We start from the raw sequence: 144,179 nt of genomic DNA on the forward strand, positions 1-144,179 counted from the left end.
AACGGTCAAATTTAGATTAAACCTAGTCAAAAATGTAAAGAGTGTTGACAATTGACAAAGCAAGGTTCGTTGGGCCGTTCGGTGGAGCTTACAAATATTGATGTGGAAAACCAACTTTCCACAACGTCAAAACCAAAGGATCCTCCTGAATTCTAAACAAAGGATCATGTTCTTTGTCCTAAAATAAAGTGTCGCTATATTTTTGTACAATCTTTAAGTTTGGTTCGTTTCACATATTTTATCCGTTTTTAGTTAACATAAGTTTTGAAGGATTTTACAGCATTGTTAAACCAAGGAATTAAAAGTTGATTACAATAAAAATAATAAAAAAAGTTCACTATTTTCGATCATAGATATATAATACGGGATATGCTCTTTAAAGGACATGACTACTACTTTAGCAGAAGGATGCAAAAATAGAGATGAATTAGAGATGCTGACAGTGAATGAAGTAACGCTTTCTTAATTATTTTTAAGGACATGCCAACACAGTAAAAGGTCTAATAATTTGGAATCATAGGTAGAGCGCAATTTTGGAGAGTTGAAGCAATAATAATATCCGCAATATAAAAAATTCAAATTCATGTATATAAGTAACATCAATTTAATCAATTTGAATTAGTGGAATAGTCAATTTTATTCATAAGATTAAATAAGTGTTGAGGTTTTGAATTTCAGCTAGGGGTGACAATATGTACTCTATTCGCGAGTACTCAACCCAACCCCACCTGGTCGGGTAGGGTTGCCAACTCGATTCGCAGCGGATAGGATAGGGTGCGGGTAGGGTTTTCGTGTGGGTTGGATAGGGTGCGAGTTGAACCTCAACCCTACCTGACCAACCCACACCCTATATATGTATATGTTATATACTTATATAAAAATATGTTTTAAGTGGATGTTGAATCAAAGATCCTTAGTCATTAAAAGAAGATCATTAATTGATAACTTAATGAACTTTTGAGTATATACCCATTTTGGTCCTCAAAGTATTTCAGACTGGACACTTTAGTTCTCAACTAAAATTAATTACTCGATTGGTCCCTAACAATTAATTCCGTCAGTCATTTAGGTCCTTTATTCCGTTAACTTAACGGAGGACAAAATAGTCCCTGACAACTCTAACAGGGGATAAAATGGTCCCGACAATTCTAACAAGGGACAAAATAATCTCTGACCCCTTTATTTGAAAACGATACTGTTCTTCCCCAATTTTTATCATATCTCGCATAACCCTAACATTCATACTCTCCTTCTTCACCTTCACAGTCTTCTTTTCCATCTTTTCCTTCATCCTCTTTAGTTCCAAGATTAAGCCATGGTGTAATTGTCACACGTGTCGCACCTACCTCAACATGTCATGGACCACACACTTCCTAAATCCTTGTGACTGGTACATCCACCTCCTCTACACTTCACCCACCAAAAACATCCACTTCCACGTCTTCGATAACATCACCTCCAACCCCGACACGTCCACGACATCCTCAAGACCAAGTTCCACAACTACTCCAAGGGCATGTCTTTCTCCACTCTTCGGCAAGCAATATAAATTGTTGGACATTAGGACATCATGAGAAGATTCTCCTTCGACATCATCTGCAAATTCTCATTTAAAATAGATACTGAGTGCTTCAGTCCTTCTTTTCCAGAGTCTAAGTTGGTAGACAGCTTCGACCTCGCATCCAAGCTATCAGTACAACGAGCAATGTCGCCGTTGCCGCTCATATGGAAACTGAAGTGATTACTGAACATTGGTTTGGAGAAAAAGTTAAAAGAAACGATCGGAGTGGTAGACAATGTGGTCATGGAGATGATAGGGCAGATGAGGCAGGAGATAACAACGACGACAACGGGTCTTAACAAATCAGACTTGCTATCTAGATTCATGGGATCCGTCGAAGACGATAACTAGTTGAGAGACATAGACATTAGTTTTTCGAGTATGAATTGGTTGAGAACAAGTTGAAGATTTTTTTTCTTGTGAACATTAAATTTATAGAGTGTGCATGATGTAGTTTGAAGTTACAGTGTTAGACTACTAGTGTTATGCGAGATATGATGAAAATTGGGAGAGAACAATGTCATTTCCAAACAGAGGATATCAGGGACCATTTTGTCCCTATTAGAGTTGTCAGGGACTATTTTGTCCTCCATTAGAGTTAACGGAGTAAAGGACCTAAGTGACGATGGAATTAATTGTTAGGGACCAATCGAGTAATTAATTTTAGTTGGGGACTAAAGTGTCCAGTCTGAAATTCTTTGAGGACCAAAATGGGTATATACTCTAAACTTTTTTTTTACATAAAAGTCACTTCTATTTTAAATTATCATCAAGTTATATAATAATGTTGCATCTTTTTTTGTAATCCGCGGGTACGATCGGATACCCGCGGGTAGGGTTAGGGTTGACTCCAAACCTTACCCTACCCTACCCATTGGCCATTGTCACCCCTAATTTCGGCTTAATTTGGTAAAGCTTTTACTTTTCAAAAGTAGCTTATAAAAGTTAATTTTTAAAATATGGCTTTTTAAAAGTTGTAGCATTTATGTTTGGTAAATCAAATTAAAAATAGCTTTTAATAAACATAAGCAACATCAATTGCGTTTGGTAAAATAGTTTTTAAAATTTAAAAATATTATAATAGACATAAATGTAAACATTAAATTTGAAAATTAGTTAACATATAAGGTTATATTAGACTTTTAAATTTTGAAAAGTATAAGCCAACTTTAAAAAGTTCTATCTTAGACGCTTTCAAAAGTACCTAATCTTTTAAAAGCTGCAAGTATAAGTACATCGTCATTTTGATTTACTAAACATAAAATGAAGAGTTTAAACTTTTAAAAAGTACAAGTATATCTTCAAAAAATTTTACCAAACCAAACATTTGTCTTGTGTATGCAGCAACTTATTTATCGGTGATAATTTTTTAAATAAAATTCAAAAGTAAATTAATTTTTAGCATGTTGAATTAAAAGATATTATACCAACACAAAAAAACAACATCATTATTATTGTATTACATTATTTTATTAAAAAAACTGAAAAATAAAAAATAAAAAATATTATTTATTTATTAAAATTAGCCATTATATATTTATGTATAAAATATATATAATTTAATTTATTTTTATATTCTGATAGCTGATTTTAATGTATATCTAACGTCATAATTGATGGAAAATAATGTGGCAAGTAGAAGAAATGAGTTTAGTTACCAAAAATCACTTAAAAGGAGAAGTGTTCAAGTAAATCAGAGATTTGATAGTGTTGAGTAATTAATTGCCTTTCTTAGCGCAGAAAAAGTGCGACCTACCGGACTTTTTAACCGTAGATCAGCATAAAAAGCTTGAAAGGCAATTTCATGCATCATGAGAAGAATTTCAACTTTATTTATTAATTTCTTGAAAATTCCATGCCTTATTATGCCTATGGTCGTTACTTTTGCTTTCACCCTTTTTCAGTTGCAAGTTGCATATAACTTGGTCCTCATCATAAGGTAATTAATCAATAAAGTACAGTGGCTGATGCAATAAAGTTTAGTAGATGAGTTTGATGGAGAAATGTCCCACCCTCCCCTCGTATCAAAAGATAACTGCTATATACAGATTCATTTTCCCACAAGCTTAATTTCTCACCACCCTTCTTCAATCTCATTTGTGACCCAAAAAATATTATTTAACATGTTGGTGTTAATTAGATCTCTATAATTTAGTTTATCATTTGTAATTTTGTATAATATGACAAACTAAATATTAGGTCGGTCAAATAAATCTCCCGAAGATTTATAATTCGGATAAATTAATCTTAAAAAAAATACTAATAAAAATTTGAAAAAATATTGGTAGACAATGAAAATATTAAATAATGTAAATAATAGATATATTAGATGTTCAATTCACTATGTATGCGGATGATTATTTTAGTATTAAGATCTAGGTGAATAATTTGAGAGTTTAGTGTATTTTATTTAAATTGGGCTAATTTTAGAATCCATTGTTCATGTTATTCAAAAAAAGTTATTAGTTACCTAGTATAACTCTAAAGACTTTTAGGATAACAGAGTGGACGCACTACTTCTAAATTAATCTCGATAATTAGAATAAAAAGTCTTAATTTAAACTAACTTGTCCATATTTACTATCGTAAAGGATTTTATTGATTTTTTTTCTTTTAAGAATTAATATTTCTAAAATAAATTTTGTTAGAGTTTTTATATGTCACTTTACTCTATTTTGATTTATACATAATGACAATAATGATGATATAAGAAATGAATTCAAAGTACTAATAAAATATAACTTAAATGACATAGTCTGCCTATCTTCTAACCTAGAAGTCTTGGGTTAGAGTCTCATTTTTAACTTTGAAAAAAAAAAAACCGAATTCAAGGTGTAACTTTAAGGTGAGCACTCTTGTTGAGTAGCAAAATATAGCCATCGTCTTAAGGTGAAGATGCCAAATGAAAAAGCCCAAAAGTGATGAAAATATTAAGCAACCGATGTTGGCTGAGTATAATCAAAGTAAATAACTTGTGGTATTACAAGGATTCCAACATCACATCAACAACATCATGATAAAATATCATTCTTTGTAATTTGTTACCCCATCAATTTTTTTTTTTATTCAAAATATCAAATCACACAACTTTGTTTTATCGCTTCTGACCTTGATTAAAACTTGTGGTAGCTAAAGATTGGAACGCGCAAACCAACTGACAATTAACTGAAAGCCAAATTAATGTAAACAAGTTCTCAATTAATCAAGTTTTCTTAACAAATGTTTATACATATAGATAGATACATATGGTTTATATTATAGTTTTGTTTTATCCTTAGATACGTAGAAGCATATCAGTTCTGGAAAGCAAGTTAAAGGAGAACATATTTAGTTGGCGCCATTAGGAGGCAGTTGCCAATAATAATAAAAAAAAATGATATGCGAATCAAAATCGTACTCCATAATTTTATTAATGATAATTAATCCGATGTTCATATTTACAATTGGAGCAAAAAAAAATTGATCCCCCACTGGCTACTACTAATTGATGTTTTCTTTATTTATATTCTTTAAAAAGGAAGATAAAAATTCCTAAAGTGTGTATTCCTGTTTGAGTGACTCGATGCCGTAGATAGAAGACAAGACATGATGAATGGCCAAGATGATGTAACAATTGATGCCTAAATTCTTTGTCTTGTATGTGTGGTTGAACCAATTAATATAATAATAATTAAGGTCCTCAAGACTCAAGTTGAAATCCTTGGTCAGGTAGTGCTGATTGTATCTTGAATTTTGAGCACCAACTTGATGCTTGCTAGTTGATACCCTCCTCCTAGCTATAGAGGACTCAAGTTGAAGGCACTCTAATCATATAATTAATAAGGTACAGAGGGTTGTAAGTAGTAACTAATTGAGTTGCCAGAAACGCCAAAACCCAACCAAGAGAGAGATGGCAATAATCATGTTGAATACGACGTCGTTGTTGTCCACACGATGAGATCCCGACACTTGCACCGCCACGGGATATTTCCCATTCCCCGATTTGATCGAACTGCATCATAACACAATAATTAACAATCCAAAATATGAACACGAGCTGGCTATATCACACGGAATGTGTTGTTATGTGTTATACATCATGGACGGTGCAAATATTCATAAACCTAATCTTACATCAATTTCCTGTATTAGTAAAAACTCAAGTATTTTATTTAAATTGAAATTACCTAGTGGAGGGGGAAGGACAGAAAGTGATAAGGTAATCAGAAGAGGCACATGTGAAGGTGCTTGAGCCGTCATCGTAGGCGTAGCTATAGGCGCGTGGGCACGCGCTCTTGAAGAACTGCGAGTACGAGCTTGGCTTGCATGTGTCAGGGCTACCGAATGCTCCGCTGCAACAATATGAAGGATCCCCAAATGCTTCACACGCGCTTTTACACGCCACGCTCTCCTCACCGCCGTTACTACTACTCATCACCTTCAGTTCCGTCGGACATGCACTGTTCAAGTCCACCACGCACCCCGTCGCCGAGCAGTTTCCGCCGCCGCTTCCGCCCTGAGGCTCGATTATCATCGGCAGATTGTACCCGTCCACGAGACTCACGTCGAAGAAGTCCAGCCCCCCGGCGCCGTTCAGTGTGAACTCCGCCAGGGTGGCGGGAGGGGCCGCTCCACCGCCGGAGCATTCCATGGTGGAGGAGCCGCAGTCGCCGGTGACGCAGGTGAATTTTCCGGTGGTGGTGTTTTGAGTGCAGAGGGTGCGGCCCCAGAGACGGCCGGACCAGGCAGCGGGGACAGCGACGGCGTTGGACTCTCCAGGCTGGAGGGCGAAGCCGGTGGTGGAGAGAGGAGCGGTTCCGGCGCCGGATAAAATGCCTGGCCAAACAGTGTAACTGCACTTGTTTACTATTGTGAATGTTGCTGAATACGAACCTGCACAACACAACACAATATTAATGTTTAGAACTAAGACAAATTTGATTAATTATGTATTGTAACTTATGAATATTTGGTTCAGACCTGTTAGGAATTGGAATAAGAATAGAATGAAGAAAGCAGAAATAGGGGCCGTAGCAGCATGTTGATAAATTGAAGCGGCCATAGTTGGGTTGGGTGGAGGGAATAACAAATAATAAGGTTGCCTTTTAAGGAGGGTATTTTGAATGTTGTGTAGTGTATGACTTAGGAGGGAACTCGTTTTATAGAGATTAAAACGTGGGGACCATGTGACTTTGTAGGCCCACAGGGCACAGGCTCACTTTAACATTGCACATGCATCATCTGCATCAATAAACCGCCATTGGACCAGTGCTCAAGTGAGGTCGGTACAGTTTATATATTTTTTATCAAATGATTTTAAGTTGGATCTAAGGAACCTCATATAGTAATATATGTGCGGAGGGTTATCTAAGGAATCAATTCTAATGGTGACAGAAAGCCACAGAGATTGGAGGGAACACACAAAGGACGGCTACGAATTTACATGCACGCAAAACTATAAGAATACTGAATATAATAATAAGGAATGAGACCTAGCGATTAGGGAAATTGTGATGAAGATGAGTCTCAGTTTGGTATTTATCAACAGTCAAATATAAGTAGTGCATCAGTGCAGTAACTAATTTCATGTGATTTTTGTACCCTTCATAGTTGATACTTCCTTCGAGATTCCGCGTGACTTCTCTGTCTTCAATTTTAATAAAGTATGCATGATCGTTTTTCTATAATCGATTCTCTCTGTTTTTGTTCCATATAATAACACTTGATATTCAGGACCGCGTGGCATGAGAATTTATTGGTTCAAAATATAAACGATCAACAAGATATTTTCCTTCATGCATAAAGTAGATGCTCTTTGCCTTCTAAAAGAATAAGACCGTCCCTTCATTGAAGCTATTGCAGTTCTTCAGTTTACTTTCCCGTTAACATATTGCCTTTTTTATTCTTTTTGGTCGGGTGGGCCGCTGGGGTTGAGGGTTCTGGGCTTAATGTGGATTGGATGATTGGATTTAGGGGAGGCTTCAAATGGATTTGGACAATTTTTTTAATTTAGAGTACGTTCTTTTGGTCACGTTTTATGTCATTAAACCTTAATTTGGTCTTGGGAGTAGGTTTTTTATTCATATAATTGCACATGAGAACCAGCCCAGAAAGTAGAAGGGGTCGATGATAGTACCCCTGTGGCACCGGAGAGTATATAACAAAAGGGCCAATTGTACCCCTCTTGGGCCAGAATCGGAAATGCAACCTTATCCTTTGGAGAATAGCATTAGATTTCCAAACTGTTCCTAATCCAGAACATAATTGATACACGAAATGCAGTATTATTATAAGGTTGATATAAATAATCTAATCTCAAGCCCCCCTCGCCCCCAAAAACATTTTTTAAAGAAAAAGGGATATATCACTAAGCATTTAAATTATACAGAAATTAGTCTTGATTTCGTGTACATACCAATTAGAAAGCAAAAAATAAAATAGAATAAAAAATCATATGTCACAGATGCAAGCAACCAAGTTGGTTGTATCTGCGAAGAGCAAGTTGTGGTTTTACATTGGCTCGTGGAGCCACTTAACATCCACAAGCGAAAGGTCAAAAACCCTGAACAGCACAATAATTGAGCCCTTAAAGCGCCTGTGGGATACATAACGTTACCACCTAAGGCTGATGTCCCTAACTATTTCTTCCCTATCAACGAAAAGGCCATAGGTAAAAGACAAACACCCGATATCAAGATACTATATAAAAATAAACGGTTCCAGGTTCAATCATCTCCACAAGTTGCTTGACTTTATACTCGCTCAATACATCACAGGTTGAAAGCAATTGCAAGCCAACATGATAAAAATATATATTAGATACCCCACCCCAATTTGCAACGGGATCTAGCATGTTGCACTATATTTGTTCTAGGAATCTAGAGAATCAGCAATCACATGCTCTATCAACTAAATGTTGCAAGGTCAAGACATAATATAAAAAAATTGACACTTCTCCTCATGTTCACCACAGAACTTGTCAACATCTACAATACACACAGATGGAATTGTTCAGCGGGTAAACTACAGCTTGATCATTGAGCTCAATACCATTAGACCTTACTCAACCAACAAGTACTTCAATCAATCCTTAATTCCATTGTATGAAGTTTCAATCCAATATTGGAAATAAGAACCAATGATTCACGGTACAAGGCCACACACTCAACGGTATAGTACTAGGAAACGTCACTACATTCAAAGTCATGACCTTATTCTGCTACCAGAAAAACCAGAATGAGATTTTAAAAGCTCCAGAGGAAGACATGAATATTTCACAATCAAGATAACTAAACAAGTAGATCAAGAATGCAAATATTAAAACAGGAATAAGAAAGCAGTAAGATAAGAAAAATCAGGATTTTTTGCATCCCATCCTATAAAGCATCAAGCCATCAGTTAAAGAAGCAAAATTGCATGCGAAAACCATTAAGAACCAGGAGAAATCCTATGTGTAATTCTAGAATTTGATAAACAAAAAGAAAAAGTTACTGATACTGGGCTAAAAGGTAATTAACAAGTACTGTGAAAAAAGGCTCAAAAAAGAAGAGTATGTACTATTCCTCCTTGTCTTGTCTTTTTCCCCAATTCACTTATTTTATTTTTCTTTAACCAGAGGCCTCAACGCACTCCCTAGCAAAATGCCCAGGTTTCCCACAATTGAAGCACGTGCTCTTTCCACCGTTTCCACCAGCACCGGAACCACCTTCTCTGTTGCAATCCCTAGCCAAGTGACCAACCTCACCACACCTATAGCAACCACCACCGTTACCGCCACCTCCGCTGCAGTCCCTCGCCATGTGCCCAAACTCACCGCACTTAAAGCAACCACCGCCATTACCGCCACCGCCACCGCCACCTCCACTGCAATCCCTCGCCATGTGCCCGAACTCGCCGCATTTAAAGCAGCCCCCACCGTTTGCTCCTCCTCCGCCGCCTCCACTGACGCAATCCCTAGCCATGTGTCCGAATCCGCCGCAACTGTAGCATGCACCGCCGCCGCCGCCACCACCGCCATTGCCAGCACGGCTGCAATCCCTAGCAAGATGACCGAAATCACCACACTGGTAACAGGCTCCGCCGCCTCCTCCTCCTCCAGCACCAGCGCTGCGTCTGTTATCGTTACCGGCGCGAGCAGAGTCGTGAGCGGAGCGCAGAGGCGCGCCGTTGGGGCCAGTGACGTCAAGAGCCTTGGGCTTGTCGCTGTTGTCAGCAATGGAGAACTCGACGCGATCGCCATCAACTAGGGTTCGGAAAGCGCCATCAGATTGGATGGAGGAGTGGTGGACGAAGAGGTCGTCACCGCCTTGGTCGGGCTTGATGAAGCCGAAGCCCTTGGAGTTGCTGAACCACTGAACGACGCCGCTGTACCTCTCTTCAGCCATTTGGGAATTGGAAAGAGGCCAAAGCGAAAACCCTAGAAATTTTTTCAGAGACGAAGTCTAAGCAATCAATGAATATATATAGTTGGAGTTAGTTGGGAGAAGAAACGGTGGCGCAGATTAGCGTCAACTTCGTAAAACCCTAACTACACTCCGCGTCTCTTCTAATACTTTATCTTTTCATAATCTACGGTTACTAATTCTATCCCCACTAGATTCCCAAAAAAAAAAATCTTTTTGTTTAAATGGAAAATAGAAAAATATTCAGTAAAAAATTAATAATAAAAATAAAATAAAATTTATTTTAAATATTAAATATTTAAAATAATCAAATTAAATATTTAAAGGTTACATATGAATCATCATCCACAAACAAAAGAGATATCTAATGTTGTGTTAATTTAAATTGATTGACAAGATCTTAGGGGTATCTAAAACGCCTAACATATATGTTGCAATTTTAGTCAAAGATCCTAAAGATACTAGGCTGATTTGTTTTAACTTTTAAGTTGGTATAAATCAGAGTTATCAACAATAAAATATTCGAATTAGATTAGTTCAAGTTTTTATTTTTAAAATAAGAAAATTTTGCCAATATATACACACTTGATAATTAAAAGTTATATTTTAAAAACTAATTTTTATAAATTATCTGTAAAAAAAATAAAATTTACCCAACCAAATCTTAAGTAAAACTTATTATTATTATAATTGAAAAATTAAGAAACGAAATAAGCTTCATACTCCACTTATCTAGTACCTCAATACTCAGCTGTATATGTTCTGTTGACCAAGCCATCATGAAACTGAAACCCAATTGTTACAAAGGTTTCTGACGATACAAGTCTATATACAAATTTCTTATTGCCAACTTAATCCTAGCACCAAACTATTAATATAATTGCTCTTTCTCTGCATAGAAGCTATGCTGTGAAAATACCTCGTATTTTATCCATCTCTTCTGCATATCTAGACTTAAACATTTACTCCTAATGCATCTCTTAGGCATGATCTTCAGCCACCATGAACTCATTTATTGATGGCCAAGTTAACCCTTATATTGACCACCTTCAAGATCCAGCACTACTGAATGTTTCTAATGTTTGTGAAATCAAATTTAGTTTCAATTTAAATGTCTCAAAAGTGATACAAAATAGCTTACTGAAAACAAATTATTGCTTTATAACTATACCGTGTCGAAACTATGATTTTAATCATTAAGGAAACTATATGGTATTAAAGAAATCCTCACAAAAGATATGGTAGGAAACTGGTAAATAAAACAATGTTGCCTTCATCTATATTATTTGTATGACCCTCAAAATGATGAAGTGGTTTCATGAAGGAGGAGAAAATCATGATGATAATAGAAAAACTAACATGGCTTTATATCTACAGAAAGTGATCATATAAATTAGTAGACTTCCACATTCCATTGCTCTGCCTTCTTCAATTGCCTCTTGTATTCAGTCCAATCAATGCCTACAACACAAAGAACACACCATGATCAATCAAGTTTTTTCTCTTGATAAAATCCAAGTTAAAGTGACAAAGTAGATTCATGTTTGTTACCATCTCTGGCAGCAAGTGAAACCATGATGTCATCAATTCCTTTTTCCATGCCTTTGAGTCCACACATGTATACAAAAGTGTTGTCTTTCTTAAGTAACTCCCAAAGCTCTTCTGCATATTGAGCCATTCTGGTTTGGATGTACATCTTCTCTCCCTTCTCGTTCGTTTGCTCTCTGCTCACTGCGAAGTCAAGCCTGAATTTCTCAGGGTTTTTCTCCTTCATCTTCTCAAATTCCTGCCCCATGTAAAGGTTGACAGTTATTAATATCTATCAGCAAATGCATGTCCCACAAAAACATGATTTTGTATAGCCACCTCACCTCCTTGTATAGCAGTGAGCTGCTTGTAGGGACACCCAAGAAGAGCCATGCCAAACCATTGAACTGCATACATTAAATCATGTCTCAAAACTTGGTTAATTTAATTATGAACTATTGCTTAGTTAAAACATTTACAAGTTATACTTATTAGCAACAAATGTAATTTTATTTCCTTATTATAGCCTTTCATAATTGCATCTGACATAAGGGACTACACTTACTAAGGTGATACTGGTCAAATGAAACCAGCAGATACAAACATATTTACCACATTAAAATTTTCTTGTTTCTAAAGCAACAAATGCTTTATTTTGCCTATGCTTACTAGCTAAGCATAGTTGATAATTCTTAAAATATCCACAGAGATAGAATTAAGCATTTCCATTTAGTTGGAATGAAATAGGGAAGCATCATAGACTTTGAGCATATACATACAATGTATTTACATAGCCATTTTCACTGTCTAGGCATCAGATTTGGTTTCAATTTTTTTGTGGCTCACTTACCTTATAATCATCGTGCTTCTCGAAGAACATTTTCCATAAAAACGAACGGAATGGGGCAATTCCAGTTCCAGTTGCCAACTGCATAGAAAAATTTGCATGATCAGCTATGAAATTCAAAACAGCAATGATGAGTAAACAAAGGGATCATCAAACACTGCATTTTTGAATTAAAATGATGATGTACCATGATGATAGTAGCATTGGGATCTTTTGGCATAAGCATTTCTTTCCCCACAGGTCCAGTAATCTTTACTTCAGCTCCTGGTTTCAAGTCACCTGAATAAACAGCAACATAAGTTCCAAAAAGAAAGGCTAAAATTTAAACCTGAATTTCTTTAAGAAACATACTATAGAAATATTGAAAACTCAAACTATTGATCCTTACATAGGAAATTTGAGCAGACTCCCTTGACAAGTTCTCCATTTTCATTTGTATACACAAGACGTTTCACACATAGAGAAACCTGGGTGAGTGAATGAAAGCATCATATCAAATATATGAGATTGCAGAGAAATTGAAGTATGAATGGAACAAAAGGGTAAAACCCAAATCATGATAGGTCTCCAAAATAGGACTCACAGTTTTTGAGTCTCCAAAATCACCAAGAGCACTGCTAGCAATAGAATACAATCTGAGCTTGTGAGGCTTTCCATTCTTGTCAATGCCATCTGGAATCACCCCAATTGATTGTCCTTCTCTGTAAGGAACCTCTCCTGAAACAATAATTACAATCAAATATTTGTTGAATTGTAAAAAGGGATGAGAGCATGCATGATTATATAAATAAATACCCTCTGTGCTGAAGACCATGTGCCAAGTTTCACCAGGTGCATCATCCCCAGTGATCTTAGTGTTGAGCAAGCATCTTCCAATGTATGGCTCCTTGGGTTTGAACTTGTTCACAACAACACCTTCTTCCTGCTTCTTGGAAATCTTTTCAACCTTAGCAGGTGCCTCAGTTGTGACCTGAGCTCTGATGGGAACCACTCTTCCACTGATACAAACATCTCTATACTGCAATGTAACCTGGCAATTCACAAACACCACCACAGATCATCATATTCATAGTTCTTGAATTGCACCCTTAATTAAGTGCTTCAAAAGATGTACCTTTTTGAAGAGGAGTCTATGTGGGGAAGCAATAGAGGTTGTTGTGGTTGGAATAGAGGTGGATTTAGTGGATGGAAATGAGACTGCAGCAGTTACTGCAGTAGCCATGTTTGCTGTGACAGAAAACTAACAAGCTAGGACGATGATGAAATGTGTTTCAGTGAAGTACGAAAAAGTAAGATCAGATTTTTTAGATTCAGTGGATGAGATTTGTGATCCAAGAGTAAGGATAAAGTCTACGTGGTATATATATGTTACCCCCAACATTGGAACTCTATTTCTTTCACTATTTATCATGCTTTTAATTTGTCTCGATTAATTCCTCAATTATCAAGTACCCAAATTAAATTATGTCCTATTCTTCAGGTTTAGATAGTTTGGTTTTCTGTATGATGATGCAGTTTCAACCAATTTTCATCGGGTGCATATAACTATCTAAGTATAAGATTTACCTAAATTTATGTGTTGTTGACTAATTTTGTATTAGTGTGTTTTTTCTTATATATAAACTATAAAGTTTGCTGTTAGAGTAAAAGTTTACACATTTTAAGTTATATTTATAAAATTTTATATCATTTAAAATAATTTGATTTGATTTACTATTTATTGTAAAAATAACGAATCTCAAATAGAATTAATTTTGAAGGAAGAAATTGCATTATAATATAAAATGGATTAGTTATTTCTAAAATTGAGTTTTTTTTTGTCAAATAAAATTGAGTTTTTTTTTTTTGTCTTTGGCCCAATGCCAAACCAAACAAGAGATCGGGTCGGGTCAGAAGCCAACACAACCCTATGCTACTGGTGTAGCACCTGCTCTCCTCATTCGTCTCTTTCGCTCTCCAACACTCGGGTGTTCATCAGCTGCGCAGCCATTACCACCGTCTGACCGCCGACGATCTCAGAGGCTGCGCTGGCAGCGTATCTCGCCGCCCCGCTGCCTAAGATCTTCAGTTCTACCACAACGTAGTCCTTCTCGTTCGCTGTAACTATCGATTTTCACCGTCGCCGTCTGATGCTTTTGTCTGCCGGTGAAGCCCTTTTCCGTCGCATGACTGCCATGATTCGTCGTCGCTAAGGAAATTCCAGTTGGTTTCTCTGCCGCGTCGAATTTCTCCTTCCCTTGTTGACTGTCTTGCCCAGGTGTGATAGCGTTATTCAGGAAGACATTTCTCCTTTCCGGCGAAGTCGCATCAGTACCTTTGATAACTAAGAGAGGGTTTAGAGTTCCGGAATTTGGCATCAGGCCTCTCTGTCACATTGAATCCTCGAAATTCAGATTTTCTTGCCTTTGAATTCTAGAATGCATCCGTTCTGGTTCAAAGCTTCACTCCTTAATTGTTCTGTTATTTCTCGTGGGGGCTTCCGTCTCCAGTTTTCCTCCAATCGACCTGTCAGGGAACATTTTGCCACTCCATTAGCGACTTTATTTCCCTCTCTAGGGACCCATGTAAAGCCACAATTGGACAGACTCTCAGCCAGAAGAAAAATATCTCGAAGAATTGATTCTACCTCTCCTATATAAGTCTTTGATTTCACTGCTTGCACAAGAGGTAAATTGTCCGATTCTATTAAAATTTGCTCCATATTAAGATTTGTGGTTAGAATTAGTGCCCTTCTCATTGCTTCTGCTTCTGCTGCCAGGCTAGAATAAGCTCTGATTCTCATTGATTCTCCTGTTAACAATTTTCCGGAATTGTCTCGAATCACAACTGCAGTTGCTCCCTCTGCCGTCGATCTACTATACACACCGTCTACGTTAGTCTTCAGCCAGTCCCCCGGTGGAGGTCTCCAGGTAATGCTCCTTCTGCTCATATTTCTGTTCTGGTTTTTCCTGAGCTACTCCTTTTTTGCATTACTTCCCTGATTTTTTATTCTAGGATTTTAGTTTTGATGATGGAGCATTGGGGTTGGGATTAGTATTTTGGAATACAGCCTGGTTTCTCATTTTTCAAATCTCGCAACTTAGCATTCCAATTCTTCCAATCAGATTATCTGCCTCTTCCTTTCCTTGTCTTATAATTTTCCTGCACATTTCAATCAGCCATTTTGCAAAAGACTTGATTGTCTCTGGTGTTGGTAGACATTGACTCTGTGCTCCAAACCACGTTGCTCTAGTCCACTGGCATAGAAGAATTCCATGCTCCGTTGTCTCTATTCCTTCCCTGCAAATTTGACAGATAGGAGGATTAGTTATTTTCTTTTTAAATAAGTTGTTATATACTGGTATTATATCATGTGCCGCTTTCCATAAAAACATTCTTATCTTCGACGGAACATTCATTTCCCATCTCTTTCCAAAGATCCGTCATATCTGTGCTTGTTGAGGTTCCGCTCTTTCGCTGCCTTTTTTTTCCTTCTTTGCCACATAATATCCTGTCTTAACTGTGTAACCCCCATCCCATTTGAAAGGCCATATTAGTCTGTCTTCGCTCCTCAGTAGACTTATGGGTGTTTGCAGAATTTTGTTGCTTATGTTCTCCGGGAATAATTCTGTTATTCTTTCTTGTTTCCATCATTCTCCCTCGATGATGAGCTCGTTTACTCTATCTACTGAGTGATTTCTGTTCAAAAGGATTTTTACCCATGCCAATAACCCAGTTGTCTTCCCATATCTTTACTTTTGAGCCTTTTCCAATACTCCATATCCCATTCCTTCTCAAGAAGTCCCTGTCTTGGATAAGACTTTTCCATGCCCATGATCTTCTACTCTCGATGCCAGCTTCCCAAAAATCACTATCCTCAAAATATATTGCTTTTAGAATTTTTACCCATATTGCATTTGGATGTTCAATCACCCCCCATGCTTACTTGGCTAGATAGGATAAATTCTGACACTGTAAGTCTCTAAAACCTAACCTGCCATCCATCTTGCTTTTGCAAATTAATGAGCGGATAATTTATACGCTTTTTGGCATTGTTTTTAGGTAGTTTTTAGTATAATCTAGCTACTTTCAGGGATGTTTTCATTAGTTTTTATGCTAAATTCACATTTCTGGACTTTACTATGAGTTTGTGTGTTTTTCTATGATTTCAGGTAATTTCTAGCTGAAATTGAGGGATCTGAGCAAAACTCTGATAAAGGCTGACAAAGGAATGCTGATGCTGTTGGATTCTGACCTCCCTGCACTCGAAATAGATTTTATGGAGCTACAGAACTCCAAATGGCACGCTCTCAACGACATTGGAAAGTAGACATCCAGAGCTTTTCAGAAATATATAATAGTCCATACTTTATTCGTGATTAGATGACGTAAACTGGCGCTCAAGGCCAGTTCCATGCTGCATTCTGGAGTCAAACGCCAAAAACACGTCATGAACCAGAGTTGAACACCAAAAATACGTTACAACTTGGTGTTCAAATCCAAAAGAAGCCTCAGCTCGTGTAAAGTTCAAGCTCAGCCCAAGCACACACCAAGTGGGCCCCGGAAGTAGATTTCTGCATCAATTACTTACTTCTGTAAACCCTAGTAGCTAGCCTAGTATAAATAGGACTTTTTACTATTGTATTCAGTGTCTTTGACCATTCGGTCTTTTGACCATACGTCCTTCTCCCTATTTTCGAATTCATATCATATTTTGGGGGCTGGCCATTCGGCCATGCCTGGACCTTCACTTATGTATTTTCAACAGTGGAGTCTATACACACCATAGATTAAGGGTGTGGAGCTCTGCTGTACCTCAAGTTTTAATGCAATTACTACTATTTTCTATTCAATTCGATTTATTCCTGTTCTAAGATACCATTCGTACTTCAACCTGATGGATGTGATGATCCGTGACAATCATCATCATCTGTCCCTATGAACGCGTGCCTGACAACCACTTTCGTTCTACAAGCGAAAGCTAGAGTGTGTATCTCTTGGATTCCTGATGCACGACGCATGGTTGCCCTCGCCTGACAACCGAGCCTTCCATTCCGTGAGATCAGAGTCTTCGTGGTATAAGCTAGAATTGATAGCGGCATTCATGAGAATCCGGAAAGTCTAAACCTTGTCTGTGGTATTCCGAGTAGGATTCCAGGATTGAATGACTGTGATGAGCTTCAAACTCGGGATTGTTGGGCGCGATGACAAACGCAAAAGAATTAAGGGATTCTATTCTGACATGATCGAGAACTGACAAATGATTAGCCGTGCCGTGACAGAGCATTTGGACCTTTTCACTGAGAGGATGGGATGTAGCCATTGACAACGGTGATGCCCTACATACAGCTTGCCATGGAAAGGAGTAAGAAGGATTGGATGAAGGTAGTAGGAAAGTAGAGATTCAGAAGGAGCACAGCATCTTCATACGCCTATCTGAAACTCCAATCAATGATTTACATAAGTATTTCTATCTTTATTTTCAGTTTATTTATTATTAATATTCGAAAACTCTCTCACCATTTATTATCTGCCTGACTGAGATCTACAAGATGACCATAGCTTGCTTCATACCAACAATCTCTATGGGATCGACCCTTACTCACGTAAGGTTTATTACTTGGACGACCCAGTACACTTGCTGGTTAGTTGAGCGAAGTTGTGAAATTATGTTTAGAGCATGGTATTGAGCACCAAGTTTTTGGGGCCATTACTTGGGAATCAATTTTGAACAACAATATAAGTATGAATCACAATTTTGTCCACCAAGTTTTTGGCGCCGTTGCCGGGGATTGTTCGAGTATGGACAACTGACGGTTCATCTTGTTGCTCAGATTAGGTAATTTTTTTTATTTTCTTTTCAAAAAAATTTTTTCAAAATTTTCCCTTTGTTTTCAAAAAATCCTTCAGAGTTTTTAAGAATGAATTCTAGAGTTTCAAAATGGTATACTAAAGCTTGGCTGGCCATCAAGCTTTAGACTAACCTGGTATGATTCTTGGAATTTTGATTGAGGACTTTGAATTCATTACTTCCTTTTTCCTATATGTTTTTCGAAAAAAATAAAATAAAATCCAAAAAAAATAATAAAATTATAAAAATAAAAAATATTTTTGTGTTTCTTGTTTGAATCTTATGTCATGTTTTAAGTTTGGTGTCAATTGCATATTCATTTTGTTCTTGCAATTTTTGAAAATTCATGCATTCATAGTGTTCTTCATGATCTTCAAGTTGTTCTTGGTAAGTCTTCTTGTTTGATCTTGATGTTTTCTTGTTTTGTGTCTTTTATTATTTTTCATGTGCATCTTTGCATTTATATTGTCTAAGCATTAAAGATTTCTAAGTTTGGTATCTTGCATGTTTTCTTTGCATCAAAATTTTTTCAAAAATATGTTCTTGATGTTCATCATGATCTTCAAAGTGTTCTTGGTGTTCATCTTGACATTCATAGTGTTCTTGCATGCATCATTGGTTTTGATCCAAAATTTTCATGTTTTGGGTCATATTTGTGTTTTTCTCTCTCATCATTAAAAATTCAAAAATCAAAAAATATCTTTTCCTTTTTTCTCTCAAAATTTCGAAAATTTTGGTTGACTTAGTCAAAAAAAATTTAAAAATTAGTTGTTTCTTGTAAGTCAAGTCAAATTTTCAAATTTTAAAAAAAACCTTATCTTTTCGAAACTTTTTCAAAAAAATTAAATCTTTTTCATTTTTCTTATTAATTTACGAAAATCCTTTAAATTATTTTTCAAAAATCGTTTTCTTAGTTTTATCCTTATTTTCAAAAATTATGCTAACAATTAATGTGATTGATTCAAAAATTTGAAGTTTGTTACTTTCTTGTTAAGAAAGGTTCAATCTTTAAATTCTAGGATCTTATCTTTTAGTTTCTTGTTAGTCAAGTAATTAATTTTAATTTAAAAAAAATAATAAATCTTTCCTAACCATATCCTTTTAATCATATCTTTTTATCTTATCTTTTATATCATATCCTTTTCAAAATTTTATCTTTTTCAAAAAAAAAATTTGATTTTAAAATATCTTTTCTAACTTCTTATCTTCTTATCTTTTCAAAATTAATTTTCAAATCTTTTTCAACTAACTATTTGACTTTTTGTTTGTTTCTTATCTTTTTCAAAACCACCTAACAACTTTTCTCTCTCTAATTTTCGAAAATACCTCCCTCTTTTTCAAAAATTCTTTTCAATTAACTAATTGTTTTAAATTTTAATTTTAATTTTATTTCTTATCTTAATTTTCGAAAATCATTAACTCCTTTTCAAAATTATTTTCAAAAACTTCTATCTCTCATCTTATCCTATTTATTTACTCATTTACTAACACTTCTCTTCATCTCAAATCTCTACCCCCTATCCTTACCCTTGTGTTTGGATTCTCCTTTCTTTATTCCCTTTCTTTTTCTACTAACAATAAGGAACCTCTTTACTGTGACATAGAGGATTCCTCTTCTTTTTCTGCTCTCTTCTCTTTCATATGAGCAGGAACAAGAAAAAAGGCATTCTTGTTGAAGCTGATCCAGAACCTAAAAGGACTCTGAAGAGGAAACTAAGAGAAGCTAAATTACACCAATCCAGAGACAACCTTGCTGAAATTTTCGAACAAGAAAAGGAGATGGCAGCCGAACCCAACAACAATAATGCAAGGAGGATGCTTGGTGATTATACTACACCTACTTCCAAGTTTGATGGAAGAAGCATCTCAATTCCTGCCATAGGAGCAAATAATTTTGAGCTGAAACCTCAATTAGTTGCTCTGATGCAACAGAGCTGCAAGTTTCATGGACTTCCATCAGAAGATCCCTACCAGTTCTTAACTGAGTTCTTGCAGATCTATGAGACTGTTAAGACTAATGGAGTAGATCCTGAAGTCTACAGGCTCATGCTTTTCCCTTTTGCTGTAAGAGACAGAGCTAGAGCATGGTTGGACTCTCAACCTAAAAATAGCCTGGACTCCTGGGATAAGCTGGTCACGGCCTTCTTGGCTAAGTTCTTTCCTCCTCAAAAGCTGAGCAAGCTTAGAGTGGATGTTCAGACCTTCAAACAAAAAGATGGTGAATCCCTTTATGAAACTTGGGAAAGATACAAGCAGATGACCAAAAGATGTCCTTCTGATATGTTTTTAGAATGGACCATGATAGATATATTCTATTATGGTCTATCTGACTTCTCTAAGATGTCACTGGACCATTCTGCAGGTGGATCCATTCACCTAAAGAAAACGCCTGCAGAAGCTCAAGAACTTATTGACATGGTTGCAAATAACCAGTTCATGTACACTTCTGAGAGGAATTCCGTGAATAATGGGACGCCTCAAAGGAAGGGAGTTCTTGAAATTGATGCTCTGAATGCCATATTGGCTCAGAACAAAATTTTGACTCAGCAAGTCAACATGATTTCTCAAAGTGTGAATTGATGGAAAAATGCATCCAATAGTACTAAAGAGGCATCTTCTGAAAAAGAAGCTTATGATCCTGAGAACCCTGCAATAGCAGAGGTAAATTATATGGGTGAACCTTATGGAAACACCTATAATTCATCATGGAGAAATCATCCAAATTTCTCATGGAAGGATCAACAAAAGCCTCAACAAGGCTTTAATAATGGTGGAAGAAATAGGCTCAGCAATATCAAGCCTTATCCATCATCTTCTCAGCAACAGACAGAGAATTCTAAGCAAAGTACCTCTAACTTAGCAAATTTAGTCTCTGATCTGTCCAAGACCACTTTAAGTTTCATGAGTGAGACAAGGTGCTCCATCAGAAATTTGGAGGCACAAGTGGGCCAGCTGAGTAAGAAAATCACTGAAACTCCTCCTAATACTCTCCCAAGCAATACTGAAGAGAATCCAAAAAGAGAGTGCAAGGCCATTGATATAATCAACATGGCCGAACCTAGAGAAGAAGGAGAGGACGTGAATCCCAATGAGGAATACCCCATGGGACGTCTCTCAAGCAAGAAGGAGTTCCCTATTGAGGACCCAAAGGAATCTGAGGCTCATATAGAGACCATAGAGATTCCATTAAACCTCCTTCTGCCATTCATGAGCTCTGAAGACTATTCTTCCTCTGAAGAAGATGAAGATGTAACTGGAGAGTAAGTTGTTCAATATCTAGGAGCTGTCATGAGGCTGAATGCCAAGTTGTTTGGTAATGAGACTTGGGAAGGTGAACCTCCCTTGCTCATTAGTGAACTAGATACATAGGTTCAGCAAATTTTACCTCAAAAAAGACAAGATCCTGGCAAATTCTTAATACCCTACACCATAGGCACCATGACCTTTGAAAAGGCTCTGTGTGACCTAGGGTCAGGCATAAATCTTATGCCACTCTCTGTAATGGAGAAGTTAGGGATCATTGAGGTACAGCCTGCCATATTCTCATTACAAATGGCAGCCAAGTCAGTAAGACAAGCTTATGAATTGGTAGAGGACGTGTTAGTAAAGGTTGAAGGCCTTTACATCCCTGATGATTTCATAATCTTAGACACTAGGAAGGAGGAGGATGAATGCATCATCCTTGGAAGACCTTTCCTAGCCACAGCAGGAGCTGTGATAGATGTTAACAGAGGAGAATTAGTCCTTCAATTGAATGGGGACTACCTTGTGTTTAAGACTCAAGGGTGTTCTTCTGTATACATGGAGAGGAAGCATGAAAAGCTTCTCTCAGTACAAAGTCAAACAAAGCCCCCACAATCAAGCTCTAAGTTTGGTGTTGGGAGGCCACAACCAAACTCTGAGTTTGGTGTTGACTCCCCACATCCAAACTCTAAGTTTGGTGTTGGGAGTCTACAACATTGACCTGATTACCTATGTGGCTCCATGAGAGCCCACTGTTAAGCTATTGACATTAAAGAAGCGCTTATTGGGAGGCAACCCAATTTTTATTTAACTAATTTTATTTTTCTTTTTATTATTCTTTTATGTTTTATTAGGTTCATGATCATGTGGAGTCATGAAAAAATTACTAAAATTAAAAACAGAATCAAAAACAGCAGAAGAAAAATCACACCCTGGAGGAAGGACTTACTAGCGTTCAAACGCCAGTAAGGAGCATCTGGCTGGCGTTCAACGCCAGAACAGAGCATGGATCTGGTGTTGAACGCCAGAAACAAGCATCATCCTGGCGTTTGAACGCCAGGAATATGCCCTGAGGAGAGCTGGCGCTGAACGCCAGAAACAAGCATGGAACTGGCGTTCAACGCCAGAAACATGCTGCAATTGGGCGTTGAACGCCCAAAACAAGCATCACTTCGGCGTTTAAATGCCAGAATTGCATGCAAAGGCGTTTTACACGCCTCATTGGTGCAGGGATGTAAATCCTTGACACCTCAGGATCTGTGGACCCTACAAGATCCCCACCTACCTCAACTCACCTTCTCTCTTCTTCACCAATCACCTTAATCCCTCTTCCCCATCACCTCTTCACCACTCACATCCATCCATCTCTTTCCCACCCAATCCCACCCATATGGCCGAAACATACACATCTCTCCCTCTCTTTCATGTCCTCTTTTCATTCCATTCTTTCTTCTTTTGCTCGAGGGCGAGCAACATTCTAAGTTTGGTGTGGTAAAAGCATAGCTTTTTTGTTTTTTCATAACCATTGATGGAACCTAAGGCCAGAGAAACCTCAAAAAAAAAGAGAAAAGGAAAGACAAAAGCTTTCACCTCTGAGTCATGGGAGATGGAGAGATTCATCTCAAGGGTCCATAGCTCAGTAGTAGAGCATTTGACTGCAAATCAAGAGATCTCTGAGATACCTCAGGGGATACATTTTCCTCCACACAATTATTGGGAGCAACTAAGGATAAGAGCACCAAAATCACTAGGGATCAAGCAACAAAGGCAAGAAAGATACATAGAAGAGCTCAAGGACATCATTGGTTCTTCAAGAAGAAAGCGCCACCATCACTAAGGTGGACTCATTCCTTGTTCTTATTTTTTCTATTTTTCATTTTCTATGCTATATGTGTGTTTATGTTTTGTGTCTCTACTTCATGATCATTAGTATGTAGTAACTATGGCTTAAAGCTATGAATAATTCCATAAATCCTTCACCTCTCTTAAATGAAAAATGTTTTTAATTCAAAAGAATAAGAAGTACATAAATTTCAAAATTATCCTTGAATTTAGATTAATTATATTGATGTGGTGACAATACTTTTGTTTTCTGAATGAATGCTTTAACAGTGCATAATTTTGATCTTGTTGTTTATGAATGTTAAAATTATTGGCTCTTGAAAGAATGATGAACAAAGAGAATGTTATTGACAATCTGAAAAATCATGAAAATTGATTCTTGAAGCAAGAAAAAGCAGTGAAAAAGCAAAAGCTTGCGAAAAAAATTAGAAAGAAAAAGAAAAAGCAAGCAAAAAAAGCCAATAGCCCTTAAAACCAAAAGGCAAGGGTAAAAAGGATCCAAGGCTTTGAGCATCAATGGATAGGAGGGCCCAAGGAAATAAAATCCAGGCCTAAGCGGCTAAATCAAGCTGTCTCTAACCATGTGCTTGTGGCATGCAAGTCCAAGTAAAAAGCTTGAGAATGAGTGGTTAAAGTCGTGATCCAAAGCAAAAAGAGTGTGCTTAAGAACTCTGGACACCTCTAACTGGAGACTTTAGCAAAGCTGAGTCACAATCTGAAAAGGTTCACCCAGCTATGTGTCTGTGGCATTTATGTATCCGGTGGTAATACTGGAAAACAAAGTGCTTAGGGCCACGACCAAGACTCATAAAAGTAGCTGTGTTCAAGAATCAACATACTTAACTAGGAGAATCAATAACACTATCTGAAATTCTAAGTTCCTAGAGATGCCAATCATTCTAAACTTCAAAGGAGAAAGTGAGATGCCAAAACTGTTCACAAGCAAAAAGCTACAACTCCCGCTCATCTAATTAGAACTAATATTTATTGATATTTTAGGATTTATAGTATATTCTCTTCTTTTTACCCTAATTGATTTTCAGTTGCTTGGGGACAAGCAACAATTTAAGTTTGGTGTTGTGATGAGCGGATAATTTATACGCTTTTGGCATTATTTTTAGGTAGTTTTTAGTATAATCTAGCTACTTTTAGAGATTTTTTCATTAGTTTTTATGCTAAATTCACATTTCTGGACTTTACTATGAGTTTGTGTATTTTTCTGTGATTTCAGGTAATTTCTGGCTGAAATTGAGGGACCTGAGCAAAACTCTGATAAAAGGCTGACAAAGGACTGCTGATGCTGTTGGATTCTGACCTTCCTGTACTCAAAATGAATTTTCTTGAGCTACAGAACTCCAAATGGCACGCTCTAAATGGCGTTGGAAAGTAGACATCCAGAGATTTCCAGCAATATATAATAGTCCATACTTTATTCGTGATTAGATGACGTAAACTGGAGCTCAATGCCAGTTCCATGCTGCATTCTGGAGTCAAACGCCAAAAACACGTCACGAACCAGAGTTGAACGCCAAAAACACGTTACAACTTGACGTTCAACTCCAAAAGAAGCCTCAGCTCGTGTAAAGTTCAAGCTCAGCCCAAGCACACACCAAGTAGGCCCCGTAAGTGGATTTCTGCATCAATTACTTACTTCTGTAAACCCTAGTAGCTAGTCTAGTATAAATAGGACTTTTTACTATTGTATTCAGTGTCTTTGACCATTCAGTATTTTGACCATAGGTCCTTCTCCTTATTTTCGAATTCATATCATATTTTGGGGGCTGGCCATTCGGCCATGCCTGGACCTTCACTTATGTATTTTCAACGGTGGAGTCTCTACATACCATAGATTAAGGGTGTGGAGCTCTGCTGTACCTCAAGTTTTAATACAATTACTACTATTTTCTATTCAATTCGATTTATTCCTATTCTAAGATACCATTCGTACTTCAACCTGATGGATGTGATGATCCGTGACACTCATCATCATCCGTCCCTACGAACGCGTGCCTGACAACCACTTTCATTCTACAAGCGAAAGCTAGAGTGTGTATCTCTTGGATTCCTTATGCACGATGCATGGTTGCCCTCGCCTGACAACCGAGCCTTCCATTCCGTGAGATCAGAGTCTTCATGGTATAAGCTAGAATTGATGGCGGCATTCATGAGAATCCGAAAAGTCTAAACCTTGTCTGTGGTATTCCGAGTAGGATTCCGGGATTGAATGACTGTGACGAGCTTCAAACTCACGATTGTTGGGCGTGATGACAAACGCAAAAGAATCAAGGGATTCTATTCCGACATGATCGAGAACTGACAGATGATTAGCCATGCTGTGACAGAGCATTTGGACCTTTTTCACTGAGAGGATGGGATGTAGCCATTGACAACAGTGATGCCCTACATACAGCTTGCCATGGAAAGGAGTAAGAAGGATTGGATGAAGGTAGTAGGAAAATAGAGATTTAGAAGGAGCACAGCATCTTCATACGCCTATCTGAAATTCCCATCAATGATTTACATAAGTATTTCTATCTTTATTTTCAGTTTATTTATTATTAATATTCGAAAACTCTCTCACCATTTATTATCTGCCTGACTGAGATCTACATAGATGACCATAGCTTGCTTCATACCAACAATCTCTGTGGGATCGACCCTTACTCACGTAAGGTTTATTACTTGGACGACCCAGTACACTTGCTGGTTAGTTGAGCGAAGTTGTGAAATTATGTTTAGACCATGGTATTGAGCACCAAGTTTTTGGGGCCATTACCTGGGAATCAATTTCAAACAACAATTTAAGTATGAATCACAATTTCGTCCACCACAAATCTTCCTCCAGCTTTTCCAGTGTATCCCCTTCTCTCTCTCCGAGTTTGCCCACTAAAATCTTGCAACTTTTGATCCTATTCTTTGGCAAAAGTTTTTGGGTAGCAAGACAATGCTCATAGTGTAACTGGGTATGGCTTGAATTACAGCTTTAATCAAAGTCTCCTTCCCTGCCTGGTTGAGTAGTCGCTCTTTCCATCCTTCAATTTTGTTGTCTATCCTTTCTTCTAGCCATGCCAACGCCTTCGATCTTCCCCAATGTGCCGGTAACCCAAGGTATTTCCCAGGATTTTCCCAGGTTTGCATGCCCATAATCTCTTCTATATTGACCCTTGTCTGAATCGATACCTGCTGTCCAAACACTATGCCTGATTTCTCTAAATTTATCTTTTGTCCCGATGCATCCGTGTATCTGTTCAGAATTAAGATGCTTTGATAAAGTTCCTCTTCTTTGGCTTCCGCAAAAAGAATGCAATCGTCAGCAAACATAAGGTGGGTGATAACTGGTGCTGTTGGAGTAAGCTTAACGCCTGAAATACGTCATTCCCTTTGTGCTTCTTCCATAAGTGCTGTGAAGACCTCTACTGCCATAATGAAAAGGTATGGTGATAAAGGATCACCTTGCTTCAAACCTCTTTGAGGTTTTATCCTCTTAGACAGCTTACCATTTATTTTAATTTTATAACTTGCGCTTTTGACACACTCCATTACTAACTGTATCCAGCTCTGCTCAAACCCAAACAAACGTAAAACATTTTCCAAAAAGTCCCACTCTAACCTATCATAAGCCTTGTTCATGTCCAATTTTACAGCTAAGTTTAAGAGCCAAACCTGCCTTTTTTGTTTAAATTGTGGAAGGCCTTCTGAATATTAACAATGTTGTCTTGTATGAGTCTTCCTCCCACAAAAGCGCTTTAGATAGTGGAGATTAATTTATCAAGAAACTTTTTTAACCAGAGGATAATGATCTTCGTCACGATCTTGTAAATGTAATTACAGCAGCTGATAGGTCTTAATTGGCTAAGGCATTCTGGTTGTTTAACTTTGGGAATCAGGACCATTGTAGTCTCTCCCATGTCCTATGGCATTCTCCTACTAGCAAAAATATCCTTAATAACATCACAGACCTCTCTACTGATAATATCCCAATGCTTTTGAAAGAATAAACCATTAAGACCATCTGGACCAGGCGCTTTCAGGCTTCCCATACAGAAGGCTGCATCCATTATCTCCTTATCTGACAGTTCCTTTAGAAGCTCCCTGTTCATTTTAACTGTGACCTTTTTCGGGATAATCCGGGTGCATTCCTCTACTTTGCTCCTTGTGGTTGTGGCAAAAAAGATCAATGAAGTGTCTCTCTACTAATTCCATGATGTCCTTGCTCCCTATAATCCAATTTCCCTCTGCGTCCTTCAATCTTTCGATCTTATTCAAGTCTCTTCTTTGAATTGTCGTTGCATGGAAGAAGGAGGTATTTTTGTCTCCAAACTTTAGCTATTTTAATCTTGCTCTCTGGACCCAGTACTTTTCTTTTTTCTTCCATAGTTGTGATATTTCAACCTTCATATCCTTGATCCTTTCCTGCTGTTGTTCTTAAAAGTTCTGATTCTATAGTTTTGTGATTTCTTCCTTAAGTTGGTTGATTTTCTTGTCAGCTCTGGTGAAAATTCTTTTGCTCCATTACTCCAATTCCTTCTTGCAAATCTTGAATTTTTCTTGTAGTTTTTCCCATTTATTCCTTTTATTTTCATTCTTTTCCCATCCTTGCTTGATGATCTTCTCACAATCCTTGTGATCTTCCCAATATGCTTCATACTTGAAGTGTCGTTCGAATTTTTCTTTCGGTTCCAGCTTTAAAATCAGAGGGCAATGATCAGATCCTATCACCGGGAGGGCTGTGAAGGTTGCATTCTAATATAATCTCCTCCACTCGCAGTTGACAAGGACCTTGTCTAGCCTTTCTCTTGTAACGAAGCCATTTCTAGGTTTGCTAAACCATGTGAATTTTCCTCCCTTAAGATCGATGTCCATCAATCTGTTGCTGTTCACAAAATTCCTAAATTCTTCCACCTGCTCTCTTGGCTTTGGGTGTAAGCTCAATTTTTCTTCCTAATTCAAAATATCATTAAAATCTCCAATGAACAACAGTGGTTCATTTTGATTTTGATTTTCAGCTACTAAATCCCTCCATTGCTTCCTTCTTTGCCTAAAGTTGGGGTCTCCATACACAAAACAGCAATCCAATTTATTTCCTTTTCAATCTATAATTTAAATTTTAATAACATTATGACACCAAGAGTAAATATCAAGATTCATATTTCTATTCCATAAAAGACTTAGACCTTCGGACAAGCCCCGGAGTTCTACACAAAAGGATTTATCAAAACGAAGTTCTCTCTTTAACTTTCTGATTTTGCATTCCTTAGCTCTTGTTTCCATAAGGAAAATAATGGCCGGCTTGATCTTTTTACTAAGATCTTTTAATTCGGAAACTGTCGTGGTTGCCGCCACACCCCGACAGTTCCAACTTACTATACTCATGGCTGGGGTTGGGGCATGTATAGGCCCGCCTCCTCAGCCTCTGTACTACTAAGAACAATTTGCATTTCCCCTACAACTATGTCTCTCTCTGTTACGTCATCCTTCCTGGTCCTTTTGGTATTGGTGCTGTCTTGAAACAATTTTTCTTCTTCTTTTTCCTCTGCAGCTTTAATCCTCAGAGTGTCCTATTTAGTCCTCTTCCTCTTGATGTTCAACTTGCTTATGATCTCCATTGTGAGCCTCTTTTTCCACTCAGCATGCAGAGCTTGTGTCTCCTTCTTTCCACTTTTATCTTCGTCCTCTTCCTCGGCTAGCTCCACAAAATATGTGCCTCCTCCAGCTGTTCTCTGTATAATTAGGTTCTTCTCTTTTGCCATGCCATCTTTCTCTTCCTCAATTCTTCTGGGCTCCCAAATATCCCTGTTGTCCTCATTAGATTTTAAAGCCTTGCCTTTGTTTTGTTGTTCCATTCCTCCTGCTACATTTGTTGTGTTTTTTGTACCAAAACTGGCCTTCAGAATCTCTCTTATTGTCTTTGGGCCCAAATCATCCTCCGTATTGTTAAGCTGCCTTCTACATCCTTCTTTTTTCCTGCCATTTTTTGTGCCTTGTTGGTCCACTTCCATTAGGCTTGTATGGTCCAAGTTGTTTGGGCTTCCTCCTTCTTGGTTAATGCTTTTCTGTTCTCCCTGTTGTTTCCCGGTCTAGTACCCAGATTTTATTCCTTCATTTATTGGGCCTGACCCATTAGTATTCCTTCCTCTTATGGCCTTGATCTCATTTAAGTCTGTCATAATTTTCTTTAGTATCTTCTCGGCTCTTCTATTGTAATTCCCTTGATTTTCTGCCATCCTCAGCTGATTAAGAGGGATTTCTCCTACCTGCTCTGCAGCTCTGAGATCCATTTGCCCTAATTGCTCCTGATTTTCTGATGCTACTTTCTTTCCTTTTTCCTTCCTTCACTCTTCTAGACTTCTACCTACACTGCTGGCTACAGAATCCTGTAGTTCCTCCACTCTCTCATAGTTGTCCTGGATGTCACGCGCCTCCGTCTCTTCATCTCCTTCTTGTGATTTGCTCTGCTTCCATCTTCTTCTCTCTCCCCTATTCAGAGATTTGGCTTGGTCTACCCCTAGCCCATGGGTATATCTGGGTACGTCTGGATTCCACGCCACCATGACCATCTCTTTATTGCATTCCTTTTTGCTGTGCCTTATAACCCCATAGTTCATGCAATAACAATCTTGAAGGCACTCATATTTAAAATGAACCCAGATACTGGGGAGGTTTTCCCTTGCCATATAGAAGCCTGTTGCTAAAGGCTTGAGAATATCCACGGCTACCCTTACCCTTAGAAAAGTTCTTATGAGTACATGGTTCCTCATCGGATCTTCCACATCAATAACAATCCCCATCATGTCTCCAATAATTCTGCTTGTTTCACTATTCATGTTCTCCAATGGTAGCCTATGTATCTGAACCCAAAACTCCATATATTGGTGGCTGACCTCCGATATTGATTCATGTTGTGACCATAGTTGGAGATTTAGGAGATGACCTTTTATACTCCATGGTCCCCCTTTCAATGTCTGTAGACCTCTCCACACATCCTTGAAGCTTATCAGAACTTTGTTACGTCTCACTTCAGAGATGGAAACTCCTTCTGGGTTTTCCCAGATTCCCATAATGGCATTTTTGCTGCTTATAAATGGGATTTCTTTTGTTTGATATGATTTGTCCTACTAAATTGATGCTGTCTACTTTATGTTCCTTTTCGCTGTTTGGCTTGATAGTGACTGTTTTTCCTTCTATCGACTCTCTTCCAAAGTTTGGCATGTTTTGTGGCATCTTGTGTATCTTCTTTTGGTGCACTGCTACTGGTAGATGTATGTGATTGTTGGTTAATTGGCTAGCGTGGTAAACTAGTTTGAAGAGAGAAGTGAAGGTGTGATCAAAGGTGTTGGGTTGTGAGGTGGAGGTAACAGAAGGTTAAGATTGTATGGTATTTAATGTAACTGTTTATGTTTTGGTTGAAATTGAAGCAACTCCCAAATTGGAGTAACCCTGTAGTGATACTCTCCTGTAGAGATGAAATGTGCTCTCTTGTAGAGAGAATTTTACTTTTTTTTTATTGACTTGGCCATGGGCCAGAAGACTAACCCGGCCCTAAACCCAGAACCTGAACCCGCCCAGCTCTCCAGCCCCAATGCCCGACCCTAACCTGTAGAGACATCTTCTTCCTCGAGATTGAGGCGTCTTTGATCCGCCATTATCATCGGACCTCCGTGCTGAGCTCAAAAACTTCATGCATGGCGTTGATCATGTAATAGTTCCTCCTGGTCGGAGTCACCAGCTCCAGTTCGCATCTCGTTCACTGTGGGCGTTTCGTGGTCAACCGGCACGGAGTCCATCCCTCGTTGAAGCTCCCGGTGGTGCCCTTGAAATCTTCCTGTAGTTGCTGATCTCACAGCCGTGATGTGTCTGCTGCATTCCTTATGCCAAGCAAGATTCTGCCCAGACATAAATCTGGCATCGTCCCCTCCACTGAGCATATTCCTTATGTTGATAGTGTCCCTGCTGGAGTCATTCATCGGCCTATGCGAAGTCGTAGGCTGAAGCCGCCGTTCCCCTTGAAATGCATGGCTGTTCCAGGTTTTCGCTTCCACCCGCCCCGGTAATCCTTCGTCGCTTTGATCTCGTTGAAGGTTGGTTGAAACTGAAACCCGATTGTCTTGAGTTTGATTGCATTGATTGTTCTGAAGATTAGTGAATCCTACTTCTATTCTGATTATATTCCTGACCTGTACAGGTGGAGCTACTGTCCACTGCCTCTGTAGCTGATCTTCTGCTGCCATCGCTGCCATTTGGTGAGCTAAGATGTTACCTTCTCATGGAGTCCAAGTAGCTCCCACATCCGGTGCCTCTTCTAGCATTTGCAGAATGTCCCTGATGATTGTGTCTGTTGCATTCTGATATAATCTCCTCTACTCCCAGTTGACAAGGACCCTGTCTAGCCTTTCTCTTGTAACGAAGCCATTTCTAGGTTTGCTAAACCATGTGAATTTTCATCCTTTAAGATCGATGTCCATCAATCTGTTGCTGTTCACAAAATTCCTAAATTCTTCCACCTGCTCTCTTGGCTTTGGGTGTAAGCCCAATTTTTCTTCCTAATTCAAAATATCATTAAAATCCCCAATGAACAACAGTGGTTCATTTTGATTTTGATTTTGAGCTACTAAATCCCTCCATTGCTTCCTTCTTTGCCTAAAGTTGGGGTCTCCATACACAAAACAGCAATCCAATTTATTTCCTTCTCTATCTGTAATATAAGTTTTAATAATATTATGACACCAAGAGTAAATATCAAGATTCATATTTCTATTCCATAAAAGACTTAGACCTCCGGACAAGCCCCGGGGTTCTACACAAAAGGATTTATCAAAACGAAGTTCTCTCTTTAACTTTCTGATTTTGCATTCCTTAGCTCTTGTGTCCATAAGGAAAATAATGGCCGGCTTGATCTTTTTGCAAAGATCTTTTAATTCGGAAACTGTCGTGGTTGCCGCCACACTCCGACAGTTCCAACTTACTATACTCATGGCTGGGGTTGTGGCATGTATAGGCCCGCCTCCTCAGCCTCTGTACTACTAAGAACAATTTGCATTTCCCCTACAACTATGTCTCTCTCTGTTACGTCATCCTTCCTGGTCCTTTTGGTATTGGTGCTGTCTTGAAACAATTCTTCTTTTTCTTTTTCCTCTGCAGCTTTGATCATCAGAGGGTCCTGTTTAGCCCTCTTCCTCTTGATGTTCAACTTTCTTATGATCTCTATTGTGAGCCTCTTTTTCCACTCAGCATGCAAAGCTTGTGTCTCCTTCTTTCCACTTTTATCTTCGTCCTCTTCCTCGGCTAGCTCCACAAAATATGTGCCTCCTCCAGCTGTTCTCTGTATAATTAGGTTCTTCTCTTTTGCCATGCCATCTTTCTCTTCCTCCATTCTTCTGAGCTCCCAAATATCCCTGCTGTCCTCATTAGATTTTAAAGCCTTGCCTTTGTTTTGTTGTTCCGTTCCTCCTGCTACATTTGTTGTGTTTTTTGCACCAAAGCTGGCCTTCAGAATTTCTCTTATTGTCTTTGGGCCCAAATCATCCTCCGTATTGTTATGCTGCCTTCTACATCCTTCTTTTTTCCTGCCCTTTTTTGTGCCTTGTTGGTCCACTTCCATTAGGCTTGTATGGTCTAAATTGTTTGGGCTTCCTCCTTCTTGGTTAATGCTTTTCTGTTCTCCCTGTTGTTTCCCGGTCTAGTACCCAGATTCTATTCCTTCTTTTATTAGGCCTGACCCATTAGTATTCCTTCCTTTTATGGCCCTGATCTCATTTAAGTCTGTCATAATTTTCTTTAGTATCTTCTCAGCTCTTCTATTGTAACTCCCTTGATTTTCTGCCATCCTCAGCTGATTAAGAGGGATTTCTCCTACCTGCTCTGCAGCTCTGAGATCTATTTGCCCTAACTGCTCCTTATTTTCTGATGCTACTTTCTTTCCTTTTTCCTTCCTTCACTCTTCTAGATTTCTACCTACTCTGCTAGCTACAGAATCCTGTAGTTCCTTCACTCTCTCATAGTTGTCCTGGATGTCACGCGCCTCCGTCTCTTCATCCCCTTCTTGTGATTTGCTCTGCTTCCATCTTTTTCTCTCTCCCCTATTCAGAGATTTGGCTTGGTCTACCCCTAGCCCATGGGTATATCTGGGTACGTCTGGATTCCACGCCACCATGACCATCTCTTTATTGCATTCCTTTTTGCTGTGCCTTATAACCCCACAGTTCATGCAATAACAATCTTGAAGGCACTCATATTTAAAATGAACCCAGATATTGGGGAGGTTTTCCCTTGCCATATAGAAGCCTGTGGCTAAAGGCTTGAGAATATCCACGGCTACCCTTACCCTTAAAAAAGTTCTTATGAGTACATGGTTCCTCATCGGATCTTCCACATCAATAACAATCCCCATCATGTCTCCAATAATTCTGCCTGTTTCACTATTCATGTTCTCCAATGGTAGCCTATGTATCTGAACCCAAAACTCCATATATTGGTGGCTGACCTCCGATATTGATTCATGTTGTGACCATAGTTGGAGATTTAGGAGATGACCTTTTATACTCCATGGTCCCCCTTTCAATATCTACAGACCTCTCCACATATCCTTGAAGCTTATCAGAACTTTGTTACGTCTCACTTCAGAGATGGAAACTCCTTCTGGGTTTTCCTAGATTCCCATAATGGCATTTTTGCTGCTTCTAAATGGGATTTCTTTGTTTGATATGATTTGTCCTACTAAATTGATGCTGTCTACTTTATGTTCCTTTTCGCTATTTGGCTTGATAGTGACTGTTTTTCCTTCTATCGACTATCTTCCAAAGTTTGGCATGTTTTGTGGCATCTTGTGTATCTTCTTTTGGTGCACTGCTACTGGTAGATGTCTGTGATTGTTGGTTAATTGACTAGCGTGGTAAACTAGTTTGAAGAGAGAAGTGAAGGTGTGATCAAAGGTGTTGGGTTGTGAGGTGGAGGTAACAGAAGGTTAAGATTGTATGGTATTTAATGTAACTGTTTATGTTTTGGTTGAAATTGAAGCAACTCCCAAATTGGAGTAACCCTGTAGTGATACTCTCCTGTAGAGAGGAAATGTGCTCTCTTGTAGAGAGAATTTTACTTTTTTTGACTTGGCCATGGGCCAGAAGACTAACCCGGCCCTAAACCCAGAACCTGAACCCGCCCAGCTCTCCAGCCCCAATGCCCGACCCTAACCTGCAGAGACATCTTCTTCCTCGAGATTGAGGCGTGTGCTCAAAAACTTCATGCATGGCGCTGATCCTGTAATGGTTCCTCCTGGTCGGAGTCACCAGCTCCAGTTCGCATCTTGTTCACTGTGGGCGTTCCATGGTCAACCGGCACGGAGTCCATCCCTCGTTGAAGCTCCCGGTGGTGCCCTTGAAATCTTCCTGTAGTTGCTGATCTCACAGCCGTGATATGTCTGCTGTATTCCCTATGCCAAGTGAGATTTTGCCCAGACATAAATCTGGCATCGTCCCCTCCACTGAGCATATTCCTTATGTTGATAGTGTTTCAGCTGGAGTCATTCATCGGCCTATGCGAAGTCGTGGGCTGAAGCCGCCGTTCCCCCTGAAATGCATGGCTGTTCCAGGTTTTTGCTTCCACCCGCCCCGGTAATCCTTCGTCGCTTTGACCTCGTTGAAGGTCGGTTGAAATTGAAACCCGATTGTCTTGAGTTCGATTGCATTGATTATTCTGAAGATGAGTGAATCCTGCTTCTGTTCTGATTATATTCCTGACCTGTACAGGTGGAGTTACTGTCCACTGCCTCTGTAGCTGATTTTCTGCTGCCGTCGCTGCCATTTGGTGAGCTAAGATGTTATCTTCTCATGGAGTCCAAGTAGATCCCACATCCGGTGCCTTTTCTAGCATTTGCAAAATGTCCCTGATGATTGTGTCTGTTGCATTTTGATATAATCTCCTCCACTCCTAGTTGACAAGGACCCTGTCTAGCCTTTCTCTTGTAACGAAGCTATTTCTAGGTTTGCTAAACCATGTGAATTTTCCTCCCTTAAGATCGATGTCCATCAATCTGTTGCTGTTCACAAAATTCCTAAATTCTTCCACCTGCTCTCTTGGCTTTGGGTGTAAGCCCAATTTTTCTTCCTAATTCAAAATATCATTAAAATCCCCAATGAACAACAGTGGTTCATTTTGATTTTGATTTTGAGCTACTAAATCCCTCCATTGCTTCCTTCTTTGCCTAAAGTTGGGGGTCTCCATACACAAAACGGCAATCCAATTTATTTCCTTTTCAATCTGTAATTTAAAATTTAATATTATGACACCAAGAGTAAATATCAAGATTCATATTTCTATTCCATAAAAGACTTAGACCTCCGGACAAGCCCCGGGGTTCTACACAAAAGGATTTATCAAAACAAAGTTCTCTCTTTAACTTTCTGATTTTGCATTCCTTAGCACTTGTTTCCATAAGGAAAATAATGGCCGGCTTGATCTTTTTGCAAAGATCTTTTAATTCGGAAACTGTCGTGGTTGCCGCCACACCCCGACAGTTCCAACTTACTATACTCATGGCTGGGGTTGGGGCATGTATAGGCCCGCCTTCTCAGCCTCTGTACTACTAAGAACAATTTGCATTTCCCCTACAACTATGTCTCTCTCTGTTACGTCATCCTTCCTGGTCCTTTTGGTATTGGTGCTGTCTTGAAACAATTCTTCTTCTTCTTTTTCCTCTGCAACTTTAATCATCAGAGTGTCCCAGCTAGAGTCATTCATCGGCCTATGCGAAGTCGTGGGCTGAAGCCTCTGTTCCCCCTGAAATGCATGGCTGTTCCAGGTTTTTGCTTCCACCCACCCCGGTAATCCTTCGTTGCTTTGACCTCGTTGAAGGTTGGTTGAAACTGAAACCCGATTGTCTTGAGTTCGATTGCATTGATTATTCTAAAGATTAGTGAATCCTACTTCTGTTCTGATTATATTTCTGACCTGTACAGGTGGAGTTACTGTCCACTGCCTCTGTAGCTGATTTTCTGCTGCCATCGCTGCTAGTTGGTGAGCTAAGATGTTACCTTCCCGTGGAGTCCAAGTAGCTCCCTCATCCGATGCCTCTTCCAGCATTTGCAGAATGTCCCTGATGATTGTGTCTGCTTCAGCTAAGGGCGTTCTTGCCTTGATCGCTTGAACCAGGGGTAAACAATCTGATTCAATTATACAGTTCCTTATCTAGAGATTTTTTGTGAGAATAAGAGCTTCTCTGTATGCTTGTGCTTCAACTGCTAAAACTGATGTTGTCTTGAATTTTGATGATATTCCAGTAATGATTTTTCCTTGCCAGTCCCTGATCACTGCTGCTGATGCTGCGATTCCTGTTTCCCTGTCAAAAGCCGCGTCTATGTTCACTTTCACCTTGTTGCGAGGAGGAGGCCTCCAGGTAATTCTTCTACTCTCTCCATTCCTGCCTGCTATAACTTTGTTATCTCTGTTTAAGTCCTTTGTTGTAATAAGGTATTCTGCTGTAATCTATTCTGAATGAATTATTGTCTGTTGTGGATTGAGTTTTGTTTGCTGGAATATGTGCTGGTTCCTTGCTTTCCAAATACACCAACAAACACATCCTAGATTGCACAAAACTTTGTCCTGTTCATTTCCTGCCACACTCTTGATTTTGTCAATTGTATTCATGAACCATTTATCAAAATATCCCACAATAAAAGCCGTAGGCACGATTTGAAGACTAGATCCAAACCACACCGCTCTAGTCCACGGGCATAATAATAGCACATGTTCAATTGTCTCATCTTGTTCCTGGCATATGCTGCACATCGGTGTAAGAGCACTTTTATGTTGATATAATTTCGCGTTCACTGGCGAAATTCCGTGCACTGTTTTTCATCAAAATATTCTAACCTTTTCTGGTACTGGTAACCTCCAAATCCTATCCCATACCTCCTTCAAGTTCTGGATTGTCGAAGCTTTGCTAAGCATTGCCTCTTCCCTTGTATCTTTCTCCTCCTTCGCTGCCTGGTATCTGGATCTGACTGAGTACTGTCCGTCGTTCCTATACGGCCAAACAAAATGATCCTTCTTATTAATCAAACTGATAGGCATTCTGGTTATCAGCTCAAGCACATTACCATGAAAAATATCCCGAATTTTGTCTAAGTCCCAGCCCTCGCTCTCTCTTATTAGCTCGCTCACTCTTCTATGTTGAGTTTCTCCGACTCTCCTCAACTTGTCAATTCCTACCACCCAATTATTTTTCCAAATGTCTATCCCTGCTCCACTTCCTACACTCCACCTTCCCTCCCTTCTGAGAAAATCTCTACCCTCCAACCTACTCTTCCATATCCATGATGTGTTCCTTCCTCTTCCCGCTTCCCATAGGCTGCAATTAGGATAGTAAGTGGCCTTTAGAATCCGAGCCCATATTGCTTCTTCCTCCTTTAGAAGTCTCCAAGCTTGCTTAGCCAAGAGTGCTGTGTTTTGGCATTCAAAATTCTTAAACCCCAAGCCTCTGTTTAATTTGCTCCTGGTCATTGTTGTCCAGCTCTTCCAATGAATGCGTCTTTCCTTACCATTGTTAGTCCACCAGAATCTTGCAATTGCTGATTCAATTTTTTTGCAAAAAGACTTAGGGAATTTGATGATGTTCATGGCATAGATTGGAATCGCGTGTATAACAGCCTTTATCAAAACCTCCTTTCCAGCTTGATTTAAAAGTTTCTCTTTCTATCCTTGCATTTTGTCTAGAATCTTCTCTTGTATCCACTCTAGCGCCTTGTAGGAAGGATTAATAGTAATACCAATGATAGGCTTTTTTTTTTTTTTGGTTAGAGATCTAGACCAAAATCTGACCCAAACCTAATACAAAAACTCAAAGCCCCCAACCCGACCTGGAAATCAAACATACGTTTCCCTCTTAATTTTCCCAATGATAGGCTATGCAGGAACATCTTAGGTGCAAGCATGCATAGGTTGTTTGGAAGAAAAGCCTTTCAAGTTTCGGCCCAATCTGATATGTGATCCTAAGGGTTTTTGTTTACGCTTGGAAATACTCCACAACGAAAAACAATAAAATCAGACCCAAGAATACAAAAGAAGCAGCTTGGCAATACCGCAATAGTACCCACACTCCCACTGAATATTTTCTTAAAAAAATACAGAGGTGAATACAAGTGTCATTTTAAATCCAGACCCCCAAAAAAAAGTGTAATTTTAAATGTTTAATACATTTGGTTCGTCCATTGTAGGCTGGTGCATAGTCATTGATTTAATTGAGGTGTTGTGTTATTGCTTATTAGGTTATAGTCAAACTAAATTAGTGTTCGAAACCTTATATATTAACTAATTAGTTAAAACTACTGGACTTCATGCATGCCACTAGCTTTTATAAAAATTAGAGCTTGGTCAAAACCTTTATATATCTGATTGTTTATTAGTTATTACTCCTTACATGTATGATGTATTCATTAAAGTATTAAAAGAATCTAAACAACTTATCTTACTAAATAAAAGTAGTCCACATCAATAAAATTTTATACATGGTTTGACTTTTATTTGCCATATTTCATTGCTCTAATGCTCTTGTTTCGGATTCTAACCTGAGAGTCTAGTTCACAATATTTATTATTTTTATGTAGTCTTTAAAATAAATGCATCACATTAATAATGCAAATATTGTGAATCAATGGCAAGTAGCCCTAACGTGGGATAGTTTGAAGTGTCCAACTCTAGAAATTAGATCTCTTTGGAGTTTGGACCATGACCAAAACCCAGGTCAACTTGAACAAGGAACATATGTATATGTATGTTCATTGTTCAAAAAGGCAGCAATCACTTTTCAACTAGCTTGTGTTGAAGACTTGAAAAGCGAGTTGAGGTCTCACTCTCAATGTAACAAATAATGAGGTGAAACTCACCTGTAATTATTTTCATGTGAAGTTTGATATTTAAAAATCATTAAATAATTTAACAAGTTTGATTAAATCATCATCTAATAGTTTTCAGCTATTAACTTCACATGAATACAACTGCGCATGAATCTTCACAGAATAATTAACAAGTGAAAACAATCTTTACAAATTAGAATGAGGGAGTGTATTAGTTATTGATGCAACTTATGGTTATGGAAAGGCATTAAGCCTCCTCTAGACTGATAGAGCTCCAACCTACTCTTGGATTCGTGCAACAATTCCTCAAGAGTTTGATCTAAGGCCATAGAAGATTGCTTTGATGCCCATTCAAGAACTCCCAGAACCTGGGCTTGTGCAAGGTCTTGGCTGTCAGGGACATGCAATGCAATGTAAGAGAGCAGAAGCAAGGCCGGAATCTGAAGCATCTGGTCTCCGAAATACACAAGCTGAATGAGGTGTTTGGCCCCTCCTGCGCCTATGATGGCCTTTGAATGATCCAGGTGGAGGTAATTCTCCGAGCAGGCGAATTTGGTCAGCGCAATCAATGTCTCTCTTGTCACCTCTGCCTCTGTTTCATCAAGCAGTTTGACCAAGGGACCGATCATCCTTGTCTCGGTGGCCCGGAAAGTCCTTGCCAGACTCCCAACAACCTTAATGCAAGGAATCAAGAGATCCGAATCCCCTTTCTCGATGATCTTAAGAACTTCATCCACCACAGCCTTGCAGGCAGGGGAGTTTGGCTTGAATGCAGACCTCCTCAATTCAGGATCTTTCTCTGCCACGGCCGCGATCTCCATCACGGCCATGGCAGAGTTGTACTGCACAGCCTCAGGACCCCTCTGGAGCAAAACAGCAAAACAAAGCAACGCTCTAGACTCCGTGATGTTGCGACAAATGGCAGAGTTTCCCTTGGCCAAATGCCAGAGCGCCCTGGCCGCCATCTCCTTCATCTGGGCCTTGGTCTGAGGATCTTCAAGATCCCTCCCCTTCATGTTAATCCCGGAATATGAATGATGATGATTCTCCAATTTCTGATTGGCTTTGGCATTATTAGCAGCATGCATAGCCATAGTAGTAGTAACAACCCTATGAAGCTGATTTCTAGATTGATTATGATGATCATGATGAGTGGCCAAAACAACAGCATGAATCGAAGTTGGTTTGAGGCTAACAATGGAGTACTTACTGTGTTCTTGAACAGTTTCAAAGGCAAGGTGAGCAACAAGTAATCTTATGATGTTATGTTGCAAGAACATGTCCTGGCATTTGGGGTAATGAGCGCTCATTTCAGACACAGCCCAAGCCACCACGCTTTGAACTTTCATAGCACCTTCTTTAAGCACTTGAGCGAATACAGAACACGCGCCACAATGTACCATATGCTCCACGCTCTCTGCATCACGCGCCAGCAGCCCGATGGCGCGTGCCGCGTTCTCCTGCCCCTCTGCTTTTCCTTCCTTTAAGAGCTTCAACAACGGACTCACTCCTCCTTCCTCGATGATCAATCTGCCGTATCGCTGGTTGCCGGTGGCTAACGACGACAGAGATGCTGCCGCGTCGGACCGCTCCTCCAGGGAAGCTGTGCAGAGGATTGCGATCTGTTCCCATATGAGGCAGAGGATCGGCTCGTTCGCGGCGATCGGAGGGAGCCCGAGGTACTCGTCGTCTCCGTCGGCGCCGGAGATGACGCGGAGGAGCCAGGAGACGTCTCCAACGGAGTTTTCAAGAAGGACGGCGGTTTTCCTGAACGCGCCGCCAGGGATGATGGTGAAGACGCGCTTTACAAGACCGTTGGAGCGGCACTTGAGGACAAGAGAAAGAGCCCTGTCGAGCGCATGCTCGGCTTCCTCCACGATCCGGCGCGTGGGTCGCTCGTATAGATCGGAGCTGGCACGCGCCGCCTGACGGAGCAGCGCTGCCAGCTTGTCCGTCTTGGACTTGAGCTCGGAGCATTCCTGCTTGAAGGAACTTGCCTCGTCGGCGGCCTTGGTGACCTGGTCCGCCAGCTGAATCGGCTTGGAAAGAATATGCTTTACTATATCCGCCATGTACGGTTTTTGGTATTTGTGTGCGATGTGAGCAAATGGGGTTTGGTTTTAAAGAGAATTTGAATATGTGATAGTGATAGTGAGGTTCTTAATGGAATATGAACAAGTCTCTGCTTTGGAATTCAACTTTGTCCTCTGTTTTGCGTGGAAGAGTCTGTGTTGATGGCAATGAAAGAATGAGATTGGGTGATTGTGTATTTTACAAGGTCAAACACGGTTTCTTTCTCTCTTCAATGTTATTAGTTATTAGTTATTACACTATCTATCTCTTTAAAAACCTCCTCTTAACTGCAATAACCACCTTCAATTCTCATATTTTCTTTTTATTCTTTTAATAATTAATTATTTAACCTACCCCACCAAAGGATTCATCACCTTCCAATTATCTTTTTTCTCTCGCCTTCTACCAAAATCAACACACAGCCACATGGTACAAGAATGCACTTTTCTTATTTTCTCTTTTTTTTTAGTAGGTTGTCTTTTTTTATGATTGGAGTTCATTTCGGGATGCTTGATGTTCACATGCTATGCTTTAGTGTTTTTGTTGTCACTATCACATATTTCGATTTGCCATTTTTAGATAGCTGAAGCGGTAAGTTTGGTTTTATTCAAGGATTAACCTCAATCCATTATGACATATAAGGGCCTACGTGAAAATCACCCTCGAGAGGATGCTTGCTTTAGCTGAATAATATCTTTAGGAAATCCTAGTTAGGTGAAGATATGTAGTGGAAAAAATAAAATCTTGAAAGTGACTTAGTTTCACTTGCTTAGTTATGTTACATACAGTTCTATTGAAACCTTTTTTTACTCTCTTACGACAATGCAATTAAACCATCCAAAAATTTGAAATTTTCTTGTTACAAAATTCGGTAAATTTTGGTTTGCCATATTATTTTTTGGTATTTATTATACATTGATCAAGGATCTCTTTCACTGAAGTCAACATTTTCACGGTGGTCTGAATTAGTGAATTACACCGAGTCAAGTATGATTTGGTCACTATGTAATAAATTTTATTAACAATCCCCAATTGCCATAACTCTTTTTTATTATCTTAATCACGACGTGGTTTATTTCTTTGTTCATTAGCGTAGGAAAATCTAAAGTGGAAATGGAAATGCATTTGACCACTTTTGATCTATTACTAATTTGAACTTTTCAACCGCGTGCTTAGGTAATTTACGGGTTTTATTTCAATATTATAATGTATATAATGAATTCTTCTGATAACAATATACTTAATCCAAATAGTACTTAGCAATAATTAAATATTCAATTATTTATTCACAAAGGCATGGGGAACAATATTTTCAAGAGACTTATTAAAGATTATGAGAATTGAACTGTTTCTTTAGTTTGTTTTTATCAGTCGAATTAATATTAAAGAACGATCGAGTAGATTGTATGTTCTGAAAAATAAAAATAATACAATGTATTTTGGAATAGATATTGAAACTATTAAACATCTATTTGTCGCTTGTGATTTTACTTAATCTATACCATCTATACCAATATATAATGGGAATATGGAAGTTTGGTATCCAAATCTTTTTTCCTATTTTGCCCCTGTTTTTTTTTTAAACCAAAATGAGTTGACTCATGACAAAACTTAAAAACTGAACTATTTCTAATAGATGAAACTGACACCACGTACTCAAAAGACATAATATTTTGAAATTAAATTTATTAAATGTATTTTTATCTATAATTATTCATGATAATTTTTAAAAATGATTAAAAAATAAAAAATTAATATAAATAACATTATACTACAATCATAATAATAATATAAATAAATAAATTACATAAACAAAATATTAATTATTTATAATTTTTTATTTATAATTTTTTAATAAGTATTTTTTATACATAATAGTCCATAATACAATAGTATATAAGTGATCAATATATCATTATAGTACAATAACTGATAGTATATAAAATATATTTATTTTATTAATAGTTATTTCAATAGGACAATAGTATTTAAAGTATCGAAATAATTAAATCTACAACACATGATTTACATATTTTTTGTCCAATATTTATTTTTTAAACAAAATTTATAGATAAAAGTGTATTCATTAATTAAATTTATACCAATATATACAATATACAATATATAATGGACTATACCAACGTATAATGGGAATAAAAAAATTTGGTACCCAATTTTTTCTTACTATATTACCCCTGCTTATTTTTTTATTTGGATACTGGATTCAATATATAAAAAATTGTTACTACGTTCTCCATATTTCTTATTTTTTATCAAGGAAAGAATTTACTCCACGATAGAATGACAAACTGATTCCCATCAACCCACGGTATATTTTAAAACTGTAAAAAAACTGCTACTATTACGTACTCGCTTTAAAAACTAACTCACTTTCAACTCTTAAGAGACTTTTTCCCTTTGAATCGTGCTCTCACAAATGTTTTTTCTCTGCATATTATTCCTATCTTTCTGACAAATAAAAATGAAAACTTCATGAAATCCACAGCCACATCAACGTCGATCCAGTTGGACAGATTATGCTAGGCGAAGAAGACAGAATATGACCGAAGAACAGAGACAACAATACCTAGCTAGAAGACGTGCAAGTTATCGGGAGATGATTCGATAAGGAAAACAAGTTGCCATATCAACTGATACAACTTCAATGCCAAACACTGGTGGAGGTGCCGATTAACTACAAACACAGGGGTAGCTAGATTGACTACAATTAGACAAATGGCTAGAGCTACCACTTATTATCAATCTGTTACAGGTAACACGATAACATAATTTAAATTTCTTCGTTATAAATTGAATTAGTTCTTAATAATTATATTTTACTTTTTAAAAATGCAGGAATGGAAGCGCATGGCAATAGAACTGCCACAGATACAGAAATAAAAATAATATAATTGGTTGCTATTTTATCAATAATATTTTGTAATAAAATTAATTAAATTAATATTACTATACATGGTTTACCATCCAAGCAATATCTTTCTTAATCAAACAACATATTAATCATATATGAAGTTAAAGGTTAACATTCTAAATTTTTTAGACATCATTCATCTATAAAATTTTTTTTCAAAAATTAATGGTCAGTAACTAATAATAATATTTCTTTAATATATTTCATTCCCGTCGTCCAATATAATATATAACGTAATATATAATTTTTATATATTTGTATTAAAAAAATAAAAAAAATGATGTCATGTAAGACTAACGACAAAAAGTACTCTTATATTAAAGTTTTTGATAATGATTTTATAATAAAAAATAAAATTTATATCTATACCAATATATAATGGGGATACGAAATTTTGGTATCCAATTCTTTCTTCCTATTTTACCGCTGTTCTCTCTTTATTAGAAACTGGCTTTATCCCACGACACGACATAACTTAAAAACTAATCTATACCAATATATAATGGGGATATAGAAGTTTGGTATCCAAATCTTTCTTCCTATTTTGCCCCTGTTTTTTTTTTAAACCAAAATGAGTTGACTCATGACAAAACTTAAAAACTGAACTATTTCTAATAGATGAAACTGACACCACGTACTCAAAAGACATAATATTTTGAAATTAAATTTATTAAATGTATTTTTATCTATAATTATTCATGATAATTTTTAAAAATGATTAAAAAATAAAAAATTAATATAAATAACATTATACTACAATCATAATAATAATATAAATAAATAAATTACATAAACAAAATATTAATTATTTATAATTTTTTATTTATAATTTTTTAATAAGTATTTTTTATACATAATAGTCCATAATACAATAGTATATAAGTGATCAATATATCATTATAGTACAATAACTGATAGTATATAAAATATATTTATTTTATTAATAGTTATTTCAATGGGACAATAGTATTTAAAGTATCGAAATAATTAAATCTACAACACATGATTTACATATTTTTTATGTCCAATATTTATTTTTTAAACAAAATTTATAGATAAAAGTGTATTCATTAATTAAATTTATACCAATATATACAATATACAATATATAATGGACTATACCAACGTATAATGGGAATAAAAAAATTTGGTACCCAATTTTTTCTTACTATATTACCCTGCTTATTTTTTTATTTGGATACTGGATTCAATATATAAAAAATTGTTACTACGTTCTCCATATTTCTTATTTTTTATCAAGGAAAGAATTTACTCCACGATAGAATGACAAACTGATTCCCATCAACCCACGGTATATTTTAAAACTGTAAAAAACTGCTACTATTACGTACTCGCTTTAAAAACTAACTCACTTTCAACTCTTAAGAGACTTTTTCCCTTTGAATCGTGCTCTCACAAATGTTTTTTCTCTGCATATTATTCCTATCTTTCTGACAAATAAAAATGAAAACTTCATGAAATACACAGCCACATCAATCGTCGATCCAGATTATGCTAGGCGAAGAAGACAGAATATGACCGAAGAACAGAGACAACAATACCTAGCTAGAAGACGTGCAAGTTATCGGGAGATGATTCGATAAGGAAAACAAGTTGCCATATCAACTGATACAACTTCAATGCCAAACATTGGTGGAGGTGCCGATTAACTACAAACACAGGGGTAGCTAGATTGACTACAATTAGACAAATGGCTAGAGCTACCACTTATTATCAATCTGTTACAGGTAACACGATAACATGATTTAAATTTCTTCGTTATAAATTGAATTAGTTCTTAATAATTATATTTTACTTTTTAAAAATGCAGGAATGGAAGCGCATGGCAATAGAACTGCCACAGATACAGAAATAAAAATAATATAATTGGTTGCTATTTTATCAATAATATTTTGTAATAAAATTAATTAAATTAATATTACTATACATGGCATTCAAGCAATATCTTTCTTAATCAAACAACATATTAATCATATATGAAGTTAAAGGTTAACATTCTAAATTTTTTAGACATCATTCATCTATAAAAATTTTTTTTCAAAAATTAATGGTCAGTAACTAATAATAATATTTCTTTAATATATTTCATTCCCGTCGTCCAATATAATATATAACGTAATATATAATTTTTATATATTTGTATTAAAAAAATAAAAAAAATGATGTCATGTAAGACTAACGACAAAAAGTACTCTTATATTAAAGTTTTTGATAATGATTTTATAATAAAAAATAAAATTTATATCTATACCAATATATAATGGGGATACGAAATTTTGGTATCCAATTTTTTCTTCCTATTTTACTCCTGTTCTCTCTTTATTAGAAACTGGCTTTATCCCACGACACGACATAACTTAAAAACTAATTTCAATAAAAAAAACTGTTACTACATACTCAATTTTTTTATTTTATTCACTTTCAATAAAAAAATTATTAATACGTACTCAATTTAAATACCGATTCATTTTCAATAACAAAATAATAGACGTCATAGTAACATAATTAATTGGTATTCTATAACAAAATTAATTAAATTAATATACACTCTTATGCTTATTATTTAACTTAAAAAATTACATATTACAAAGCACTCCTTGATAAAAAAATACAAAAAGTTACTAGAATTTAATGTCCAATTTTTTTTAGACTTCGTATATCCTTACATAATCTATTTCATAAAATAAATTTAGTGGACAAAATAATAATTTTTTTAATATTTCATCTTTATCATATAATATATAAATAATTAAAAAATTAAAATAAACAATGTATTCATAAAACTAATAATAATAAATAGAATAAAGAGAAAAAAAATTAACATATCGCTTATTTTTTATCATGTATATTTTTAAATTTAAGTGATTAAATATATTTTACAAAGTAATAACTCTGAAATGAAAATAAATTTACTGTTCTAAATTATAAAAGGAAGTATTGAGTACTCTTTAACTAAAATTTTTATTATAAAAATTTATTAAAAAAATATATTTATGTTTCAAATTAATGTAGATGCTTGAGATAAAATATTAAAAATAAAAAAATATGCATTTACATTCTTATATTAAAAAAATAGTCATTTTATATATAAAAATACTACGTTATAAGATAATTACAAAAAGTTGTCAAACATAATAATTTTATTATCAAAATAGTATTTATATATTGTGTTAAATTAATGTAACATAATGATTTTTAATATACTTTAATTTAATTTTTTTAGTTTTTATTTTAGTTTATATTTTTATATTTTAAAAATTTGGTAATAATATATAATTTTATAATTTTAAAATAAAATCAGGAGAAATCTGACCTAAATACAAACATAATAACAGAAGAAGAATACAAAAATATTAATATTTCATCTCATGTATTTAAATGCATGGCATAAATAAAAATTAATCCTTCTTACTATAAAATTATTGTCCATTTAAAAATTTAACAAATGCCAAAATTTGATCACAGTAAAATGGGTCATAATTTTATAAAAAATCTAAATACTATATTAAATATTACAAACAGTGATTGGATAAATAATTTTCAAATTTTAAAATTAAAAATATAGATAATGCTTTACATATTTATTTGAGTTATTGAATCAATTTTTATTGAATAACTATTTTAAATATCAATTATAAAAAAATGCTATTATATCAGTTAATGATAATAATCATGAGACACGTAACATTATTTATTATTAAAAAATATATTAATTTAATAATATTAAATATATAATAAATTTCTAATGTGAAATGATAACATATAAACACATTAAATCTTAATATAAAAGATTAACAATCTTTTAAGATAATCTACAACATATTAAGTTTGTATTTTTTTTTATCAGTGTAGGTCAAGATAATCTTAATATACTAATTCAACGTCTCAATCAATTTCTTATAATGAACCATTTACAAACAATGCTAAAAGTCATGCAAATATGAATAGTTAGTACTCACTTACTTTACTTATATTTTTAATATTTTATCTTCATTGCATAATATTCATTTAAAATATTTTTTGTATTGAATAAATTAAGAGGTTTAATATTGTACACTACTATATAAAATGCCTAATGTCAAACAAAATTATGAATTCTATAATAAAAAAATTAAAATAAATAATTAACAAATACTATAAATTTTAAATAGGCAATATATTCATAAGACTAATAATAACAGTAACTTTGTAATAAAATTTTGATAACAACATATATCTTTTAAAATTAAATAGTAAAATTAGAAAAGATCTATCTTAAACACAAAACAACAACTATTAAAAAATAGTACAAAAATATGTCTTATTTTATCTCATGTATTTATTAATGTATTGTACAAATTATATGGATCCTTTTTATTATAGAATTTTTATCCAACTAAAAATTTAATAGATAGCAAAATTTGGTCATGGCAAAATGTGTTCTAATTTTTTAAAAAATATCAAAATACTATATTAAATATTACAAGTCAATAGGTAACTAAATTAAAAATTCTCAAATTAAAAACATAGATAACATTGTATGTATTTTTATGAGTTATCGGATAAATTTTTATTAAATAACTAATTTAAGTACAAACTAAAAAAAATGCTACTACAAATATTATTTAATGACAATAACTGTAATACACATAACATCATTTAGTGATGAAAAATAAATCTTAATTAAATTAAAGTAACTAAATAATAAGCCCTTGATTATAAAAAAACTTATCAAATTGAAATTTAATAATGTATGGAATATAACATAAACACAAAAAAAAAACAAAATAAAGTACGATGAATAAACTATTTTTTAAAAATATTTTCGCAATTTTAGCAGACAAAATCCTCGTCATATCGTTATTTTGTTATAATAAATTTAAAAAATTAAGTTAAAAATATTATAAATTAATAGACGACATTCAAAACTTTTAAAGAAATACAATAGAAGCATTATCATTTTGAAAATACTTTTTGTATATTTTAGAATAGTTGAGAATAAAGATTTACTCTATCGAATATTTCACCTCATATATTACCTATAATTTTAAACTATGACCATTTTATATTACCTCTCTGTTGTGTGGTTTTATAATTTAATATTTTAAAGTGTCTTATAGTAATTTTAGTTTCAACAAAATATGATATAAATAAGATCACGTCAATATTAAAATAAAAAATCTAATAAATTTAAAAAGTAAATAATATATTAACAAAAAAAATAAAATTAATTTTTTAAAAATAATAGAAAAGTGGCTGAACAGGCACGTTAGTGGCTGAACAGGCACGTTAGTGCCTGTTGAGCCGCTAGTAGGTATAATGCATTTGGTTTCAGAAATTTGATAGATTTTGACAGTATAAAACAGCACTTTGAGAGTTGAATTGTTGTTCCAATGAGAAAGGATGCTTGCAAGAGGTGAATTATTAGCTTTTAGGCAGTAATAATCTAAAATGTTTGGATAATCAGCAATGAGAGGATTTACAAATTTTATGCGTAGCACAAATTTAACATTTTTAGTTATTAATAACAATATCGAAAATGATAATGGACTTAAAAAATATTTATAAGTGTATGAAATTAGATTTAATGATCAAATTTAAGGTGTGAGTTGTAGAATATAGCTTGTTTGTTTGTTTTCATTTGATTTATCCTCACTAAAGATGCATTTATTTATAGGCATGTAATACTGAGACAGAATACAGAAATATAAAATTATATTTGACAGATAAGACACATATATATAAAGATTGTGTCTAAAGACATTAAATTATTATATTTTGTGTCTAAAGACACTAACAAAAAATATAATTTATTTTTTATTTTTTATTATTTTATTAATTTTTATAATTATTTTTTATTATTATATTTTTCTTCCTAAACTTTTAGAATAAAAAAAAGAGAGAATAAATTAGATTTTCATATTTTTTTTAGTTTATTACCAAATAAAATATAAAAATACTAATTTTTGTATTTATTTTTTGTATCTTGTTTTTATTATCTTGTCTTGTTTTATTCTTATAATTAAACGCAACCTAAATTATGTTTTGTTTTATTGTGTTGGGTTTTTTACTTAAAAAAATAGTAAAAATAAAAAAATAAAATTAATAAGGTTAATAATAAATGGGGAACATGGAATGTAATGTGAGTAGAAACGTATCCCTAAAGTTATAACTAAACTTTGGTGGTTAATAAGTCCGGACAATTAGAAATATTAAGCAACAATTTATTTGAAAGGTACTGCTTGCAAATTAATTAAAATATTGAGAACATGCAAAAAAATTGATCATAAAGTAGTGGAAGAAGCGGCAAATTAGAGAATGTCACAATGACATCAGAATAGCACACAGGCTGTCGCACTTGGAATTGGTGGCTCAAAACATGACTTATATAAGATTATAAGTTATAAATAACCTCTTGAGAATGGTTCAGTAGGCTTATGATTATTTAATTACTACCATATTAATATATTGTATAAGTTTGGTTTGTATAATTTAATTTAATGAGAGGTCAGAAATAGAATTAAGAAGAATATATAGATGGTGCAAGCTGGCTACAACAGTTAGTGAAATATATATCACATGATAAAAATTTGTAAAGAGTTTGTGGGGATCGTAAATCGTATTTGGAATATGTGCTAAACTGCTAATCTTGTTAGCAATCTTTCTTTCTAGTATCTTTTGAGACGTAGTATTTCTTGAACTTTGAAATTAAACAAGTTTTTTGTATATCTTTTTTCTTCCCAATTAAAAGACTATTTTAAAAATTATACATATATATATATATATATTAAACCAAAGTTAAAAAAGAAAAAGATTTGAATATTTCACGTTTCTTATTTTTATTATATCATATAATTAAAAAATCTTGAATTTATTTTATTTTAATTATAATAAAATTAATGCCTTTTATTGAAATGAATAATCTCTAAGAGACCTCGTATAACTATGTTTTGTGGTGGTAAATTAGGGACGGGCACTACAAAAAAGTTAGAATAGCGATGGATTTTAGCAACTGAAAAAATTGGTTGCTAATAACGACCGATTTAGTGATTGATATAAAATTTTTAAGATCAAAAAAATATTGATAAATGCTATGGTGTCTAAAAAGTGGTGTCTATTTACTAAAAAAGTTAAAAATTAATATTTAATTTAAAAGATATAAAAATAAATTATTTTTAAAAATTTAAAACTTATCACAAAAGGTAAGTTAGGCAACAATTGATTGACATCATAGAATTCCCCAAAAACATTAGTTGCTAAATCGGTCGCTAAATTACATTCAGCTGAACTGTATTAACTCTATTATGAATATTTACTTCTTGCAGCTGTTGATTCATTAGAGAGAATGAGGGAGGAAAGCAAAAAAGCTTACCAATTTTTGACGTGGTGCCTTCGAAAGAGGCTCGAATTATACCAAAGTGTACAAGATGAGATAGATACAGTTGTTTGGTCTAAGTAGATATTAAATAGAGCATAGTTATGTTGTTCATGAATTATTTTTACCATATTTTAGTCTAGATTATAGATCATAAAATCTTATGTATTTAAGAATTATCAATATTTTAAATTCTATATTTCTATGTAAACATTTGTGAATGTTTTGGTATTTATTTGAAAAATTAATCTATGCTTGATTCTTTTTATATTTTGTGGAAATATAATTATTTATGAAACTTAAGTTTTAATAGTGGTAAATGTGAAATTAGTAAAAATCTATAATTATAAAATTACGAAAAACAACTGATTTGGTGACCGATTTAGATTTTTAGTTCAGGATTAGCGACTAATTTAGCGACGGATTTTAAATTTTTAAATCAAGTATTGGCGACCGAAAAGTTGGTCGCCATTTAGCGATGAAAATTTTGGTCACTAATTAGCGACCGATTTAGTGACCAAATACTATTTGGTGAAGGTTTGGTGGCCTTATTTAAAAATCGGTCGCTAACTGAAGTTGGTTGCTATTTTTTAATTAGCGACCAAAGTTTTAGTGACTACCAGAATTAGTCGCTAAATCGATCGCTGTTCCGATAATTTCTCGTAGTAAGGGGAAAATATTTTCTTGTCATAAAAAATAAAAATGAAAATAAGAAGAAATTTCAAGACATAAAATAAGAAGTACAGGGGTTGGCCTATTCGTTCTTAATTACTCTCCTGTATAGCCATCCCCAAAGGGATACATAAGCCCCTCATCTATTAAATTTAAATCTTATTATTCAGTACAACAATTATTACGTGTAATCTCTCCTCTCACTGATGGGGTAGTGTATGTACATATATTGAAAAATTGAATATATATCAAGTGCATTCGGTTAGATAATCAATAGAAGTTTAGCCAACAATAAATAATTAAATATTTTTTAATTGTACTTTGTTTTTTAAATTATTATTAATTAATAATTATTTAAATTTCATTTTTTAAATAAAAATTATTATTAATTAAATTATTTAAAATTCGTTAGTTATAAGTTGTTTACATATATTTTTTCATATCAAATAAAGCTAAACTTGATTAGATGTATTCTCACTTATTTTGCTTGTTAGTTGGCCGAATATATGGGTCCATAAAATACAGTGCCTGCTTAAGCCTTTTATTACATGTGTTAAAGCATTTTGTTGGCTAGTAGTATTACACCTCAATTCTTAATGGGACCAAAACTTTATTTGTAAAGCTGGCAACAAAATTTAGCTGGAAATTTTCTTTCTATTTCTAGATCTTAATTAGAATCACAATTTATTTACCTTTTCTTCCGATCCCCTATTGTTATTTTATTGTGAAATTTCGTATCTCATATATCGCTCCCAACATTTACATAGCTTCGTTCAGCACCTTATCACTGTACGGAATTTTGATATTGGTTTCAAACAAGACACAATATTTATACACAACTGACGAATGATGATGTCGTATGCCATTAAAACCAAGCTAACTAACTTTATTTCCTTACGGGCAAAAGAGGACAATTTTTTTTGTTTTTTTTTTGGGGGGGCCTCTAATTTGTTAATAATTTCATTCAATTCTGTGGACAAGATTAATTAATCATAATTAACTTTAGATGCGCAATAATAATATCTGTCTAGTATTCTAGTCACATAAGGTATAATTAGAGATATGAAAGCACCACGTGTGAGCACAAATGTTTCATAATTTGTCCCATTTATTTGAGCATATATATAGTGCATATAAAAGCAGACATTGATATAATTTAATATAATTTGTGTGATACCGAAGAGACAAGGCAGAAAAGCAGACATAGTGTTGTACTGAGTTTGTACTTTGTACTCTTTTGTCCCTTGCCCCTACCACTTTAATTTGTACGAACTTCGCGGAAGCACCCTCGTCTGGACTATCCCTCCAAACTCTCAACTCCATGCCATGCAATATGTCCCATCTATAAATTCTCTTTTAAGCGTCTCTAGAGACCTAACCATTAATTATTATTAATTCCATTTGAGTTTATTTTTTAGTGGATATAGTGCTCATTATATATCAATACACACATTGCTGAACAAACTTAGAATATGACGTTTCACTGAAGCGATTACAAAAATAGATTACTATTATATTACGTGTAATCAGATATTCTTATAAAATATATATTAAAAATAAATCAATATTTTTTAAAATAAAAAATTAATTACTTTTAAATTAAAATAATAAAATATATATTTATAAAAATTATAAAATTAATAGTAATTAACTTTTTACTTTATTATTTTATTAATTTTATTATTTTAGTGGATCCAATAAATTCGTTAAAAATATATTAAATAATACACATATAAATATATGATAATTGATTATTTAATAGTTAATTTTTAATGTGAATTAGAAATTTTTTAATAAGTTATAAACTTGAACCCCACAAGAGAAAAAGTGAACATAAAGCATCAGCTACCTCTCTTGCTGTTTCTGGGTAATGAGGAGCACTTATCATTACCGTCCAAAATATATAATGCAAACCAAATTCACCCTCAATAATTCATCTCGTGTAAGGGGTCGTTACTTTGATAATTTGACAATAAAAACAATATAACGGGGTTCACTTATTTTACGTATTAAAAAAAAGGCATCAATATGTGGTGCAGATTTCAGATCAATTTACTTGTTCATCAAAACCCAATGTGTGGTGCATAGAATAACAACGTAACTAACCCTAGTCCCTTCTTATTATTATTTAATTGCTAAGGAGGACATGTTTATAAACATTGGAGTTAATAAGTATATATGCATATACAGTAGAAGATAGGTTGTATTATTTAATTTTGTTTGGCTTTACATAATAACGTGGTGATTGGAAAGTGAGGAAAGAGGTTAGATTTGGGTGTAAAGACACATAAACTATATACTACTATAATTATACATGTGATCCAAAAACAATGTGTTATGTTATTAAGCTAAGCAGTGAAAGAGAAGCATGATAAAGAGCAAGGTGTGTGTGTGTTCTTTCCCACCCCGACACTCACTACCAATCCAATGCATTTACGTACGGATGTGGTGTTGTAATGGGGCATAGGCTTATGAGCAGTCCTGGGTCTTGAAACAAAAAAGTTTTAAGAGAGTCAAATATTATAATTAATTAAGTATATAAAAGTATTTATATTCAAATTAAATCTATTAATTTTTAAATTTATAATTATTATAAATTCATAATTACAGGATTGTAATAAATTATAAAACAATTAAAAATTTATAATTCACATAATATTGTTTAAAATTTAAATATATAGATATTTTTGTTCAAATCATTTTTTTAAATATTGAAGTTCAATAAAAAAATAAATTGATAAATTTAAATTATAACAAGATTTTTTTTATTTAATTTTATAATCCTACTTATTCTATTGTGCAACAAATTTTGACAACAGTAATATATAAAATTAAAAAATTAGATTTATTTTAATAAACATTTATATATATTATTTATCTAATAAATCATGTGAAATTACTTTATCTATTTTATAATTTAGTTAAAAATTTATTTTGTTTTATAAAATATTAAAATTAATAAAATAGTATGAAATCATTTGTTTGTATTATATTATTTGATTTTGTTTAGTAAAATTATTATAATTATTTAATATAATTATCTAATTCTTCTTATTATTATAAACTTATAAACTTAAGAAATATTCTTTATAATTATAATATATATGAAATTAAGATATAAATAAAAAATATTAAAAAAAAGAATATTTGGAGAAAGAGAGGAAGAAAAAGAAGAGTCACAAAGTACTTTTTAAAATTGGTATGTGCACTAAAACTAATTATTTCTGAGATTCTAATTGCATCAATTATATAATTAAGATTATAAGCAAAAATGCACTACGTTAATCTCTGGTCAATTTTTTATTAACGGCGTGTGTAATGTGACTTGATGACGTAAACCATTAAAGACATGTGTTATTTTATAGTTTGGCCACATGTAATGACATGATAATGGGTCAATTAGTGACACGTATCATGCTAACATAGATGGTCGTGTTACGTGTCACAATACTATTTCTTCACGTGTCAGATTATGCTACATGTCATACACTATGTCATTAATGTAGATGCACTAAATTGATCTGTATTAAATGACTCATTTTAGTCCCTAAAATAATGAATGTCGTGTAGTAAACTAGTCCTTCTACCAATTTTTTTCATTTTTTTTGTAAATTTAAAATACTCAATATCTTTGGGCGTATTAATTTTAATTTTATTTTTTTATATATTATTTAAATACAAGTAGTTTTGATCAATATTTTAAGATTTTAAATTTAATTATATAAATTTTTTTATAATATTTTTTTTTTGTTTATCCAAACGGTATTCCCAACCCGACAGGTTAAGGACTAATCCGTCGCAGATCTGAGCTCCATTTAAGGGTCTGCCGCTGGCCACTGGCCAATGGATTGCTGCATGCACAAGGTGGAGTTCGAACTCCTGACAGTTGTTTAAGCGGACGAGTGAGCTGATCACTCGACCAACCCAAGTTGATTTTTTTTATATAATTATTTTTTGGTTTCCCACGGTATCCCCCAGCCCGGCAGGCCAAGGACTAATCCGCCGCGGTACTGAGCTCCATTTAAGGGTTTGCCGCTGGCCAATGGGTTGCTGCATGCACAAGGCGGGATTCGAACTCCCGACACTTGCTTAAGCGGACTAGTGAGCTAACAACTAGACCAACCCAACTTGATTTTTATATAATAATAATTTTTTTTTGGTTTCCCACGGTATCCCCCAGCCCGGCAGGCCAAGGACTAATCCGCCGCGGTACTGAGCTCCATTTAAGGGTTTGTCGCTGGCCAATGGGTTACTGCATGCACAAGACGGGATTCGAACCCCCGACACTTGCTTAAGCGGACTAGTGAGCTAACCACTAGACCAACCCAACTTGGTTATATAATAATAATTTTATCTAACACTATTTCTCTTTTATTCCACTGAAGGCCCAAATCTTTTTTTGGACATGTCCGGCCCGGAAAAAGGCCCAAATCTTTAGAAATCGGGTTACAGGGATTTCAACTACGTTCCTTGGAGGACCCAAGAAATAAGACCAAAACCAAGGTCTGTCAAAGAAAACAGACAAAAAAAGTTTTGTCCAAGAAACACATTACCGTGTCTAGGGGTGCAATCAGCCTGCCTAACCTGGCAAAAAAGAGGAAGATTAGATTAAAAATTTCAGCTCCCTTAAAGTAAAAAATCCGTCAAAAATCCAAACTAAAAGCTGCTGCGACAGGGTTTGGAAATGGGTTTGGGACGCACGGGTTCGGTTCGGGTTTGGGTATGCGTTTTGAACAGAGCCAAAAGAAAAACGGAACAGTTGTCCTGACAAAAAAAAGTTGTCAACCAAAAAACAAAAGCATAAATGTTAAAATTTTAAGTTGATTGGTCTAGTGGTTAGCTCACTAGTTCGCTTAAATAAGTGTTGGAAGTTCAAATCCCGCCTTGTGCATGCAGCAACCCATTGATCAGCGACAAACCCTTAAATGGAGCTCCGCAGCAGATTAGTTCTTGGCCTGCCGGATTGAGGGATACCGTAGAAAACCAAAAAAAATTTCAATTTTCCCTTATTCATTTTCACAAGTCACCACTATTCACCCTAACCCTCCTTCTCCCTTTTCAAAGTCACCTTTACCAATCCCTCATTTTAATTTTTTGTGATAAATCTGGAAATATGTTCTATTTTGATTGTTATTTCTTGTTTAAAATGAAAAACAATAGTAATTAAAAAGTCAGCATCTTATTAATGAAAATTTTATTTCTTAAAAAGAAATTGGTGGGCCAACCCAATGTGATACAAGTAGAAGAGAGAGAGAACCGTTGGTGGAGGTGCGCAAGAGAAAGGAATTCGAAAACCCAGGTGTGTTTGGCAAATTCGTTTGAGAGGATAAAAGTGCGTTGAAGTTTTTTGAACGCTGTTTTTTTATGTTTGGCAATCTTTTTCTTCTAAACGCAGAAGTGATTTTACAGTTTAAAAACGCGTTTACTGTAAGCAAAAAATTGTTACTTTTGCGTTCACTTCAACGTGAATTCGGGTGTGTTTGGCAATCACGTTGAGAGAGGAAAAGTACGTTATAGTTTCTTGAACGCTTCCATTTTTTGGTTTGGCTAATTTTTCTATCTATAAACGCATAAGTGATTTTGGTTACAAAACCACGTTTACAAGAAGCAAGAATTTCTAACTTTTGCGTTGCACTAACTGGCTTTTAGCCACTGACATTTAACCTTTATTTTTTTTACCAACTTTATCCTCTATATATATTATTGTATTATTTATAGAATTCTTATTGTTTCTCTTTACATGAACTCTTTTTTTATTATTTATTATTTATATTTTTTACTAATTTCTTATTTGACATTATATATTTTTATAATGGTAATTTTTGTACATTATATTTATTATTATCTCTTTAGAATATAATTTATTGATCCCATTAAGTAAAATAAATTAAACAAAAAAATTAATCATAAATAATAATAATAGTAAAAAATTATAGCGTACTAAAAATACTAAAAATATACTATATAAAAACATATAAGAAAAAAATATAAAAAAAATTAAATATATATGAAAAATAACATTATAATTTAATGTCATATCCTTTTTAGTAATTATCTATCTAAAAATGATTTTAACTAATATTATCCAAACAATATTTATTTTATCAAAATCAATTTTAGTATAAAGATGCCAAACATAAATCATATTGTCACAAACTTACTTTTACACAAAATCAATTTTATAAAATCAATTTTATTCAAACTCCAATTTAACCAACCACAATCCAAACACACACTCCACCTTTGATGATTATTATTGGTTTTTTCCAAAAGAATTTTCATATTTATTTTAAGTCATTTCAAATATTTTAAATTTTTTTCAATTTTTAGTATTTTTATATTTTGTTTTTTATTAAATTTGTTATTTTAATTCTATTATAATATGAATTATTGATTTTATTAAAAATAATAAAGTAAATAAAAAACTAATCATACATAACAATGGAATCATAAGTAATAAAATTTTACAGTCCAAAATAATACTAAATAAAAGAATACTGAAAGTACTAATAAAATTATAGAATATTTTTTTGTTTGACATTGTAAAATTTTTTATTATAATTCTTGTTCATTATTTATTATTCTAATTTGTTATAATATGTATTATTGTTCCTATTGAAAATGATAAATTAAATAAAAAATTAATTATAAATAATAATAAAAACATAGTTAGTAAAAAATTAGAATCCAAAACAGTAAACAAAATAAGATTATTGAGAGTACTCATAACAAATATTAAAATATATTATTTTATATGTTATTTTTAATTTAATAAATAAATATTAATTTTTATTAGAAAAATTATAACAAATTAAAATAAAATTGTATAAAAATATTATATAAAAAATATACTAAAAGAAGTATAAAAAAAGGATTAAATATACTAAAAAATAATATTATAATTTAATATTATATTTTTTTAGTAATTAACTAATTATCTATCTAAAAGTGATTTTAATTAATATTATCCAAACAATTTTATTTTATCAAAATTAATTTTAGTATAAAATTACCAAACATAAATCGGCTAATTTTTTTTATATTGGTTAAATATATGTGTAATACATTGTTATTGAAAGATTAGGTGTTTTTTTATATGGTGTTTTATTCAAATCGGACGGTCCGATTTGTTTGAAGAAAAAAATAAACTACAAATCGGAGGGTCCGATTTGTATGTAAAAAAAATTACAAATCGCATGTCCGTTTTGTATTTTTTATTATTTTTATTTTTTAAAATAAAAATCGGACGGTCTGATTTCAACATTAAAATTTTTTTATTTTCGAAATTACAGATCGGAGCGTCCGATTTGTGATTGTTTGGGAAAAAAATAAAACAAATCCGAGGCACCGATTTGTAGCTCCCACATCTTTGAGAGATACACTCTTCTCTCTCCCACACGAAAAAGAAAAATTAATATAAATAATGTTGGCATAAACTCACTTCTATCCAAAATTAATTTTATAAAATTACTTTCATTCAAACTCCAATTTAGCCAACTCTAATCCAAACACACACGAGATTGTCACAATCAATAGTGGTCCTATCTTCCCAATTTTCACTCATTCTTGTGACATAATAGCAACCCATACACTTTTACTTTTAGGCAGGACTCTAAGTTCAAGTTAGGCATGAGAAAAAAAAGACACTAAATTAGGTAATGTGTGTCCACAAAGTTGTGAGTTGAGAGAGTGTTCTCCTATGACAGTAGAAATGAAAAGTGATTTTCGATTTCATAGTTTATACTTCATACTACCTTATTGCTTAATGGATCAAGAGATTATGACAATCCAGTTGTTCTTACAAACTCATTTACTTTGTGTTTTAAAATAAAGCGAAAATCTATATGGATAAACATATTATTATTCACTCATTTTATTTTTAAAATTCATCAATGACATTTTTCTATGTTTCTCTATATAGTAAATTAAACTTTCCTGCCAAAACACCGACTTATTAGTCTTATCATTATTATTAATTATTAAAAGTCCGACCAGAGTTATAACGTATTCTCTCAATTTTTGTGATTGTCAGGGGTTTTTTAAATACAAACAAAAAAACTGAGCAACGTACTGTATGTATATGTATGTATGATTTAGGTGCTGTACATTGAATGAGTGATGGGCCATTATTTAATAGCAGCATAATTCATGAGGACCACCTGCTAGATGGGATACATGGCTTAATATCATTGGTTTGGTTTGTGATGTATTTATTTTGTTAATAACGAATGCCAAAGTGGGATCTTACTCACTATACAAGTAAATTAATTAAGCAGATCAACCTTGCAATCAAATCAATTTCTATTTGAATGCACCGACCGAAAGCAGAAATTAAATAAACACAATTATTATGTCATACCTTCCAATATATATATATATATATATATATATATATATAACTGAGATTTGTTTACGACATCAAACACAAAAATCAACCCAAACTCCAACAGCAACCAAATTCAGACACCAAAGCTATAAGATAAGATACCAATGTACCAAAAACACTAGAAATACTTGAAATACTGAAGCTGCATGTTCTATTCCATGTTTCCATGTCTTAGTTTAATTTTGATCCTAAAAATCAGTTTTATGTTAGCAAAAACCACCTTTAAGGCTTTAACATTTATTACTGGCACTGCATTATACAAATATTTTATAGAATCATGCATATAAATAATAGTTTATTCTAATCTAATAGAACATCTCAAATAGAATATTTTTAGAGTATTAATTTTGATATTTTCAAAAAATACGACAACAATAAAATTTTGTCCTATTAAATAAGGTCGGCTACATAGATTAAATGACATTATTAAATTTTATTATATATCATGTCTATATATACATAGTTACATGTAAATTTTATTTAACCATTTTATGTATAATTTTTCTAAGTTTTTTTTTTTGTCTTTCACTTATGTCCATCTGATATTCTCAAAAGATAAATTAATTTAAAATTAAAATCTACATCAAAATTAATTTATAAAATAAAATTAATTTTATCTTAAAAACATAATATTATTTTAATAAAAAATTAACAAAATTTTAGTACTAATATAATTATATAAATAAAATAATTAAAAATAATATAAAATTTTAATTGAACTAAAATTAAATATTAAAAAAATAAATTTTATTTTAATTTTAATTTATTATTTATAATATATAACTCTACAAATATTTATATATCATAAAATAAAATTAAAATTAAAACTAACGTTAAAAATTCTCTAATATTCATCCAACATTTATTGAATTAGCATAACGAACCTTTATTCTCGAACCTCTTAAGAATTTTTTCTGTGTATATATTCTAGAACCTCAACAAGTCGAAGCTGGATCCGTTACAGCAGCTAACGTCAAAATCAGAATTATTATTTTCCACTCTGATGTGGAAAAATAAATTAGGGTTGTAGAATTTTGTTCTGCCACGTCAATATGAAATACTACACCCAGTCAAAGTAATAATCGTGTTCAATTTTGGTTCTAATAATGGTGACTAGCTATTACCTCCTCATGAATAATAAAAATATTATTTATATATTAAATTTAATTATTAAAATTAATTATTAATATATTTAAATATAAATATATAATTTAATTTATTTTTAATATTATTGAGTTTGAAAAATGTTAAATTATTATGATGATCAAACATTAATTAAAAAAATTAAAATATAAAATTATTAATTTAATTGTATTGTAATGATAAATTGATTGATTAACAATTTTATTGTGTGTAGATTTTGTGATTGGACAAAAAATTAAACAAAGTCTAATGTCATGATAATATTCATCTTTGTACAAAAATGATATATCATATGTGACTGAATTATTACGTTAGTTGCGCCAGAATTTATTGAGTAAGCTCAATTAATCTCTGGTACAAGACCAACAGAGGCTTGGTCCAAAAATTAGAAGAAGAAAGAAAGAATTGATGCATGCTTTCCTCGGTTACCCTCTTTTCTCTTTGAATGAAATTCAAATTTAATTAATTTATCTTTATTGAATTGGTAACAGGAAAGCGAAAATGGAGAAAAGAAAGTGGATAATTAACTCATTTTAATTTTTTTTTTTACTTTCAATAAAAGTTTTTCTCTCTTCTTTCTATTCTCTCTATAGTTTTCGGTCACATCCATCAGAAAAATGATGGAAGAAAGAACAAACTATCAGAGAAAGAAAGAACATAAGCTAGAAGAAGTAAGCAACCAAAGTGATGATGGTCCTTGCAAAAAGAAGATCTATAGTTGGCATGGCTGAGATCTTTACCATTAATGACAAAATGTGGTGAAGAAGTCTCAAGATCTCCATACCTAAAAATGGTAGCAATCCAATTCGGCCAGAGAAGAAGATCCCTGTGGTATGGCTCGTCTCTACTTTTGTTCATCCATCACAGAAGGTAGCTACTATAGCTACGTGGAGGAGGAAGCAAAAGTGGAGCAAATGGAGCTGACAAGGATCAAGTGTTCATTAAGGGTCATAAATTCTTCTTAGGGACCAAGTCAAGATGGAAGGCTCAGATTGATGAAGTTTGATGAGAAGGGATGAGAGAAAGATAATTGCATGTTGGTTTTTGCTTTCGGTTCCCTCTCTCTTTTCTCTGTCCGAACCGGTTTTAGTGATTGAAGAAGAAGTTGGCTCGGTTGAACCGTTTCAACCTTGGAAGCTTCCCCTTCTATAATAAGGGTGAACGGCCAAGGGTTGAGACAAGGAGAGTAAGCACAGAGTTTTCATAGTTACCCAAACTAACAGAAGTTCTTCTCCTTCAATGTTTTTTATTTTGTATTTTCTTTAAATTTTGTCTGTCTTGAGCCTCATGGTGAAAAAGGCAAACTTTGAAGTTTATAAGAAAAAGCAAATGAGTGGAAAAAGACAGAGTATACAAAATTAAAGAAAAAGCCATGGTATCCTAGAGATCCTTCATACATCTATGTGTTGTGTATCATAATTTTGTGGGAATTCCCTTACAAGTTGGATTAGCACTTAGTAGTTGAAAGCTTGATAGGTGACCAAGTCAAGTTTAGGGTTGGGGATAGATTCTGGACTTGTCCCGGATAGAAATGGTAGTTCCTAAGGAGAATTGGTGTCTGTAACCTACATGATTATAGTAAAATTTCATCATTGTTGTGATGGAGACTGGATGTAGGCTGCATTGCACTTAGCAGCTGAACCAGGATACTTCTTGGTATAATTCTCTATCTCTCTTCTACTCCATTTCTGTTTTTGTTGCATAAAAAACAACGTTGAAAAATACTTCCTGACCGATTACGAGACAAAAAAGCGTCTCTTGACTAGTTACGAAACAAAAAAAAATCTCCTGAAACCAGTGACGGATCCAAAAAATTTTGGTAGTGGGGGCAAAATTTATATAACATCATAATTATTTTTATAATAAAAATAATATATGTATATCAAAAATTAAATATTAAATTATTTATTAATTATTATATATCTGTGTATAAATATATGTATTGTTTAACTTATTTTTAGTGTGTATTTTATATTTTAATATATATTTTATACAGATAATTATTTTTTATGTACATATAACATAATTATTGTTATGATTATATTTTATTATTGTAAAATATGATTAGCCATCAAAATATCTAATATATAAATTACAATACTAAAATAATAATTTAAATAATAATATATAATTTAAATGTCTTTTATTTTAGGTTTTATATTTTAAAAAATTAAATAATTTTTCTGTTAATTACCATCAAAATTTCTCTCTTTTTATATATATTACTAAATAATTATTTAAAAATTCACTTCCTAACATAATTAGAAGTCGACTCTTATTTATATTTATAGTTAAAAAAGTTCTTTCAATTAATACAGTTGCTATGCAAAAATTAAAGCTAATTTGAAAAGAAGATAAATAATATTTTTTTGAGTTGATTTTTAAAAAAGAACACTAATTTCGTTTAAATTTGAGAATTGATCATTCTAAGTTCTAACGAATTTCTAATATAAAATTTTTAAATCGACGATTAAGTACCAAAAGTTGAGTAAAAATTTATTGTGGGGTCAAATTTAATAATTTAATGGGGCAAATAAATATTATTATCATATACTACTAAAAAAAATTCTAAATTATCGTAGGGGCGCTTGCCCCCACAACAGTGGATATAGAACCGTCCCTACCTGAAACTATCTTAAAAGACAAAAAATAACTCTCAGCAAAAAAATGAACTAAGATTCAACTCCTATTTTTTAGTCATTAATTATTATTAAATATATATTTATATTTTAATATATATTTTATATTAATAACAAACAAATAACATAATCGTATATATGAATAAATTAATAACTGCCATCGCCGCTAAAAGTTAAAAGAAATGGACATGGCAAAAAATTTATCGTTACAAGTAAGTAATAACTTACTATTTTTCCTTCTGTGTTGTGATTTGTGAATCAGCGATTTTCTTATGTCGATTTCGAGTGAGAGCAATTATTTTATTTTTATGAAGATTATATAACGCCTTCCCCAGTCGTCCGTTGGTTTCTAAGTATCTAGAAGGTTGTTTTCTTCTCTCTCATCTGTGATTGTGTATATATATATATTTATATATATTTTTGTATAGTTGATGAATAATAAGGTTTTGGAAGATAGCTATATTAGTCTACATAACATAGGCATCATGACCACATCTTAGCTTCTAGAACAATTGCAGTGCAAGGCATAATGGTAAACAAGAGTACAACCCGATATTTTTATCAAATTGATTGATTATTATTCTTTTCAAAGTTGCTGAAAATTAAATTAAATAACATCCACGAGTAGGGAAAAAGGAGCTTTCTCTTTTCTTTAGTTAATATTATTCAATTGGTTTTCACATCCTTTTTCTTCGCCTTATTTTGTCCAAATTGTAGAATGGTATGAGGAAGAAGATTAATTAAGAAATAAAGAACAATGAAAAGGCTGTTGACACATTCCATAACAACAATCCCAATCAGGTTTCCCCTCCACCCCACACAAATCCCATTTACTCTAATTAAAGTTTCAAATTAATTAATCATTCAAATTCTTCAAATTGAATCATTCCTAGCAAGTGCTACCGTGCCGGTGCCCAAATTTGTTTACATCTCCGTCCCTATGAAGAAAGTGAAATTGCTTTATACATATTCATCAATTATTAATTATTATCATAGCAGAATTACCAGGTTTGCATGTGTTATGTTCCCCTAGGTAGGTTCAAACTGCCGGCGAGTATCTTATCTGCGCGGAGCACCGACCACCACGATGTTTGCTGACAGAAAATTACTTATTTAATTAAGCGAGATTAATTATTTACTATTTATTACCTTTTTGTGTCTCTCTCTGTCCCTTAAAAAGTAAGCAATTTTTATTATATATTTATATCCTACATTTCACATATCCTATGCATAAGAATATCTACTTAGAGTTATATGAAGAAAAATAATTAATGAAAATCACCAAAGGATAAGTATTACTATTAATAGAATAAAATGCACTTTTTTATGCACGGAAGACTTTTGAAATATTTTATAAAAAGTTTACAATAAGTACCATTATTTATAACATAAATACTATAAACTAAATTGATATCTATTAAAAATTGAAGAGTTTGAAAAAAATTCTCAAATTTATAGTATGTTGAATATTCTAAATGATTGTTTGGATATCACCAATTGTGGAGATAAACCAAAATTATTAGGTTTTCAAGTTCCCAACGGAAGCACGTCACCGTCCATGTCATGCTTCGTTGCTTCATACGGAGCGTTGAAGTAATCAAGTAGCTTCCCTCTCTTTGTGTGTATCAATTCAACGGACAGTAGAACCTCACCGTCGTAGAGTACTCGTATAACGTATGCCGTAATCTATATCTTCTAGAAACCTTGAGCTTCTAGAATTTCGTTACCCCACCCACATGGTGTTGAGTGTTGACTTTAATTTCAAGGTCCCAATCATCCGGAGTGGCATTTCTATCTAACAAGTTATTTTCAAGAAACCCAAATTGCCTTGTTTTCTACTTTTGGATAACTCTCCCATGCATCATCCCCAGATTTCACAACCTCAGAGTTCAATTTATCCTATGCTTAGCTGATTATAGCAATCAACCTCCAACTAATTTTAATTTAGTCTATTATTTTTCAGTAAAAATTCAAGGAAATATAACACAATAAGTTGAAAATAGTAGAATAGTCATGAAAAGAAGACATGTCAATTTTGTTTTTTTCTCGATTTTTCATTTTTACACCAGAGAAAGGGTACACTGTAAGTACTCGTGACCCCCTTTTTTTTTATCGTGGGACAAAACTCAGCAGAATCTAGTTCTGTAAATTAGCAAGTTGCCTCTACATCTACGCGTACATGTACAAATACGTAGTATAATACGTAATAACTAACTAATAACTATGATCAAGGGCAAGGGCAAGGCGTTTCAATAACTCCGCCTTCTCTCTTGTTTTCGTGACTCGGCCGAGTCGACTCACTACCAGCACTGGTCCGTTTCCCAGTTCCGGCTGGTGTAGCCAGAAAATACGGACGCCGTCGACAACGGCCGTTGCCGCATCCCGAATAGGCTCCGATCGTAAGTGGCGCGCTTGTCAGGATCCGACAGAGTACAGTAAGCATCGTGAATCCTCATAAACTCGTCCGCCGAGGAGCTTTTCCGATCGATCGCCGCCACGTCCGGGTGGCAGACTCTGGCGAGTCGCCGGTACGCCGCCTTGATCTCCTGGCTGGAGGCACCGGCGGGAATACCAAGAACCTCATAGAGAGAACTGCAGGAAGGGACGATGGCGTCTGGGTTCAGAAACGAAGGCCTCTTTTGGTCCGTCCAGGTAGAGCGTGCTTCTGCGGTGGCTGTAGCGGTGGCGAAGGAGACAATCGGGCGGGATCTGACGCGTGAAGGAGGCGGAGCGACGGATCCTCCGATGAAGTTAGCGGCGGGGAGAGACGAAGGAAAGGACGCAGATGAAATCATGTTTGATTGTTGAGTTGGTTTGAATTGGGGATGGAATGCGAGGAATGAAATGGGGATTAGGGTTCTTATAAAACAGAGGAGAGAGAAAAAAGGAATGGGGTTGTGAGTGGGGTCCACCACCAACACATACCATTGGCATAGCCGTGGTAATCTTGTGTTTGGACTTTTTGTGTGAGAAAGGCTTATCCAATTCTATGGGCAATTTTGCTGACTCACCACTTATTTGGCTCTCTACCTATTATAATTAAAAATAATAGCTATTATTATTGATTGCATTTAACACCGCTGGTAGCATAGCCAGTGGCATCTGAGTTAGCCATCGTTGTCAAATTTAGGCGCAACAACACTGTGGCCTACCACAACTTGGTTATTATCTCTGATTCGCCATGGCTCGCTCTCATCCAAAACACCGGATTCAATTGAAAAGGAAGCTCCGTGGAGAAGCCATCGGAACCTCAATTATTTATACTTAGATCATGTGTCTTAATAAGTTGTGTCTCGAGATCTTAATAAGGAACTGTACACTGTAATACCGATCATTTGAGAAGTTTTAAAAATAATTTTTTAAATTTTTGAATTATAAAAGATAGTAGTATTAATGTTTGGTATAATTTTTAAAACTAAATTGTAACTTTTAAAAAATTATTTAGAAACTTATAAAAAAATAAAAAAATAATTTTTTTCATAATATTATTATTATTTTTTATCACATTTTTATGAAATAAACACTTTTAAAATAAAAAATTTAAATACAAAATAACTTATTTATAAATTATTTTTAATATAATTATTTATTATTTAAATTATTTTTTAAAAGTAATTTAATTAAGCTACTTTTTCAAATTGGCCGTTTGTAACGAAAACATTTAACTGGAACTGACCTTCACATTCCAAACATTAAATTTTTTATATATTTATTAAAATATTGAAAGTTCATATTATATCCTGAGAAACTTAAATAAAAGAATTCTTAAATTTTTGCTTGGCCTTTTCTTTCTTATTCAAGATCCAAACCCTACCATAAATTGTTATGCCTCTAACTTTATTATTGTATCCTTATTTGTCGATTGAGGGGGACAAATTTATATGTTTGTAATGTGAACATCATTCAATATATATAAATTAAGACATCCTGGAAAACTTAGATCTTGGAATAATAATTAAACATTCCATAATTTGGATCACATATTTTTGGAGCAATTAGCTCTTCACAAACGGTAATGACAAAATGTCTTACAACTTGTGAATTTTGCCATTTTCTGCAAGTAGAAGCACTACGGCCAAATCAAGTCGACTTAACTTTTCATATTACGAAAGAGAAGGGATGAGGAGACAAAAAAATTGTGGGGTCTATCATTGGGAGCTTTATAATATCTAAGGTTATAAGATGCCTTAGTTAACCTAAGAAAATAAATACTTCTCTTTTTATGTATTTAAATTTGTTCTAGAAAAATTGTGAATACAAGTAACAAAGTCCTTGAGAGGAAGGCAAATGTTGGTATAGCAACAACAAAGCCAAGACTTATGTGAAATACGACTAGTATTAAAAAGGTTAATATAGTAATTAACCTTTATGGTAAACTTCTGTCTAACTGCATTTCTTCTAGAAAGAATTTATCATTGTTTCTATTTACCAATATGCACCTTATTAGTACATGATGCTCATACTGAAATTGACATAAAGTAATTTATACTCCATTTCATTATATATGTTTTTTGGTTGAATCTAATATCAACTATTAATAATTAAAATATGTCATATTCAGCGGGGGACATAATTGCTTTGCTTTTAAATTAAAGAAAAAATGAAGATATATGTGAAGTACCAACTTTACTTTTTGGATTCATGGATTAATAAGAAGATATATTTAATTTGGAACAAGGTAAGTGACCAAACAATGGCTCATGTGACAATCAAATTAAACACACTCCTTCACTTCTCTGACTCTCCTCCGTGTCTTCTTAGCAACAACAACAACAATGACCAAGTTACCTAAATTCTGTAGGAAATAATAAATTCATATGAAATACCTTTAGGTTTAATTATTTATTTTATCTGATCGTGAATTTTTTTTTTTACCAACAATTGTATTATTGTTGCTAAAATTTTTTAACGACAAAATATGAGACGATTAATGTTTAATTATTTATAGATATATTAATATTTATTTTTGTTATCTTTAAAAATAAAATAAATTGTCACTAAAAATAATTTTTTTAATAGTGCATTTGTAAGGATTTATTTTAAAAGATGGATGATGCGTCCATTTTTACAACTATAGCAGCTATGAATTATTATGTTGCTGCCTTTATATACTTTATTTGAGGTTATACTAAGGTATAAGCCTGGCACTTCAGTGTGTTAACATAGCATAACATGCTCTCTTCGGACTGTTACATGGGAATAATGGTAAATTTATTATTTATTATTTGGCCAAACAATAATTTTTTTTAGTCGATTATTGTTAGCATAAATAATAAATATTAATTTATTTTTAACTAATTATTCGAATATATAAATATCATTGATATGTGTATATAATTCTGTCAAATATAAATTTTTTTTTTAAGTTGACTAATATTTACATAAATTATATACCGTTATATTCTTAATGTTTTAAAATAAATCAGTTTTTATTAAAAAAAAAACTACTTTGATAGTATTATATTCAATTAATTTATTTTAAAATTAAATTTTATAAAATATATGGGTATAATATCATATAAATTGTTATTAATTTTTTTATATAACAAAAGAAAGAACCGAAGATGCTCATGTAATGTGATATAAAATAATAACGTTACTCAATATAACATAATGTATAACAATCATATATATATATATACTAGCGGCTCAACAGGCACTAACGTGCCTGTTCAGCCGCTTTTCTATTATTTTTAAGAAATTAATTTTATTTTTTTGTTAATATATTATTTACGTTTCAAATTTATTAGATTTTTTTAATTTTAACATTGACGTGATCTTATTTATATCATATTTTGTTGAAACTAAAATTACTATAAGACACTTTAAAATGTTAAATTATAAAACCACACAACAGAGAGGTAACATAAAATGGTCATAGTTTAAAATTCTAGGTAATATATGAGGTAAAATATTCGATAGAGTAAATTTTTATTCTCAACTATTCTAAAATATACAAAAAGTATTTTCAGAATGATAATACTTCTATTGTATTTCTTTAAAAGTTTTGAATGTCGTCTATTAATTTAATTTTTTAAATTTATCATGACAAAATAACGATATGATGAGGATTTTGTCTGCTAAAATTGCGAAAATATTTTTAAAAAATAGTTTATTCATCGTACTTTATTTTGTTTTTTTGGTGTTTATGTTATATTCCACACATTATTAAATTTTAATTTGATAAGTTTTTTTATAATCAAGGGCTTATTATTTAGTTACTGTAATTTAATTAAGATTTATTTTTCATCACTAAATGATGTTATGTGTATTACAGTTATTGCCATTAAATAATATTTGTAGTAGCATTTTTTTTAGTTTGTACTTAAATTAGTTATTTAATAAAAATTTGTCCGATAACTCATAAAAATATATACAATGTTATCTATGTTTTTAATTTGAGAATTTTTAATTTAGTTACCTATTGACTTGTAATATTTAATATAGTATTTTGATATTTTTTAAGAAATTAGAACACATCTTGCCATGACCAAATTTTGCTATTTGTTAAATTTTTAGTTGGATAAAAATTCTATAATAAAAAGGATCCATATAATTTGTACAATACATTAATAAATACATGAGATAAAATAAGACATATTTTTGTACTATTTTTTAATAGTTGTTGTTTTGTGTTTAAGATAGATTTTTTCTAATTTTACTATTTAATTTTAAAAATATATGTTGTTAACAAAATGTTATTTCAAAGCTACTGTTATTATTAGTCTTACGAATATATTGCCTATTTAAAATTTATAGTATTTGTTAATTATTTGTTTTATTTTTTTATTATAGAATTCATAATTTTGTTTGACATTAGGCATTTTATATAGTAGTGTACAATATCAAACCTCTTAATTTATTCAATACAAAAAATATTTTAAATGAATATTATGCAATGAAGATAAAATATTAAAAATATAAGTAAAGTAAGTGAGTACTAACTATTCATATTTGCATGACTTTTAACATTGTTTGTAAATAGTTCATTATAAAAGATTGATTGAGACATTAAATTAGTATATTAAGATTATCTTGACCTACACTTATACAAAAAAAAATACAAACTTAATATGTTATAGATTATCTTAAAAGATTGTTAATCTTTTATATTAAAATTTAATGTGTTTATATGTTAACATTTCACATTAGAAATTTATTATATATTTAATATTATTAAATTAATATATTTTTTAATAATAAATAATATTACGTGTCTCATGATTATTATCATTGGCTGATATAATAGCATTTTTTTATAATTGATATTTAAAATAGTTATTCAATAAAAATTGATTCAGTAACTCATATAAATATGTAAAGTATTATCTATGTTTTTAATTTTAGAATTTGAAAATTATTTATCCAATCACTATTTGTAATATTTAATATAGTATTTAGATTTTTTATAAAATTATGACCCATTTTATTGTAATCAAATTTTGGCAGTTGTTAAATTTTTAAATGGACAATAATTTTATAGTAAGAAAGATTAATTTTTATTTATGCCATGCATTTAAATACATGAGATGAAATATTAATATTTTTGTATTCTTCTTCTATCATTATGTTTGTATTTAGGTCAGATTTTTTCTTATTTTATTTTAAAATTATAAAAATATATATTATTACCAAAATTTTAAAATATGAAAATATAAATTAAAATAAAAACTAAAAAAATTAAATTAAAGTATATTAAAAATCATTATGTTACATTAGTTTAACACAATATATAAATACTATTTTGATAATAAAATTATTATGTTTGACAACTTTTTGTAATTATCTTATAACGTAGTATTTTTATATATAAAATGACTTCATTTTTTTAATATAAGAATGCAAATGCATATTTTTTATTTTTAATATTTTATCTCAAGCATCTACATTAATTTGAAACATAAATATATTTTTTTTGTAATAAATTTTTATAATAAAAGTTTCAGTTAAAGAGTACTCAGTACTTCCTTTTATAATTTATAACAGTAAATTTATTTTCATTTCAGAGTTATTACTTTGTAAAATATATTTAATCACTCAAATTTAAAAATACACATGATAAAAAATAAGTAATATGTTAATTTTTTTCTCTTTATTCTATTTGTTATTATTAGTTTTATAAATACATTGTTTATTTTATTTTTTAATTATTTATATATTATATGATAAAGATGGAATATTAAAAAATTATTATTTTGTCCACTAAATTTATTTTATGAAATAGATTATGTAAGGATATACGAAGTCTAAAAAAAATTAGACACCAAATTCTAGTAACTTTTTATATTTTTTTATTAAGGAATGCTCTGTAATATGTAATTTTTTTAAGTTAAATAATAAGCATAAGAGTGTATATTAATTTAATTAATTTTGTTATAGAATACCAATTAATTATGTTACTATGACGTCTGTTATTTTGTTATTAAAAATGAATCGGTATTTAAATTGAGTACGTATTAATAATTTTTTTATTGAAAGTAAATAAAATAAAAAAAATTGAGTACGTAGTAACAGTTTTTTTTATTTTTTATTGAAATCAGGTTTTAAGTTCTGTCGTGTCGTGGGATAAATACGGTTTCTAATAAAGAGAGAATAGGGGTAAAATAGGAAGAAAGAATTGGATACCAAAATTCCGTATCCCCGTTGTATATTGGTATAGATTATTTTTTGAATTATATTTTGGTTTATAGTAATTTTAATTTTAATAAAATATGATATAAATAAAGTCACATCAACATTAAAATAAAAAATATTTATCTAATAAATTTGAAGAGTGGATGATATATTAATAAAAAAATAAAATTAATTTTTTAAAAACAATAAAAAAGCAAATGCCTATTCAGCCGCTTTTTTATTGAGTTAAAAAAATATTTTATTTTTTTATTTTTAAAATTATCAATTTAATATCAATAAATAAAAATTAATTATAAAAACATAAAATATTTTATATTATTTAAGATATGTAAAAATATAAAATAATTAAATTTAAATTAAAAAAGGTAAAAAGTTATATTATTATTATGTATACTAAAATTAAAATAAATATTTACTAACATGGTTTACAAATTAGTTATTTATATATTAAATTTATTTATTTTCTCAATCTTATTTAATTTGAAGCAAATTTAAAAATTTATATTCAAAAGACTCTTTAATTTTATGTATAATTCAAATAGATAAAAAAATATTTTTTTAATCTTATATTAAACATCTTTAATTATTTTTTATTTTATTATTATTTTAAAATTATTAACTTTTATTTTGATTATATCATTTCATCATATTATACACTATCATTTTTTTTATCATTCTTTTTACATGGATAACTATTAGTATTATTGTCTCACCGTCACTATTATGTTGTCTTGTTTTATTTTTTTCTTCTTCTTCTATTAACCACAACCGCAATCAATTACCATAATACCATTATGTCAGCTCTCATTTTTGTTCATCACTTTGTATGTGAAAGACAAATTAAAAATATATAAGAATGAGTTAACAAAATAATTTATGAGAGTTATTCAGTTCATTATTGATAGGTATATACATGTCAAAAAAAATTAAAAAATAAATATCAGATAAAAAATAATCATTTTTTTTAAATTAAATTGATAAGAGAAAATTTTGTATGTGAAAGACAGATTAAAAATATATAAGAATGAATACAATTTGGTAAGTAAACCGAAGAGAAAGGAAAATGAAGGTGAAAGTTATGCGTGAAATTAATATACGTAGTAAAATGGTATAAAATTTGCAATTGTAGTAAATGAAAGCGAGGAAAAGATGGAGACGATACAATCACGATATTCAAGGAAGAAGAATGATGGCAACATAAATAATAAGAGTGCACCTAATGGTGAGAGAAGAAGCACTAAAAATTGAATAATGAGATCAAATTTGGTATAAAGTACTCACATAAAGAATATATCCAAAATAAAACGATAAGATCCATAAAAAATTATTTATCACCCCTAATTATTTTTTTCCTCCTTTCATACATGGCGTCGAAAATCAACATTTGGCATAGTTATTATCTAGTTCAAAAAATTACAAAAACTCATCCAAATAATTGTTACATACAGAGAAGTACATTCAGACTTGGAAAGAGAAGTAAGAAAAATTGAAAACGGATAAAATTAATTAAATGGATAAATTATTGGAATAAAGAATTGAAGGAGAGGTTACGGTTTCTACAACTATTAGTGAATTATAGAATGAAAATAAGATAAAAGAACACGTGTTGCCGGTAAAAGTTCCATTGTCATGCACTTACATTCCTGTATGTTTCAAAAGTAAAATATAATTATTAAAAACTAATTGAATTCATAACAAAGAAAATTAGTTATCGTATTACCGGTATCAAATTAATGATGGGTGGTAATTCTTCTAATTATAGTCAATCGGGCTACTACTCCTATGTTTGTAGTTAATCGACTACATGCACTGGAGTTGGAATTGGAGTCAGTTGATATGGCAACTTATTTTCCTTGTCGAATCATCTCCCGATAAGTTGCTGTCTTTGTTCTTCTATCATATTGTCTTCTTCGCCTTTGATTTTGTGAAGTTTCCATTTTTATTTGTCAGAAACATAGCAAAATGCAGAGAAAAAAAAGGTTTGCGATACCAAAATTGAAAGTGAAAAAGTAAAAGTATTTAATTCTGTTGGGGGTTCAGTTTTTAAATTTAGTACGTAGTGGGAGCAGTTTTTTATTGAAAGTAAATCAGTCGTGGGTTGAAAATGAATCAGTTTAATACTCTGTCGTGAGATAAATTCTTTTTTTATAAAAAATAAAAAATTGAAAACGTAGTAACAGTTTGTTATATTGAATTCAATGTGTAACAAAAATAAAAAAGAAATAGGGATAAAATAGGGAGAAGAAATTGGATACCAAACTTTTCTATCCCATTCTATATTGGTATAGATAAAAAAATAGTTATTATGACAAAAATAAAAAAAATAGTAAATAGAAAATAATAGAAAAAAGAGTTATTATAATAGAAATCAAAGTTGTCGATTATGTAATGGGACTATTTCAATTCGAAAAGAATAAAAAAAATTCAAATCTAAATTTATTTTATATTAAATAAAATAAAATTACATAAAAAATTATTATTTACCGTATAAATTAAATAAAAAATTACCAATATTTTAAATAAATATTTTATATAACAACTGTCAAACAGAACTCACTGAATAAAAAAAATTGAACATCAAACTTCCATATTTTTTGTATATTGTTATTTTGTTATAGTATAAATAATAGTTTTAGAATTATCTAAATATTTTAATATAAATTATTTAATATTGTCAAAGCTAAAAAATTTAAGAGATAAAATTAATATTTCTTTTAATGATTATTTTTAAAATTATAAATACACAATAAAAAATTAGAATACATTAAAATAGTACCATAATAAAAAATAATTTAAAAGATAAAATTAACAAACTAATGGAATATATATGCACAACTAACCAATGTTATCATCATTCAGAATATTATTTGGACCAATTCTAATACTTGAATATCTAAAAATAGATTTTTATTATATAAATAATATTTTTTAAATTTCGTAAATCTTTTAATATAAATAATTTAATATTATCTGGACAAAAAAATTAAAAAATAAGATTAATATTTCTTTTAAGAATGATTTTTATCAAAATTATAAATACATAATAAAAATTTAGAGTACATTAAAATAGTACTATAATAAAAAAATTTAAATATTAAATTAATAGTGTAAATTTTTTAAGTGAACAATTAACAATCATAATATATTGTATTATAGATATATGTAACATAGTATATTAGAAATAATTAAAAGTTTACTAAGAATAATAATTTATACCCACTAATATTATTATCGTTCTATCTATTAAAAAATTTGGACCAATTTTATTACTATTATGAATATCTAAATAATTAAAAGCAAATCTATTATGGGCATGAGTCTAATGTATTTTTAAAATCTATCAATGTATTCAATAATATTAATAAGAGATGAGATGAGAAGAGAAAAATGGGTAAGAAGTGACAGGTAAGAATTACGTCAAGTGGCCAAGTGAAGTGATGGAAGTTTTTCAGAGATAACTGACATTAAGTGGAGAAGTTGATTAAAAAGGGTAATATTGGAAAAAAAAATTTGGATACCAAACCCATGTATTGCCATTATATTTTGGACCAATTCTAATACTTGAATATCTAAAAATAGATTTTTATTATATAAATAATATTTTTTAAATTTCGTAAATCTTTTAATATAAATAATTTAATATTATCTGGACAAAAAAATTAAAAAATAAGATTAATATTTCTTTTAAGAATGATTTTTATCAAAATTATAAATACATAATAAAAATTTAGAGTACATTAAAATAGTACTATAATAAAAAAAATTAAATATTAAATTAATAGTGTAAATTTTTTAAGTGAACAATTAACAATCATAATATATTGTATTATAGATATATGTAACATAGTATATTAGAAATAATTAAAAGTTTACTAAGAATAATAATTTATACCCACTAATATTATTATCGTTCTATCTATTAAAAAATTTGGACCAATTTTATTACTATTATGAATATCTAAATAATTAAAAGCAAATCTATTATGGGCATGAGTCTAATGTATTTTTAAAATCTATCAATGTATTCAATAATATTAATAAGAGATGAGATGAGATGAGAAGAGAAAAATGGGTAAGAAGTGACAGGTAAGAATTACGTCAAGTGGCCAAGTGAAGTGATGGAAGTTTTTCAGAGATAACTGACATTAAGTGGAGAAGTTGATTAAAAAGGGTAATATTAGAAAAAAATTTTGGATACCAAACCCATATTGCCATTATATATTGTTATAGATATCATTCTTAAATCTATATACATATACATAAAATTGTGATACAATATAATCCAATAATATAAGTATATAACTTGATGTCTTAATACAAAATTAAAAGTGTGGCACGCAATTGAATTTTTGTTGGGATCTTCTCATCTTTTTACAGAAATTCCTCACCTATGAATATGTGTATAATAACATATATAACCCAAACAAGCTTTATGCAATCTAAAATTTGCAAGCTAAACGCATATAATCAATATATACGTATTTCGATTCAGTAAAATAAATACTAAAATCAAATATTCTCAATTATTTAAACATAAGTTGTTCCGATACCCTTTATTAGAAATTCTTAAAATTTAAAATTTTAAGATTATTTATATTAAATTATTAAAAAATATTTAAATATAAAAGTATATCTAAATTTATAAGCATTATTAGAAGAATTTAATTTTATAATTTTTTAAATTAAATCTTTTTTTATTTTTAATAGGGTTGAATGGTAACTCCTTTGATGAAAAAAGAGATACAGAGATAATTTTGATGTGTTAAGGACTAAAATTCTAAATTCATTGTTTATATTTAAAAATGACACTAATTAAACTTTAAAATTCAAATAAAATAGTATCTACAACCAAAATAAAAATAATATCTAATTTTATCCTTGTTCAATTTCAAATCAAAAGTAATTATCTCTTATTCAATTTAGCATTTATAATAATAAATGAGATCATTGTTATATAAGTCGTTTAATTTAAAATAACTTGATTTCTAATTTGCTCACAAACAAATTAAAAAATTAAAAAATTTTCTAACACACTATTCATATTAATAAATTTTGGTATTTTATTTTGTTAAAAAGTTAAGATTTTATTTTGGGTAGTATATTGATTATAATTGTTTATACCTTAACCAAAATAATAAGTCAAACCCAAATTAAGCTAAGATTGGCTTCTACCGTCTATCCGACCTCCTCAAAGAAGTCGAGGTGAACGTGAGCAAACACTTAACACTTATCTAAGTAACTACCTCCGTAAATCTCTCTCCACTTCTAGAAGAGAGATCTCAACAACCCTAAGATAAAGGGATGGTTATCCACCTCTAAAAGTGGAACTATTTCAACGGTGGTTATTGGTTCATCTCCTATAAATACTTTGACACACTCAAATACTTATAAGTTCTAATATATTTAAATCTACTTAATCCCTTACTAACTTAGGCATCGAAATGTCTTGTAAGTACCATCTTACCTTTTCAAACACACAACTCGAGCGGAGGCTTTCTAACACAGGACAAATCGAAAACCACTCTATTAAATATTTGAGCCTTATAAGCAAGCTCAATCCACATCCAATTTCAGTAACTCCTGAAACAATAATAAAAATAATAAAGGTAATTAGTATGTAGACTTTTAAAAGTAGATATTATCTAAGATAAAATTAATTTATGTTGTAATTGTTTTTGTATAAATAAAATAAAAAATATTTTTTAAATAAGCTTTTAGATAAAAAAAATTGGTGTTTTAAATAAAAATAGATTTTTATGTACAAAAACTAATTTATTTGTACAAAAATTTATTATTTTTAAATTTATTTTTTATTTTTAAAATCGATTTATTAATTTTATAATCAGTTAATAACTAATTTTATTACTTAAATTAAGTTTAGTTTATTAACCTAAATTAAACTTTTAGTTAACTAAAATCAGGTTTAACCTTTTGCTAACTTTAATCATGTGCAATTTTATATATATATTAATAACAAATTTAAAAATAATTATATTTATATCATTATATTTTAATATAAATACTATTATATTTTTTATTTATTTTTGGCTTCCCCAACAATTTCTTTCAAACTCAGCCACTGACAACAACGAACGTTGATGTATTTTAATTAATTTGCTACTTTATTGAATAGAGAAAACCTATTAATAGAATATTTATGGCCCTACGAGAATTCCAATTTTTTCTGCATAATGCCTAAAATGTATTGAAATGTAATAAATTGATTATACTAGATTATGAAAAATGAACCAAGACTAGATGAAGGACTAAATTAAAGTAGATATTATTGTATTGTATACGCTAGAAGCATTTGAAAGTATCCTTTTTATATAATTATATTTATATGTAACTCGATGGAGATAGATAGATACTAATGAGAATAATGAAATAAACTAATGAATGTAGGTTGAAGTTCGATGCAATTAAAAGATTAAAAATAAAATAAAAAGGATAAAAAAATTGAAAGTCACGATCTATATCCAGGTCACCCCTCCAAAACTAGTGAACATCTGATTATAACGCACCCCGAAAATAATAATCAATAAACTCATTAAATTGAGAGACAAGTCGGTAGAAATCCATGGTTGAGATTTTAATTCATATAAAATATATTTATGTCTTACGATAGTGACATGAATAATTAAAATAAGTGGTTATATATATTGCCAGCCAAAATCGACATCATCGGAAGCATGTAGTGTAGTATAATAAAGTGACGTTTTTATTATTACTGTTCCTAAAGTTGCGCCATGTGTTGATCCAATTTTACATTTTGTAATGTGTGGTTAATGTTTTAATTTGTCCTAGCTAGTCATCATCGATCCTAATTTAATTTGTGGATTATACCGAGTCCAGAAGTCTTGGTTTCTTATCTTCTAGAAGATGTGGATATATATAAAAGGAAAGAAAAAGGAAAAATCTTCTATATACATACTTGCGGTTATTACTTATTAACAATAAATCTAAAAATATTTTAAGTGGTACAGAAAATATTCCATTGTAGCTAGGTCAAGATCAACTAATGTACTATGGGAATGTCGTGTTGTAATTTGCCATCCATCCTCCAATGAAGTGTTAGTAAAAGATATACATCCACATAACAGATCAGCTCACTATTTTTATTTTCTAATTAATTAAAAGAAATATGATTTTTTTTCTTTTAATTTTGTTTTCCTGATAAACTCATCATAGATTCATATACAAACGTATACTAGTCACCAAAAAAATATATACAAACGTATACCAAACCATCGTTAACTATTTCTTGCCTCTAGAAATTATGTTAACTAAAATTAAAAAAATTAATTAAATTAAATAATGAAACTTAAAATAATGTTAATAATAACTAATTTTTATTGATATTAAACCAATTTAATTAAACTTAATTAATAAAAATATTTAAATGTATAACATTATTTTATAGGTAATCAATTAATAATTGAATTTATCAATTCTCGCCATACTAATTGTTATAAGACACATATTTAATATTTCTAGTTATAAATAATTTACACTAAAAAACGTTGATTGATAAACAAATAATCCACACTTGCAAAAATAATTTGGTGAATTCTATGATGTCTATGGTATGCTGTCTAACTTCTACCTAACTTACTTGATATGGTAAGTTTTGAATATTTAATAATTTTTTATTGTTATATTTTTAAAATTAAATATTAATTTTTAATCATTTTAAAAAGTTAGGCAAACATTTGCAGGCATCAAGCAATCACCAAATAATTTATACTGCTACATAATTCTCATAGTGATATTGTATTATATTAAGTAATTTCTAATTTTTTTTAAATAAAAAGTTCCACAGAATAAGATGGAGTATCAACGTCTCAACAGAAAAGTACTAAATTGATAAAATAAACTAATTCATAATCATCTTCGACAAAAATCATCAACAATCCAAAAGATCAAATATCACTCCACTCTTTATAACTCTTAATCAACCTGTTAACTACTCCTATAACACCTGATTCTTGATTCCTGAAAATTTTGTCATTCTTTTTTAACCAAATGCTCCAAATGATGATATAAGATACTTTCTATATCCAAGGCTAGACTCAAATTCCCAAACATTTTAATTAAGAGACCAGTTGATGAGCCACCATAACCATACCCTGTCCAAGTGATTTTGCATCTCTGATATGCACTTACTAAGTAGTTCAAGCAGTACTATTTCTTTTGTTTTTATTTTATTTTATGTTTCTGGTCATATGGGTTCATATGCCACTGAACCTGGATATACCCAATTCCATAACTGGATACACCTTTGGAAGGACCAACTTCAACACCGCATTGTATTTTGTCATGGAAGAATCAACACCACTTTAAGAAGCCTTGCAGCCCACTCCAGAAATAAAAAAAAGCCATACAGCAAGTAGTACTATTTTTTTATTAGACTGGACTTTGGTGTTAGTTAATGGAAAATGGAAGAAGGCTTGCCCCTACACTGGGATGAGCCCAAATTCATTTGATGAGCCCAAGTGTATGGTGGTCTGACAAGCGGGTGCAATGCCTGTCTAAGCCCATCTTATTTGTTCCATGTTCCATCCTACTTTGAATTGGTAGCTGAATATGGAAGCACCTCATATTATAGCTTCACCAAATACTATTTTCTAATTTATACTCCGAGATTGTTCACAATATATTATCGTGAGTAAGATAATGCACTTACTATTCGCTGGATTTGGAAGCTTGTAAAAATTAAAGGAACATATAAACCATATCACTATCGTATAGATGGAGGTTGGACATTTTCGTTTTTTAAGAGGGGAAGGGAGTTTAGAGGAGATGGCAGTTTTAATATTTTGAACCAATAATTAAAAATTTAATTTAATAATGACTAAAAACAGGAGCACCAAAAGTATATTAAAGGATTCTACAATCTTATAAAAATTTAATTAGCTATTTCGTAATATATTGCTTATTATCAAGACATGTAGTAATTCATTACTCTTAAATGAAATTTTAAATAGATGCAGTATTTATGATATTATAATAGTATAGCACAGAAGGCATCCTATAACAATAGCAGTTTGCATCGGAATGCAACTGAAAATATTAAAGTATTATTTTGGTGTATAGTTGTGATGATAACACGAGAGAATCGAGTGAAATGATCCAAAAATATATATAAAATAAAACAAAAAAAAGAAAGGTAAAAAGAGAGGATATATGTATATTGGTGTTTGTGATATTATGAATATGAATGCACTAATAAGTAAGGTGGCTCGTGGATGGCACAAGTTTGATGCGCGTGTTCTCTTCTCTCTTTCTCTCTCTCCAACTGCAGCCAGATTCAGATTTCTGAGAGGGATTACTCCGCCTTCATTCATGGATCACTGGAATTTCTCCAAACCCCCATCCCTTCCGCAAGATTCACCCTCCGCTTCTCCCTCTCCTCCTCCTCCTCCTCCTCCTCCTCCACCTCCTGCCCTCCCGTCCAACCGATCCCACAGGTTCCCTCTCTATCTCTCTCAATTCTTGCTTTTGTGTTTGTGAAGTCATTAATTTAATTGAATTTGCAGAGAAAAGGGGCAAGCGGAACCACCGCAGGATCCAGCTGTCGCCGCAAGGAAAGTTCAGAAGGCTGACCGCGAGAAACTCCGCCGTGATCGATTAAACGACCACTTCCACGATTTGGCCAACACTTTAGGTCTCTCTCTCTCTCTCTCTCTCTCTCTCTCTCTCTCTCTCTCTCTCTACTTCATGATTACAATCATTTTGTTTGCATCATTCATTCTCATAATTGTTGTGATTCGGATATTTATTTTGCTCCTCTCATAATGTAGATCCTGATAGGCCAAGGAACGACAAGGCAACCATCCTCACTGATACAATTCAAATGCTTAAAGATTTAACTGCCGAAGTTAATAGGTTGAAAACCGAGCATAAAGCGCTTTCTGATGAGTCCCGCGAGGTATGCTTCTTATTGTTTCTCTCAGAATACCCTGCTTTGCTTGTTGCTTATTCATTCTTGAATTTGGTGCTCACAGCTAATGCAAGAGAAGAATGAACTCAGGGAAGAGAAGGCGTCCTTGAAATCGGATATAGAAAACCTTAATTCCCAGTATCAGCAGAGGGCCAGAATGATGTTCCCATGGACTGCAATCGACCACTCTGTCGTAATGGCACCACCACCTTATTCATATCCGGTTCCTATACCTATCCCTCCTGCTCCTGTTCCAATTCACCCAACTCTTCAACCCTTTCCTTATTTTGGAAATCAAAACCCTCCTCACATTCCTACTCCTTGTTCAACATATGTTCCATTCTCTGCTCCAATTAATGCCGCGCTTGACTTACCCTCAGCTCAGTATGCTTCTGCATCTCATGTTCCCGCCCAAAAGGATTGTCGGAGCAAGTCACCACCTCATAGGAGAATCACTGATGCAGACAGATGTAGCGAGACTCATGATGTGGCTACGGAGCTTGAACTTAAGATGCCTGGATCATCAACACAGGAGGTAGTAGCTAGGTCTAAAAATTTGAATAACCACATTTGTTTTGTTGTTCAAACTTTTGAGCCTCCATTTTGTTTTCTATAGGAATCTTCTTCCGGGGGAACGAAGAAGGTCAAGCATTCAGGGAGGAAGGATAGAGCCGTTGCAGAAGGGAGTGCTTCAAGCCGGTATTCAACGTCTCATGGACTTCAAGATAGCTCCAACAGTGTGGGTGACATCCCAAAGGCTGATAGTTGACAATGGATATGGATCCTTGTAAACATTTTATCTCATTGCAAAGGTCAGATATATGTTTAGCAGTAGCCAAATTGATAGTGGTTCTATTTGGCAAAAAGGTTATACCATTTATGAGGCAAAATGATGAATGGAACAGTTCTTCCCATGAGTCATGACAACAGAAAGTGGAGCTTGGGATCTTGCTGACTTTATTTTCCTCTGCCACTATGGACCACCAAAAGTTGATTCTTATTCCTCATGTATCTGTTCCACAGGTTTTAGATTAAGAAAGGGATCGGATTCCCGTTATATACGGTTCAGAATGTGCACACTGACCTATAATTTCATTAATTTGAGCCATTTGAACCTAAGAACTTCGTAACCCATGTAAATATAGATTAGCATGTGCATACTTGTCAACTTAGTTAATGTAAATTTTTAGTGTTAACTTTTCCTCTCTCTGTTATAAGTTCTCCACTCATTTTTTTTTTTTAATTTCACAGGGTTTAGGGGATACCCGGGTAATACTTACTTGTTCAATGAGAATGCTACTATGTAGGAAATTGAACTCGACATAGGTCACTGGAATTTGATTGAATGATGAGGGGTTTGGGTAAGCATATTTTACATGAGATGAGATGTCATTGCCTTTTGCAATTGGAATACTAAAATGGAAGGATAAAGCTAAGAAGGAAGTGGAAATCATGAAAAATGTGAATGGATTTTTTCGGTTATAAAATTTACTTGATCATGTCAAGTGTGAATTTTCATTATCGGTTGGACACTCTTGTTATGCTATGTTAGGGTTTACAATGTAATTAACGTGAAAATTTACTTCATGACTAATTGCCTAATTATACCAAGCCCGTTTAGACTGAGATTAAATCAACCAGCAAATCATTTTCAGTACTGAAAACAAGACTAACAATATTTTCAACTTTTTAATTCGTGAAAACTTTTGATAAACATGTCATATCGACGCATGATATTTGACAAGCCATCAACGTCCTTAGGCGAATGCGTCAAATCTTGCTTCCGAAGACTTTGAACTGATAATAACGGTCGTCAGTCTAAAATGGTGAGGAACACAAAAGGGGGCTGACTGTAAATTTTACGTGAGCTTTATACCCTATAGGCCAGAGATAATTAGGCAGTATGACAACAAATCTGATAAATTATACAAATACATTAGTATATTACAAATCAAATAATCAAAATAATAGTCAATATAATTTCTTTTGACTATTAATGCAAGGATAATTACCCTTTTTTTGTAGTAAGATTTTCGTTTTCAGTTACACAGTACATTATGGTACAAGTTACAAGCACAGAAGTGATATACACTGATTAAAATGTGGTACTCGAAGCCAATCCATGCAGGGTCTCCATAAACTCTATTTAAATACCTCTTGTGACAGCCCTCCAATTTTTTTTCGTATAACATACACTTTTGCAGAAATACCATGGTCATTATATAACTGGAGTCTTTAGAGTATCATAGAATGGTGAGAGCAAAATGTGCAGAATATTCATAGTTACATACATATCTTAAAGGCTTCAGCACAATCTGCACAAGAGATAAATCTTGGAACAACTCCACCACTCTCACACCCTTAAACATTTGCAGCTTCTAAAACACTTCAATCTACATCTTGCGCCGATGGGGGCTGGTCACTTGTTGAGAACTAATGCTTGCAGTTCTGAGAAGTCTTCGGAATTCCGATAGGCTGATTTTCCCATCCTTGTCAATATCAGCTTCCTCAAGCAATGGATCAATGGAGCCCCTCAAGCCGGTATGCTGAAACATAGAAAATGTAAAAATGGTAAATATTAGATGCACCAAATACGTATGCAACCTTAAAAGCAGACAGATGTGAAAGGAAAGCAAGATTAGAAAGAAGAGCTTAAACACTTCCCCTCAGATAAAGAAAATAAATGGAGAGAAAGGATGGGAATATCTGAGTTTGTTACAGGAAAGAGAAGATATAAGGAGCGAATTTATCATGTTTGGGGAGCTTGGGTAAGGAGACAAGACCAACCATTCTAAGTTCATCCGGAGTAATATATCCATCCTTATCTATGTCGAATTTCTCAAAGGCAGCTCGTGACCGTTGATGCCATTTCTCAGAGTTGTGTTCCTCCAATTGATGTACATGTAATGCAGCCGCCACAAATTCAGTGAAATCGACTAACCCATCTGTGTTGCTATCTATCTGCGAGCACACAAAGCAGCGATTTAAACGCTTTTACAAGGCAAAAGATATGCATTGATCGACGTGCCAAAAGCAGAGTACAATAAAAAGAAGCTATAGTGAACAAAAATGATTAAAGGAAGCCATAAATATTGCCATTGGAAAAAAGGCAATAAATATCATTAAGTACCAAAGGAACTGCATGAGTTCAAAGGATCACCAATACTCACCGCTTGCAATATCTCTAATACACGTGATTCCTTCAACTTCCAAGGGAGATCTTTAGCAAGAGCCTGCACAAAATCATCCCTTTAGACCAAAGCAGGGAAACTATATTGAATGTGTTAATTAATCACCAATAGATAAGTGATGCGGTTGGGTTTCAGATAGTAAGAAGATCAATTGATTAATGGGCTACCTGTCTCATCTCTTCTAAGCTAATGGAACCATTTTTGTCAACATCTATTGCATCAAACTGATCTTTTAGATCAGATATCTCTTCTTCATCAAGTGTGCTAGCCAATGCCTGCAAGATAATCAAGTAATGAATGAAATGGATGAAAACAAGTTCCTGCCTTGTAGCATGCAGTGTTTGATTAATTTGTTTCTTTACCCTTAGCGCAAATTGTTTCAATCGACTATACTTCACAAATTGTCGCATGTTGTTTAGGACAGATATATCAATAGGCATCTCCAATGCCTCTCCTCCTTCTTTAACCCATGGATGTGCTAGAAATATCAAAATTAATCAAAAGTCAATATCTTTATACAGTTTACTTCTAAAAATGTTCTAATATGTAAAGGAAAACATCTATGACTATGTGTGCATGAGGCTCTCTGTTTATTAAACCGAGAAAAGTAGAAAACTCTACAAAACAAAAACATCCATTAAAAACAAGATTAATTTAGCAAACCCAGAATGGCCAAACAACTAATGTAGAGTTCCGCAGATCTAACCACTTGATCTGTAAGCATGTTTAGGCCACTTACACACTTATCATATTTTCAGGGTAATCTGCTACTACTGGTCCTATCATTACCTGTGGCTATTTTGATCTTCACTTTCAATATTTTACATATACATAACTTTTTGGTAGGATGATAATGTATTAAACATCCAATGGAACATTTTATTTTCCTAATCATTTGTCATCAAAAGAAAATCTTAAGATGAGGAACAGAAGATACTGAAAAATTTTACAAAGTCACCTCATGATGGCCAGTAAATTTGGCAATATGCATAGCTTCAATATTTGGTATTCTTAAAATTTTCAAATACTTCCATGAATCTTTTTACTATTTTCAAAAAAAGGGAGCAAGTCTCAAGACATTTAAATTCAGTAATAGCTTTCCAAACACTATAACTTTGGTACTTCAACTTTAAATATTACTGAAATCCCTAGCTTTCAGGCAGTTTTTCAGAATGAAAATCTGAAAAACTTTTTTTGACGGACAGGAAATTAGATAACAAAATAAACAAACAAGGGGGAAAAAATCAAACAATTGGATACATACATAGAGCCTGGGCAGCAGTTAATCTTGCTCGAGGATCCTTTACCAATAATTTCTTCACGAAATCTTTGGCAGCACTGCTTATGGATGGCCATGGTTTGCGGCGGAAATCAGGCTTGTTCCGTAAGACCTGTATGATATGGTTATTTATTATACACAAAGTTATTACAAAATTTCCTTTTATCAGAATCAGGTAGGCAATAAAAGTAAACAATTTATTCAAGTTCCTTGATGAACTATACCTCCTTGAAGATACCATCCTCGGTCTTATCCCAAAATGGGCGTCTACCACAGAGCAAAATGTATGTAATCACACCAATACTCCATACATCTGATTCAGGGCCCGACTTTCTTTTTAGCACTTCTGGTGCAACATAGTAAGCACTGCCCACAATATCTTGAAACCTCTTACCTGAAATTTGTTTTTGAGGGAACTAGAACTTTCAAATAAAGACAGCAAAACATATCCGATACAAAAGGGGATAAAAAGTAAAGAAAACAAATTATTGACATAAATATATTCTCTCACCAGGTTTTATGAAATCGGACAACCCAAAATCTGTAGCCTTTAGAGGTGAATCTTCTTTGGTAGACTTGAAAAGAAAGTTCTACATTCAAAGAAAGAAAAATCAATGTCTAGTTGCATGACTCCAAATTGCACAAACATACAAAATGACTTGACCATACCTCTGGTTTCATGTCCCGATGAACCAAACCGTGTAAATGACACTCAGCTGCAACCTTAAGCATCTGTCTTACAATCACTGCTGCATCTTTTTCAGTGTAACGGCTGTCCTTCCTGATTAAAGCGAAGGAATTCAAAGTAAGGTCCAATTCAACAGGTAAAAATGCTGAATACAGAGATCTAGCAGACAATAAAATTGGAATCATTAGTGATGCTCATTCTAAAGTTTGAGCACCCAAAGACATTCTGAAGAAAAATTTAGCCAGTTGGGGGAAAATAGTTCAGGTTCAAGATCAAACAATACTCACTTGGCCAATATCCGATCTAGCAGTTCTCCACCCTCGCATAACCTATGGCAATTCATTGTCAATAAATTCATTTTAGTAATAAGAATGACATACAGGTATACAGAAGAAGGGACAACAGAACGTAATCACAAGACATGATTTGAAAAGCCAGCTAAAAGAACATAAACCCAGAGAACATTACAATAATGCTTCTCAAAAGCAAATAAGCATGGAGAACAAAAGATACCCAAACAAGAGTAACTTACTCCATAACTATGTACACGTATGAATCATCCTCAAAAGCATTATAGAATTGGACCACGTTTTCATGGCCAGTAAGTTCTTTCAATATCTTGACCTCTCGCTTAACATCCTCAACAGCTATGGGTAGAACCATCTGCCATCAAATTCAAGGATTGATTCAGGAATGTGCGAGAACCCATATGAATACAAAGCAGGGGAAAAAAAAAAAGACAAGAAGCACTAAATAAAATGCAGTCGATGACAACTCAGAAACTTCAGACTCGTAGTTGACATCTATTTTAAGTTTTTAACCAAATGCCGACATCTACATCGTGTAACATTCTATATTACTTGGCATGCTTTTATAATTCACACCAGTTCTCTTACTACTATACATCAACTTTGTCAATACTTCCCCGAAAAAACAGAACCGAACAGAATGAGATTTGAAGCGAGAATCGAATTGATCAATAACTTAATGATACTTATAATAAAGAACGGAAATGCAGACACATGGCTTGCATAATAGGCACTAATATTGCCATAACTAGACAACCTTGTTATGTCTCAAAACCACAGATGCAATGGAAAAGTAGAAAACCACAGGGCAATGCAAACGGCCCTTATTTATTTATCTATATTATCTAATATGCCAGACAAATAAAGTTATCTCCAGAACCAAAACATTTAATACCTGTAGAATCGAATCACCATAATCAATCTTAACCCATTGACCAAAACAAAACCCACATAATCTGAACATGAATTCAATAAACCTCGAATTGAAATTGGCATCAATGGAACAAAGCACAAAGTAGAAAACTCAGCTGAAAAATGCAAAAAAGGAAAAGTGAAATGGAATGAAATAGCAGAATCACCTTGGCCTTCTCGAGCCTCTTGACGGCAACACGATCCCCATTGGCCTTATCAATACCGACATAGGTGTAACCGAATTGTCCATGACCCAAAAGCTTCCCCAGCGTGAATCTCTTGTCGAAATTCTTCTCGTAACCGAAATCCGTTCGCTTTCCGCACGGCACGTTCTTTCTCGTCGTCAACGTCGTCGTCTTCGGCTTCTCCTTCGGTTTCTGCGAATGATGATGATGATGACTATTCTTCTTTTCATCGTCCTTCCTCCGCTGACCGTTGTGGACGCTCGCCACTGTGGTGGTGGCCGCCGCCGGGTTGGTCACCGTTGCTTGAGTAATTGTATTCCGTTTCCGGTTCCGGTTTACGGTGGTCGCGGAGTTTCCGTTTCCATGGTGGTTGTTGTTGCTGTTGGAGCCACTGACCTTGGTGGATGAAAAGCAGATACCCATGATGGTGAAGACAGAGAAATGGTGATGGGTATGTTGGATCAAAAGAAAGATTGGATTTTTAACGTGTTAACCTTCATTGATGGATGGATAATGGGTGGTGGTGGTGACGACGGTGGCGGTGGTGGTGGTCGTCGTGGTGGTCAAAAGAGGCTTTTGAATGAATGCAGAAAGGAAAGGTAAGAGAAAGAGAAAGGAAGAATGGGTTTGGGTTTGGGTTTGGCAATTAGAAAGCTTTTTACTTTTCTTTGCGCAAAAACTAGTTTGCATAATAATTTGTAATTAGACATTATAATTTCTTTTTAATTTAATTCTTTACTCTCCAACTGTGTTTTCTTTGCTTTTATTTGTACCTATGCATTTTTTTTGTTATTTATATTTTTGGAACTCTCTCTTTTATTTTCTTTTGTTAGTTTAACTTCGCTTTATGGTATAAAACCAAATCTGTTTGGAGCCCTTAACAAAAAGAGTCCAGCTTTTATGTTAACATTATAGTTATATGGATAAAAATAATTCAATTTGAGATATATTAAATTTGAAAATTAACTAGTTATTTGTTTCTCTTAATTCTTTGAGACTGCTTAATCTTAGCCATAAAAGTATTGTTAGCACATTATAAAAGGAAATGACACAGCTTTGTATCATGCTATATTGAGGGGGGAAAAAATCAAAAATAGAGACAACCAAAAAATAAAAAAGAGTCAGATATTTATAAGTTAAAAGCGTTCCAAATATGCTAATATTGACCAAGTAGTCTTCAGTCTTGGAGATATTAAAAATTATTATGTCAATAATCAAACGACAGCCACATATAAAAGACATTAATAATTAATGTAGGGTGATCTTAAGTCTATACTCAGAGTCGCTACATTTTGTAACATTTTCTCCCTTTTTCTAAGGCTGACTAATTTTGCATATACGGACAAATTTTGAAGCACGTTACACAGTTAGACAAGTTTTGTTTCTTATAGTACATATAATAAATAATAATAATATATAGACAACACAGAAAGGGCCTTATTAGAAATGTTTGATTAAATTTCAATTTTATTGATGCATATGTGTTTCAATGATGAATAATCGCGTAATCAAGCTAAGTTACACCGGTATACGTAGTGCAAGAAGTTTAAGCAACTCTATGATCTTATATATGAAGAATTATATATGAGCACTGAGATTATTGTAGATATCTTATCATTTAAATCCTAAGTACGATATTACATCCCATTTGCTAGCTTATGGGAGGGAGAACCTAGTTTGGGTGCCTTTGATGCAAAAAAGGATGGATGCAAAATCAAGACATTATTAAGTTACTACGTTATTCAATAATAGATTATCTCGTTTCTTAAATTATAGTATCTAACGTATATTACATAGTGTACGTACGAATTGAATAAGTTTAGCTTCAATGATATACTTTAAGTCTGAGGTAATATTCAAATTCGTCTCTCAAAAAGATTATTTATTTTTCAAATTAATCTTTAAATAATTTTTTTAGTCATATTAGTCTCTGAAAGATAAAATATAAGTTAAATTAGTCATTTCATTAGTTGGATGACGACGTATCACATTAAGTATTACGTGGCATAATGACATATCACGTTAAGTGTCACAAGATGATTGGTTGACGTGTCAGTGACATAATCAAAATAGTTTTTAAAAGTCTAGACGTAAGTCATTTTTATCTCTAAAATTTTAAAAATTAATCAAGCTAATCCTTATATAATTTTTTTATAATATTAAATTTAAAATATTTTTGATACTACTAATTTTAATATTATTTTCCAAATCTTAATAAACAAAATTCTCTTTACATAAAATAATAAAAATAATTAAATTTCTATAAAATTATTTTGTCATTTATATTTTAAAATTTTATATTTTCAAATTGTAATTTTTTTTATGTGAATTTTTTTTATTTAAATGAGTTTATCAAATTATTGTTGATTATATATTTAAAAATTTAATATTTTAAATTTTACTAAATAATATAGTAATTATTATAAATTTTAAATCTTTTAAATTTTTTAAAATTATAATTTTTATTATTGTTTAATTTATATAGTAAAACTCAATAATTAAAAAACTGATTTGTGGAATCACTTTTTAAATCTTAATATTCTAATATAATTTTTTAAATATTTCATTTAAAACATAAGAAATTTTATTTTCATACGAAGAATCTATTTATATAATGTACTAATGCAGAGTAGCCTGTGTTATGCATAGGTATAATGTTTTCTATTTTATTTTATCTCATTGATTTGTGTAATTAAAAGAAAAATTATATAATCTATCTCAAACATATGAAATACACAAAAATTTATTATGATCTTTGCACGTATTACGCTTAAGAAGCAATTCGTTTAGCATATAATAATAATAATAATAATAATAATAATAATAATAATAATAATAATAATTAAGCAACAAATTTTTAATATTTTGTAAAGTTTGGAATTGAAGCAAAATTTGTGGATCTTCTTGAATTTTGACTCTGAATATCATTACCATTACATCCTATATGTAAGTAATACCGTAATGGAAAAAAAAGATGTAGTAGCTAAAAAAAATAATGATATAATTTTGTTTAGGTTAACATACATAAATTTTGATTTTGAGCATATAATTTTGTTTAAGTTAACAAATACATACATTTCAATTTTGAGTATATATACATATTCCAGTAAAATGTAATAACGTAAGAAAAAAGTTTTAGAATAGAAAAGAATAAGAGAGATTTTGAGAAGAATTAAAAGAGAGAGATAATTTTATTGAAAAAATTTTAAGAAAAAAGATACAATTACTAATTTTTTGTTTGTCAATTATATTTCTATTAAAATTAGTAGTATAAAAAAATATTTCAAATTTAATATTATGAAGAAAAATAAAAAAAATTATATAAGGACTAGTTTGATTAATTTTTAAAATTTTAGAAATGAAAATGACTTATGTCTAGACTTTCAAAGATTATTTTGATTATAAAAAACTTTTTTACATATTACTGACCTGACACATCAATTAATTATCTTGTGACACGTGACCTTTAACGTAATATATCGTCATGCTACGTGACACTTAACATGTCATATCATCATTAAACTGACAAAATAACTAATTTAATTTATATTTTATCTTTTAAAAAATAATATAACTAAAAAAATAATTTAAAAAATAAATAATTTTTCAGATACGAACCCAATGTTTGTTGGTTACTTAACACTTTATTGGTTGGCTTAATTTTCTTTTCATCAGTTAGCATGCTTATTATTATTATTAGGAAACCAACATTTTCTTATGTTGAATGTTGCTGTAATGTTTGTATAATATTAGTTCTCAAGACTGTTTTTTCTTTTTCGTTGTATTAAATAATATAATACTTTGACACATTGAGTTGTCACTACACAATTATAATTAGCTCAAATGTTCACAACTCGCAAGTATGACTTTGAATTTGACTACGTTTTTCTAATGTTTTGTTAGTATGTTAGAACCTTCGAATAATCAAATATAAGGCAGGGAGGCTTTGTCTTGTTAAATCGGTTATGACCTCTATCCCAGTTTATGAAATGCAAATTTCTCTTCTCCCGAAGTATGCATGTAATAAAATTGATTCCTTAATGAGACAGTTCTTGTGGAAAGGCCAAGCGACTGGAAAAGGGCTGCCTCTGGTCAGGTGGGAGGTCGCCATAACTCCTAAAAAGGCAGGAGGATTGGGTATTAGGGATACTTCCTGTGCTAACATGGCGCTTTTGGGAAAGTTGGTATGGGATTGTCTAAACAATAGTGAGAAGTTATGGGTGCAGGTTTTGAAGCATAAATATCTCAGGAATCAATCTGGTATGAACGGAAACAGTAGAAATTCTTCATCGGCTACCTGGAAGAACATTGTTAGTGCCTATGAGCATCTCAAGGAAGGGCTTCATTGGAATATTGGAGATGTCCACAAATCAGTTTGGTATGATGAGTGGACTCCTTTTGGTAAACTTTGCAACCTTGTTCCTTATGTACATATTTCTGAATCAGATTTCATGGTGGCTGACTTGTGGAAAGGGGTGTCTTGGGAGGTTGATAGTCTTACCACGCCTATTCCGCATGAGATTAAGCAGTTTATTTGTGGTCTGAGATATCCTAGTTCGACTGAGTTGGAGCCACAGTGGGAGTGGTGGCCTGCAGCATCAAAAAAGTATAGTGCAAGGGAGGGTTACAGATGGTTATTAAAGAAAGCATTAAATTGGAATGCCAATAGTAATTGGAACTGGTTGTGGAACACAAACATTCCAGAGAAGTTCAAATTTACTATGTGGCTTGGCTTACATGATGCTCTACCAACTGAGACCTTTCGATTCAAGCGGCATTTAGCTTCTTCAGATATGTGTAAGAGATGTAACAAGGCGCAGGAGACTATGGAGCATTGCCTTAGAGACTGTGAACGATCAAAGGCAATTTGGTATATGTTGGATCCTAGTATCCTGGACTCGACGACTGGTACTGCTCTTGAAGAGTGGTTTCGGAAGGCCTTGGCTAACAATGAGGCGTCCTTTGGTGCAGGACTTTGGTGGGTATGGAGACATAGGTGCAATGACATATTCAATACTGACAACCCTTGGACAGACCACAAGGTTGTTGCCTTGGCCAGAATTACCGCCAAGGACTTACAGGTTTACAGGAATCGAAGCAATGCCTTTAGGTCTCTCCGAAATTGCCTGTGTTGGGAACCACCGGTAGGTAATAGTTTTAAAGTTAATTGTGATGCAAGCTTGTATATGGATTCAAATTTAGCGGGATTTGGGTGTATTATTAGAGATTCTAAGGGAGATTGGATCTCGGGCTGCTCTGGAAGCATTCCCCCTTGGTCTATAATCAGATGTGAATTATTTGCTGCTTGGAGGGGGCTGGTTTTAGCTTGGGATTGCGGTTTGAGGGATATTATATGTGAAACGGATTGCCTTGACATTCTGCCCATCATGCATGAGCTTACAAGTGGGTATTCATCTGAAGTAACAGATTTGGTTCACAAGATTCAGGAGCTTTTATCTCGTCCTTGGCTTGTTCACGTTGAATGGGTGTCCCGAGAAGCAAATAGAGCTGCGGATTGGATGGCTAAATATAGTGCCAAGAATAACTCTAATCATGTTATTTGGTCTGAGCCTTGTGTCGATCTTCAACGAATCATCCGCTCGGATTTAGGATAGTTTTTGCTTTGTTTCTTTCCTTGTTTAGACACCAAAAAAAAATATAGGGCAGCAATCCTGTCGCTCCGATGTCCATATACAATTTTAATCTAGCCATACATGTTTACAGATAGAGAAGAAAAGAATAGGGAATCAATTTCTAACTAGTTAATATTAGTTATTTTTTTACTTTTTTTTTTTTGGCAAGATTTCAAATTCAGAATTTATACTTTAAAATTTAAAATTAATAAACAAAATTTTATATTTTAGAATTTAAGATAAATAAAAAAATTTTAAAAAATTAATTGATGTTGATTGAAAAAATAATTTAAAATTTAAAATTATTATTTATAATTTATAATTTTAAATTATTTTATTTATCTTAAATTTTAGAGTTTAAATTATAGATTCTTAATTATAAATTTTAAATTATAACTTTCAAATTTTCAAACAAATTAAAATTTTTAGAATTAAAAAAATTAATTAATATGAACTAATTTAAAATTAATTTTCTATACTTTTTGAATATATAATAATTAAATATTAAATTTAAGTCATAACAAATTAAACAATAATATATATATATATATCATTATTATTAGAGCAAGTTACCTAAATAAAACAAATGAGATTTAAAATTATACAATTATAATTTTCTGCAAACTGTTACATGTATGTGTTTTTTGGTAATTCAATATAAATCGCTATAAGGTGTAGTGATTTTTAAATTAATTGAAACATATATAAACTGTTAGAGGGATGTATCGATTTATGTATAAACAATGTGTAACATAATCTACTAGAGGGATGAATTTATGCACAAGTGATTTCTCTGTATATACCAATGAAGGGCAATTGTTTAGAAGTGGAGTATTATTTTCACAATGGAGAATGGGAAGAGTTTTCTAGCTCTACTGCATTGTTCTAGAAAAATTTAAAAAAGTAAAAGATACGGTGTTAAGTTATTGATATGGAATCACTACGTGTTTTTATCCACTCATCGAATACGTTGTTAGGACTAAAAATTAGTATATTGCAAAAACTTAGGGTGTGTGGAATTAAGTAGGTGAAAAAGTTATTTTATAAGATTCCTGTTACTATTGTGTTAACTGGCGTGAGATATGGCACATTTGTGACAGACTGACAGGGTCCGACGAAGATATGTAGGTTTTGTTTCATTGTCGGCGAATTTTTTCAGAAGTGAGAATACACGAGTTATTTACAAAAGACAGCAGAATTTAACATAAAAACAATGCAAACATAGAGGTTGATGAACCACTAACGATATACTAAGTTACAGGCAAACAACTCACATCTCGACCACCCAATCGGTCTAATGCAAGACGCAGCCGAATAAGTCTTTGCTCCTTGGCATCAGATGTGTAGGTAAATAAGTGGCCCACCTAAAGCATAATAATGTAAAATCACAAATTAACACGTGATCTAAAAGGCTAATAACTTGAAACAAGTAAATGCTACACTGCAGTGCGTTAAACGATACCTTGATGTTAACGAAAAGAAAAAATCGTCAAACCCATGCAGCCTCAGCATGAAAAACTGCCAGAAGATCTAAGATTGTCGTAGCTGAAGAGGACCAGCTAAGTTGGTGACATTTTTGTTTACTACCCGACACATGCATCTATACAACCGCGCAAGTGCAGTTTTGCCACAATTGGCAACCACCAAAAGTGAATCTGGTTTGCACTCTTGTCACCAAACAAATGGGTGGATAATAGCATCATGGTGTAGACACGTTGGTAAATGCGAATAGTTTTGTTACTTGCATTGACTGGTAGCACCCTAAATTTCTCATGGAACTATGTGTATTGGACTATCATCTGTTTAACATTATTCAGGGGCGATAGCTACAGTTTGCTAAATAACTCCTGAAATTACTCCCAAACTGGTTTGTCGTCCTTCATATATTGTTCGAAGTGAGTGAGGCACCCACTAATAACCGTCTTCCCATCAACGGGCAACCCCAACTAATACGTCACATCCTGCAGCGTGATGGTGCACTCTTCGAACGGTATGTAAAACGTGTGCGTTTCAGGATACCACCTCTCAATGAATGCGCTCACCATGAGTTCATCCATCCAGAACCAACGACTGTTCAGCCTAGTCAAGTGATACAAACTAATTCTTTTCAAATAAGCTATGATCTGCTCATGCAGAGACATATTTTATTGTTTCCAAACAATATAGATACACTTATTTAACTGCATCATATAATAAAAATAATTACACTCTAATTAAATTATAATACATACAAGACTGAAACATAAATTATTACTAAAAATATTTTAATTCGATGTAAAAAATTATATAGTTATAATGTAACTAATCTTTAAGTCATGGCAATTATAAAAAATAATTTTAAAAAATAATTTAATCAATAAATAGTTAGCTGTTATCTATCCAACTAATGTATAAAAATAATTTATCAATAAAATTTTATCTAAATAATTGAATAAAAAATAGTTGAATAAAAGTAATTGATAAAAAAAATTTATAAAAATAATTTATCTAACTAATATATTAAGTCCTAATTCAATAAATTATTTATAAACATAATTTAATCATAGTTCCCATACACAGATGCATGTTATTATTCTAATCTTTTAAACATATGAAAATTCCAATAAACATTACGTAATAAAAAATGTTTAATTTTACCTATATATTTAAATAGCTACAATTTTTACCGTTAAAATAAAAAATCTAACATTTTTATTGATGTCTTTAGTAATGTGAGCAATGTCATTAAACCAATATAACAGATATTCGTTAACCATAATTCCACTTGAATATGATCTCTTCAAATATGCCAAACTATCTCTTAGCTTCTTTATCCCTCTCTCAAACCAAATGAAACTCTCTCAAACTCAATGAAGGTGGTTCTACCAAATGAGGAATTCGCTCCTGGTTATTGTGGTTTTATAGTCCACATAAACTGCTGCACTTTTATAGCGGATTACATTGCACATTGTTTACACATAAACCACTACACTTCTCTAATAGTTTATGCATATTTCAGTTAATTCAAAAATTGCTATACCTTTTCAACGATTTCTATTCTTTACCTTTTTTTTTTAACATAAATTGTATTATTTCTATAATGAATTACGTTCAAATATATACTAAATTGTTACACTTATTCTATAGCCGTTTACATAAAAATGTCAAAAAATATATGTGTAACCGTTTGTAAAAAATTGTAATTATATAATTTCAGACCTCATTTATTTTATAGAAAAGTTTAGAAACCCAGTAAAATTGTTAAAATATGGTCAGTACTTAGCCAGTAAAATAAAAATGAGTGATTTTTTACTATTAGATAAAATCTCACACCATTAAATATACTATTGATAGTTAATTAATGGCTACAATTCACAAAATCTGCTGTCCCTAACACTCCTTTTATTTTATTTAGGTAACTTGTTCCTATTATCTTATATATTATAAAGAATATAAATAACCAATAATGTGTACAACTAATTATATGAGTATTGTAAATAGGGAGGTGTATTTTGAAAGTTGTGTACTCTAGGATATTTAATTTAGAAAAGTATAGGTAAATAATGAAAATATTAAACAATGTGAATAATAGATATATCAGATGTTCATTTCACTAGGTATACAGATGGTTATTCTAATATTAAGATTTAGGTGGATAATTTAAAAATATAGTGTATTTTTATTTGATTGGTGGTTGTTCATATTGTTAAAAAAGATCGTTAATTACCTAATATAACTCATTTAATTTTTAGAACTTTAAGAAATAAAGGTTAGTTCGATAGTACAATTAGATAATTCACATTAGCTAGAAATAGAATTTATTATACATGAAGATAATAGAGAGAGAATCAATCAAGTAAAAAAATTAGTAATTGGTATCATTTTTAGAATTTCATTCCTAATTATTTTTTCATATTTTCTTTGATCTAATTAATTTTTTTCTACTTTCCTCTTATCTCATTAATTATTTTCTATTCTATATTCTTCCGTTTTCAAACTATCTCAAACTATATTTATTTATAAGTAATGTTACACATTTAAATTTTTTTATTAATTAAATTTAACTAAATTAATCTAACATAACAAAAATTAATTATAACTAATATTATTTTAAATCATATTGTTTAAATATGTACCATTACTCTTTATTTCTAATAGTTGTACCTAAATCAGTTGTGTTATGAAGTATTTATTTGTATAAAAAGAAAGACACTATATCGCCAACATTTCTATATGTGATACTTTATTAAAGTGATTGATTCCTAACACTTTGGGATGCTGCACCACGCTCGCACATTTCCTGCCAATTAGATGCATGCTTAGATATTGCATGTCACTGATCATACTATTAAAATTTTACAACTTTTAAATTTACATCAATTTAATTTGATAACTCAACTTTTTATTGATATTGGTTTAAGATTTAGCCAATAATTATGATGTAAGAGGATTTTTTTAAAGATATCATAAATAAAAAATTTGAATGAAAGATATAATTCTTTAAGCGTTTAGTGCTTCCTTGCATTGATAATATATATATTGATAGATGCATGTAAATTTGTATTATAATTTTTAATTAATATTTTCGGGGTATTATTTAACTAAGAAAGAAAAGAATGAGACGGAAACCTTTTCTTCTGATTTCTCCAACTATGTTGCAATTAAAGCAACTCTCTTTTAGTAGCATATAGTTTTAATGGAGGCAATACATCTTAATTATTGGACGATTTTTGTAATGTTAATGCACTATATATTGGCCATTAGCTAAGCACGTGATGGAAATAGGTAACAAAATGATGAGTGTTGGTCCACATCAATGTGAAACAGATAATGTTAAAGCTCAGAAAAAAGAACCGACCTAGAAATGAAATTCAGAAAGGAAGGCTCCGACCAAAACAAAGAAAAAGAAAATGAGATTCTCGTGTTAATATATATAATAGAAAAATTTTGAAGTGTATCTAATCAGTATTTCAATTATTTTAACCGTTAATTTTAATTAATATATATTATATATATTTTTATAATTTAGATTAACGATTAAAATAACAAAATATCGATGTTTCAGGTACATTAAAAGCTCTTCTTATATTATAATAGAAAACAATCAAAAGGGTTATAACGATTTTGTTTTACACTTCTCTGCCATGATCATAAAATTAACAAAAATGTTTGATAACTAAAAAATTAATAAAAAAAATAAAATTTATTTTATTTATCATTTATTAATTATTATGACAATAAATAAATATTAAATAAAATAAATTTTAATTGTTTTGTTTTGTTTTCTTAATATTATTACAAAATTAAATGATATGTGTATTGCATGTATTAAGCAACGTTTTCGTCAATCAAATATCAATATCGCATTTTGCTTCATTGTATTGGTAAAGTTTAATTCCGTAAAAATGATCGTGTATATTATATGAATTTAATTTTAATATATTTTATAAAATATTTTATATAATCATATAACTGATTATATTTATTATTTTAAATGGTTATTTATATAATTAATAAAAATAATAATTATTTTTAATAATATAATATTATGTATTGAATATATTACATATAAAATTATTTTGCATTGACAACAAATTAATTTGATGGTGATTCACATGGCATCCACCAACATTATATAATACTATTATATATTATATATTATATTGTTAACCATCTCCAAATAAAGCTCAATATAAAATTCCCCTATTATGCATAGACGGGTAAGTTGAATTGTTAAACCCGACAACATATGAATGTCTAGGCCTCTAGGGTACCAAATCATGGAGTTATATGGAAGGTTTCCTTTTTGTTTTTTCTTAAAAAAAATATAGATAGACAATAAAAATATTAAACAATATAAATAATAGATATATCAAATGTTTATTTTATTAACTATACAGATAATTATTTTAATATTAAAATTTAAATAATTAATTTAAAAATATTATATATTTTTGTTTAATTAATAATTATTTATATTGTTCAAAATAGTCATTATTTAACTAACACTCTTTTTTTCCTTATTTGTCATGTTACATCACAACTCACAAGTACACTCACACAGAAAGGCGTATTTAGGGGGATTAACATGGCCATGACCCTTCTAAATTTTCAAAATTTAAAATATATTTAATATAATATCTAAAGCTTTTAACAATACACCTTTTAGTTTAATGGTTAAAGAGAAACAATCCATACTTTAAAATATAAGATAAAATACCATTTTATGCATTTTAAATTTATTTTCTTTTGTTCTTTCAATTTTTTTTCTAATTCTTTTATCTATTATTATATAAAAATATTTTAGTTTTTATAATAATTTTTAATTGAATATATTAAAAAAATATATACATAAAAATAAATTAGATTAAATTTTATTTTTTATGATATTAAAATTAAAATATATTAAATGAATTATTTATTAATATGAATATATTTTATATATTATATTTATTAATTTATTTTAAATATATATATATATATATTAAAAGTATTAGAGAAACAAATTTATATTGTTTATGTTATATCTTTTATGATAAAGATAAAAATTAGAATTTTATGAGAAAAAATTTGATATAAATTATTTTTTAAATTAATTTTAGTTTAAAATAATATTAAAATATATAATTTTTTTTATTAAAATTTTAGTTTTATATGGTATTTTCAATTTTTTATTTTCAATTTTAATATGGCTACTGCTCAGTGCTCACACATACACTATAGACTAGGGGTGGCAAACGGGCCTAAACCCGCCGGGCCGACCCGCGTAACCCGTTAAAAAATGCGCGTTGGGCTGAAAAATCGGAACCGCCAAATAGCAAAAGACTGCCTAACCCACACCGCTTAAACTGCGGGTTTTGGCAGGGCGGGGCGGACTTTCCCGCTGGGCTAAAGTTTTTTTTAGTGAGGGGTATTTTTGTAATTTTTTTGCTAAAACCTAACTTCTCCCAACCTAACTTACAAGAGTATGAAGATAAAAATTGAGTGTTTTGAATTATGTTTATGTTATTTTGGAGACAATATTTATAATTATGTTTTGGATTATGTTTATTTTGCTTTGGAGAGAATATTTATACTTATATTTTGAATGAATATTTGGTTTATAATTATATTTATTAGATATTTATAATTACAAAGACTTTAATGTTTGTGAATATAAAAAATATAATTTTTTATGCCATTAGAAATTATAAATTTATTAATATGGTCGTGAAATTATATATATTACTTAATAGTTAATAGTAAAAAAAAAGATGAGCTTTGGCGGACTTAGCCCGCCAGCCCGCAGTTAAGCGGGGCGGGCTAGGATTCTAGGACCGCCTCAATAGGCGGGGCAGGCGGGCCAACCCGCCAAATAGCGGGTTTCTGGCGGGGCGGGACGGACTTCCCCGCTTGCCACCCCTACTATAGGCCGTGTTTGTGGAGAAGATAAAGTATCAAGAATAAATTACAAATAACATAAATAAAAGAATAATATGTTTATATTTTATTTGATAATAAATTAAAATAAATTATAAAAATTTAATTTATTTTTATTTTTTATTTAAAAAATAAAAAATATAATGCTAAAAATTATAATTATAAAAACTTAACACAAATAATAAAAAATAAAAAATAATATATATATTTTTTAGTATTTTTGTATTTTTTCTATTAGAATGAACACAAAAGATATTAATTTAATGTCTTTAGACATAATATCTTCATTTATATTTTTTCTATCAGATATCATTTTGTATCTTTTTGTCACTATCTTATAGTATCCATATTTGTAAACAAATGTAACTTGTAAGTAGGGTTGGAAGTGAGTCAAGCTAGCTCATGAGCCAGCTCGAACTCGACTCGTTAATAGTTTGATAAGCTAAACTTGTGAGCTGGTGATCCAAGTTTGAGCCTAGAATTGCGCTCATAAATTAAATGAGTCGTGTTTGAACTTGGATAAACTCAACTCATTAGGTGTGAACTGGCTCGATATAATATATATATATATAATCTTAATTATTTAAAATTTTATATTTATTTTTTATATATAATTTTAATGGAGGATATAAATAAAAAAATTATAATTTATTGATAGATAAACAATACATAATATTGATCTTTTGAAATATTTTTTTTAAATATATAAGTTATAATTTATTGATATAGAATTATAAATTATATTCATATTATTTAAATCAGTTTGTGAGCTCAAACCAATTCATGAACTTTCGGTGAGTCGAACTTGAATTTAAGAAATAAATTCAATTATTAATAAGTCGGATCATGAACCAAACTCAATTTTTGTGAGTCAAATTTAAACTTAATCCAATTCGACTCAACTCAACTCACTTCCAGTACTATAAGACCCTAGATGTCCAATTCTTAATTAAACTTTGCAGCAATCATCAACATGTGTACATGGCAAATGATATTTATTCAAGGGGGGGGGGGGAATCAAAGTTGAACCTAAGATGATGACATATGCATGTATAGGCCATGTATTTTTCATTTTTACAAAAGATAGTAATGTAAAAAATGATCAGTAGAGCGTAATCACATGCATGAACACGATATATAGATTTTAGGGTTTAATTAATATGTATTTCATTATAATACATGTCAAAGATTATATTATTATTATTATTAAAAATTTTAATTTTTTATTTTAATAAATATACAATAAATACATAAAAAATTAGATTTTATAATTTTTTTATTACTTATCTTAATGTTAGCTAAATTCTGAATTTTGTTAAGAGTTCTAACATTCCTATTTTGTATATATTCCTAAAAATTTTGCGTGTTGGTTCTCCTTTGAAATCATATTCTAACAAGCTAAGAGTAGGTTGCTTAACACTAAATATCATCATACCATTTGTGGGACAAGTTATTAGCAGCTAGCTAACCACCACATTGACAATGTTTTTTATCATTATCAATTTATATTAAACTCTCTCTGCTTCTTCATTCTCTTTTCTAACGTTCATACATAATAGAATAGAGGTGGATACTTCAATAATATCGATGTTTTCACATGAAGATCATATTGTAAACCCTTAGATGAATATTGAATATATTTTACTAAATTATCTAACGGTTCTTAGTGTGATCTTCATGCCAAGACATTATCATTGAAATATACACCTAGAATAGTAACAACAATAGCATTAGATGGACGATAAGTAAAAACTTATTGACACATACAGAACAAAATAGAACACAAGTACAAAATATTACTCGGTTGAACTCTCTGGGATTACATCAAGCTCCAGAAACTTGTTCACCCAATCCAATGCATATGCTCCTTCGTCAATTGAAAAGTCGAAAAATTCATTGAAATCAAACTTCATTTCCATGTGCCCACTTCCTCCACTTTCTAGTGCTGATGATATTCCCTCATCAGCACGAGTTTCTTGTGGCGTAGTTGAACTAGTGTGGGGTTTTAGATCTTTGGGATTAACCTTCTTACACAAACATGAATTCCAGTAGTTCTTGATTTCATTGTCTGTTCGTCCTGGAAGCCTCTTTGCTATCAACGACCACCTAATACATAGCAACAAAGCAACAATAAGAGGGCGAAGATAGATGATTTGACATGTTTGACTAAACTGCTTATACACGCACCTGTTTCCTAGCAACTTGTGAAGCCTTATGATCAAATCCTCTTCTTCATCTGAAATGTTGCCTCTCTTGATATTAGGTCTAAGGTAGTTCAACCATCTCAAGCGGCAACTCTTTCCACATCTGTTTAGACCTGATTTGGTTGCAACGGTCTTCCACCTCTTGGGTCCATGAACCTCTATGCATTGAGCTAGCTTTTGATCTTCCTCCGGTGTCCACGCCCCTCTATTATATGTTTTCTTAGTTGATCCATTCCCTTCCATTGTGGGCATGTATGTATGTGTCTTGACAACTCTAACACTAAGACATACACAGATCTATTTATTTATTTATTATATTACTCGAAAATAATGTAGTAGTGGGAAATATGGCGGGAACTCACGCGCATGCGATTATAGATTCCTGTTGAGTTAGAAAACAACCTCATCATGCTCTGTTTGCTTCAACATGGCAAAAAGTACAATTATGTCTTTCAAATTCTCAATGCTTGCTTTGAATATTCACACACTTTTCCCTTATTTGTACATTTTCAAAAATAACTTATTCGCATTTTTACTGCGGGGAGCAGGGGAATACAGAATTATTAAAACGTAATGATCCCTCTTTTGATTTTTTATTGTTTTTAAAATTATTTTCTGGACATTGTTGTCAACACTTGGTTAATGTTTTGCCAGATTCCTTCGACTCACAATTGTGACTTTCGTCCATACTTGACTTAACTCTGGAATCCACAAATTTCACGCAATCTTCTGTAGCGATAAAATGCTTTTAACTGTTTTTTATTTTTATTTCTTTTTGTTTTCAGTAAAAAAAAATGTAATAATTGTGGGAAGGAAAAAGAAAAGAAAGAAACAAGTCAAATTTCTTGAATCATCATAACGCCTTTATCTTTTGGTAGGCCTGTTTTTTTTGTTTCGGAAGCCCTTCTAAAATGGGCTCAAATTTAACAAAAATTTGTAAACAAGCCCAAATATTATTGGGCTACAATTGGGCTAACAGGAAGAAAAAAAACCTCAAATGCTTTCATTTGACTATAACTACATTCTCTTGTAAATTATAATACACAATTACATATCATTCGAATATAAAATTCTTTTAATGACTTATAGACAATTCAAAATAATTGATCTATTTTTTATTGAATAACTATTCATACATCAAACATTCTTGACATCCGTATAAAAATACGATTGTTACTAATTAATTTGTATTTAAATTATTTTTTAATTAATAAAACAAAGAAAACGTAGATTTGATTATTGTTCAGAAAACATAGACGTAGTGGGATTGTTTTTTGTTTTATGAAAAAAAAATTTGAACTCTCAACAGGTGGAAGGACCTGGAGTGGCCGTGGTGTTCAACTAAACTAGTACTAGTACATTGAGTCAAGTGTACAATCACAAATAGAAACTATAGTGTAAGCAAGCCCAAAAAAGGTAACATAATATTCTCAAACAAAAAAAAAAGTAAAATAACATTCTTTTATTCTTTAATTGATTTACTCTTTTTACTATAATTGCTTTTTTTTATTTCTTATTATGATTAGTTAGTTTAATTTAAAAAAAAAATGTGTAGACAAATATTTTTTTTTAATCAGCAAAATTTATATCCATAAATACAACAATCAACAACAATAATACTTATATTGTAGTTTGGACAACCCAAGAACGGTCTCCCTGGATTAGAATTCGTCCCTGACCACCGCAGCACCGGTCTCGACCCGCAGGCACGCCATTCTGGCAAACGAGCTTCTCTGTTTCTGTTAATTCTCCTCATGATGCTTCCAGATGATCGTGAGTTGTCGAACTCCCAGTTGCATTGCTCGTGCTTGCCATAACCGTCGGACTTCAAAGAGGGGAAGACAAGAACACAGCACCGACGAGAAGAAAACAGAGTGAGCAATGTGGCCTTTAAATTTGGAAATTAGGGTTTTAATTTCACCTGAGGGACCAAATTGATGCGGGAGAGTTTACTCTGCCACATCAGCTAACCGTTGTAAGTCCCACATGTTACGAACGCTGCCAGCTAAGTTTTCCAGTTGTGCCAAGTGTCCAGAAATTGTCAGAAGGGCAACTTTGAGTTCCGGAGTGCAAGTTCGGAGATGACTCTGAGAAAATTTTAAGTTCAGGGACTACTAAGAGATTCGAGTGCAACTTTAAAAACTACATTGAGGCTTATCTCAAGAAACACAGATATAAACACATACACAACACGTGACAAATAGACACTAATTTCAACTTTTTATTAGACATAATGGCACAATGTATATTTATATATATGACATAAAAAATTATTGAGTAAAGTATTATTTTTGTCCTTAATATTTGGGGTGAGTTTTAAAATTGTCCCACGTTTGAATCGTCCTATTTAAGTCTTTAATATTTCAAAATTGGCTCAATGTTGTCATGCCGTTAGGAATATATTAACGGAATTAACGGCGGGACAAAATTGAGACGATTTTGAAACGTTAAGAACTTAAATAGGAGAAAAATGTTGGGAACAAAAACGATACATAGAAATAAATTTTAATTTTTTCCTTCCCTAATATCAATTTTTTATGGTACATAGTTAATCAATTATTTTTTAATCACATTTAAGTAAATTACACTTAATTATATTATTTTGATTCTAAATAAATTAATTTTTTTTATAATTTTACTTTTAAATATTTTTACTCATCATGAAATATTTGTAAAATGACTAGAATCATATTACTTTATTGTATATGTATCATTTTTTTTCCACCAAATTTATGTATTAGTCATTATGCAAACATTTTATGAAGAGTAAAAATTTTTAGGAGTAAAATTATAAAAAAATAAATTTATTTAGAATAAAATTAGTGTGATTAAATATAATTTACTTAGATGTAATTAAAAAGTAATTGAATAACCATGTACCGTAAAAAATTGTTATTATTGAAGGATAAAATTAAAATTTATTTATATGTATCATTTTTGTCCCCAACGTGTTCGTCTTATTTAAGTCCTTAACGTTTCAAAATCGTCTCAATTTTATCATGACGTCAATTCCGTTAACAGATTTCTAACAGTAGGACAATATTGAATCAATTTTAAAATGTTAAGGACTTAAATAGCACAATTTAACCATTAAAAACAACTTTAAGATTTACTCCAAACATTAAAAACAAAAACAATACCTTACTCAAAATTATTTTAGTGAAATGTTACTGATGTTGCGGTATTTTATTAATAACAAAATACAAACTAATTATTTTTAATTATATAAAATATTTTATATTTTTATATCGATAATTAATAGTATATGTTATTTTTAAATTTATTTTAAAAATATAAACTAGAATAAAATTAAATACATTAATATATGATTGTATTTGAATGTAAAAAAATATTTTTATTTTTTATTAAAAAATAATTACACACACAAACTCATATATTAGATAACAAAAATATTATTTATATATTAAAATTAATTATTATATATTTAAAAATATATTTATATTTAAATATATGTTAAATAACATATATTTAAATATAAATAAATAATAATTAATTTTAATAATTAAATAAATATATATCAATTACGTATTGTGTCTAAAATATATTAGATACTTAAATAAAATAACTTAATAAAATATCCGTAATTTATAGGTTGAGACAGTAGATAATGCTAAAAGATGAAAACAATTCAATCTTGCATACCTTTAAAGAAAACTCGTTCTAAAACTCTCTGCTGGGATATTGTAATTAATAATTTTAAATTCATAAAATATCATGGAACAAATATAAACGGACCAAAATTTAAAGTATATTCTTAAGTTTGACATATATACAATTCTTACACAATTATATTGAACATACATTAAAATTTGTTGTCAATATAAAATATATACTAAAATATAATATATATTAAAAATAAATTAAAATATATATTTATATATAAATATATTATAATTAAAATATTAAATATATAAAATATAAAATATATATTAAAATTATGTTAAATAATTAATGTATTTATATATAAATATATAATAATTCATTTTTAAATATAAATAATAATTTTTATTTAACTAATTTTTTTCTAAGAACACATATTAAAAGTAAAATAATATTTTTCTAGTTTTTAATATATTTAATATGTTAAAAATATAAAAAATTCAATAATTTTTAGCCAATTTTTTAATGATATTTTTGAAATATATCCTTAAAATATAGGCTAATAATTTTTCTTTTAATTTAGCTAATATATATTCTTAAAATATATGATAAAATTACTATTAATAAAAAAATTTAATTTTTTAATAAATACACTAAAATTTTAATCTTTTTGTATTTCAAATAATTTTTTTATAAATTTATGATACAAAATAGATAAATTTTTTTATATATATAGTTTAAACCACCTGCAATTAAATTTCTGGCCCCTCCGCTAAATATATCCCTCCCGTCAATCACACATTCCCACCACGGAATAAATTATTATTTTATGAGCACTGTATAAGGATTAAATGCACAAAAATGGATGACTTTCGGTATTAATTCGACCCGGTGAAATACATGTGTATCGTGAAAATATGGAAACCAGCTTATAAATTGAGCTGTCACTTAGAATGGTGTTCCAGAAATTGAGGTCACACGTGGACGTACGAAGATTACGTGGAATGATGTTGATGAATGAGAGTCACTTTCATGGATAATTGGATAGAGATGCAACAACCACTATAAGACAACCATTAGCGCTCCATACTTTAGTGTTGCCCAATAGTTTCGTGACACCTCCCAAACACTATAAAAAGCGGCATAAAAGGACATGTGACGCATTCATGACATACATATATACATGCATCCTAAGTAAATTCATAAATTATATTAAGTATATATTAAAAATTAATTATTTAATAACATACATATAATAACTGATTTAATAATTATTTTTTATGTTAAGATAATATTTTTTATATAATACATTGACTTCATGTTTCCTATTTTTGGAGCGACCAACATCTAGACAACTTAATATTTTATTAGATTTGCTCCAATTATATCACCATTGCTGCTTTCCTTAAATTAAAATATCCTCCACAGAGCTACATATATAGGAAAGATCGAAAACTGACTAGTTGAAATTTTTCCAAAGATGGAAAAAAGTGAGTGATTTGTTATTCCTTCTGTTTCCACCGGACGTAACAATAGGATCTCCGTGCCAAAGGCAAAGTTTCTTGGTAGTAAAAATGGTATAAAATATATATTAAAAATAAATTAATATAATATATATTTATAGATAAATATATAACAATTAATGGTGACGTATACATACATAATTTCTTTTTCATTAAATCAGAATGAGTTGGCCAAGAAGTGCACAAAACATACCGATGTTTTCCAGTATAAATGAACAAAAACAAAGCAGAGTTTAAAAGATCGCGTGAATACAGTTTGACGTTATTCGGCATTCTGATTTTGGAAACACCGAAAGGAGAATTGATGATGGGATGGGACACTACTGCTTCAATTGCAGAGGTGTTGGCCATGTGGCTTCATTCTATAACAACTATCTGCATGCCATAGTTGGAGATTCCATTTCACTACTCACCAATTCTTCTTATGGGGGCAAGGGCAATGCATTGTATTCTCATATACATAGAAAGAGAAAGGTATCACGTTACTTAACGTTAACATGTCAATTCCATTCCCACCAGGATTATCACTTTGAACGCGTGGAAACCTTCAAATTAATTCCGCTATTTCCTATTTTATCTTGCTTTTTATTATTTTTTGAAAACTACTTTAATTTGACCTCTTTATACAGGGGAATATATTTTACACTGCCATGAAATTTATTGAGCTCTGGACATATATAGTCGTGTAGATGTATTAATGGAGTTTAGGGCGGTTTAGAATGGTTGGAAGAGATTGTTGAGACACACTTGAAGGGTGGATTAGAAGGGTTATAGCTAAAGACACCACATTGTGCGGGGCCCAAGGCTGCACAAAAGGTGAAAGAAAATCGCAGAAAGCTAAGACATATCCAATTACTTACATTGGGAAGGTGGCATAATGAAAGCAATCTTTTCATAATACTTCAGCAAGTGTACATGAGATCATTACCTTACACCAAGTGGTGTAGTGTTGAACTCATGTAGAAACCACATTATATAACATCATCACTTAATCTGAGGAGATGAGGTTATTACTATCATTTGTTGGAAGAACTCAATTAAATTTTCTTTAACGTTCATTATAAAAGGTTCATATCATTCAACTAAGGACATGAACAAAAGATGGTGTTTACCATGACTGCATGGTGTTTACTATGACTGCTAAATAATCATTAATCTTTAGTTATTAATCTTAATTAATATTATAAATTTTACAATATAATTTATATATTAAATTTTAAATATAACAAATTATATTAAAATATTTAATTACTTAAAAGAACACTAACACTTTTCATGGGTAAAACAAAATCCAAAATACATATTGAAATATAAATACACGTTAAAAATAAATTAAATCACATATATATTTATATAAAAATATGTTAAAAAATGATTTTGGTATATAAATAACATTTAAAAAAAAGACTACTAAGAATGATCTATTTGAATAATATTTGAAGAAAAGACTAAATATTAATATTTAAAGAAATAATTATTTTTTATTTTTTTGACATCATTATTTGAATGTACTCTTACCTTTTAAATTCATTTTTTTATGAATATCTCATTTTAATTTAAAACCATTTATATTTATTTATTTTTCATAAATTTAATATAATTGAAAATGTGACAAAAAAAATTAAGCTAAAATTAGGATAAAATTATAAAAATAATCTTTGTAGCACGAAAGAATCAAACAATTAAATGTACTCATTATAATATCAAGCAAAATATTAGTAATTAGATAGACATAAAAGTTTCAGATTTTTAATATTAAAAATAAATAAATAAATAAATAAATCTTTAACTTTTTATCTTACAAATATTTTTGTTTTTAATTATTTAAAAATATTTTTAAATTTCTCGTTAACTTAAAAATTGGACAAATTAATTTCTCCATGCAAACATCTTCGTCAGAAAGAAAAATCTGACGTGGCTAATATTCTGATGACTTGACGTTATGGATGCACACGTAACATGTAAGTAAAAGGGTAGTTTTAAAAACTGAAACCATCATTTCATCAATCAATACATGAGTGAAGGAAATGCTTGAAGGTATCTTCATTCTGTATGTTATGTAAACTGCCCTTTTGCTTCTTACCCAATAGTTCATGGAGCTGGCTTGTAGAAATATGTTGTATTGACCATAATAGCCAATGTGTCCACGCCATCTGATGTCACCGGCAAACCTGAGCACCCGTCTCATGACAGGATATAAACTACATGCATAGATGCTCCTAGCATTGGAGGAAGAGAATTCCTTGGATGTGTCACCTGAAAATGTAAAGTAAATTATATGAAATAAAATGCACCAAAATACAAGTATAGAATTGCTGCTGATAATCGCTCTCTCAAACGGTAAAGTTGAGCAATATCAATTGTTGTTGAACCAAAATAAAGCCATCAATCCATGATTACTTTAACCATATTATCAACTTCTATTGCTTCTTCAGGTTTGACTTCATCTTCATCTTCGCTCTTTTCATCATTATCATCATCACTCCCATGATCGTTATCATTATCTTGTTCTGGGGCAACAACAATCTCTGTTGAAAGCAACAAGAGCGGAAGTGGTCCAACAACTGTACAGATCCATATGCTCATTCAGTCATTCCCATGTCGCCGCGAGTAATCTCATTGTACACAATTAACGTGTGCTCTAGGTTTTACACGAAAGACATAGTTTCGAGGGAGAAGGATTTATTTTTTCTAATTTTTAAAATTATACTTTCACTTACATGCCATAGATGCACCCATAACGGAGACATTTGCAAGGATAGTATAGAAGTTACGTCAAACTTTTTTATTAAGTGTGACAGATATTTGTACAGAGAAATTAATCTGTCCAATTTTTAAGAAAGAAAAAAAGTATTTTTAAATAATTAGAAACAAAAATGTCTTAAAAACAAAAGATAAAAAACTATTTATCTTTTTCTCTAAAAAAAATACTTCAACATGAAGAATAAGTAATTGATGAGATTTCGATTATGATCAGCAAGGTGAGCCTAGCAAAATAAATACAACAATTTAGCAGATCCATAGGCCGATGTGGCCAAATAATGAGGCGCAAGGAGAGGACAATGGATTTGCAACTAAAAGATTTTTGACATATTTTATATAAAACTTTGTTTTTAATCAATTTTAACGAGTCATAATTTAAACTCCTAACCCTCAATTTTCGAACCCTCAATTTTAAAAAAAAGTACATGAAATCAATATGAGCAAGCAGTGTTGAGTTCAACCCTATTCATGATAAGAGATGATAACGATGGTAAATAACATCATCACCTTATCTCAGAAGATGATATTCTTTAAATTTAATTATAACTGTTTTATATCCTTTAACTAAGGATGACTGAAATTTGATATTTACTATAATTGTTAAGTAATAGTTAATCTTAAATCGTTAATCTTAACTCGTTAATATTAAATTATTAACTAATATTCTAAATTTCATAATATAATTCAAATATTAAATGTTAAATATAAAAATTATATTAAAGTATTACATTATTTGAAGATAATTATTTATTGGCAGTTACTTAATTAAATATAATAAAAAATATCTTTAAAAGTCACTAATTTTATTATTAGAAATGACTATTTAAATTAAAATAATTTTTTATTTGAATAATATTTCAAAATAAATTCAAAAGCTAAGTTTTGAAGAAACAATCTTCTTTTACTTTTTTCATTGGTAAATTTTGTTTTATGTGTCTTCAGTTTACTATTATCTGATTTATAATTATTTATTTCTCACAAATTTGATATAATTTAGTACAAAAAGTTTTAAATTATATATAAGTTAGCAATTGAAAATCTGACAGAAAATTTAAGTTACAATTAGGATAAAAGGTGACCTTACAATGTGAAAGAATTACACAATTAAATGTTCTCATTGCAATATCAAAATATTAATTAGTAATCAGTAGATAATTATATAAGAAGAACCGAAGAAAAGTACTTACATGTGATATGGGTATTGATTGAAAAATAGGATAAAAAATAAAATTAAAAAGAACTAGATTGATTGATGATCACTGTCCGATAATAAGACTTAGAGGTAATAGTTATACGACAACAAGTATCTAGAAAGTAAGATCAATAAAGAGAAAAACAGAGATTAAGAGATAAAAAAGAGAGAAGCAGAAGAGAAGGAACCAGCAAACAATGATAGAAATAAAAATATACAAGAAGAGGATTAGGATGACGATGATAATGAAAAGGTGACGATAAAAACCCTAACCTGCATTCTTTATTTTCAGTGTAGTGGGAGATGAATATTTGTGGTGGTGATGTTGGTGACAGATTGCGCAGAATAGTAGTAGTAACAATGTGGTGATGAATAAAGGGGTAACTTAGATTGTGAAATAAAATTTGAAAATAGAGAAGAATTATCTTGTGTTAAAAAAAATTACTGTTTAAAGTTTGAGAAATTGTGACTAAATCTATGATAAAGACAGACAAAACATTGAAACACTTGCGGCTAGTATTTTTGTTTCTATACTTATATTTCAGATTAAAACTTTAAAACCTGCTATATTCTGATACTGAACATATAATACTCTGACATTGAATATACATTGGCAGATGCATATATAACATTGCTATGGAAGATATATTGACAGACGTATAACATCGTAAAGAAAAAAAACTGACATATACATTGAAGATACATTGGCGGATGATGTATAATATTAGCTATATTCTGGCTTTGAAAATATATTGGCAAATATGTAGACCAATAAAACAGGTGACCTTAAATATGTTATATTCTGATATTCAAGATACACTGACAAATGTATAGCGTTGCTAATTGGAGAATCAAGATATACTGACTGATATATGCACCAATAATAATAATAATAGTGCAGAATTAGTATTTGTCTGTTTTATAGATGTGATGCATGGACAGAATTGTATTTTTTAGGTAAGTTTAAAAAAAATAAATTAGAGAGATTTTAGTATTCTCTGTATATATTTTATTTATAATTTATTTTTAATATATTTATTTATTCATGAGTTTTTATCATTTTTTATGTATTAAAAGTTAAGATAATAAAAAAGAAATGAAATAGACCAATGTGTGATTGTTTTAGGCAATATTGACTTCAATAAAAAAATACAAATTTTGAGAAGGAGAATGCTATGCATTTGGAGTATTATTAGAGAATTATAAAACAGTGGATAATGTTAATGATTTAATGTTCATGTTTTGTTAGTACACAAAATTCTGGAACATCTACAATATTTTCTTTATGTTTTGAGTACTCTTTTGCTTTATAAATATATATTTTTTACTTTTTAAGTTTTTGTTTTATTTAATTTTGTTCTTAATGTTTTTTATTTATATAAAAAGTATTTAAAAAAGTTTAATTTTGTTCTTAATATTTATATAGAGTAAACGTCTAAATAATATTGATATAAACTAAAAAATATTAAAAAAATTAAGTACAACTAAATGTTATTAGAAGTATTTTTGATAAAATCGCAAACGTTATAAATAAAAAATACTATTTTCTATGTATATATATATTGAAATTTAGATCACATTTATAATTTTTATTATTCACCTTATATAATTACATTAATTATATAATATACAATATTTTTTCAAGGACAAAAGTCAAAACTATAATATTAAATTAGGGTAATGAACTAATGATATTAGTCAAATTAGGAGTCTATGTCTTTCTCTCTCCTTGTAACAAACTCCAATAAATATTTTTTATAGTTTAAACTTTAATGGACTGCCAAATACTATGCTTTATCCTCTGTTGGCTCTTAGGCACGTCAACAAATAACCGGAAGTAACAAATGATAATAAATCATCACAGACAAATTCTAATTAAAAAAGTTTAGACCCAACAATAGATGTATTAGCAAAATTAGTTGAAGTTTTTTTTTTTCATTAGGTTCAATAATTCTCTAAATTTTTATAATTTTTTAATATTTTAATTAAATTTTTATAATTTAAAATTTTTTTAATTAAATTCTATATTGAATAAAAATTTTAAATTAAGTCTCTGTTAAATAATTTTTAAAAAAAATATTTTTATAATATTTCATTTCTCTTTAACGAGAATTATTGATAGAGATCGATCTAATTAATTTATCTAAGACAAATGCCAAATTATAAACTTTTAAATTTGAGAAACTTATTTAAAAATTTAATAAAATTACAAAAAAAATCTAAGGGCCAGCAATTTTATCAAATTCTGACCAGTATGTAACCAGCAAAGAAAAGTGAACAATTGGATGAAATTTCACACCAATTTAACACCATTAAAAGTCTCATTAATGGCTATTTGATGGCTATAAATCCCAAAAGTTGTTGGCCCTAACATTATTCAATTATATAAACCTATGAAATAATTAAAGAAAAAATCTAGTAGGCCAGGAATTTTTATATTTTGTAGCCAGCACTTAACCATAAAAAAGAAGAATAATTTTTCACATACAAGCGTTTTTTTATACAAGTCTTTACAAGTCATAACGCGCTTCGAACCGTACTGCACGTTTTCACTGCACCTTCCTCTTCCTCTTCTTCTTCTTCCTCTTCTTATTTTCTTTCCTTTCTTGCCTTCTCTTTCTCCATCTTCATTTACGTGCTTTTCTCTCTGTTTTCTTTCTTCGTTATTCTTGATTTCCATTGTTTTTTTCACTGCACCTTCTTCTTCTTCTTACTGCACGTTCTTCTTCCTCTTCCCCTTCTTCTTCTTCTTTTCTTTCGTTTCTTGTCTTCTCTTTCTCCTTCTTCATTTACGTGCTTTTCTTTCTGTTTTTTTCTTCGTTATTCTCGATTTTCATTATTTTTTTACATCAAGCTCTGAAATCATTTTTGAAGAAGAAGAAGTAGCAAAAGATTAGGAGGAGAAAGAGAAAAGATTTATGAATTATGCATAAGGTGTACTTCAACGAATTTTGGGTGTATTTCTGTAATTGTTTGGGTGTATTTCTGAAGTTCCATTATCTTCAAATTTGGCAAGAAATTCGTTTTCATGGACGAAGAAGAAGAAGAGTTGTTCATAATGCATAGTGAGTAGTGCGCTTTAGAAACAGGAAGTGGTTGAATAACATGCATTTATTTACTCTTGAACGTGGGAGTGTAATGCATGTGTTTTGTTGGACTTGTGTCAACTTGTAAGACTTGTAAGCCAAAAAAACTTGTATGTGTAGCAGCCCTAAAAAAAGAAAAGTAAGTAATCTTCTACCATTAAATGTAATCTCACACCATTAAAAATACTATTGATGACCAATTAATTATTATAAAACACAAAAATTACTAACCTCCTAATCCTCCTCTTAAATATATTCAATCATTTTATAAAGAGGTTCAACTAAAATATAGTTAATTCTCAAAATGAAATTATCTGAATCATTAGATTATTATTCTACCAAATGACTTTTTATCTAGTTATTATTCTAGCTAGATTTTATGCACAATTATATAAGAAACCTTTTTTAAAAGTTACAACCTTTTACTCTCTTTTTTCCCGCTTAAAACTCTATAATGAATTAGTCTATTTTCCATGTCCCACCACTCAAAAAAGTAATTTTGGTAGCTTTTTCTAACAATGCCTTGAAGAGCCGGTCCCAAGAGAAGACATCGTCCATACTACATTGGTCCTATGCCTATAATTGGCATGCATTTTTAATGTCAATACAAAGAATTATGAATTAATTGTGAAGATAGTACTATCGTAAATGTCAAATTGGTTCTAATTGGTCCTGAAATATATTATTGTGAGTCTAATTAATTCTTTTGTAGATATATCATACTAAAGGTTATGTGTCACCGGAATATACAGATTACTTTCACATACCACATAATGATTTAATGGTTAATTACTTCTAGTAATAATTATTATTTATATTCACAATTAGATACATAAAGAATAATAAAATTGAAAATATATTTTTTTTTTAATTTTTATATCTGGACAAAGAATTTTGTTTGAGTAGAATAAGATAAATGATATTAAAATTAGTATAATTGAAAATTCTAAAAATTCAGTATTTATAAATAAAAATAAGATAAAATTGTCTAACTAACTTTATTTATTTTTTAAAATTTTAAAAATAAAAATAACTTACATAGTCATTTTTGTATTTTTAGAAACAAGCTAATTTACTCTACAAAAGTTTATGACATATCAAATGTTGACATAATAAGTCAATTAATCATTTTATAACATATGACATGTCATATGGCATATCATATAATATTTTAGAAATGAGCAATTTAACTTATATTGGTATCTTATAATAATTAATTTAAAGTATTTAATCTTTCGATGACCAATGTGACGTACATGTAATATTTTTGAAACTATTCTAACCATCAACCTGAAAAATTATTACATGTTGAGTGACATGTAAAATTATATTCATTACAATATATATAAAATTATGGATTTTATCATTTACCTTTTATTTTTTAAATAAATAATTTGTTTAATTTTATATATATTGTTAAAATAAAATAAAATAATTTTGTATAAAACTTAGGTATATCTACTATCATCTATATAATGAAAATTGAGACGAATTTGATGTACATTTTTTTCTAAAATATATATCTTTTATAAAGCTTTTTAATTTAACTTTAAGGTATTTATTGTATTACCATCTAAATTAATCTTACATTATTTATTATTGTACAGATTTGATAAATAAAAATAAACTAATAAATACTGTTATACCTATCATGATTCAAGTTTGTGTCACTAATAATGTGCTTAAATATAGTAATTGACAAGACATCATAATGATACTAACATGTAATAGCCAAAGAAATAGTCGTACTAACTAAGATTTTATGGTATTTACTTGAAAATGGTTATTTTTTAACATGTAATTATATTCAATATACACATGATATCGATCATCTCCAATTACGGTTGAATTCAAAAAGTTGAAACACAAGACTATACTAAGTATATATTGTTGTGTTGTTTTCATGAAGACATTTAAATCAAGCTTCATAATAATACTTTCGCTTTTATCAGTACTACATTTGATCATATCGGACTAGCTGTTTAATTATAATATATTTGCATGAACCAAAAAAAAAAAAAAGAAAGCAAAATAGAAAACAGAAAAAAGAAAGGAATAAGTAATAACACAAGTACATTTATTAATTGCCGAAGAACTGACGTACAAAATATTTATTCAAGTGCTAAAATTAAAAAAAAAACACACTTTTATTCAAGTGATGGAGTTGGAACTCAATTATATACAACACTTCTCAGAAATTCCAACTCTATGCACTCATTTTTATTCATCTCCCTGATTGCTCCTCTAACAACCTTTCTCAGAAACGAAAAGAGCTGCGTAATTTGTGTCCAACATCAGGGTGCGAGTGTGCCACCAGGGAGAACAAAAAAACAAAGAAAAAGACAAAACAAACAACACAAGAGAGAGAGAGAGAAACAGAAGAAGAAACTAACAAGTTAGTAGGGAACTGACTCCCACTGGAAAGGCTCTGCGAGCTGGAAAGCCGAGTCGAGTTGGTCGGCTTCGTTTACAAGCCAACGCGTCGAGTAATCAAATTCACTTCCTCGACCACCGTGATCCAAGTCAATTATCAGGTCAGGGAGGTCCACAAACATGTCATCATCCTTGTCCATCGATGAATTCGGTGATTCTTCCTTGTCCTTAGGGTGGGAGGAAGAGGATGAGGAGGACGATGAGGACGACGCGGACACGATTCGGCTGGGATTGGCTACGGCTTCATGGCTTGGAAAGTAATCCAATGCGGCTGCCTTGGCAGCGGCGGCTTGTATGTCCTTAGGGGAATTGGTCGGCGGACGTGGAAGGTGCGGGCCGAGTTCGGGGAAGTTAAGGATAGCAGCGCGGCCTTTGATTGCTAGAGCCGCGGCGTCGTGGGCTCGAGCCGCCATTTCAGCAGTGGCGTAAGTTCCGAGCCAGATTCTGTTTCTCTTCTTGGGCTCTCTAATTTCAGAGACCCATTTGCCCCATTGGCGCATGCGTACTCCGCGGTATCCACTAGCAGCGGCCCTCTTTTTGGCGCGTGGTTTGGGTGGTGGAGGTGAAGATTGATCGGGGGAAGATGAGGAAGCGGCGGAGTTGACAATGATGGGAGAGACAAGGGGTTTTTGCGGCGGGTCCACGTCCATGGAAATGGAAGTGAAAAAGCAAAGATGGAAAGGGGAAGGAAACTTTGTGAGTAAAGAGGTTCAAACTTGAAAGATCTTTGGGATGAAGTTTTCGGCTATGCTATCAATTCTTTTTATAATATTAACAAAATGAAAAAGACAAATATTTCTACTATATGTGTCTCAAAATTAGTAGCAGTAAATTTTATTCATAGTAATTCTAATTGTACATGCATGAACATAAACAATAGTTTTTATATATATTTTATTTAAACTAAGATAGAGTGTCCTATTTAAATTTAACTCTAGATAATTGATTTATTATTGTATTATTTCTATTCTCATACGATTTTAAAATTTGCAAATGCATACTAGTTTTAGAGTACATATAATCCTTGTTCCAAAACAATTTTATCCAAACTTAGGCTACATTTTAATGGGAGATTGATATTGAAAGACAAAAACTAAAATTAAATAAAGTTTTTATATTATATTTAGTGTAAAGTATATAAAATTATGTTATGTTCTAGTGTTTGTTTGGTTTAAGATAAATATAGAGATAAAATAAAAATATTTACTAAAATATCTTTAGTTTTTTAAAAAATATTATTAAAATTTTAGTTTTTGTTTTAAAAAAAATTCAATCTCTTGTGTTTTTATTTTTTAGAGACATTGAAAAAACTAAACAAAATTTTAATTTTTTTTAATTATCAAACACAATACTAAATTTCAGTCTCTTAATTCTAATAGAATAATAGACATGTTAGATTGATTAAGTGTGTGATTATATATCAGTAATTTTAGAGAGATAATAAACTAAAATTATCTTAGTTAATTGTACATTTATAATTTTATTGTAATATTCATAATCATATACTTATTATATATAATATTATCCAATTATGTTGGTGATAATTAATAAATATAAAATAAAATAAAAAGTTTTAAATTAATTTAGATATAATTTTATTTTTTCCTAACTATTTTTGTTAATTTATGTTACGAATAGACAAAATAAATTTATTATATAAATATACATGAGAGAAAGAAAAAATTACTCTCGAGTCTTTCAAAACTACTGAAACAATTCCGAAAAGAAAAAGAATGGGTCCAGCTGGAAAAGAGAGAAAACAGTTGTAATCTAATAATTTTATGAATATTTTGAAAAAAAAATATTTAAGCACATTTAGTGGTTTTATTATTCAAAAAGATAAAAAAAATTTTGAAGGTTTAGTTAAAGTGATTATCCACATAAAATATTTTTATATAAAGACGACAACTAAAAATTAGTTTAATATATTTACCTAAATTATTTAATTAAATATACTTTTACATACGAAAAATTAATTATTAAATTAATTAACTATCATATATTTTTATATAAATGTATGTATATTGTTTACCTCATCTTAAAATATATTTTATATTTTTAATATATATTTTATATAAATAATTAATTTAGTCATTAATTTTTTTTATGTATAATCACTACAATAATATAGATTATGTTTTAGGGTTATATGTATAAAAAAAGAATTAAAATTTGTCAAAAAAATAAATTTTGACACTATTTTAATTATGAAAATATGTTAATAAAAGTTTTGTCAAAAATAGTATTTTTAACGTATAAGTAATTGTGAAATAAATTTAAATCTTATTTTGATAAATATTGGCTGTCAAAAATAATATGTCAGAAAAATTTGAGAATATATTTTCTGTAATACTTATTGACCGTCAAAAATACTATTTATTTTGACACTTATTGACCATAAAATATTCTCAACAAAAATATTTTTACAAAGAATGAGATGAGATCTTGAAACTGAAGAATAAATTGAGATTTTAAAGATAAAGAATGAATAGTATGATCCCAAACTAAGAGCACTGTGATGTCAAAATTTTCAGAAAAAAAATAGTGGAGTAAATTGAAAACAAATGAGTGTCAAAATTGAGAAGTAATTTTTTATGGTCAAATTATTCATCAAAAAACATAAAAAATTTGACATTTGTGATATTTATAAAAAATATATATTAATTTTGACATTTAACTATAGTGTTAAAAAATAAAGTATTAAAATAATTTTCTTTTCTTGTAATGAATATAATTATTGTTTAACATAATAAATATCTATATCTTATCTATTATATTAAAATGAAGAGTGTTAGAAGATCAATAAATTTTATAATTTATAATCATTAATTAATCATTATTAATATTTTTAATAATATAAAATTTTATCTAATAATATAAAATTATTTTTTTTTTAAATAATTAAGTGCGACCAAATTTTAATAAAAATATTGGCCTTAGACTTTTTCTATTAAAATTTCTTTTCTCAGTTTCGTGACGTCCATCCAGCAGGATTAATATTAGTTCCTCATGAGTTAGAACATAAGTGGCATTTTTTAGGTATCACAATAATTGAAGTTTACTTGAAGGAGTAAGTGTCCGTCCCCATTGCCATTCGTATCTTGGAATTAAAAGTACAAAAAGAGGAAAAAAGATAGAATTAAGGAAAATGAATATGGACCGCTAAGGTCATTTTATATTGAGTTTCAGAATGTGTCGTTTTTGTTATTTCTAGTTAGAACAAACTTTGGTGGACCAATGTTGATTGTTGATCCATTATATTTATTTATATATATATATATATATGCATCTTCAAATCATAGCTTTAATGTCGTTTTTGCGGAGGCAAGATCTTCTTCCATTACAATAGTAAGGAATTCATGAGTTTATTATTATTTGTTTATTAGTTTACTCGTTTCTTTGATTTGGGGTAATATTTAATATTGAATGGACAATGTCTGGCCCATGAAGATGAATGAAGTTTTGGTACGAATTTCATTCAACTGCCACTATGTTCAAAATCTGCTATGCGGACCCATGATCACTAATGCCTGATGCTTATAATTATCCACCGCAATTAATCATCATTCTTGGCATCTTATGTTTGATTATCCTCGTGAATTTCAAGGAATCCGTGAAAGATGAGGACTCAACCACTCACTACTGTTTGCATCTACAAAGCCTGAGTCACTGGAGATGCTTCGTTACCCTAGCTCTAACTTCTTTTTTCTTTTCAAGAAATCAGAGTCGAATTCGTGATCTCTAACTAAATATAAAAATTATATCATTTAAATTATAACTTGTTAGAATGTTAGCTACCAGCTCTAACTTAACGCAGTAATAATTCAATAAATTTATAAATATTTGAGTCGAATTTGAGTCTAAATTTAAATTTATGTAAAATAAATGTGACTTTATTGATTCTCAAGTTGATTCCATTATAATTATATATTATTTATTTCATATTTTTTATTTATATGACATACATGCACGTTTATATATATTATTTGAGTTAATTTATGAGTTTTATTGGAGTTAGACTTAAACTTTATAATTAGATTCCATTATTCTAATTTTGAATTTGACTTAACTTAGTTTAATTCGACTTACTTTCACATCTAACAGGCTAATACAACCGAGATATGTTTTTTGTAATTATTTTATGAGTAAGCCATCAATAATTTACACTTATATTTATAGACATTTTACACACAATAAATATATAATTTACACTTATGTTTATTTAAGTTTTACACATATAAATTAATACAGGTTATACTAAGTTTTTTAAAATTTATACACATAAATTAATAAAATTTAATATTTATACTAACAAAAGATATTAAAAATTACTGACTCTAAGAATTTCTCTTATTTTATTTGTACTTTGAATAAAACCATAATTTACTTTTATGCCCACCTTGCAAAGTTTTAAATGAAGTATCAGTCTCTTTTAATATTTTTTTCTTCAAATTTGAAATATCTAATAGATGATAAATGTGTCGAATATTATAAGATATAATAACAGATATGCAAAATAATTCTCATAAGAAGAAATCAGTAGTTTACCCACGTATCATACTCAAATATCATATTCTCTCCGATTATGCCAAGTTGCAACAAATTAAAACAATCATTTATTTATTTCTTTGTCTAGGTTATTGTCAATCTTATAACAAAATCCGTTGGGATTGTATGGAGTAAGCAGGGACACAAAGACAAAGCGTTGTGATATGCAAATCTAGGTCGTTTTCTTTATCCTGAATTAGATGTGCACTAATAAGGTAGCAAAAATTTGGTACAAACTTTTCAAATAATATTGTAACTACATAATGTCAAAATCAAAGATAACATAACGGTAGCAAAAAGTTCTCGATAATTTATAAGGTAGCGTTTGTTTTACTGGAATAGAGACTGAAAGACTGAGACACAATATCATGTTTGTTGGTTCAGAGACTGATACTAAAATTTCTGTCTCTGTCTCCAAAATTTCAGTACCTCCAAAATGTAGGGACACAGGGGACTAATATTTTTAGAAACAGAGACTGAAACTTTAATAATATTTTATACCTAAAATACTTTCATTTTAATTAATTAATTCTAATTTTATCTTTTGTGCAAATTAAATTAGAGTTTTATTCTTGTTTCAATTTTTGTCTCTCACTTGACACCAAACAAAATACTAAAACTTATTTCAGTCTCTGTCTCTTAGTTTCTGTCTCTCAGTCTCAATTTTTCAGTATCTGTCTCTCCATCAAACGCTACCTAATAGAACAGTAGTAGTAAGCAATTTTACTCCAACAATTAATGGCTCTATCTCTTTTGTTCAACTTTTTTCCAAAATGAAAACTCCAACATGTTAGTAAAAATTTATTTAATATTTAATTGAGACATTGCTGCATAAATTAGTTGGCAAGCTATAGCTAGGTGCATTTTAATTTGTTAGGGGTAGCCCTATATTTTTAATGAACCCCTTTCGTCATATCATATCGTCTTTCAAATATCGCTCATCGCTCTCACAAGTCACAACTACAATAATACACGCTACAATAATTTAAATCATTTTAGCGACTGTACCCTTGTACCATTACAACACGAGGGGAAAATGTTATTACATATACTCCTTTTTTTATTTAAAAACAAAAAAAGAAATATGGGATCTAATATATAGTACATGATGCCTATTAATACACGTAATGTCTTACCAAAAGAAATTGTAAAATTTAAAATTACAATATTTAGGAAACAATCATCACATTATTATAATTTATTAAAAAATTACACGAATAGGAATATATATAGGAGTTATTCAAAATTCTGTAGAAATGATTATTATACACGTTTCCCTGAATCCGTCCAAAGTGAGTTGACATGAGAGTCCAATTTCTAATAATTAACAAAATTATGGTCCTAATCAATCGTCATGCTATGTTATTCTCTCCAAATTGTTGTTATCGAATCATTTAGTTAAACATAATAATTATATACACGCACTTAGGAAACCAAAGCAAGTGAGATACACATAAACGGTAACAATTATTGGTGATTGTTCGTACTTTGTAGCATTGCTGTATTATATTAGATTTAAGATCCCAAGATGATGTGACAGAAAGCCACCATAACATTGTTATTTAATTATTTTTGTGGTTGCATGATTGCCTTAGATTCGTTTATTAGCTTTAATTAACTATAGTCCGTTGGACTTTGCACACGTGATTGTTTTGGAAAATCAGCCATTAAGCAACTTCCATAATCCATACACCCATAAGGCCCCAAAACTCTCATATGACCTTTGCTTTTCATGGTCATTAAATAAATTCTCCAAATTTAATTTGAAAAAATTAATTATCTTGTAATTTCCTGTAGTACATGTCTTGTGTAGAGACTCCATACTTGTTAGTAAGATCTTTTTTTATTATTATCAACTTTAATCTAAGATGAAAGAATGGATTTCCAAAATTTGACAAAGAATTCATCAAGGTAGTCCATAACCAAAAGCATCTTCCTTCTAATCAACAATTATGATTGTTATGTTCCTCACACCTCTCTTTATTTATCCTTCCGTGCAAGTTTATTAATTCACTCTTTAAAACACAATTAAAGTAGATAGAATTTACTAGGTGTAAATTAACAAACCAGGTATTAAATCATCTAAAGCCTAGCATTACGAAGCTGCTGCTTAAGAATTGGTTGAACATACTCATGGAAGCCATCAGGAACGATTGATTCATTCAAAGGATCCTTCCATGCCTCCTCATACAATTTTGGATACACATTTCCGTCGTACCGACCAAGAACCGAACCGAGGTAGTGATCAGTGTAGTTAAATGCGTCAACAAGCGCAATCGCATTAGGCCGAACCTAATCATATGCATATAATCACACTATTAGTCTTCAGTCTTCACATTAATCACATATTATTTATAAAATTATGATATCAGATGTTGAAATTGTTTTGGGACAAACCTGGGAATACAAGGACCTCAATTGCTCATTGGCAAGTGATCCTTGTTTTGGAGTGATGCAGCCAGCAGAGAGAAATTCACCCAAATGCATGTGAAGAAGAAACAGAGCATAAACCCCACAAAGAACTTGTAATTGCTGTTTCACACCCTTTCCAGGTATATCTTGTTGCAACTTCTCAAGGAATCTGAATGAAAGAGTTTGATCAAGCTTTAGACTGATTCAAGCAGATCCTAGTTTTAAGTACAGAAATCTAATATCTTGAATAAACAATTAAGATATTGATTAATAATAGACTATTATGTTTTGAGTTAGGATCAAATAGCAACGTTGTTGATTTTTGAAAAAATTACACAAACAAAAAGTTATTCAACAGTGCAACATTTATTTAAATTGACACTGATGTCATTTAATGCTAACACATTATGTTTTCCAATAGAATATCATGGAACTCACTGTTTACCGAGGCAATCTAATGTAGTATATATCTAGAGATCAATAAAGTCAACAAGTATAACAATTAGCAGCTATTAACAATTAATTAACATAGAAAATCTTGAAGAAGCTCACTTGGAAACAACAATTAATTGGCAATGAGCCACTGCTGCCTCAGCGAGATCAGCTGAGAGTGCTTGGAAACCTGTTGTAAAAAAAGATTATTAGCACTAATCATAATAATATTTAAGCATGTTCTGCAAATTGCAAACTATCTCAACGAATGCACTTACAAGAACTTTGGTATATCCTGGGGAGTTTTTTTGGTTATTATTTAAAATTTTAAATGATAATATCTTGAAGTGCTAATGGCTTTGGTTAATTCTTTAGGACTTAAAATTAATTGATATATATATATATATATCTCTCTGTGTGTGTGTCATCTTATCGATAGTTATTTTTCTTTTCTTTTGGGAAGCTGCACAAGAAATGGAAAATTTAAGCAGAGCTCCATAGTCAAGCTTAGTTGAAGAATTTGAATCATTTACCGTCTTCAGGATTGGTGAACTTGCTAAGGTTTTGAGCACAAGCAACAGACAACCAAGCAGCCCTAGCTTCAAATGCTTTCAGCAAAACATTAGGCTCCAACCAATCCTCGGCTGCATCGAGTAAAAGTAAGTATACATAACAAAGTTACAACAGAACAATGACAGACAAATTTTATGTTAACTGAAACCATACATGAAGCTTACATCTTTAAAGTTTACATATGTTCAAAATTAACTATGGTGGTAGAGTTCAGTACCTCTCTGAACATCAGAACGATACTGCAACAGTTTTTCGACTTGACCCAAATAAGCTGTAGTACCAGTGGGCTTATTACCAGAGTCCAGCTGAGAAACAGTCTTCATAAGATGCCTTGCCACCTACATGAGATTTTTCTTGAAGTTATCAGTACAACCCCGAGATCAATACTGGTAAACCTCCTAAACCAGACAAGACTTAAGCCACAGTTGTCATACAGAAATATGAATCCTTTTAACATATTGTAAAAGACTTGTATATAATGCATAAGATGACAATAAAAAACATAACGAAAAAAGATATTTAACAAACCTGTAAAAGCAGCACATAGTTATCTCCTTCATATGTGCATGCAGGAGCATAGACTGCAAATAACTCAGGGAGACCACTGCTATTAAGGTAACCATGGCCGCCACATAGCTTGCGACATTCTTCAATTCCATCCTGCAAATTAAGCGAACTGGCCTTCATTACCACTTCAAAAAATTCAGCATTGCAAAATGAAATGCATATATTAGGAAACAATAGAAGCATATTATCTAAACACTAACATCAGAAACATTCGCATCATTTACATCCAGAAGACACGGCAAATCAAGTCAGTTATCCAACATACAAATTATATGCCTGAAGAACTGAGATAGTAACTCTACATACAATTCGTATTAATATTTTAGCCTTGATGCTCAATCATATCCCTCACATAAATGCCTTCACAGTATCAACATATCTTAAACAACAAAGAAAACGGATATGGATAGAGAGGAGTAAAGGGAGGAGGCCTATAAGGATAATAGATCATCATTTTAGAAATTTATCAGCAACACTTAAGGAATCTGACTAAATGACAACAGAGCATATGGAGAGGGGAAAAAATAATGAAGAAACTGGATGAAACAATAACAAAACCATATTTAATAAAGTAGTAGCCAATACAAAGAGTAACCAACAAAAAATGACATACAGCAGTAGCTGAAGTAGTCAAGGATTTCAACCCTGCTGTGCATGCATGAGCTTCAGCCAGTGTTGAAAAGTCGTTGACTTGCAATCTTTGCGTCACATCAGTATAAAGCCAATTCAACCACTCCCCAACAAATCTGAATGCATAGGCAGAAGCTAGCAAAGGGAATAGCCTAGCCTGCTGTGTCTTGTAATCAATCACCTAAATGTAAAGGACAAAAAAGGAAGACAAAATTAAGCATAAAGGCCAAACAATGCGAATCCAACTAATCAAATTCTACTTTTGATAAAACATTAGACCGAAATACACATTTCTGTATCACATAACACATGCACAATATATGGATGAATACTTTCTAGATTCCCATCAAATTACATAGAACAGATATGTCAGTAATAAACAAGACTAGCTGAAAGGGAGAAACTACATTAGTCAGAAGCAACTTAACATTAAAGTAAATTAACTTATATAGTTTGTATAATTTAATTTGGATACATTCTCCATTTCCGCCTTGCACAATTTATATATGAAAAAGTATATTAATAAATATTTCATTACCATTCCTTAAAAAGGAATTTGCCAACAAGCAAAAGCCATGCTTCAATGGAGTGTTTTAAATCTTACCTGTGTTTCAATACCTCCATTCTGTGACCCAAATTGTCTTCGTACTGCACTATATCTTGTAGCAATGCAAACTGCTCGTGACAAAGCAATGGATGCATCAGTTACAATTGTTTTCCTCACATAGACCATGGTACCATAAACTAATTGTCTTGGAACACTTGAGTGCACAAATTTTCCTTCTCTTGTAACCTGTGAAAACCTGAGATTAAAAAGAAAAAAGTTAGGAGTCATCACATGAATTTATTGACGGAAACTGCAAGGCAACACTACCATTTAAAACAATTGAGAAAAGTCAGGTATTTTCTATCACCAATGATCTCAACAAGGAGTCATATTTTCAACTTTAAAACAGGATAAAGACAACCCTTTTTACTGTTTCCATTTAATGTTTCTCAAATGTTATTCTTATCTAGTAGCCATTTTAAATAATAATCTTGAAGGGAAAATGTTGATATAACATTGCCCATGAATTGATTGTTGAGGTATTTAATCTGGACCAGTTTCCCTCTCACTGGAACTAAAAGCTCTTTTTAAATCTGGTTCCTGGTTAAAGAAATGAAAGGGGTAAAAGATGCTTTATATTCAAAGACAAAATATAAGTTCTTATATCGTTCAGTGAACATAATAGCCAAAAGTTTTTCCTAGGTTGATGTTACTGTTGTCCAAGTTACATTGAGTTCCCATCTTGTGGTTTGACCCAACTTCAATGAGCTTCCTTCGGGGGTTTAAAGTTCTATTAGTTTTATGCTACAGATCATTCATGTGCTATTAGTATAGTACATCACAGTTTGTAGCTTTGTACACCATGGATAAAATAAAATTACCTCATTAACATTTGGTTCCTTGGAATTCGCACATTGTCAAATCTAAGAACCCCATTATCCATGCTGTTATAAGCTCCACTTCCAAATTTCATTCCAATATCACCAACAGTTATACCTGGAAGGGGTGAATGGTCATCCAAGCTCCGCAGCTGGACAATGAAACCTTCAAATTGAACAGAGTTAATTAATTGATGTTCGAATCACTGGAATTCTGGATGATTAGACAATCGAAATTACCATGCACTCCGTGCTCTTTTCCATTAGTTATCAGACGGGCATAAACAACAGCATGTGTGGATATTTTACCCAATCCACCAGGCCACCACTGTTTAAATCAGCATCAATGAAGTGATAATCATATCCAAATGCTTTTAACAAAAAGCACATACAATATGCATTGGAAAAAAGCTAAAAAACCATTTTTTCCTCATTGTATTTGTTGATGTAACATTGTAAGATTCTATAATTTGAATCACTAAAGACTCTCACAAGTAATGATTCATATAACTTACTTTGCTGGAAGTTAATGTGGGGCTATGAATAACAAATTCGTCGGTTTTGGGATCAAAAGTTGCAGTTGTCTCAAGCCCTTGAACATTGGATCCATGACCAAGTTCTGTTTGTGCATAGCAACCAATTATTTGCATCTTATAAGCCAAAGGCAACCATTTCTGCTGCTGCTCATCAGTGCCTGATCCTTTGATAGCAGGCACAAACATTCCCTGCAAAAAGAATTTCAATAACAAAACTTTAGTAGAAGCAGATTATGCTTTGATCTTACAACACACACTGTATTCCTTTGAAATCCAAAACTTGAGCACTGCACACTAGTACTACTCATGAGTAAATTTTCTAACAATGCAAGCACAAGAAGAAACTGAAGTATACCCAATGAAGATCCGTAAAGGCAGGTTGGTCCACAAAGAACCTCAGCTTATAAGCTTCCTCCTCTGGAAAAATACAAATTTGAATTCTTTTAGCAAAGATAAGAAACCGAGAATGCAGAATAGAGCAATAAAATAGGTCTCACCAGTAAGACGAAGCTCGTTAATTCTTTTCCAAGCATGAGCTGCTTTCCTCAAAGTGTTCTTAAACAACTCCTTTCTACCAAGCATGGTTCTATCATCCTTTCTAAACACCTACAAATCACAATCAGAACCATCATCATTCAGTAAACTCCAACAATTTCAAACAAAAATTGAAGACACAGGGGAAAATAATTACAGGATCGGTGGCAACGAGGCGAGAAATCCGGTCAGATAGGTCAAACGCGTGGCGGGAACCCGCCCAAACGATCTTCATCTGTTCGACATCGAAGTCTGCTTTGTTTCTCTCGTCAGCCAAGTGGTCAACGCCTTCCATTTTCTCACACCTGACACCTTTGGTTTCAACTCTGAACTTTCAAGTATGAAGAAGGTGTTTTTCCAAACGTTGTTAACTATTGACTGTTTTTCCAAAGCTACAATGGTGAGGACCGGCCTCTATAGTGGATATCCTCTTTCTTTTATGCCACTATTATTCTATTCGTTAGTGCCATTTTTTGAATGTGAATAATACTACTCTACTTTAGTCAATTAATTCCCACGTTTTATTAATGTTTGCCATTACTTTTCTGTCAACTATGAAGAATGTTCACTTATTTCGATCCCACCGTCCTAATAGTACCAAAACAAATGGTTTTTAAATATATAGAATTTATAAAAGAAGTTTAAATAACAAAAATGTTACGACATATCAAAATTTATTATTTTTATTATTATTTAGTCATTAATTTAATTTTTTAGTTTAATTTTTTTAATTTAATAATTTAACATATTTTATCTTGTATTTTTAAATATTGATGAATGATGACTAACTGATAATTTAAAATAATAAATTTTGAGATGTTATAGCATTTTTCTTAAATAATTACCAAGCCATACATATGCTTTTAACTTTTTAAGAAATCTATAACAAATTCTAAATCTATTTAAACCAAAAATCTAATACCAAGTTAGGTATCATTATTAGCTTTTTGTATAAACTATTCAAGTTTGAAAGCAGTAACCCTTAAGTGAGCATTAGTAACAGTTCATCCATCAAGTTCTGGACTTTGATATCATCCTTCAATTCTAGAACTGTGGCTTGTGTGGTCATAGACTCATAGTTGTTCAGTTAGCTTTTAGCCCATAATGCTCATATAATTTTGTCTCTAAAGTTTGATTTATTTAGCGTATAAAGTATATTGAAGTCACCCATCATTCCATATGCATGGTTGGCTCTCGCCATCCACACTGCATAACAAATATATAATTGTGACCATTAGATGCTGACACACAAGTACTTCTATGGTTCTATGGTGTAGTGGTTAGCACTCTGGACTTTGAATCCAGCGACCTGGGTTCGACTCCCGGTAGGACCTAGTTTTTCCATTATTTTGTCGCCAAATAAAAAAACTTCACTTCAAGAGGCCGAGTCTTAAACTCTTAACATACTCTTTATTATTTGTTGGCTATGCCTAAAAATTTTTGCCTGACCTATTAAAAAGAATTAAAAATTAATATTTAATTTTAAAATATAAAATAAATAATTATTAAATATTTAAAATTTATTATAAACAATAAATTTAGCAAAAAATATGTACCAAATTGTAAACAACATAGAATTCATCTTATTTGTTTTTACTTGGCCTATGCATATAACAACATTTTTCCTTTTTCTGGTATCCTAAGACCTAACTAAAAGTATCATGCATGTAGAGACACGTGTTCAAAAACCATGCACGGCCGTGAATTCCCAGAGTTTAGTTTAGCAATGCGAACTCCTTATCTCACACGTATATTCGGTATATTCCATTCTATACCGGCAAGATAATGAAAACTAAGATAGCGTTTGTTTTGAGATATCGAGACAAAGATTGAGAGATTTAAATTCAGTATTATATTTATTGGTTCAGAGATTGTACTAAAATTTTTGTTTTTGTCTCTAAAATTTCAGTATTTCAATACCTCCAAAAAGTAGAGATAAAGGAGACTAAAATTTTTAGAAATAGAGACGGAAACTTTAACAATATTTTATACATAAAATACCTTCATTTCAATTAGTTAATTCCAATTTTACCTTTTGTACAAATTAAATTAAAATTTTATTTTTATTTCAATTTCTGTCTCCCACTTTGTACCAAACAGAATACTAAAATTTATTTCATCTCTGTCTTTTAGAAAAATAGATCCTCTCCATTTTTTTGAACACTTGGAGAGAATAAAGTGTAATCTCCCACCTTTAATTCTATAAGTGGAACCAAAATTAAATAAGAGAGAAAAATAAATAATAAAATTGAACACTAGACACCATCCAATTTTTTTTCACTAGAGAGGATCCACTAACAATATTAGATTACACTCCCACTTGGTGACGGAAGAGTTACAGCCGACCAAACATTACACCCTTGAATCCTAGGTTATGGTACATCTGTAACTCTTCTTTGTCTTTCATAAAATACTTCATTCTCTTAATGTAATGAATAAGCATCGATTTATCCATTGAATTAATTGGTCCATATTTTTTCAAAGTGCAGTGCCTAATTATTGCTTAATTGTTTAATACCTATGATCAATTAGAATAACACTCATGCAGTTGATTTTCTTTTTCGTCCCACTCAACTCAGGTAGAAGATAAACGAAGTGAGGCAAAACATGGAAAACTTGCTACCTAGCAGTTACTTGTTTGCTAAATAAAAGGGGAAGCACAACCTAATAGATTGTTATTCTGCACAATCAACTTTACAATACATGAAATGACCCTGGTAAATGAAATGATTGAACAAACAAACAAAGTCTAGACCCAAGTAATAATTCCTAAATGCTACTGCTGTGCTGCCTACCAACATTGAAACAAACTAAATTAACCACTGTAAATAGGGCAAAAGAAAAAGGTAGAAAAATTATTAAGGATATTCCCACAACCACAAGATATGTGATGACCACATGGCCAGATTTATGATCCCTACATTCATAGATATGGCTACAGGACACACCCCTACTTGCCAGAAGGGGCCCTTATAATGCGTGGATTGCGCTGCCGTTCATGTTCGAACTATCGCACGCTGGAGTTGCATGAAAAGCTGATTGTCTAGAAGGTCCTTCGAGGAGTTTTAGGGACAGGGAGGATGGGGCAGAGTCCCCAATGGAGTCTCCTAAACTCAGTTTTGACATGCCAACCAGTTCATCAACATTAATTGGGCTTTTAGAATGCACTGCAGTTGGCTTCAACACTTCATGAGCTTCCTTCTTCTTAGTAGGCTCTGGATCATATCCTGACCAACAGGGAATAGGTAATTGGAAGACAGGAGGATAAAAGGTAGGATACAGCACTGGGAATGGTGATCGCGAGTTATCTGACTTCAACAAGGCCAATTCCCTGTCATTTGAGTTAGCAGAATCCATGGATTCACACTCTTCATCGAGGGCTGGAGGCACAGGAGGCAAGGGGTTATTGCCTTCTGTTTCGACCTGTAGCTGATCTTGCTGCACCATTGGTGTGTCCGCTGACTGCAAAATCACAATTCAACATTAAGAATCTAGAAATAAATGAGAAGGTTCCAAGCACATCAGATGAGGGAAGAAGATACATTTTTCAAATAGTAGACATCATTAAAAAGCATAAAACAAAAAAATGTCATGTTTGTCTCCTAACTTCACTAGGAACAATACTGCAAAAATAAGATCACAATTTAAAGTGATTTGTCTGAAATCCCATGATGCCAAACATACTGCAGAAGAAGAAAATTAGAAAATGGATGTACTTTTAGATTTTTTACCAAAATTAATTGACCATCAATGTATTGTGTACAATATTGATTTCTTTCACAACATGAAGCTAGAACAGGTCACACAATATCTTATAAGGAAGCAAAATCAAATAATCCTAACCACGGGCTTCAAACAGTATAAAACATTATGTGCCGTCAGTTCCATCGAATGCATCTAGATGCAAAAGAAAAACAAATTTGATGCATGAAATTTGCAAGTTAGGGTACTAACTTCATCTGCGACAATATCAAATAGACTGGAACGTCTTTTGCGCCTAGACACATTGCTTTGCCTGATGAAATATTTTTGAGCATGACTGGCCACTTGAGTAGGTGTCCTTGATGTGACATAATTTCGTGCAATTCCACGCCAATCACCTTTTCCAAGCTTCTGTAATCCAAGTAAAAACATTCTGTGTTCCTCCTCAGTCCACGGGACACCTGCACATCAATGAAATGATTTTCCATACTTAGTAGATATTCCTCAAGTCATCATTTAAGGTTCTCCCAGCAAAGAACAGGATTAAAAAATCTTCTATATAGTCAATTATCAAATCATCAAATCAAAGAGTTAAAGAATGATCAAGTGCATGCTTAAGTTACCGGCAAGTCAACCAGAATAATATGTTTTCTACTATGTAAAAACCTAAGCATACTCCACATTTATACACTAATGATGATTGGAAGTTCGAAACTTGATCACACGACATCATTCAAACTATTCAGCCAAGCCAAGCATCAAGCACAAAGCATTCAAATAAATTCACTCATGAAGTCATAAAGCTAGCTGCTTTAACTCGTTTTCCACACAACGAAACAAGCCAATACTAAAAAACAGACTACTGGGAAACAAAGATCACATAATTGTAAAAATAATAACACTCGAGCAAAACGGAAATTTAAAAGAATTTAGCAAATTTAAAAATGAAAAACTTCATTTTTTTATTAGGTCGAAGAATCGAACCCCTTTTTCGTTCACGCGAGGTAGAAGACGACCCAGGAACAAAGTCTTCGGAGGCATAACCCTCGGCGGCGGCGTGATCGGGGGTGTCACCACCGCCGGGAGAACCCGGATTGTTGGATGCATGGTGGTGGGACCCGGAACTAGAACCCGACGCAGCATAGTGGGTGAGATTTCCCATGCTAGCGCTCTTTCGGATCGACCCGTCCGTCAATCGGACCCCGAAGAGCTTAACCCCTCTGTTGGGGCACGTCCTCGAATTGTGGCCGTTGTTGCTGCAATGCGAGCACCGTCGCGTCATGTTTCCTTCCAACGCCGCAAAACGGATCCGACACGGTGGCGATAAGCGGTGGATTCTGAAATCGGGTCAATTGGGATCCGAATGAGTTCACCCGATTCAAGAACGGGTTTTTGTTTTTTCTCCCTCTGCTTGCGCTGATGGGAGTGAAAGAGGAGGCGCAAAACTGAAGTTTAGCGTATTTATCTTCGTCTCTCAGATAAAAAAGGGAAATGATACTGTGCTTCGTGCAAGTTTTCATTGCCATGGTCCTTTCAACTTTTGAACGCTTATCACGATGACTTATCAGATCCGAATCAGATCATCCTGGTTGACTTATCATTTTTTCTTTTATTGTTTTTTCAATTTTTCAACACGACAAAAATGCTGAAAGCGTGACGCTTTTTATCCCACTTCTCTTACTTTAGTTATGTGTTTAACATTTTTATTTTTAGAAAAATTCTAAACGTTTTGACAATTATTTCGAAAGATAATAAATCTTTAACTAAAAAAAATATACAATTTGATTTCTGGTTTTTTTAGTATAAAAATTAATTAGTCCTATAAAAATAAAAATTAGAGATTAAATTGTGTATTTTTTTTTGTAAATCTCATAATTTTTTTAAAGTAATTGATAAGGATCAAATTAGATATTCATTCTTTTATTTTTAATAGGTAATTTACGTTAATAAAATAAATGTACCAAATTAAAATTGAATATATATTATATCCTAAATATATTTATATAAATCGAATAAAATAGATTTGATTTATACTATTTATATATAACTGGAATTTGTTTAATTTAATTTACTATAGGTATCTTTTATAAGTAACAATAATTGGATTTACTATTTGTATAAATGTCCATAATTATTTATTTATTTTTTATTAACTTTAAAATATAAATTTTAATAAAAAATATCTTTATCATATGATGTCTCATCCCATTATAAGATTGCATATAATTTTTAACATCTCCAAATTAAACAATGTCTTGCTCTCATGCAAAATAAATGACTATGAAATTCGATTTGGGAACTGAAGGTGCCAACAAAGATACAGATTTTTGTATGGAGAGCGGCACATGAAAAGCTTCCAATGTTTAGCAACATCCATAAAAGATTTTCAGCTATTGCTCTTTTTTGTCCAAAATGTCAGATAGAACCATAAACAAATACATTGCTTAACACAATGTCCAATAGCAGAGACATTTTAGAAGAAGTACACATCGGTGGAAAATGAATGTTAGACATACTAGACTGAATTTGCTTTAGAATGTGAAAGATCTGCAATTTGTTCATCTTTAAAAAAAAAAAAAAAAAAAAAAAAAGAGGAAGCTTTGTGAAGAGTTAGAAAGGAGTAGAAATTAATGAATGCTCGTGACCTAAGTTACTTTTTCTTTCTTTAAGTTTTTTCTCATTTTCTTTTACACTTCGAAAATGTATTGTAGGAGAACCCCATTTGCTTTGTTTTTATCGTTTTTGACACTTGTAATCATGTCAATTTTATAGAATGCAATTTATCTTTTAAAAAAAAAAGGAAAAGAAAATATTTTTATTTGAATTTAAATAAAATATTAAAAAATCAAAATAAATAAAAATAGAAATACAAATTTTGTGTTTTAGTTCAACTTTTAGAAAATTTACGTTTTTACAAACTTTTAGATTTAAAACGAACAAAAAAATTTAAAAAATTTCTTAAAAATCATACTCTAATTCTTTAGCATACAAAGAATTATTACCAAAGTTAGTTATTATAAAGTATAGCCTTCCAAAATATCATATAAACTCAAACATTTATGTTAATAATCTATCTGCATATAATAAATCGAATCAAGCTAATTCGATTTATACAAAAGTGTTTAAGACATGATGTGTAACTAATTCCGGTTTAAGACATCTATAAAATTTTGAACTCAATTTATTTTATCAATGTAAATTATCCTTTTCGATATGTATGTATATGGTTTCCGTACACTATCACCATTTTCATTTTGTTAAAAAGTTATCCATTTACAGATAAATCATGATGATATTCTTCTCATAATTATCCGTGGGACAATTTGAGAACATTTTCTTGGTGGTTGTCCACACCACTTACCTTGGATGTTGGGAGAAAGGAGTGGATAGGTTGTTTCTTCTTCACTTCTTTGAATATTTATTCAAGGGAATGAGTCAATGAGTGAGTTAGAAGTTATTTATGTCCATAAAATTCAATTAAAACCTCTCTTGTTAGAGATAATTTGAGTGGAAAAGCAAAGGGAACGCGTTCTCATTGAACTAAGTTGAATTGAGCCAATGACTTCTAGGTCAACAAAAATAAGATTAAATTTTAGGTGATTACTGATTTCTAATAGTAATGCGCAGATTTAAAAGTTGACAAGTTATCTGCAAAAGGGAACTTACTATTTTACCACTTCCTGATTATAATCTCTTCTTAGGGGGGTTCTATATAACCTTTAGCGAATAAAACCACGCAGTCCACAAGAAAAACTAAACAAAAATCAAATTTGCACAACGACCAGACCAACGATTTAGCAGGGCTCGACAAAAGAAAACACGATTTAGTAGTTGACTAATATAGTGGAATCGTACAAAACAGGATAAATGGATAATGGTAATTTATAGAAGCTGTATCCACCTTTTATCCCATTCCAAAGGCTCATCTTTTTTATCACTACATCAATCATTCTCACTTCGTCTTCATTCCCACATCATCTACTAAGGAAAAGGTTTCCACTGTTGATCCCCTTCTTAGAGGAAATATCACGCATAACATGACAATATAAAAGCATCTACATCCAATCTTAGAAGGCGACTACAATATCTTCGCGTACATAATACAATATCTTCGGACGAGACTCTTTCAGCCACCACGACGGCCTTGAATTTGCTTAAAACATGATATGATTTTTTGTATGAATCATTCTTCGAAGTTCCAACCATGAAATATATAATTCGGAAAAAGGCTGAACGGAAAAGGAAAAGGCCAACACAATGTACTATTTAAGACTAACATTTCCTTCATCGAAATATTAGCTGCACAACTAAGACCAGCGTAAATGTCCAAGTAAAAACTCCTTTAAGATACAAATCTGAACTGAAAATAACTCTCTTTCGCTGGTCTTTCCCTGTTTCTATCCAGAAAAAAAATACAAGAAACCCCTTTTTTTCTCAGAAATGTAGTCTCATCTCTTGGTAAACCTGCTTCGCCTATTTGTTCTAGTTGGAGTTGCGTGGTAAACTATATCCATAGCTCTTTCCAGACCCTGCTCCTCTTCATCGCTGGTTTCGTCAGATCTCCACCTAGGTCCACCATTGATATTTTCTCTGGCATCTAATCTCGTCTCCGTATGGCTGTAGAAATGTTCAGAAAGAAGGATTCAGCGCAAAGTGTAGATTGCGGAAGGGCATGTAAATGTGGAAATTATAAGAAATAAGCCTTATCAGTAAACAAACCGGCAGGGAGCAAAAGAAGAAACAGGTAACATGATCTCACCTCCAAGAAACGTCCATTGGATCATTAGCAGACGCTGCATTCCAACTTCTATCACCTTTATGTGATTGGACACTCTTACTAGATATATTAGGAAAGTTATCAGCAAATTCTTTGGAATGGCTGCGCATGGATCCAATAACGGGGCTGGCTGAAGCCTTCAAGGAGTACATAGGACTGGCTTTTTTAGTATGGCTAAAAAGCGCACTCCGTTCATCTGGTGACATTTTGTCCCGCATATTTTCTTGGGAATTGTTTGGTGATGTTTTGTTAGCACCCTTCAGAGCTGAATCATTCATGAAACGGATCCTATGATTCTTTGGAGTTGGAGTGTGATCGTACCTAGGGATTTTGCCACTTTTACCTTGATTATTTGAAAACCTCATGTTACTAGGGATTAATCCTTCATGACGATCTGATGGGGTGCCAAAATTACCAAATTCGGGCCCAATAGTAGGAAAAGGCATGCCTAATTTGGTTGAAGTTCCTAAAGTTGATGAACTCAACAAACCAAATGTATGATCTCCATGCAGCATGTCGGAAGAATCTGTGGATGAGGGAATCAATAGACTCGTTGACCGGGATTCCCGAGTCCGAGGAACATCAATCTTAGCAGGAATTGTAACTTCTTCATGAGAAGTAATACCACCTTCAGTCAAGTTTCCACTTCTCAGTTGTTGCTGCTCAACTTCTGGAAGCAACTCCAAGCACCTATTCTGTCTCATTCAAAGAAATGAATATTTACTGAACTAATGCTAATAATATGCTCAATACACTAGAGTTTATAAAGTTTAAAACATCAACATGACAGTTTGCCACATCATGCATATCAGATATCACAATTTCTGAGGCATCTAAGCATGTTGGCATTAATAATAATAATAATAATAATAATAATAATAATAATAATAATTATTATTATTATTATTATTATTATTATTATTATTATAGTGTTTTTATTAAATTGAAAACGCCCTATAAGATCTGGGAGTTCCCATTTTGGTTCCCATACCATGTGGTAAATGGCTTCGATCTGTTAGAATGGGTAGCTCGCCTGCAGGTCCTAGTTGGGGAATAACTCTGGTTACAAGTTCAGGTTTTCCATGGGAGATAGAGATAGTACCAACAACTGTTAATTTATGTAGGTATTTTGTTGTTGATTCAATTCTAAATAAGAACCTAAAAGGATTTTGTAGGGGAGGAAAAAAAGGAGAATTTCGGAAAAACACAAAATGGGAATTGTAAAAATAAAACACAAAATGAAAATAGAAAATGTTTTCTTAAACCAAACAGGCCATTAAATTCCTTTTCATGCATCTGCCAAAAAATTTTGGAAAATTAAATTAAGGGAAAAAATACCACTTAGTTGTCGTGTTTATCACCAAAGACACTTCATAATAAAATACCCTCCTCCCCCCCCCCCCAACAAAAAAAAAGCACTAGAATGTGAGTGCAGGTAATATAGGCTGCTAGCCATAAATAATGAATGATGGTATTCCAAGGATAAAAATATAAATTCATGAAAAAAGTATATATATATATATATATATATATATATATATATATATATAAAACACTTACAATCAATTTGGTCCTCCAGCAACTAACTGTTTCTAATCTTGGTAGAAATTCTTCTTGGATAGAACCTTTTGAAATGGCATCTTGCTCCAGCTTTTCAAGTTGAATATGAACTTGGTATGCTTCAGAGTATCTGTAACGCTGAACAGAGAGAAGTTTATAAGCTACAATTTCGTTATTGTTTTACTCAAGCAAATTATCATCATAATTCAGAAAGGAGCTAATACAGTCTTGTCCACCCGAAACACAAAAAAAGGGACAAAACCCACACCCACACAGAGACACAGAGAGTAAAAGAAAACACAAGTTTAAGATACACAAAGTTCACTTCTATTGAAAGCAAAGTATAAATAAGCATACACCATAACAGAGATTAAACTCACATATTATGAACTATTTATTAGGCTATTGAAGCCAGATATCACTTTCTATGCAAGAAAGATGTAAAACTCAGGTGTTATCATTCCTATTCACTACGTTTTGCTATGCTAAAAATACAGATGAGATGGCCAAAAATACATGATTATGTATCAAGAAAATTTCACAAAGGATCCATTAAACAAGGGAATTGCATGCAAATTGATAAGCAAAAAGTGGTTACTGTTCCTAACTAGTAAATATGTAAGAATAAGTAATCAGGAACTATATCATACACTTGAATAGGGTGAGATTGTTGGGAATGTAAAGTGAATAAGAGTTTCCAAACGACCACTGAAAACAACACAACAAGAAGTACCTGCATATAAAAAACAACAAGAAGACTTCCAGTAGTCCTCGGGGGTTCTTCAGTAGCACAATCCAAAAGACTCTTGTGTATATATTTCTCTTCATCAGAATTCCATGGCAATTCTAGCATTCGATCCACTAAGTTCCTCCTAATACAGAGGCAACAAATCTCGGTTACCAAGACCTCCACCCAATTACTAAATTGCCCTTTTGGTACATCAGCAGTCTCCAAAGGTGCTCCTTTATTGAAACTCTTTTCTTTCACTCTTGTGCAGAGAATCCTCTGATGCATAAATGCTTCAGTCAGAAGTCCACACTCGATCCTTACCCGCACTGCAGTGACAGCATCTCTAAGTGAAATATTACGAGGCCCACCATCACGACCAGCCCACCTTAAAACCATCAGAGCTGTATCAGGGCTATTCCTTTCTAAAAGTACTTCAGCAATTTTAGGGTGTGATGCTGCGCCAGAAATTTCAGGAAGAAGGCGACAAGCTTCCTAACAGAATAATAAAATATATTAATCTCAAAAGAAAAACAACAGATCAACCTTAACAGCAAATATTACAAAATGTAACATGGTCATTGCATAAGGACTACAAGACCCATAGCTCCTCATTCTTCTTTTCGGAAGGAGGGATTCTTAGTACACTTATGGCTTAACAAACAGCTGTATATTTACTTTGATAAATACTAGACCAAGACCCTCTAATTAAATGGGGAAGAAATAGCATATATAATATCTCTGACTCAAATCCCAATTACTCTTACCACTTTCATTTTATGCCCATAAATTGCCTAGCATTGTCTCCTCATACTAATATGATGGTATCAATAGTCAGCAGCTAAAGGAAATTAGTGAACCAAACTTGATACATATAGAATCAGCATTTATTTATTTTTTTTCAAACTGGTTAAATAAGCATTGAGACTCACTGAACACAAATATTATGTTATTAGTCACCTGTAAAGCCTCCTCAGTATCATCATCCAGGAGATAAAAAGTAAAAGACTCAAGTAATGAATGCCTGCTAATATTAAATGTCACTGCAAAGTCCTCTATTAACTCCCTCCATTCTTCATCAGGAATTGTCCAGTGACGATCATACAAATAATACAGAAACTGTAGAAGTTAAGGAAAGGCATATGTATTGCTATAAATTACAACTATTACCACCAAAAAATACAACATCCCACACCCACTATAAAGGAAAGGGTAGAAGGATACGATTGCTTGTTTGGCAAGCACAACATCAGAACTTCCACGTAAAAAGAGTAAGTCAGCAGCAGCATGGAGATTTTTGAATGGATAGCAACCCAACACCCGATCAGTATCAGACTGGAAAACCAATGGTCCATCCTTCTGCAAAGATGCAACATCACCTCCCTGTATTAAGCCCTCCTCTAAATCAAGATTATTCAATGCATCTTCAATAAATAGAGATCCAACATGTCCTGTTGACTCCACAGATTGACTTATTGCATCAGGCCAAGCACGTCTAATTGCTTCTGATTTCCGTCTGCGGACATCTGAAGCCCATGATGAACTATCGGTAAAACGAGATCTCACATTCTCCAAAAAATAATGTCTTGTACACCAGACAATAATCTCCAGATGCTGGGTTGGACAATTGAAATAACAAATCAGTGGCCAGTATTAAGATTGCAAAATGAGCTCCTCTTTATTCTTAAGGTTCCATATTTACAGGCAGAGAGGGTGAAGAGAGAGGAAGCTCAATAAGCTTGGCAAACAATATTAATGAAAGACCCAAGTATAAATGACCAAATGTCAGTCCCTTCTACAGAAGGCCCTCCTCATACACAAACACGGAAAATCAAGTGTGAATTTCTGCAGCCAAGGTTCACTGTAGTAAACCACATTTTGCAGATTGCAATATAAATCCCATCCAACATGAAATACCCAACATTACTATAACAAAATCGTAAGCAACGGCTAAAAGTAACAGAAAAAGAAGATAATATCTGCATATATATATAATGAAGATGCTCAGCCGATCAGCATGAGCCAAGCAAGCAACAAGTGAAAAACTAAAATATCAACCAAAAAAAATGTAAAAACAGTAATACAATCACTCAATCAAAAACAAAATCTTGCAAGACTAAACCTGCTTTGTCTTTAACACGCTCTCTTGGAGATGATGCAAATCATGAAGTTGTGCTGAAAGAGTACCCTTAAAAGATGACTCCAAAATGTCTAGCACATTTGATATGCCTTTCAGGTGTAATGAAAATCTCAGAAGTGAACTCAATTTCTCTTTCATTTGAAAAACATCAAGATTATCTAAAACACTGTTAGGGAGCACAAACCTCGGAAGCATAAAATATACTCGCTATAACTAGCTTTAGATACCAACAGTTAAAAAAGGTTTGAGGATACAAATTCCCTGTAGTTCAGCTATGATATTTGTGAATGTCCTCTTGCACCAATCCTTCACTACCACTTCATCCAA

General features: G+C 31.7%; 13 protein-coding genes and 2 non-coding genes across 17 annotated transcripts in view; 2 read left to right on the forward strand and 13 right to left on the reverse strand.

Moving 5' to 3' along the window:
- Nucleotides 1–4,940: 4,940 nt before the first annotated feature.
- LOC112747735 (thaumatin-like protein 1) lies at nt 4,941–7,405 on the reverse strand. The gene is made up of 3 exons (XM_025795923.3): nt 6,521–7,405; nt 5,728–6,433; nt 4,941–5,552 (listed from the first exon to the last, which is right to left on the reverse strand). Exons 1-3 carry the CDS (start codon nt 6,600–6,602, stop codon nt 5,408–5,410), a joined length of 933 nt encoding a protein of 310 aa, XP_025651708.1. The 5' UTR covers nt 6,603–7,405; the 3' UTR covers nt 4,941–5,407.
- A 1,480-nt stretch (nt 7,406–8,885) lies between these two features.
- On the reverse strand, nt 8,886–10,875 carry LOC112747736 (uncharacterized). The gene is made up of 2 exons (XM_025795924.3): nt 10,682–10,875; nt 8,886–9,956 (listed from the first exon to the last, which is right to left on the reverse strand). The coding sequence occupies exon 2, from the start codon at nt 9,922–9,924 to the stop codon at nt 9,148–9,150; it is 777 nt and encodes a 258-aa protein (XP_025651709.1). The 5' UTR covers nt 9,925–9,956; nt 10,682–10,875; the 3' UTR covers nt 8,886–9,147.
- A 324-nt stretch (nt 10,876–11,199) lies between these two features.
- Nucleotides 11,200–13,903, reverse strand: LOC112747737 (ferredoxin--NADP reductase, leaf isozyme, chloroplastic). Of its 2 annotated transcripts, none has more exons than XM_025795925.2 (9): nt 13,431–13,903; nt 13,112–13,346; nt 12,900–13,033; nt 12,705–12,783; nt 12,504–12,595; nt 12,320–12,397; nt 11,814–11,876; nt 11,494–11,728; nt 11,200–11,403 (listed from the first exon to the last, which is right to left on the reverse strand). In XM_025795925.2, exons 1-9 carry the CDS (start codon nt 13,536–13,538, stop codon nt 11,336–11,338), a joined length of 1,092 nt encoding a protein of 363 aa, XP_025651710.1. In that variant the 5' UTR covers nt 13,539–13,903; the 3' UTR covers nt 11,200–11,335. The 2 variants fall into 2 exon arrangements, with proteins under 2 accessions (XP_025651710.1, XP_072073654.1); XM_072217553.1 differs by having other exon boundaries at nt 12,900–13,030; nt 13,431–13,688.
- An 802-nt stretch (nt 13,904–14,705) lies between these two features.
- Nucleotides 14,706–15,245, reverse strand: LOC112747759 (uncharacterized). The gene has a single exon (XM_025795948.1). It carries the CDS (start codon nt 15,243–15,245, stop codon nt 14,706–14,708), a length of 540 nt encoding a protein of 179 aa, XP_025651733.1.
- A 5,079-nt stretch (nt 15,246–20,324) lies between these two features.
- Nucleotides 20,325–20,431, reverse strand: LOC112753571 (small nucleolar RNA R71). Its single transcript, XR_003177953.1, has one exon. It is a non-coding gene; the product is annotated as a small nucleolar RNA R71 (small nucleolar RNA).
- An 18,720-nt stretch (nt 20,432–39,151) lies between these two features.
- Nucleotides 39,152–42,010, reverse strand: LOC112747738 (uncharacterized). Its single transcript, XM_025795926.2, has one exon. It carries the CDS (start codon nt 41,146–41,148, stop codon nt 39,292–39,294), a length of 1,857 nt encoding a protein of 618 aa, XP_025651711.1. The 5' UTR covers nt 41,149–42,010; the 3' UTR covers nt 39,152–39,291.
- A 24,294-nt stretch (nt 42,011–66,304) lies between these two features.
- Nucleotides 66,305–67,251, reverse strand: LOC112747739 (chaperone protein dnaJ 11, chloroplastic-like). The gene has a single exon (XM_025795927.3). The coding sequence runs from the start codon at nt 67,089–67,091 to the stop codon at nt 66,597–66,599; it is 495 nt and encodes a 164-aa protein (XP_025651712.1). The 5' UTR covers nt 67,092–67,251; the 3' UTR covers nt 66,305–66,596.
- A 13,874-nt stretch (nt 67,252–81,125) lies between these two features.
- On the forward strand, nt 81,126–84,069 carry LOC112747741 (transcription factor bHLH121-like). The gene is made up of 5 exons (XM_025795930.3): nt 81,126–82,400; nt 82,470–82,597; nt 82,734–82,861; nt 82,938–83,408; nt 83,490–84,069. Exons 1-5 carry the CDS (start codon nt 82,117–82,119, stop codon nt 83,640–83,642), a joined length of 1,164 nt encoding a protein of 387 aa, XP_025651715.2. The 5' UTR covers nt 81,126–82,116; the 3' UTR covers nt 83,643–84,069.
- A 760-nt stretch (nt 84,070–84,829) lies between these two features.
- LOC112747740 (calcium-dependent protein kinase 28-like) lies at nt 84,830–90,306 on the reverse strand. Of its 2 annotated transcripts, none has more exons than XM_025795929.3 (12): nt 89,419–90,306; nt 88,564–88,694; nt 88,319–88,360; nt 88,013–88,124; nt 87,855–87,933; nt 87,568–87,737; nt 87,329–87,455; nt 86,427–86,542; nt 86,232–86,339; nt 86,044–86,106; nt 85,661–85,834; nt 84,830–85,419 (listed from the first exon to the last, which is right to left on the reverse strand). In XM_025795929.3, exons 1-12 carry the CDS (start codon nt 89,857–89,859, stop codon nt 85,267–85,269), a joined length of 1,716 nt encoding a protein of 571 aa, XP_025651714.1. In that variant the 5' UTR covers nt 89,860–90,306; the 3' UTR covers nt 84,830–85,266. The 2 variants fall into 2 exon arrangements, with proteins under 2 accessions (XP_025651714.1, XP_025651713.1); XM_025795928.3 differs by having other exon boundaries at nt 88,013–88,190; nt 89,419–90,106.
- Nucleotides 90,307–103,969: 13,663 nt separating this feature from the next.
- On the reverse strand, nt 103,970–105,070 carry LOC112747743 (transcription factor MYB114-like). Its single transcript, XM_025795932.3, has 2 exons — nt 104,655–105,070; nt 103,970–104,573 (listed from the first exon to the last, which is right to left on the reverse strand). The coding sequence occupies exons 1-2, from the start codon at nt 104,921–104,923 to the stop codon at nt 104,264–104,266; spliced, it is 579 nt and encodes a 192-aa protein (XP_025651717.1). The 5' UTR covers nt 104,924–105,070; the 3' UTR covers nt 103,970–104,263.
- A 13,842-nt stretch (nt 105,071–118,912) lies between these two features.
- LOC112747744 (ethylene-responsive transcription factor ERF039-like) lies at nt 118,913–120,034 on the reverse strand. Its single transcript, XM_025795933.2, has one exon. The coding sequence runs from the start codon at nt 119,937–119,939 to the stop codon at nt 119,253–119,255; it is 687 nt and encodes a 228-aa protein (XP_025651718.1). The 5' UTR covers nt 119,940–120,034; the 3' UTR covers nt 118,913–119,252.
- Nucleotides 120,035–125,749: 5,715 nt separating this feature from the next.
- Nucleotides 125,750–131,442, reverse strand: LOC112747745 (peroxisomal acyl-coenzyme A oxidase 1-like). Its single transcript, XM_025795934.3, has 14 exons — nt 131,104–131,442; nt 130,910–131,018; nt 130,768–130,829; nt 130,392–130,601; nt 130,117–130,204; nt 129,880–130,042; nt 129,056–129,254; nt 128,435–128,632; nt 127,783–127,914; nt 127,472–127,592; nt 127,215–127,325; nt 126,802–126,871; nt 126,235–126,418; nt 125,750–126,129 (listed from the first exon to the last, which is right to left on the reverse strand). Exons 1-14 carry the CDS (start codon nt 131,239–131,241, stop codon nt 125,920–125,922), a joined length of 1,995 nt encoding a protein of 664 aa, XP_025651719.1. The 5' UTR covers nt 131,242–131,442; the 3' UTR covers nt 125,750–125,919.
- Nucleotides 131,443–132,208: 766 nt separating this feature from the next.
- On the forward strand, nt 132,209–132,280 carry TRNAQ-UUG (transfer RNA glutamine (anticodon UUG)). Its single transcript has one exon. It is a non-coding gene; the product is annotated as a tRNA-Gln (tRNA).
- A 1,274-nt stretch (nt 132,281–133,554) lies between these two features.
- On the reverse strand, nt 133,555–136,216 carry LOC112747746 (transcription factor KUA1-like). Its single transcript, XM_025795935.3, has 3 exons — nt 135,633–136,216; nt 134,901–135,109; nt 133,555–134,408 (listed from the first exon to the last, which is right to left on the reverse strand). The coding sequence occupies exons 1-3, from the start codon at nt 135,928–135,930 to the stop codon at nt 133,917–133,919; spliced, it is 999 nt and encodes a 332-aa protein (XP_025651720.1). The 5' UTR covers nt 135,931–136,216; the 3' UTR covers nt 133,555–133,916.
- A 2,692-nt stretch (nt 136,217–138,908) lies between these two features.
- LOC112747747 (E3 ubiquitin-protein ligase HOS1-like) overlaps nt 138,909–144,179 on the reverse strand; it is a 6,968-nt gene continuing 1,697 nt past the window's right edge. The window contains exons 3-10 of the mRNA XM_025795936.3: nt 144,107–144,179; nt 143,835–144,010; nt 142,937–143,326; nt 142,673–142,831; nt 141,719–142,207; nt 140,986–141,123; nt 139,408–140,120; nt 138,909–139,265 (exon numbers count right to left, since the gene is read on the reverse strand). The exon at nt 144,107–144,179 is cut by the window's right edge and continues 62 nt beyond it. Of these exons, the coding sequence (XP_025651721.1) occupies nt 139,097–139,265; nt 139,408–140,120; nt 140,986–141,123; nt 141,719–142,207; nt 142,673–142,831; nt 142,937–143,326; nt 143,835–144,010; nt 144,107–144,179 (2,307 nt within the window). The 3' untranslated portion in view covers nt 138,909–139,096. The remainder of the gene's footprint in view (nt 139,266–139,407; nt 140,121–140,985; nt 141,124–141,718; nt 142,208–142,672; nt 142,832–142,936; nt 143,327–143,834; nt 144,011–144,106) is intronic.

This window comes from Arachis hypogaea, chromosome 15 (genome assembly GCF_003086295.3).
Source record: "Arachis hypogaea cultivar Tifrunner chromosome 15, arahy.Tifrunner.gnm2.J5K5, whole genome shotgun sequence".
Taxonomy (NCBI): domain Eukaryota; kingdom Viridiplantae; phylum Streptophyta; class Magnoliopsida; order Fabales; family Fabaceae; genus Arachis; species Arachis hypogaea.

Coding starts and splice junctions, on each gene's coding strand:
- LOC112747735 (XM_025795923.3), bottom strand. CDS start 6,602: ATGGCCGCTTCAATTTATCAACATGCTGCTACGGCCCCTATTTCTGCT. Junction 6,434..6,520: donor CTTATTCCAATTCCTAACAG/GTCTGAACCAAA, acceptor TGTGTTGTGCAG/GTTCGTATTCAGCAACATTC. Junction 5,553..5,727: donor TGTCCTTCCCCCTCCACTAG/GTAATTTCAATT, acceptor GTTATGATGCAG/TTCGATCAAATCGGGGAATG.
- LOC112747736 (XM_025795924.3), bottom strand. CDS start 9,924: ATGGCTGAAGAGAGGTACAGCGGCGTCGTTCAGTGGTTCAGCAACTCC.
- LOC112747737 (XM_025795925.2), bottom strand. CDS start 13,538: ATGGCTACTGCAGTAACTGCTGCAGTCTCATTTCCATCCACTAAATCC. Junction 13,034..13,111: donor CATGGTCTTCAGCACAGAGG/GTATTTATTTAT, acceptor TTATTGTTTCAG/GAGAGGTTCCTTACAGAGAA. Junction 11,404..11,493: donor TTCACTTGCTGCCAGAGATG/GTAACAAACATG, acceptor TTTGTGTTGTAG/GCATTGATTGGACTGAATAC.
- LOC112747759 (XM_025795948.1), bottom strand. CDS start 15,245: ATGAGCAGAAGGAGCATTACCTGGAGACCTCCACCGGGGGACTGGCTG.
- LOC112747738 (XM_025795926.2), bottom strand. CDS start 41,148: ATGGCGGATATAGTAAAGCATATTCTTTCCAAGCCGATTCAGCTGGCG.
- LOC112747739 (XM_025795927.3), bottom strand. CDS start 67,091: ATGATTTCATCTGCGTCCTTTCCTTCGTCTCTCCCCGCCGCTAACTTC.
- LOC112747741 (XM_025795930.3), top strand. CDS start 82,117: ATGTATATTGGTGTTTGTGATATTATGAATATGAATGCACTAATAAGT. Junction 82,401..82,469: donor CCGTCCAACCGATCCCACAG/GTTCCCTCTCTA, acceptor TTGAATTTGCAG/AGAAAAGGGGCAAGCGGAAC. Junction 82,862..82,937: donor TTTCTGATGAGTCCCGCGAG/GTATGCTTCTTA, acceptor TGGTGCTCACAG/CTAATGCAAGAGAAGAATGA.
- LOC112747740 (XM_025795928.3), bottom strand. CDS start 89,859: ATGGGTATCTGCTTTTCATCCACCAAGGTCAGTGGCTCCAACAGCAAC. Junction 86,340..86,426: donor TGAAACAATTTGCGCTAAGG/GTAAAGAAACAA, acceptor ATTATCTTGCAG/GCATTGGCTAGCACACTTGA. Junction 85,835..86,043: donor TATTAGAGATATTGCAAGCG/GTGAGTATTGGT, acceptor GTGTGCTCGCAG/ATAGATAGCAACACAGATGG.
- LOC112747743 (XM_025795932.3), bottom strand. CDS start 104,923: ATGCCCACAATGGAAGGGAATGGATCAACTAAGAAAACATATAATAGA. Junction 104,574..104,654: donor CACAAGTTGCTAGGAAACAG/GTGCGTGTATAA, acceptor GCTATGTATTAG/GTGGTCGTTGATAGCAAAGA.
- LOC112747744 (XM_025795933.2), bottom strand. CDS start 119,939: ATGGACGTGGACCCGCCGCAAAAACCCCTTGTCTCTCCCATCATTGTC.
- LOC112747745 (XM_025795934.3), bottom strand. CDS start 131,241: ATGGAAGGCGTTGACCACTTGGCTGACGAGAGAAACAAAGCAGACTTC. Junction 127,915..128,434: donor TGACTACTTCAGCTACTGCT/GTATGTCATTTT, acceptor CTTAATTTGCAG/GATGGAATTGAAGAATGTCG. Junction 126,130..126,234: donor TGAGGTCCTTGTATTCCCAG/GTTTGTCCCAAA, acceptor GCATATGATTAG/GTTCGGCCTAATGCGATTGC.
- LOC112747746 (XM_025795935.3), bottom strand. CDS start 135,930: ATGACGCGACGGTGCTCGCATTGCAGCAACAACGGCCACAATTCGAGG. Junction 135,110..135,632: donor CTCGCGTGAACGAAAAAGGG/GTTCGATTCTTC, acceptor ATTGATGTGCAG/GTGTCCCGTGGACTGAGGAG. Junction 134,409..134,900: donor TTGATATTGTCGCAGATGAA/GTTAGTACCCTA, acceptor GTGATTTTGCAG/TCAGCGGACACACCAATGGT.